General features: G+C 43.4%; 2 protein-coding genes across 3 annotated transcripts; one reads left to right on the top strand and one right to left on the bottom strand.

Moving 5' to 3' along the window:
- Window positions 1–57,728: 57,728 nt before the first annotated feature.
- SOD3 (superoxide dismutase 3) lies at window positions 57,729–59,297 on the top strand. 2 transcript variants are annotated; one of them, XM_045017950.1, is made up of 2 exons: window positions 57,729–57,880; window positions 58,355–59,297. In XM_045017950.1, the coding sequence occupies exon 2, from the start codon at window positions 58,371–58,373 to the stop codon at window positions 59,106–59,108; it is 738 nt and encodes a 245-aa protein (XP_044873885.1). In that variant the 5' UTR covers window positions 57,729–57,880; window positions 58,355–58,370; the 3' UTR covers window positions 59,109–59,297. The 2 variants fall into 2 exon arrangements, with proteins under 2 accessions (XP_044873885.1, XP_044873886.1); XM_045017951.1 differs by having other exon boundaries at window positions 57,780–57,880; window positions 58,338–59,297.
- A 3,134-nt stretch (window positions 59,298–62,431) lies between these two features.
- On the bottom strand, window positions 62,432–123,400 carry CCDC149 (coiled-coil domain containing 149). Its single transcript, XM_045017949.1, has 12 exons — window positions 123,214–123,400; window positions 112,041–112,202; window positions 110,763–110,801; window positions 100,105–100,212; window positions 90,005–90,121; window positions 87,497–87,669; window positions 84,119–84,191; window positions 82,727–82,811; window positions 80,530–80,674; window positions 72,846–72,922; window positions 66,509–66,625; window positions 62,432–64,477 (listed from the first exon to the last, which is right to left on the bottom strand). The coding sequence occupies exons 1-12, from the start codon at window positions 123,259–123,261 to the stop codon at window positions 63,765–63,767; spliced, it is 1,857 nt and encodes a 618-aa protein (XP_044873884.1). The 5' UTR covers window positions 123,262–123,400; the 3' UTR covers window positions 62,432–63,764.
- Between the last annotated feature and the right edge of the window lie 20,779 nt (window positions 123,401–144,179).

Here is a 144,179-nt window from a genome sequence, read left to right as displayed (position 1 = left end):
CCTCTTGCACTTTCTTCCCATCCTACAATTCTATGATTCAAGTCAATCCATCTTAGAGCTTGTGAAAGAAAGGAAAGGGTTAAAAGCAGCCCTGGGAGGCTTCACTGAGAGCCGGTCAGGGCCCAGTGGACTCATATAAAAGGGAGCTGCAGGCCAAAGCAGAGCCAGTCATTGCAGTGAGCTGAAAGAGAGATGACCGTGTTCCTAGTGGGCTGCAGGAAGTTAGCACCTTGGACAGAGCTATTGCTGTCAGGGATTGGGGGAGCATGAGGGAGCTCCTGGCTGGCTGCTGGGACTTGTGGGCTAGAGGCCCTGCGAAGAGGGCAAAGAAGGTACTAGAACCCTGGGGAAGTGGCCCCAGGAATTGAAGAAATATTGGTGGAGAGGCAGCAGGAGGTTGCTATCTACAGGGTTCCTTGGCTGGGTCCCCCCTGCTCCCCACTTGGACTGGGTAAGTGGCTGGACTATTGAGATACTGAACCCCAGAAGGGGAAAGACATGGATGGTGGCACAGCCAGAGGACCAAGTCATGAAAAGGATGCTGCAGTCCCTGCACTGGATGGGTCTTCAGGTGGGGAAGGTGATAGGAGAGGTACCACCAGGAGAGGGTGTGCTGGCTGACAGAGCTAATCCACAAGATACAGCAGGAGATGTTGCTCTGGTGAATGAACCCCAGCACAGAGCTGATTAGGTACTTTAAGTAGCTATGGCCCTGATCCAACAAAGCACTTAAGCATGTGCTCAACTTTCAGCACAAGAGCAGTCCCATTAAAGTGTTTTGCTGAATAGGGCCCCATATTTCCAGGAAGGGGTTGCCAAACATCTACATCAGTTTCTCTGGGCAGGTCTACACTAAACATTTACCTTGACACAGCTGCACCAAGGCAGCTGCATCACTACAGTGACTCTGGTGAAGAGGCTGTAAGCAGACAGGAGAGAGCTGTCTTGTCAGCTTACCTCCACCTGCACAAGAGGAGGTAGCTACATTAGCCAGAGAAGTTCTCCTGCTGACATAGCACTGTCTACATGGGGAGGGAGGGGTTTAAGGTTGGCATAACTATGTCGCTCAGGGGTGATTTTTCACACCTCTGAGCAACATAGTTATACCGAAGTATGTTTGTAGTTTAGGCCAAGCCTCTGTTTATGTAGGACCTAGACTAGTTTGCTCTTGGTAGCTATAGAATCAGCCAAGGTTAACTCGACCTTAATTAACAGATCATTGTGCTAAGCTGTGCTAACATAATTGATAAAAATGTTGTTAGAGTACATAAATAAGGAAGCAAGACCATAGCTATATTAGTCTGTGCCTTTCAAAAAAGAAATTAATTTTTGCAAAATGGAAAGAAATAGCAAAAGACATTTTCAAGATTCTCATTATTATTATTTGTATTACTATAGTATTCAGGAGCCTTAGTCATGGACCAAGACTCCACTGTGCTAGACGTTGTATAAACACTGGGTGTTACAAATGACACCCCTGATCTTCAGCTGCAAGCCAGGAGGAGGTATAGCATAGAGGTATCTGGGTCAGCTGCGTGTTAGGGTAATTCTTTGATATGAATAGCCAAGGATAAGGGCCAACATGCTCATTAGTGCCAATGAGGGTTGTGTAGTCAACAAAGGGAGACGATTCCTCAATGGATCATGTTTCTAGTACAGGTAAAAGTATAACCATGCAAACTGTTCAGCCAGCTGTGTTAAAAGAAAGACACCCATTTGTTGTTTTTTTTGTTTTGTTTTGTTTTTTTTTAAGTGCTGAATCAGGTGACTGGCTCAAGTGACTGTGATAGGGAGCCAGCTAATTATTCAAATCCACTCCAGTCATGGAAGAGTTGACAAACTGGCACCATCCACTGACTATTTAGGAGAATCTATTCCATTTTAAGTGGACATAAGTGAAATCACAATAATAATTTGCATCCTTCATGGCAGTTACAGCATAATCCCCTAAATAAGAGACATAGATATTAAATTCCTTTACCTTTTCCATGGTGGAGTTCAAATTAGGGTGGTGGATCACTGGTCAGTAGGTTACAACTGCCCAGGCTGTATTTGATTTATAGGGAAACAGCAGACTCCACCTCCCCATGTCATCAACCTATTAGCACTTTTCATTAGTGCTAAATACACTTAACAAAAAAAACCCACAGTTTTTTCATACTATAAAAGTTACATTACATTGCCTCAAAAGTAAAGGGCTTCCCAAGGGATCCAAATGTTTGGGGGCGGGAGAGGCAGGAGGAAAACACTAATTAATAGGACTTGGTTGTTCCATGGAGTGATCAAACAGGCAAGCACTACAGCCAACGATAAAAGGAGGCAAAATGCTGTGCAGACTGTTATATTCATCTGCTTAAAATTCAGCTGGTCTGAGTGCTGGAATAATTTGCTCTGCACCATCTGGCAGCTATAAGTGGGGGAAGGGGAACCCCAGCAGCATGTAGAAATACTCTAGTGGAATTTACAGCTTAAATTATGTATAACAGTCCACTATATATTATTAATATATTAAACTGTAAACAATCCAACAAATACTAACTTTTGGACTATTTAGAAGCAAACTTACTACTTAAGAATAATGCATTTGTACTTCATATGTGGATTTGTAGCATACTAAAGCCTACAAAAAATATCATATAGCAAGATACACTAACCAGTATATTCACCCACGAAAGCTCATGCTCCAATACGTCTGTTAGTCTATAAGGTGCCACAGGACTCTCTGCTGCTTTTACTAACCAGTGAGTTACACTTGCAGTCAATGTATGTTATGTCCTACTCTATGCACAAGCAAAATAGGATGGTCCTATGAGTCTGTTTTAACTCTCAGCCCAGAGTCAGCTCAAGATGTAAAGACTTCTGCTTTCAGCAATGGAAGCCCGGATTTAATCCCTAGTATTGGCCAAGTTGGTGGCTGTCATATTAAGTGCAAACTCGTATGAGATTCAAACCACTCTGTGCCTCAGATGCTTGGAATGAGGTTCCTCTGTGCAGAGAAAACACGCAACCCACTGTGGATGTGTGTTATAGATCTGCTCCACACAGGATATGACACTGTTTACGGCTCTCCACTTGGGAGCCCGTCTCTTTACCTAAACGGTACAGACTAATTTTTCTGGTATCATCTATGAGACCCAGGTGCACTTGAAGGACAAAAGTCGGCCCTGCATTTGCTCTCAATAGACTTGTGAATCCAATACAGCAGCTAATTACTGAGATCTTGTTGTCCCATGAAAGTTTCTTCCTCCAGGAGACAGATTTCACTTACCACCTCAGAGATGACCAGTTTCTGAAACCTGTCCAACCAGCTGCCATATTGAAGCCCCTAGAGAGCATCGGGTGCAGTACATGGAAGCATAAAGGATAACTGGTTTTACAGATGTGTATTGTGTTTTGAGCAACAATAGTTAAGAGTCTGTTGGTGTATGAGAAACATAATAATTTTGCTTACTAGGCAAAAGAAATGGTACGGTTTCACATGAGCATGTGGTGGGGAGGAGGTTCCCTTTAAATTCCACACCCCAAAAGGCTGTTGCCTGACAACACATTCAATCAATGAAATACATGATAGAAGCATTATATCAATAAAACAAACTCTTATTGGCTGAGCAATGAAAATGAGGTGTGATGATGTCACCAAGCAATGCCTGAGACCTAGTTAACCCTTTTGTGAGTATTGATCCACAGGGTGGTGCTCCATGACTACCCTTCTTAATGGTAGGAGTGTTTCTACTTTCCCAGGCTGCTGCAAAAAGAATGTTAATTACAGTACCAATGCTGCCATAATGCTATTGTAGTGCTGAAATGCTCTTGTAATAGTCGAGAAGACACTTTCCTTCTAAGCCTCAGTTGGAAGTGGCTTATAATGTTCCCAAAACATGACCCTTAGGTCTGATTTTTTTTTAAATCATGCTTGTGTTCTGCTCATAAATGAATTTAATTGGGAGGGTTAAAGAAAATCCATTTAGCTGGTTTTGAGTTGTGCAGGTGTTAAGTGTTTTTCAACTTTTAAAATACTTTGGATGTTTTAGTGTATTTGAATAAACAAAAAATGATTTTTTTAAAAACAGCTCAGATGTTCCATATACACCACAATTACTGGGCAAACTGCACCTCTGACCATCTTCTAGTCTCATTGAGTGCTAGGGTGGCCACAGACACATTCCCCAGAATACAGGATGTCCGCACCCCAACTTGCATGGGCCCATCCCCATTGGTGTCCAACTGTCTCCAGTTTCCTCTCATTTTCACCAGACAAAGCCACATCTGGTGCTAAGTCCTTGCCAGAAAGGGACAGTGCTCCACAAAATGAGGACCGTGACAGGTTCAGTCACACAGACCCGCTTGGGACTGTGACCTGATGTGCTAAAACTACCTCTGAGCCCATTTTCTCTGATGGCTTGGGACTCCAGAACCCTGTCTTGTTGAGCCAGACACACTAGCCTGCTGCAACACAGACCCAGGGTCTGAACCACGCCTGCAAAGCTGCAGTCTCAACTGAAATCAGCTCAGCAAGTACTCCTGTCTCCAGCACCCAGACACCTATCTCCCAATGGGACCCAAACCCCAAATAAATCTGTTTTACTCTGTATAAAGCTTATACAGGGTAAACTCATAAATTGTCCGTCCTCTATAACACCGATAGAGAGATATGCACAGCTGTTTGCTCCCCCAAGTATTAATCACTTACTCTGGGTTAATTAATAAACAAAAGTGATTTTATTAAATATAAAAAGTAGGATTTAAGTGGCTTCAAGTAATAACAGAACAAAGTAAGTTACCAATGAAACATGCAAGTCTAAGCCTAATACATTTAAGAAACTGCATACAGGTAAATCTCACCCTCAGAGATGTTCCAATAAGCTTCTTTCACAGACTAGACTCCTCCTTAGTCTGGGCCCAATCCTTTCCCCTGGTACAGCCCATGTTAGCTCCAGCAGCCATCTCAGGTGAAAAGCAGGGGTTCTCTCATGACTGGAGCCCCCTTTGTCCTGCTCCACCCCTTTTAGAGCTTTGGCACAAGGCGGGAATCCTTTGTCTCTCTGTGGGTCCCCCCCCTCCTTCTCCATGGAAAAGCACCAGATTTAAGATGGATTCCAGTATCATGTGACACGGTCACATGTCACTGTAAGACCTCCTTCTTCATTACCTAGTAGCTGGAAGACATGTACATAGGCAGGTAAACAAACCCATTCAGAGTTTATTGATTCTGAAGCACCCTTAATGGCGTCCACTTAACATGTTTACATCAGTAAGACAAGTTTATATCTTATTCTCCTAACTCCAGACATAGAAATAATACATGCAAACAAATCGGATGAACACACTCGGTAGATCATAAGCTTTGCAATGATACCTTACAAGAGACCTTTTGCATGAAGCATTTTCCAGTTACATTATTGTCCCTGCCAGCAGGTATATGGGATCTTGGGGAGCAATTACCACACAGGTGGGGTGCAAAATAAACTTTATTAATAAAATGCAAAAACAGGGAAAATTCAATAGTGAGGGGTATGGGGTTTGTTAAGGTAGACAATTGGGGAGGGGTTTCTTTTTGGAGAACAGTAAGGGGATTTCAATAGTGGATACAACACAGTAGGATACAATACAGTGGGTAATCAGCTAACACTGAGGTATAAATGTAACAGGTAGCTAGCGATTTCTATGTAAAAAGGTGTGTCACAGCAGCATATAACCAACTAACAGTTATGGATAAAATGTGTTAAACAATTTTAGGTAAAAATGTGTCACAGTGGTGTAAATGTAGAATGTGAGGGGTATCAGAGAGAAAAAAGTAACCATGGGGTTTTGTGCTAGACTTCAGCAATACAATCGAGGTTTGGCAGTAGGAGCACAGACACACAGAGAACAAGCAGGCTAGGAAGACACAGAGAACAAGCAGGCTATAAGTTTAAGCAGCAAGGAGAGTGTAACAAGGTAGAAGGACACAGAGAAGCTGGGGGGGTGCAGTGGGAAGACAGACTTAATTACAATTATACAGAACACAGCAAAATCTTATCTATGATCTAACTTAACCAAGACTACACAAATTAAAACACAATGCAACAATTCTCTAAGCCTAACTTACAAAGTATAATGCTAAACTTAACTTAATGGGTGCACCTTATGCTAAGGATAGTTCCAGAGGGCTGAGTGGTGTGTGTCCAGGACACAGCTCCAAAGAAGGGGGGGGGTGACTGCAGCAGTGGATACAGCTGAAAACAGTCCAAGGCAAAGCCCACAGGAGCAGAACTTAGCAGCAGCACAAACTTATTTTCAGTGGCAGAGTGTCACGGAGTTTAAGAGAGAGGTTTTAAAACACAGACCAAGGTTTAGCTTGAGTCTGTGTGCTGGGGAGACAGAGCCAGCAGCCAGGATTGGGGGGGGGGGGTAAGAGAGGTTTTAGGACACAGACCAAGGTTTAGCTTGAGTCTGTGTGCTGGGGAGACAGAGCCAGCAGCTAAAATAATAAAATAAAAGTACAGAAAGTTTCACAGAGGGATTCTTACCATCCCCCAAGGCAGCAACAGAGGCAGAAGCAGCAAGAACATCAGAAGGCTCGGTACAGTCTGGATAATCAGGAGATCTCTCAGGCAGCAATTCGTTCTTCGTGGGAGGGGGTTCAAAAAACGGGGGTACGCTCAAAAATAAAACGAGAGCGGAGAAAGGACCCCCAGAACCCCTGGCTGATCAGACCAGGCAGCAATGCAAGAACCTTTCTGAAGTCTGTTCAAAAGATGTCTGTTTATAAAGGCAAACCCTGGCAGCTTCCCGCCAGTAACTCTGATTGGTTCCCCTTCTCACAGGGAGGAGAGCAGGCAGGGAAAAACTGCAGGTAGCCACAGAGGCATGTTTGGACTAGCCCTGAGCCCAGAGGTATGACTCATGCCCAGGATCTTAAAAACACAAATGGTCTTGCAGCTCTGGATAGAGCCTACCCTACACCAAGCCCAGGTTTTAACAAGGTGATAACAGGACTAACCCTTTGAACAGGGCAGTGGTCCCACTTAGCAAGTGGCCATCCCTTTGAGAAGGGCAATGGCTTTTGTTAAACAACTTAAGGGGCCCTCCCTTTGAGAAGGGCAGAGGCCCTGGTAAACAACTTAACAGCCAGGGAGGGGCGGCCACAGAGGAGAACAAGAACAAAATGGAGTAAGGGGACAGCTTTAAGAGACAAAATGGAGCTGTAACAGACAATTATATTCACACTCATTAGCATATTTCCATAAAACATATGGAGTGCAACGTCACAAGGACTCTCCGGCTTTAAACCAGGCTAGTGTGCTCTCTGCTGAGCGCACTCCATCCCAAGCCTCAGGCCTCTAGCTGAGCTAGGGTGGAATCACACAAACTCCTACTCTCAGACCAAGAGCTGGGTTGCAGCTCCTTGGTACTAACTAGGATTGTGTCCTCAGGTATGGCACAGGTTGAGGCCCTGCAGATCCAAGCAAAGCACAGTCATCATCAGTGATAGTCTCCTTAAAGCAAAGTATTATTTATTTAGAACAAAAAATTTTCAAGTGAAATTTACCTTAAAAACCAATAAGACACACTACACATATGTCTATTTTACCAGGTGTTTAACCATCTGATTCATAGATTTATTTTTTTTTTAAGGACAGAAGGGACCATTGTGATAATTTAGTCTGACCTCCTGCATAACACAGCTCATAGCACTTCCTCAGATTAATTCTTGTTCTAATGAGAGCATATCTTTTAGGAAAAACATCCAATCTTGATTTTAAAATTGCCAGTGATGGAGAATCTACTGGTAAATTGTTCCAATGGTTAATGACCCTCACTGCTAAAAATTTACACATCTTTCACACAGGGAGGCTAGTACAACTAGTTTCCTATAGACTCTTCCACAGAGCCTCTCTCTGTCAGCTTGAATCCCTGTGGAGAGTTCACTGACACTCTCTGGACAGCCCTCAGCCCCCTTAACTGTTTACAGCCCTTTTGATCACTAGCCTCCCAGCCTAGTAAGGCAGCTGTCTCTCTTCAGGCTAGAGTCTGGAATGATTCCATTGTTTTTCAAGTGTGCGCTTGGGTGTCTTTCTCTGGGAAGCCATTGTGTCACCTTCTTGTCCAGACCCCATTGATTTCAAGCATGATAGGCATATAATAAGCAATCCTTTGGAATTATGTATTCCCAACTCTTGTGATTTCTTTGCAAGTCATATGAGTTTGACTGGCGCTGCAGCCAGCTCTAGCCCTCTCCTGAATGTCAGCTCTGCCTGTGGCTGGAACTGGGGAGAACCCCAACGACTGACTGCTTTTTCCCTTGCCCTGCCTCATGGGGAAGAGCAGCCAACCAGGGCTGCTGTAGAAAGCAGGCAGAGCCTTGCCCCGCTCCCCCCCATAGCACTTCAGGGGTCCTGGGGAGCTGAATTAATTGCTGGGCAGGGGGATGGGCAGATGTGGATGTGAGAGCTCCTGCAGTGCAGGCCAAAATCACCTTAATAAATTTGAGAGCAATGGCAACATTGTTACGATCACACACACCAGGGATAGGTAGCAGGAGCACAAAAATTAACGCACAATCTTTGGCCTAAAAATCATGATTTTTTTTAAATCTCATAATTTTGTTGAGCCTGACAATACCAAATACAAATTAGATGAAAACGGGCATACAGGAAATTCTAATAGCCCACCCAACTGGAGCACCGCTTTGCAGCAGACCATGGTACAACAGGCACATCTGCCTCAGTTTCTTCTTTCAGAGTCCCCAGTAACTCCATGAAAGCTTATCCTCTAGACCATTGAACAAGCATAGTTCAAACAGTCCACAACAGAAGTCCCAAACATATAGTCCATTTCTCATGCCCATGGAAGCAGTCATTAAAGCTCCAGACAGCTGGTACTTTGATGCCCCACGTACCATACACCAGCACGTTTGGCCATAAACAGACTCTGTCAATCCTCTCCAGTCCTTGTAGCAGGACAGCCATCCCAACCATAGCTTTTCCAACTGGAGTGCAACCCTGCTCTTCCCAGGAGGAACCCCCACTGTTGGAAACATCCTTGCAGGGGAACAGCCATCTTGCCCCCTGACCCTCCCACAGTTCCTCTGCGTTCAGGTCTCCAGTCCTGGAGGTGCAAGCAGGTAAAGTCCTCCATTGCTTGCCTGCTTTCAACCCTCTCTGACCCTTGGCTCCAGCTCCCCAGCATAGAGCAAGCAGGCTCCTCCTTCCTTCCTTCAGTTCTCTGGCCCTGACACTCTGGCTTGGGTACACCTGCCAGCAATCCTCTCTTGCTGCTCCTCTGCCTTCTGTTTCCTTCCAAGACTCCCCCAGCCCCCAGGTCTCTGGCAGTTCTCACCTGCCCTTCCTGACTGAAATAGTTTGCACAGACTCACTGGGATGACTCCTCAGCAGCTCTTTCTTTTCTTTTCTCTCTCTCCCTCTCTCTCTCTCTCACTGGGTCTCTTCCAACTGACCCAGTTAGCCCTGATTCACTAGCTCACTCTCTGATCTTTTATAGCCCCCAGGTGCTGCCCAGCTCTCTTAATTGGTCAAATGGGGGGACCTGCTCTGGCACAGGGATGCACAATCTGCTTCATTCACAGGGAGCAACCACCCTGTGATGCCACCACAGTAATACAATAACTTTGTGTGTGAGCTAGTCAGTGAGGTAAGGTTCATAGCGTAAGCAGGGTCTGAACTGAGCTCTCCCCTGACATCTAGTGACACAGTGGGGGAAAAGCCTTCAGGAACAGAGGTGTTTGCATAGACATGCCTACTCTGCCTATGTGCACAGCATGATGGAGCTGCTTTGCCAAAATGATTAATTTTGTCTGGTTTTGGGTTACAAGTCACTCTAGTATTCAAATGCAGGGGCAATGAAATTGCATGAGTAAAGAGCAGCAGAACTGTGCATAGCATGTCCTGATTGAGGGGGTCACCCTAAACTGAGCCTCACTTGCTAAGCTATGGGACTTGAGAACACGGGCTGGTTCCAGATTGGGGCCTTGTGAGTCAAAGCCATTTCTTCAGGACAAGGCATTGGCCTTGCCGTTCCTGGGTCCAGGGTGGTAGGTTAAGGTGAAGGTGAACCAGGAGAAGAATAGGGCCCACTGGAGCAGTAGTTTGTTCAGGACCTTAGCCCTGCACAGGTACTCCAGGTTCTTGTGGTCTGTAAACACTTGGACCAGATGACAGGCTCCTTCCAAGTATTGTCACCACTCTTCAAAGGCAGTCTTAATTGCCAGGAGCTCTTTGTCCAAGATATCATAGTTTCACTCGGCAGGTGTAAGCTTCCTTGAATAGTAGGCGATGGGATACAGTATTTTCTCAGGTCCATGCCTTTGGGAGAGGACTGGCCTGATTGGCATACTGGAGGTGTTGACTTCCATGATGAAAGCTTATGCCATGTGGGTGTGGGCCAATACTGGAGCAGTGGTGAAGGCAAGCTTCAATTGCTCAAATGCATGTTGGGCCTCAGGAGACTAATGGAACTTGGAAGTTTTTTGGAGTAGGGCCATGAGTGGCTTGTTTAAAAAAAAATTAAAAAAAAAAAACCTCCAGAAGTTCATGAAGCCTAAAAAGTGTTGAAGGTCACACATATTGCAGGGGCTGCCCAGTTGGGGACAGCCTGGACCTTGCGCATATCTGTCTTGATTCCTTCTGGGGACAGGATGAACCCCAGGAACTCAGCTGAGGTCTGATCAAATGTGCAGTTCTCTAGTTTAGCGTAGAAACCACGTTGTCATAGTCTCTCCAGGACTGTGCAGATGTGAGTGGTGTATTGGTCCAGGCCATCTGAGAAGATCAATATATCATCTAAGTACATTACAATGAATTGGTCCAATAGCTCTCATAACATATCATTAATAAAATGTTGGAATATTGCTGGGTTATTAGTCACTCCCAACGGCATAAATATTCAAAGTGGCTATAGCGGGTCTGAAAGGCAGTCTTCCATTCATTCCCCTCTCGGATACAAATGAGATTGTAAGCTCCCCAGAGATCCAGTTGTGTGAATATGCAATCAGCCCCCACATGATCAAACAGCTCGGGGATTGGGGTAGTGGAAACAGTTCCAGATTGTTATCTGATTTAGGGTTCAGTAATTGACACAGAGGCAGAGGCTGGTACAGTTGATTTGCAGATGAACCCCATGGTCAGATTCTCTTGGAGATATTCTCACAATGCCACCAGTTCAGGCTCCAACATCGTATTTCTGTCCAAACAATATTTTCACCCCTAGCTGAACTTCCATGAGGAAGTCATAGTCCTGGTGTTGGGGGAGGTTTGCTGCATTCTTCTTCTCAAAGATGTCATTGTGGTCACGGTACTTGGGAGGAAGGTCCATAGTTTCCCCAATAGGTGCTTCAGTGCTGGCAACTACATCTACTTAAGCCTTCTTAGGTCCGGGTGCAATGTTTGCTGGTCCCTGGCCATGCTGTTGTCAGAGTTCTGATGGGAAGGTAATGACTTTCTGTTCTTGCCAGTGAATGGGGGGGGTCATCAAGGGTCAGACAGGAGATGCCAAGGAGCAGAGGAAAATGTGGGAAATGGATCACACTGAATTGTATTATTTTTCTATGTCCCTGAATAATGGCCTTCAGGGGGACAGTGTCCTCCACAACTGGACCTGAAGACCGTGGGGAGCTATCAGTAGTTTTGACTGTGTAAGGTATGGCCTTTTGTAATAGGGGGAATCCTGAGGGCCCATGCTCTAGCTGCATCCATGAAGTTGTCTACTGCTCCTAAATCAATGAGGGCCCATTGGAGGGAAATCTGTCGGAAGTCCCCTGGGATGTTCAGCTGGATAGACACTTGCAAATGAGAAGCCTGTAGCAGGGGCTCAGGGTGTGTCTCAGTGAGGAACAGGGTACAGGGAAGTTCTCTACCCACAAGGTCCAGGCCAGTTCCCCCCATCAGGCCAGGGTCAGCTTGTTTCCCTGAACTCTTCAGCCTTCATACTGGAAAGGCCAAACAGGGGCCTGCAATATCCTTGTTCCAGGTTTGATGGGAATTGCCGGTGGTGCTGGGGCTTCATGAACCAATGCAGCCTTATTTTTCTGCTGAAGTCCCCTCGAGGCAGCCTCAGTTGTTTGCACTTGGTGCTGATCATCAAAGATGATTGACATCAATTGGAGAAAAGCATCCCAGGCTGACAGCACCAGGCTGTGGCCTTCTAGCAAGGGGGAGGCCCAGTCTAACATATCTCCTGTCAGCAGGTTGATTAACAGGGCCACTTTAGCTTGGTCAGAAGCATAGATTTGGGGACACATCAGAAAAAGAAGGCAGCATTGGTTCATGAAGCCCCGGCACCACCGGCAGTTCCCATCAAACCTGGAACAAAGGATATTGCAGGTGTCAGAGAGCTGCCAAATGCATGACTGTCATGCAAGATATGTGATATCTGGCTTGTCTGAATGTGGAATGGGTTTGGGACCCCATGGATTTTTGCCAGGAGAGCAGACATCTTGCAGGAATAGAGGAGAATGAATAGTGTCAGAATCAGACATTTTTTTTTTTAAGAGTATGTGAGATCCATCTAAAAGGGTGCCTGTTACCCCAACCACTTGACACCCCTCACCACTCATTCCTGGCCAGCCGCCTACATATTACAAACCCATCCTGTGATTCCCATCCCACCTAATGGAGCAAAGGGGCAGATATTAACTCCAGGGAGCTTAACTCCAGTGAAGGTGAAGTCAGGCAAGCACTTCACTCCTCTCCCCAAGGGAGGAGGAAACACAAGAAGCCTCAGGACTATCTTTTTCTGCAGGAGGAAGATTGCCTAGGGGCAGTTAGGCTGCACTCACACCATACGTGTGTTTCTCAGACCAGGTGTCCTCACGGCTACTACTTGCTACCTCTTTGAAGTGGGTGAGAGATCACATTTTTGGCCCTGGGAGTGTCACTTACAAAATCATTTCCCAGTAGTGATCCTGGGTAGCGTGCATAGAGGTGAGTGGGACAGACAGTGAAAAGGAAGCAAAATCGGAATCAGTGTGATTTCAGGGAGAAGATGTTGTGTGGGGCAAGAGGAGACAGATGCGTTTATCCAAAGGAACAGTGTTTAAATTAACTCATCCAACCTCCTCATCCTCCCTACACACAGCACTCACTGATCATGCATGTTAGTCAATTGCACTGAAAGCCTTGACTTTGGGCAGCTTCCGAAGCCCGTATTTGCGAGGATCATGTCTCTCAATGCTAGTCTGTGACTCAGCTCTCTCTCTGGTTTCATTTTTGCTTTTTAGCAGCTCCCCGTCCTACTTAGACATGCTGGAACAGGCTGGGTGTTAACTTTAATAAGGAATCATCTTTCTCATAGACTGGTTTCAGATGCCTTCATCACATTCAGAACCTTAAAGAACACACCAATATTGTCTTCTTCAGAATGGCATGGGCCAGGTGCTAGTTGTTTACACACTGAAAGCACACCTGGATTCTGGGTATCCAACAGAAAAAAAATGCACATAGCAAAGCACACAATACACTCAACATTGCCATTGCTCTTTCACCAGTGTCTGGACTCTCTAATTATAATCAAGAAAAAATCAAGATCAAGGGTGAAATGCACCATATGCCTTTCTATAACGAAGCACAGCAAGGCACTACATTAACAACTGTCTTAATGCCCCCTGGTATGTTTGGATATTGAAGGCCATGGCATGCTTCACCCTTAACCTTGTTTTTCCTGATTTGTATTGTTCCCCACACACATAATTTCAGCATTATTTCCACACAGCTTTAATGTGTGAATATATATTTACAAATGAAATAAAGGATGTGCACATCATTTTGTATTTGCACAATTTAATGGGCAAGATATAGCAAGAGAGACTGTGACTCAGTTATAATAAGTCTTCTAATTTCTGCGTAGGTACAGTCAGCTCTATATGCAACCTCTTTGCATTTCTCAAATTACAGCTGGCATGGTGAAAAAAGGCATTCGGTATTTAAAAATAGACTTAATAGCTGTCGTCTTAAACAAATAGGAGAAATGGCTTTATTAGCTTCTAAATTTGTTTTGTGGGTGTGAAGCAATTGAGGGAAAGCTGCGTCAGATAAATGAGTTTTGCATTTAATCATTCCTGTTTCTTGTGGGAGTGAGTTCCACAATCTAGACCAGGGGTCGGCAACCTTTACTATCAAAAGAGCCATTTTGCCCCCTCTTCCACTAAAGAAAAATAGTCTGGAGCCGCAACACATAACACTGCTTATAAACTTTTAAAAGTTTTAATCTTTTTTTAATTTTACCTGTTACAACAACAGAATACAACAAACAGAAGTGCAGTGTGCATGTGTAGGCCTACTTTGAAATAAATTAAACACTGAACTATGCAGGCCTTTTTGAGTCCTTCCCGTATTTGTGTAAAATTAAAATAAAACGTAGCCCACTTTAATATAAAAAAAATATAGTTGCAGCTTAGCAGTTTTAAAAAAGTAAACATAAAATTAGGAACGTTTTTTGACAAGTCCATTTCAGTGTGCTCTCATCCTCTTCGGGTTTCTTTCTGGGCCAGCAATTAACCGAAGCACCTGAACATACAATAAAAAACTACATCAGCTCCGGGTCTGAAATAAATGTTTTTTTCTGAATAATAATAGCCTATTAAATGCTAGTGTTCTCACCTGTTTAATGTGACTTCTGTTTCTGAAGCTTGATGCTGATCTTCCCTATGTCGGGGCTGTAAGATGTGACTTTGATCTTCACACAGGACTGTAGGCTCTCATTTGTGAGGCGGGAGCGATATTTGGACTTTATGAAGTTCATGCTCGAGAAAACTTGCTCGCATAAGTATGTTGAGCCAAAGATGGACAGGACTCCAAATGCATACTTTTTCATGTTCATATACGTGTCGGGAATGGCACTCCATGTTTCAAAAACAAGTTTGTCGGGTTTGGGGAGGTTTTCAATATCATTCCATTTGTGCTCTTTAGCGAGAGTGGCCTTCTGACGGGCGACTTCTTCGAGATCCGCTGTCAGGCTTTTGAACTTGGACACCCATAAGTCTTTATCCGCTATGTCGGCCAGTTCAATTTCAAGATCGGGCTGACTTATCCCTGTGAATGCGGATATGTTCAGCAGGGATGGGTCGATGTCCAGCGGTGTGACAGGGAAGGACAGAGTGTTTTTTTCCTTTCTGAACTCGCTGAATCTTTCTCCAAATGTAGCTTGCATTGCCATAATTGCACGGTGTAAATAATCACAATTTATGTGATTGTTCTCTTCTTTGAACTCTCTCAGGGAGGGGAAGTGAGAGAGCGTACCTCTCTGTACATCTCTGGCAAACACTGTCATCTTGCGCTCAAATGCCAGAACATCTTCCAGCAACTGCAGGGCCGTGCTTCCCTTTCCCTGGAGATTTTTATTCAGCGTGTTTAAATGACTTGTCATATCCACCATGAAATAAAACTTTTCCAGACAATCGAGGTCTCCCAGTTCGGGATAGCTGAGGCCTTTGCTTTCCAAGAAGGTTTTCACATGTTCTAGACAAGCAGCGAAGCATTTCAGCACGTCTCCCCTTGACAGCCACCGAACTCTGTTGTGCAGCAGGAGATCCAAATATGCGCTCTCGACTTCATCTAACCATGAACAAAACTGTCGGTGGTTTAACCCATTTGCAATTATTTTGTTCACTATCTTAATAACAAGGTTCATCACTTCCACACATTCACGGGGGAATGTTTGAGCGCACAGTGCTTCTTGGTGCAAGATGCAGTGAAACGTCATCAGCTCTCGATCCAGCGACTTTTGAAGTAAATTCACAAAGCCCTTCTGTGCTCCTCTCATACTGGGTGCACCATCAGTAGACACTGACACCAGGTGAGTGGTGTTTATTCCTTTGGCTTTTAGACAACTCAAAACAGCCTCACAAATGTCCTGTCCTCGCGTTTGGCCCTCGCGTGGTATGAGTTCAATCAGTTCTTCCTGCGGCCCATCAGAGTTCACATATCTGCATAACAGTGCTGTCTGCTCAATATCGTTTACATCAATTGACTCATCACAGGCAATTGAATTGATGTCATCAATTTGCTTACTGGTGATGTTTGTTGCCATTTTAATGGTCCTGTCCTTGACGGTCTTTGCAGAGAGAGGCATTTCTTTAATTTTCTGAATAATTTCCTGTTTGTTTTTGAATTCGGAGAATAGATGCTCTGATATTTTTATGAACGATTCTTTCATGTATTCTCCGTCTGTGAACAGCTTCCCCCTCCTTACGATCTCATGAGCTGCCACAAAACTAGCAGCTGTAGTTGAGTTTGGAGAGTTGATCCACTTCTTGAAAGTATGTTTGCTCTGCTCAACTTTCCGTAGTAGTTCCGAAATCGCTCTCTTTCGCCCATCTTCAGTTGGGTACTTTTCAGAAAATGCTGAGTGCTTGTTTTGAAAATGTCTTTCAACGTTACATTTTTTGTTGTTTGCTAATTTCTCGCCACATATCAAGCACACAGGTAAGCCAGCATCGTTGGCAGTGAAGGCAAAGGAATCTGTCCATGCAGAATTAAACTCTCTATTTTCTTCTGAGATTTTTCTTTTTTGGGATGTATTCATGGTTAGCTTACCGCGGGGGTCGCACACTCAAGAAGCCGCCTGCAGGTAAAGGCGAGGGTTATAGACGTGGATGTGACGCATATTTTAATTGACAAATTATAAAAACTTTTTAAAAATTCGATGTTAAAGTATCACCTCGAACTCCAAGATAACTGTGCAACAAAATAAACAAAAATAAAATATATAAATAACTGTTATTCTTTTTTTTTCTTCTTTTTTTTTTCTTTTGTCAAGGCCGAAGGGAGCCACAACAAGGAGGCTGAAGAGCCGCATGCGGCTCAGGAGCCGCGGGTTGCAGACCCCTGCATTAGATGCTTGCTACATTCTCACTTCCATGCTTCTTTATTTCTAATGTAAATAATTTTCAACAATAAAAGTGAGAGGGCATCAAATATGTGTGGCATATAGGCAACTTTTGGAGTAAAATGAGGGACATCCCTCGAAATAAAGGATATTTGAGAGATACGGCCACAGTGGGAGTGTCAATGTATGATTCCACACTCTAAAGCTACATGGCTTTCTTACACATTGCTGTAAAAGAAAGGAAACTACTTTCCATGGCCATACATGAAACATCTCTCCTTGCCATTTGTGTGGCTACATTTTTACTTTTAACAATGTCCAAAGGACCAACGAGTACCAAGTACAGTAGAACCTCAGTTACAAACAGCAGAGTCACGAACTCACTGATCAACCACACCCCCATTTGGAACCGGAAGTACACAATCAGGCAGCAGCAGAGAGACAGACACACACAAAGCAAATACAGTGCAGTACTGTGTTAAACGTAAACTACAAAAAATAAATAAAGGGAAAAATAAAAAAAAAAGATTTGACAAGGTAAGGAAACTGTTTCTGTGCTTGTTTCATTTAAATTAAGATGGTTAAAAGCAGCATTTTTCTTCTGCATAGTAAAGTTTCAAAGCTGTATTAAGTCAATGTTCAGCTGTAAACTTTTGAAAGACCCATAATGTTTTGTTCAGAGTTATGAACATTTCAGAGTTACAAACAATCTCCATTCCTGAGGTGTTCATAACTCTGAGGTTCTATGTACCTGTTAAACTGCAAAGAAGAGCTGAAAGACAAATAAATATATATACACATGGTTGAAACCAAAAAGTAAATAAAGTCCTAATCATACCTCAGTTTGGGGGTAGCTGCTTCTCTGACTTCTCCCAACCTCATGGCCCACTCCTGAACACTGTAACCCAAACCACTCCTGTATTCACACCCTCCACACTACTGTAATTATTTTTGTTCAAAATATGTTTTCTGAGGTATCACTTGAAAACTAATAACTCACTAGTCAATAATATGGTGATAAGTATATAGCAATATTATATAACAATATTATATGTAAAACTATGAATTCCCACTGTATGATGTTACTAGCACATGTTCAAAAACAGACAGCTCTGCCTAGGCAAAAGTTGTTAAATGGTCTATCCTAAACAAAGGAATGTGTGTTTATCTTAATTTACTTATAAGTAGTAAACAGGGTCCTCAACACAGCATGGCAGGGGGGGAGATGGCAGGGAACAGAACAGTTTGCATTCAGTTTAACACAAGCATGGGGAGAAAGAACATGGAGCCTCCTTCACCACCAGATTCCATGTTGCCTTCCTCATTGATTGAATACACTTCGGGTGTAACCTTCAGAAGAATCCATGTCAAAGGTTCACTGGGCTATACAAGAATGAGGCAGAAACCCCCAAGTTCTCTCTTTCACCTAAGAAGACAGGGGTGCCAGCACCTTTGGGCCTCTGGAAGAGATCCTGATCCAGGAAAGGGCTGGTCACCATTTTGCTGGAAGACTGTGGGTGAGAAAGGCCATCTTGAACAAAGCCTTGAATCAAAACTTGCTAGATTAAGTGTTAGACTTTTAGGTGCATGTTTTCACTTTTGTTTGCTTGTAACCCTTTCTAACTTTATCTCTTATATTTGAACTCACTTAAAATCCTATCTTCTTTTGTTAATAAACTTGTTTTACCATTAATCTAGACCAATAGTGCTGCATTTGTACTAAATCAAATGTCAGCTCTAGTTAATGTAGCAAACTGCTGTGTTTTATCTCCTTAAAGGTGTAAACAAACCATATTATTTCTCTGAGCTGTCTAGGAGAAGATTGTACATTGCAGAGCACATGGTTCGGGGAAAATCCAGGACTGGGAACATGTTGGAGTCACCATGCAAGTAGTAACCATGGCTAGTAGAAGCCAGAGTGGGGCTGTAGACATGCTGCTGGGGTCAGAATTGCTGAACCAGGACTGTCTAGCACACAGACAATCATGGTATGCCCTGCATGTAAGCAGCCCAGGTTGGGAGCTAGAGCGGCAAAGCACTGTGAGGCACCCAAGGTTACAGGGCAGGTGGTGACTACCCCTCACTGGTCTGGATTGCAACCCAGAACGTGACAGATGCCCCTTAAAGGCAGGGAGTTGTATCCTTCTCCCATCTGACAAAGGGCTGTAGCCCCCATGTAATTCACTAAAGTCAAGCACCTGCTCTTTGCTTTCTCTCCAGTGACTATGAACAGTGTAAGCTAGTGGTTATACTAACCAAACAAACAGAATATTACTCCCCCTCCCCACATTTTTAGTTCCTGGAGGGGATGCAGTTACTGTCCCCCAGGGGGTAGAATACAGGTCCACAAAGATACATCTATTCAGAAAGTTAAGACAACAGTCCTCAAATATACTGCATGTGGCTGCAGTATTTGTCACAGTACCAAGAACTCATAGTTCTGGGAATGAATTTAGACTTAATCCACCAGGTAGATAAACTATTTCTTTGAAATAAATGTATATTATGGACCTGATTTTCAAAGCAAGTCTCTATTTTTGCAAGCATAATTTTTCCAGAAGAACAAGTGGCGGCAACGGATTTCATAGCAAACTAATTGTCAATTGAAGCGAGGTCTTGCACCCAACTGGATGGCATTTCTCTGTGTCTATCTGTCTTTAATGTGATAACTTTTGAACACTGCATCCAAACAATAAAAAAATTCAGGAAATGTTTTAGACATCGATGGGCAGAACTCTATTGATTCTGAAAATTAGAAACTGGAAGAGGCATGGAGGACACAGGAATCGCCTAACGTCTTGTTAACAGAGCCAGCAGCTTCACTCAACTCTGTAATTATGTCTATAGATCAAAGAACCAGTTCATGGCAGCCATCAACACCTGCTAGCATAACACTTCTCCAATTTCAGCTCTGCCCATCCCCCCAGTACAGTGTAAAACTGAAGACACTCTGAATGACTTATCTCCCAGACGGAAAGAAAAGAAAAGAAATAACAATGGTGGAGGGAATAGGGAGTAGGGAAACACATACAGAGTTCCCAGCATGGAGGGAGGAGAATGAGGGACAATGGTATGGGTGAGAGGGACATGGGGAACACACAGAGCTCCTGGCACGTGGTAGAGGAGAGAAAGGAGGACACAGAGACCCTAGCATTAGCAGGAAGGTGGAATTGGGGGAGACACAGAGACCATGACATGGAAGGATGAGAGGATGGGGGGCACACCAAGATCTTGGAATGGGAGAAGGGAAGAATGTGTGTGGGGGGGATACACCGAGCCCTTTGCATGGAGGAGAAAAGGGGGAACGGCACACCGAATCCCTGGTGGGGGGAAATGGGAGGCTCAGAACCTTTGGCAAGGGGTGAGAATGGGTGACACTGTATGAGGACAGGGGGCATTGGGGACATGGAGCTTCTGGCATTGGCCAGTGGGGTGGCACAGATCTCCTGGCATGAGGAAGGTCATGGTAAGGTCAGGCAGGGAATCCCTGAAATAGAGGAGCATGGGAGGATGGCACAAATGGAACTTGTGCGGGGAGAACGGAAGGATACATGTAGCCTCTGATAATGAGCTCGGCCTACAGAGGCTACAAAACGGTCATATAAAACGGTAAATACTTGGATGGCAGGCCCCCCAGACAACCCACCCTCTGCAGCGCGGGTATTAGTGATTCGTGCTGTCCTCTGGGTCTGTGTTTATGTAGCTCCAGGCTGGTGTCATGGGGCACCGTGCTACTGCAAATGCAATCTTTCAGATGAGATATAAAGCTGAGGTCCTTGCCACTTAAATTAATTAACAATGAATCATGTGGTCAGTTCCATACTCTGTTTATCATTAGTTATTATATTACAGCTCTCCAAAATTACTAGGCACCTTGCAGTACAAATAAGATGACAGGTCCTTGCCCTGAAGAGTTCACAATCTAATTTCACCTAACAAAACAAAGGGGGTAACAAAACAGCAGGATGGATCTGGGAAAGGAAGGGCAGGCAGTACAGCAATAGGCTTATGTGGTTACTCAGCAAAAGCTAGTGCAGAGCAAGGAGGATTGATTTAGCCACATCATCAGCTTAAGAGGTAGATTCAGAAAATATACCTTGTGCTAGTGTCTAGTGGGGACTGTGAGACTTTATAAATGCCTAAAACAAACAGGAATATGACTTTCTAGAGCTGTGGTCTCTGATTTCACATGCAGGCTCAGCACCACAGTGGAGTTCCAAGATCACAGACAGTGCTAAAGGGAAGGAGGACAGTGAAGTGAACAGAGAGTGAACAGACTATGGTGTGTTATAGGAAATCTCATGAAATTTGAATTTCCCTGAGATCCATGGAGGCAACAACAGCAGTGACACTCTAGCCTGAACACTGGAAGCCAGAGGGAAAGTGTCGATCAGTCTGCAAACTGAACAAAATGTGCACAACTTAACTTCCACGCCTGTGAGAACCACATCGCAAAATAAAACCAGATCAAAATTACTAACTGCCTGGAAAGCTGGGCAGAATTCTTCAAGAACAGGCTCACTCCAGAGTAACCTAGGGCATAAAATAATCCTCAGACCTTGCTGTCCCAACCCTACTCTCACCTACAGCAGCTATCACCTAACATTTATCTTGAAAGTTAAGGGCAATCTTTTATGTACTGAAAAAAAGTTACCATAGATCCATAGTTAGGACTCTACCAAATTCATGGTCCATTTTGGTCAATTTCACAGTCATAGGATTTTAAAAATAGTTGATTTCATGATTTCAGCTATTTAAACCTGAAATGTCAGTGTTGTAATTGTAGGGGTCCTGACCCCAAAACAGTTGTGTGTGTGGCGGGGGGTTGAAAGGTTATTGTGTGGGGCGGGAGGGGTTGTGGTACTGCTATCCTTACTTCTGCACTGTTGCCTTCAGAGTTGGGCAGCTGGAGAGCGACAGCTGCTGGCCAGGAGCCCAGCTCTGAAGGCAGAGCCACTGCTAGCAGCAGCGCAGAAGTAAGGATGGCATAGTATGGTGTTGCCACCCTTACTTCTGTGCTGCAGCCTGCAGAGCTGGGCCCTCGGTCAGCAGCCACAACTCTCTGGCTGCCCAGCTCTGAAGGCAGCAGTGCAGAAATAAGGGTGGCATGGTATGATATTGCCACCCTTACTTATGTGCTGCTGCTGGTGGGGTGCCGCCTTCAGGGCTGGGCGCCCGGCCAACAGCCACCACTCTCCGGCCGTCCAGCTCTGAAGGCAGTGCAGAAGTAAGGGTGGCAATACCAGAACTCCCTAAAATAATCTTGCAATGTCCCTGCAACTCCCTTTTGGGTCAGGACCCCCAATTTGAGAAATGCTGGTCTCCTCCATGAAATCTGTTTAATATAGGGTAAAAGCACACAAAAGACCAGATTTTACAGGGGGAGACCATATTTCATGGTCCATGACGCATTTTTCGTGGCCATGAATTTGGTAGCATTTAGCAAGATGCAATACACTTCACACAGGTAGAACCACTCTTGTGTCATTCACTGACACACATCATGAGGAAGATTATTTTCCTTGCTTTCACTCACATATAGCACTTAAGGAATGAAGAGGAGTACAGCAGAAGTTATCAAGAAAGGCAATAAACCAATCTCATTATTAAACTTTGTGCCATTTTAAACAATTTTTATATTTTCTAGGGCCAGAAAACTGCAGTCTGCTGCAAGTGAGTGGTGTGAGTGGAATGAACAGTTATTGAGGAAGGTTAGTAGATGAGTTTGTGCCAGAGATTTTACTGATCACCTAAAATTCCCTGTTGTTTCAATTGAATACTTTTGCAGTGACTATTACTCCTGAGATATTGGGTTCCTAGGGGATAAGCTGCAGCCTGCATATCAATGGGCTCAGGGTTCTATTTTAAATTAGCACCTGGGGCACCACCACCTGGAAATAAATTGATACCTACCCAAAACAAAGGCAACTGTGGTACCTCTCTGGGTTAGGGTTGCCAACATTCTACTCTCAAAAACCAAACACCTTGCCCCACCCCTCCTCTGAGGACCTGCCCCTTCTCTGAGGCCTCACCCCCAATCTTTCCATCCCCCATCCCTCTGTCGCTCGCTCTCCTCACCCTCACTCATTCACACATTTTCACCGGGCTGGCTCAGTGGGTTGGGGCGCAGGAGAGGGTGAGGGTGAGGGTGCAGGCTCCAGGGTGGGGCCAGGGATGACGGATTCATGGTGCGGGAGGCTCCAGGCTGGGGCAGGGTGTTGGTGTGTGTGTGGGGGGGTGAGGGCTCTGACTGGGGGTGCAGGCTCTGGGGTGGGGCCAGGGATGAGGGATTTGGGGTGGAGGAGGGTGCTCCAGGCTGGTACCGAGGGGTTCAAAGGGCGGGAGGGGAATCAGGGCTGGGGCAGGCTGGGGCAGGGTGTTGCTGGCTCCAGGCGGTGTTTACCTCAAGCAGCTCCTAGAAGCAGCAGCATGTCCCTCCTCCACAGAGGCATGGCCAGGCAGTTCTGCACACTGCCCTGTCCGCAGACACCGCCCCCGCACCTCCCATTGGGGCCCGGAGCAGCGTACAGAGCCCCCTGGCTGCCCCTGTGCATAGGAGCCGGAGGAGGGACATGCTGCTGCTTGCAGGAGCCACAGCAGGCAGGGAGCCTGCCTTAGCACCGCTGATTGGACTTTTAACGGTGCTGACCGGAGCTACCAGGGTCCCTTTTTGACCAGGCATTCTGGTCAAAAACCAGGCATCTGGCTACCCTACTCTGGGTAGACTGGGATTCTCAGATTACCAAATGGTAACCCGCAAGGTGGCACATTCGGAATTTGAGGCTAAACTCTAGATACAGCAAGTGAGATAAACAAACTTCAGCAACACCCTCCCCACCATACAATGTCTGAGCCCACAGCACACCCACTGAGGCCTAGCAGCAAGGGAATTTGCCTTTTCTTGCCACTGGTTTGGCTGCAGTCCATGCAAGATCTTACTAAGGGCTATTCTTTCTGGGCTGCAGTGTCAGCAGTCAAATCAGGGTTGAATGAGGCCTGTGGCCCTGGAGATGGTGCAGCTTCTCATTCCAGAAGCCTCTCTGTCTTCCCCAAGCCTAAAGAATTCCCCCTCTTTGTCTCCTAGATGGACACTAGATAATGACCTCATCTCCCTAGAGTCCTACCATTTTCTGTCAGGCTTCCTCTACCAAAGAGCGGCAGATCATGCAAGGGAAGATCCCTATAAGTCTATGCTTCCTGAAACACACAGATGCTGCCTAGAGGCTAAGAGGCGGTGCCATTCAGAGGAAACTTGGTTTATTTTATCCCAGGCTAATTATCAATAAGACTGTAATAAATGTGTTACTTTTGTACAATGCATCCAAGTCTTGTTGAAATCTGAATGCCACATTTATGAAAATAAAATAATTTATGGGTGGAAATATCTCATGGCCATATTAAATACAACTTGTTCTTTTCCAAAGGAAAAAAATGGAATAAAATATTAAGAATCATTAGTGGTATAGGATAATTGAAGTCTGTTCATAAATGAGGATTTTTTATCTGCAAGTTTACTGTAGAGAGCTTGCTGGATATCTAAAATAAATTATCAGAGACCGGACAAATGATACTTACATTCCTTTAATTATCCAGCAAGATTAGCGTTTGTGGGTTGCCTAAGTAGGTCACAAATATAGCAATGAAAATTAATTGTGCTACAGAACAGCAATGATTCATATGTTTTGTAGACATAATTTGAACAGTATTTTAAAGATGTCTCCTTAAAGCTATTCATTGTTTTAAAGATCCATTAGCAATATAAAAAGATTTTATATTTTAATAAAGTATTCTTAAAAAACAACACACACATTAGAAGTCACTTCTTTTGACATTTATCAGCTGTTACTTCACTGTACAATTATTCCCACTGTGGAAGATATGCACAGTCAGCATTCCATCAGTGTCATCTGTCTGTCAAAAACATCACTTCAATCTGCTTCTGAAAAGTATATTGGAGGGGGAGGGTCAGAGGAAATAGTCCCCGGTACAGCACTGTAAATTATATAAATCACATCTTTATATATATAGTATAGCTATATTTAGTCATGCACACATATTTTTATGTGCACACACATATGTAATCCTTTTTTCACAGTGCTCCAGAGTTCATTACTTTGCAATGTTCTCTCTCTCAGACACAACAATGCTGGCACAACATAATACTCTGCAAATGTCAGCAAAGACTTTTCCACCACATGCTGTAGATTCCTACAACATCTTTCTTTTTCTCCCCATACACAGTAGGCTCAAACACATGGTTTAAGGAAATACAAACCTCAGTACTTTTTTTTGCTGTATCCATTTATTTTAGATATTATATCAGTGCCATTTCCACAGCCATAGTTAGGATATTGTGTCAGCATTTCCCATTTCAACTCCTATTTTCAGGGGATTAAAACTTGACCATCAACATTTGTTTCATGATCAAATTTGGCATATCATGCTTTACAGGTCAAGCACACATTTTCTTTCACAGATTAAAAGCAAAATCTGTTTGATCGGATTTAAGTTGTTACACAAGTCAAAAAACATTGACTAGTTTGAAGAAACTGGGCCAAATTCTGTTCTCAGTTATACCAGAGCCAATTCTGAGTAATGCCATTGCAGTCAATAGAATTAGTCTGGATTTTAACCTGCATAATAGAGGGCAGAGTTTGACCCTTTTTAATTAAGATAGAAAAAACTTTGTTTAGAAGGGGGTGTTGAATTTAAAATGTATTTGAATTATTACTGGAGAGTGAGGGGAAATTGGTTTCTCAAAACTTAAGGGCTGACCTTCCAGAGGAAGTTTCAACCTCTTCTAGCTCTTTGTATGTTCAAAAACGTATTAACATACAAAAAATGCTTCTGGGCTGAGGCCAAATACAAACCATTGGCCACCCCAATATATCATTTTAGAAAGGCCTTATTTATAATTTGTGCAGCCTGAAACCTGAGGCTTCTAAGTGGCTGAGATCAAGTTTGTCTCCCAACTTGCCCCGTCCCTTGGAGCAGCAGTAAGTTTTTAACATTGCACATATTGAAAAAGCACTTCCCAGGGCGGTCCCAGTCCACTCCACATGATTCAAAAGCTCTGAGGATTCCATAGCTGTAAACATCCTTCAATTAAAATCAGTTCCATCGCTTCCTCTGTGCACATTTCACATCCACCCAGCCCATAAGAGCACCATGGACCTGGGGGTGTTGATTAGTTGGCTATAAAGCAACAGCAGCCCCACCCAAAAGATCCCAATAGCTTTGCCAGATGAAAACAGCCAAGTCTGCTCTCCAGACCCATTTCTTGGCACCTTTTTGATATCATCTCTCTCTGATTTGAATATTACCAGCTGCCTTCTGTTCAATGCCGATTGCCATTGACCAATTCCTCCTCCCCAAACCCAGCAAGGTAAACCAAATGAAGATGGACATCACAGAAGCCAAGATTTTGATAAAGACTATTGATCATCTGTTGGGGCATTCAGTAATAAGTAATTCCATCCGGAGAGCATGGCTATTTTGATGACACTCACCTATCAAATAAGGGCCAAGACCCTCATTGAGCAATGAGGTCAGGCCCTCATTGCTCACTTTTGCAGCAATGTTTTATTTCACACAGTTTACTTGCATTTTTAAGTATTGCTTCTCCATAACACTTTGCTTCAATCCTATCCCCCATCCTATTCAATTTACGTAATATGCTCCTACAGAGATTGAGACACAACGGACCCTAATGTCAGCACTACATAAAGGACATCCAACTCCACACTTCCTTCTCATCAAAGAAAATCAGTGGCTTCATCCAGTTTTCCCATTATCCAAAGGAAATTAGCACTTGGTCAGATTATGGTTTTGGTTAGTTCCTCAAAACATCCATCAGTTATGGGAAATCTGCCCTCTGTCTATCAAGGTGTTACAGTCTCAGTGTTCTTCACTGGTGTCTGCATACCCAAATAACTTCAGTAACGAGAAATACCCGGTATAGTCCTGACTGGCTAGGAATCTGTGCCTCTGTGGTGAGCATAGACCTGACAGTCACATTCCTGTTGTTCTACTGGTACAACCTAGACTGGAGGTCAGCAGCAGGAAGTCCACATAGTGTGAAACTGCAACAACCCAAGCTGCACATGACTGGAGCTGGCTGGTACAGCCTCGAAAAGTGGATAGGACTAGAGGGGTATTTCTGAGTGAAGAATGCCAAATCTCTCTTCCATTGATGGGGCTCCTATGGAAATTAATGTTGCTTCTGCTAGTGGAAGATGGCTGTCGTACGGCAGTCCTGCCCTCTCCTAGGGATGGATGATCCCAGGAGTGCAGAAGAATGCAAACTGTACTCCCAGTGAGGGGTGAATCAAGCCCAATGTCTTTCTTAAAGATGGCATCTCTCTCCCTCCCACCCCCCAACATGCACACTTCCGCAGCATATTTTGAGGCAGATTGATTGCTTTTGTAATTTTGGTTGTGTTCAGATGCCAAGATGATGGTTGAGACTTTCTACACAGACAGAATGTAATGTATATACAGTACCTATCAGCCAGAAGCACATCCAGCCCTAGATTCAGACATGAAATGGAACTAGTGATCTCCTTTTTATTTAGCTCACCATTTAATTTTGTTCTGTCTCCTCATTCACTTTCATGTAGTTTACTGTGACCCGAACCAATTAATGCCAACTGACAAGAGAGTGCAGAGGGGTACAGGTATCTCCTGATTCTGGTATGTATATTCTTGTTCACTGACAAATGTCACATGATGTCTCACAGGAAAGCCAGTGCCACACCGTCCATCGATATAATTGTGAAATGAATATAAGGAGCTACATATCTGGACCAGAAAATTACATTCCTGGGCATGTACGTTAGAAGCAGGTCACCAAAAAGTGACATGGCTTAGACTGCTTTCTCCAGCCAGGAGGCAAGAAACTCCTCTCTCTGTGGAGGTGGAAATAAAGCATTGAAAGCTAACACAATGGATGCCTCTCCACATATAAAGTCAAATGTTAACAAAGAGATGTGCAATCTACAGGAAAGGAGCACAATGTCACAAACAAGTCATAGGGGGTTATCTGTCTATGAGTAAAGACAATGAACTTCAGGGGTTTTTTTTCCTAAAAGGCAAAGAAGACACCCTTTTATCCTGCACATAGTAAGTATAAGGATGGCACGTTTGCATTTGTGAAAGTGGGGTGTGAGCCATCCTTGGTTGAAAATGCTGAAGAGGACTGTGGATGCGATAAACTTTTTTAGACAGGAGGTTAACCTGATAGTTAAGTCTAGGCTCTAGAATTCATGTTATGAGTCTGTTTTATATGTAACCATTTGTTTCCAATATCCTTACTGTCTTCTCCTGATTCTCTAGTCTTTGATAATACACTTACTCTGGTTTTCACTATAATTATATCAACATGCTGGTCCTGAGTTAAATTTTCCAAGGTGGTGTATACTGTCCCATTGGGGCTAGCAGGCCTGGTAATTCTGAGAGTGTTCAGTGGATAAGGGGCAGGAGACTGCAGGGAAAGCTCCAAGTATTTGGGGGCTGGTGTGTGCCTATTGCTACCCATACAGAGAAAGTTCATGGCCTACGGTGGCCTGGAAGGCAGTGCTTTGCTGCCAAAGGCTGATGGTTTCAGGGAGCTGATCCACACCGCTGCTGACAAGGCTCCTTCATGCTCAGGGCAGGTGGTGGTTGTTGGGATGGTGCCAAATTATTGTGAATTACTGTAGCTGATATGAATGACTATGGTAAGCATGAGTTTGGCATGGCTTGGTATATCTGAATTTGCTAGAGGATTCTGGGAGTAGGATTCTCTTAGCATTGAATAAATGGTGTGGAAATGTACTGGAAGTGTTGAAATTGCTCTTGAATGGTTAATAATAGCTCGATTTGCATATGTGTTTCAACATCAAACTTTGGAATATACCAGTCGGGAGGTCAACTCACAAAATAAAGAAAACATGAGATCAGTGGGCTTGGTGCAAACTGACCCAGGTCAAAATGACCCCTCTGCATAGCATCATGCTAAGAGTTCAAGTGAATGATTGATGAGAAGGTAAACGTTGATTGAGCTTTGGTCTGTGTCTGTTTCGCAGCCCTTTCCAAAATATTAATTAGAGAAAACCAGTAATGAAATGCTCACAGGGCATATTTCTGGGACATGTGACTCCTTTGAGACCAAAAGGTATAAATGCTAAGCAAAGTAAATTAGTTAGTTAGTTCCCCAATTAACATCTGAAGAGGCCTGTGATACTGTAAGACAGAAGACCTTGGGATAACCAAGACCCTGCTTTGGGGGACATTTGACAGACCAAGTACATGAGAGGGGGGAGACGAGAAGAAAAGAGGTCTCCCTCTGAACTGGTGGATATACCTAGGGTGACCAGATGTACCGATAAAATTGGGACTGTCCCGATTTTGAGGAGTTTGTCCCGCATCCCGACCAGAGTACGGTTGGGACGCCATTTGTCCCAATATTTTGTTTCCAGGTCTTCGGCAGCAATTCGTCGGAGAATCCTTCTGTTGCAGACAGTCTTCAGCGGTATTTCAGTGGCGGGTGCTTCTGTCTTTGGCAGCAAGCACCGAAGGGCTCTCCGCTGAATTGCCGCCGAACTCCCGGATGGGTGAGTGTAAAAAAAAAACAAAAAAACCCAAAAAAAACCCCACCCCCCCTGCGGCAGTCTCGATATTTTTCCCTTAACATCTGGTCACCCTAGATATACCTGCTTTGTTTGCCAATCAGGATTCTATATAATGCCAACATAGTTGAGGTTTATGATTGGGGAATTGAGGCTTATTAGGGAGATGTGTAATATATAACCTTTACTGCTTGTGTGATTCTCTCTCAAATAAATGACTATCCATTAAGCATATTGTTTCTGAATTTTCACTGGTACGGGTAACAATCCTCCCAGCTGTGGGCCATTAAAAATCTGTTTCAACAGTGGTGAGGTGCCTCACAACCCTGGATACCCCTGGGGAGTGTCACATTTACACATATCCAGACAACTAACGACTGTGTTGGCATCTGTTAGATTTCAAATGGAGTAAAATGCTCTACATTTTATGTTGATCGTCATGGGTGTCAGGAGCCTGTGAACCAAACGTAATTTTCATTAAATGGAAAAGATTGTGCCTGGCCTCATCCTTAGGACAAGAGTGTGACCTCAAGAGACTACAGGTCTGATTATCCAATGCTCCCATCTTAATCTAAGTGGTCTTCATGGAATTCTAAAATGCAGCCTGCACTTGGATAAAGACAGTACCTAAGATGCTTGGGTCAGCAGTCCCTCTGTGGTCAGCCTTAATAAGAAACAAGAGTCTATTTCCAGGAAGCATTAAAGATATACACACACACATCCCATATGCTATATGCTGACAATATACTGACCAATTTTGCTTTAGGTTTTCAGTTAATTGTGTTGGCAAATTGTGGAGGCATTAGGATATTACTGGTCTTCTGAGAGTAGCCTTTAAAGGCCTCACATATTATCCCATGCAAAGTGCCACACCCAATATCTCATTAAAAGAAACTATTAATACTGCAGGAAGTTCCCAAAGCTATGATTACCCAGCAGAGAGAACAGAATCTGCATAGATGATTGTGCCTGTATCAGAATTACAGGGCATGAGCAGAGCTGAATGACCTAATAAGCCCTGAGCCAGGAACTCTATTGTATTCATTTAGATTCTAATGCTGTACCTTCCACTGTTAAGAATCAACAAGGAGACTAACGTCTGTTGTGTGAGGGTCCCTCTCTGTTTCTCCCACACCAGGAAATGCTACATGCATGTTTTTTCTTGGTGTGTTTCTTTTATTATGTAAGCTAACAGTATCTACTGCTTATTGGGAAAGAGAGGCTGAAGAAGAGGGTTTGACATTTGGCTCAGACGTTGGGAGGCTTGTTGTTGTTCCAAGTTCCTGTCTCTTGCCCACTTAAGTTTTACTCTTGATATGGACAGTGCCACTGCTCCTGACAAGAGAAAGGTGGGCAAAGGAGGTTGAGATGGTCCCTTCAGTATCCAGAGCCCAGACTATGAGGACTCCTGGAAATGCAGATCAAAGCCTTGTCCACTTGGGTTTATAGTCACCTGGTGTAGCTACATGAATATAGCCACATGAATGCAAAGCCCTAGGCCTGGTCTACAAAAGTTAGGTCGACATAGTTACAACGAGTGGGGTGTGAAAAAAAAATACACTCCTGAGCACCACAGCTATGCTGACCTAACCCCCAGCATAACTGCAGCTGTCAACAGAAGAATGCTTCCATCAACATACGTATCTTCACTTGGGGAGGTAGTGTTCCTATAGCAACAGAAAAACTTTTGCTGTCAGTGTAGGCTCCATATACACTAGAGAGTTATTCTGGCATAGCTACAGCAACCTTGCTACATTCATATAGTCTCCATAGTGAAGACATACTCTTAGTGTAGGATATGCTGCACCAGGTGTAAGTTCAACAGTGCAGTTCATTTTTTACATCAGTGCAGCACACCTTTACTAGAGGGTATCCATTGGTGAAGCTACATTCAGTGTAGCCACGCAGATACAAGAAAGTGTAGGCATGAGCTAAGACTTTAAGCTTGCTGCACTATCATACAGGGAGCCAGTGACTGCTCCTTGTGTATTATGCATCAGAATGTAAAGTGTCTTTCTTTTTAATCCGTGAAGTCTGCCACCTCCATATATCTACAATGCTGAACTCTTTGATCTTGTTTGCCAAAGATTTGGTATCCTTGCCTGCATGGGTGATGGGTATAATAGGTCAGGGAAGGCTAGGCACAGCCACCCCCTGAGGGACAACTGGGCCACGGTGGCCCTGCCCCTTCCCCAAGGCCCCACCATCTGCTGCTGCCGCCACCTGCCTATCTGCACTCTACTCCCACCCCCCAGGTCCCTGCTGCTCGCTGCATTGTTTCTCCTCGGGGCTGGGCGGAGTTAGGAGGGACACTGCAAGCAAGCAGCGGGCGCAGGGGTCTGGCAGGGGAGTGTGGTGGCTTGGCTGGGCACTAGGGCCATTGGCTGGGCCTGGCACTCGAGCAAGGGGGAGTGGCTTGGTGCGGTGCTCAGACAGCTCGACTCAGCCCAGCACTGTGGTTGGCCTAGCGGTTGGGCAGGAGGGAAGAGTAGGAGCCTGGCCCCATGCTGGGAGTGGCCTGGTGTGGTGCTCAGCCCGGTGTTGGGGGGGTTGCCTTGGGGTGGCTGGAGTGTACAAGCCGGGGCTCCTCTGGCTGCCGGATGGGGGCCCTCAGGGCTCCTCCTGTTATGGGGGAGGGGTGTTTCAGGGCTCTGGCATGCAGGGGGCGGGGCTTTGGTTGGAAGGGGTGGGGCCAGTGGGCTAGCCTCCCCAAAGTGGAGGTCCACCCCCTGCCCATGAACCTGGTTACAGGATGGTCAAAAAGAAGCCTAGCACTGTGGTTCATAGAATCATAGCATTAGAAGAGACTGCAAGGGTCATTTAGTTAACCCCAAGAGTTCTGTTTTATTCCCAGCCCTTTTTAAATTTTGAAATCAAGACTGGGTGTTTGTCTACAAGATGTGCTCTAGTTCAAACTGGCATTACCTAGGAGAAGTCCCATGGGCTGTGCTATACAGGTGGTCAGACCAGATGATCACAGTGGGCCCTTCTGGCCTTAGAATCCATAAACCTGTACTGCAGCTTTGCTCTGACTTTGCACAAGTCACGTAATCTTTTGGTGCCTCATGGTATAGCTTGGATACATTCCTATTTCAACGGAACATTATGAGATTTAGGCCTCATCGACACTTAAAATTAGCTACGTCGCTCAGAGCTGTGAAAATTTCAATGCTCTGACTGAGCAGAGAGGTGGATTAACTACAGAGATGAGAAAACCCCTTCTGTTGCCACAGGAAGCGCCTACACTACTGCATTATGGTGGCGTTAGCTGCAGCTGGGCCGGTGTAGTGCTTGTTGTGTAGACATAGCCGTAAATAATTCTTGCAGACCGATTTTTTAAATTCTTGGATGAAAGGCCACAGGAACAAAGTATTCTTGTAAATATAATTATTTAAAAAGGTCAGTTCATAATGTGCCATAGCCTATGTTATTCTTATACTCAGATTTAATTATTATTCGTAATTTATTATAGTGGTACCCAGAGACAAAAAAAAAGGGGGGGGTCTCCATTATGCTAGGCATAGAGCACATGCATGGTAAAGATGCCCAATCAGCCATTTAGCAAAGAAACAAAAAGTTAGTTACAAAAAGACTACACTGTATGGTCAGTTTTAAGAATGCAAACACCTGTTTGGAATAAGACCTTAAATTAGTTCAGTTTGAAGCAGTTAAGGCAAAAGTAAATTATTTCTATTCCATGTCTGATATGGAAAAGTTTGGGGCAAGAGAGTGATACACAGGAGAGAGCGATGATAAATTATCCGTAGGCCTGTGCTCTCGCTCTGCACACTGCACAGCCCTCAGGAGCATAAGTTAATGTTCTAGTCAGATGAAAAAGAGATAGAGTTTGGGAGCTGCTGCAACCTATCTACAGACTGAATATCAATGTCATTTATTTCACCTGACATACGTACACAAATATGTTAAACTTCAGGAAAATTAGCTTTTCATCTTGCTCTAGGAAGCTGAATTCCAGCTTTGGAAAGAAATTGCAGAGCAATTCTTCATTTGTTAGAAAGCAGTTAACAAAATAAAGTGCTTCTGAGAACAGATCCATTGATCAAGCTGTTTTGATTCTGAGGCTGAGGGGTTTTTGTTTTAGTTTGTGTTTTGGTTTGTTTCTTGCTTGCTTCCCCCTCCCCCCCCTTTTTTTTTTCTTTAAGGCTGATGAAAGGTCCCAGTTGGATAATCCTGCAGAGCCTTGACATCCTCTCATTATCCACCAAATATGGACTGAACAATTCTTCAAATTCGGCCCTAAAACTGGAAAAACCATCAGGAGTTGAGTTTTCAAAGTCTGTTCAGTCTTTTTGCTGAGACAACCAACAAAGTTGCCAATTCCAGTGATGGACTCTGTGATGTAGCTACTGTAGCCCTGATCCTTAGTTATTTACTGCAATGGGAGCAGAATCAGACCCCTTTTTTTTTTTTTTGGAGCTGCATTATCACTTCCACTCTTATGTTACATAGCCCACAGACCTGTCCAATGGTAAAAACTTTGCATCATTAGTAACCTAGGCAAGATTTGAACTGATGACCTAAAGAGGAAGGTACAGCAACCCCACCACCAGTCCCGTGGGGCATCCAGTCCCCTTCTAGTTGGTGTTTTTAAATTTAAGCAATTCTGATCTCAGAAGCAGGTGAAATGCAAGATTAAATAATCATTTTACAACCACCTTTCAAATAACTGCCAGAGATTTCTTCAATTAACTTAATCCTCCTCTCTCCCTCACACAAAAACACTTTGTATGAAAGTAAATTCTGTAATTAGTTGCCTAAATCCTCTAATCCCACCTGTCGTGCTTTGAATACTGGCAGATGGTTCCAGACGTACAGTATGGGCCCATATCTCCATCATCTCAGGTCCTTCCAATTGATGCTGGTTCTGGATAGCAGAATTCTGAAACAGGCCTTCTGGACTTCAGGAACCAGATGGAATCCAATTCCTTGGATGCTGCTACAGTACAATTCACAGCAAGGGGAGGTTTCCATAAAGGCACAGAATATACTGGAAGGCTGCCAGCTAGCTTTGCAAATACTGGTAAGGTTCTTTCCCATCCCAACTTCTACACAGAAGTTGTGTGTGCCTTTGAGAAAAATGCAGTTTGTTCCCTAGATTTAAATTCTGTTCAAAGAGGACTTCTGTGGTGACAGGCAAAGAACGAAATGCCATCACTTGCAAAAGTTATTCATTACATGCAGTTGGGCACAGTCCATGGGTCAGCTGGAATGTGAAATGTCATGCAGAAAATTAAAATGGTCCTTGCCTTGGACATGCTGCAAGCATGTTGGCTGGATGTCTCTATTCAGCCATGAAGCGGTTAACATATAAGTGTTCATAATGAGGCTTCATATTAACTCCCAATTAAGGTGAATGGGGAATGTTCATACCTCTCAATGCTATTATTTCAGTCATGCTGGCTGGCAGACTCAACCAGACAGCAATGCATCCTTGTCATAGGTGCCAGCTGTTCCTGTTTAGGTGGAACAGTCTCTTTTTTGTCATTCTGGCCCATTAAAATAATCCATCAAATCCAGTACATTTCAGTAGGGGCTAATGGCGCAACCCTGTCTTCCCTTCAAATGTCCCTATTAATTTCTTCTCTATGTTGTCATCTGTGTTACATTGTGAAGTATCTTTGCAACTTTATTGATTTTTTTTCTTTTCTTTTTTTAAGCCTCACAAACTGCCTTGCACTATTCAGCTGAAAAAACAAACATCCCTGGATTCTGGGAGATACGAACTTGCTGCAGGTCAGAGTTCAGGAGAATACTATCTTGGCCTACCAGACAACTCTTTAAATTACTTTGCTTTTGTAAATTGCTATAACAAATTGCTCTGCCCTCTACTGGATAGAATTAAGAACAGTTCAGTTCTGTATCATAGACCCTATACTATTAACCGCACAAATTAATGAGTAGTAATACTAACTAATAGTATATCATAGGTCCCTTAAGTAGCTGGGCCTTATGTTCTGGAGCAGAAATAGCTAAGTTCTACATCCCTTTTTTTCTTTTTCTCCCCCTTCTGTCCTCTGTGATGTCAGAAACAACAGTGAATATTTATGTGACCATAGATATGTTAAATATTTTCAGTGGAATCAAAAAGCCTTTAACATATTAAAAATATTCTAATCTACCATGAAAGGCTATATTATGACAATAAAGCACATCATATGAAAGATGTACATGAGTTGCAGGTCACTAATCCTACATATACAAAGCTTTTAAAAGGACAGTAGCAGGCTAAAAATCAGAGGGGTAGCCATGTTAGTCTGGATCTGTAAAAGCAGCAAAGAGTCCTGTGGCACCTTATAGACTAGCAGACGTATTGGAGCATGACCTTTCGTAGGTGAATACCCACTTCGTCGGATGCACACCCACAAAAGCTCAAGCTCCAATATGTTTGTTAGTCTATAAGGTGCCACAGGACTCTTTGCCGCTTTTCAGGCTAAAAATCATGGCCTTGATTCTCCATTCTGTCCAAGGGTACATCCACATAGCTAATGAAGGTGTGATTGTAGCTCAGGTAAACATACTGGTGCTAGATTTAATCTAGCAAGCACAGGTAACCATAGTAGTGAAGTAGCCACCTCATACCCATGGGAACACTGGGTATGTACTCTGGTTGCTAGCTTGCGCTGAAGTCTGTGTAGCAGCCAGCAGGTATGCCTGGAGCGCTACAATCACACCTTCATTTATGTGTAGACATACTCCAGCTGTACGAATTTCCCTGCACAAGGGTTATTGTCCTGTGGTTATCTCACAGGGCGCGCCCCTGCCCCTGCTTTAAGGTGTAAAATGCCACTCTAGTGGAGAAGATGAAGAAAATGGACACTGAAGAGTTTCCAGCTGACTTTTTCCTCATCCTGTGTGTTTCTCCATAGGAGGGAGCAACTGATCCCCTATTCAAAAACTGAATGATGCCCAGATTCAATTAGCTCAAAATCATCATGAAATGCCCTGTGTTGCTTCATGTACCAAGCTGGCTCAATTCTGGCATGTTTCTTTCACTACTCACCCTCGTGCATGTTAAAGGATTTGTTTTCTCTCTTTTTATTTTTTTAAAGAAAAAAGCAACTTCAGTCTAATAGTCACAAGTCAATAGACTTACAACTGCAAGAGGAGTCAAAAGTTTACATTTCACACAGCCTGTTGTGCCACAGTATTGCAAGGGTCTTGCATCAGTGTCGCATGCTAAGTAACCTTGGTGCTACAATATCTAGGCAACACAGGCAGTGGTAGCCTCTCTCTGAACTGAAGGGTGGTTTCTGCTTGTTAATGTAAATGCATATGGGTTTTGAATCAAAATGAAGACTAACTGGAATCTCTCTTGTTGCTGAAATCTCTTATTTGATAATAAATTTATTGTCAGGGTTACCCTAGAGAAATTAAACTCGGGTAGGTATGTGTTTAGTCCTTTTTGTTAAGCAAATCAAACCTCTTTATACCATGACTATACATCCTTCCCCTCATATAAAAAATATAATTTTCCATTTGACTCTGAACTCTTTTGCTGCTTTCAGTACTTGTTGCAACTACCTAGAGATTTGCTAGAGCTGCTCTTCGCCAGGGCCGGCTCTAGGCACCAGTGCTCCAAGCATGTGCTTGGGGCAGCACTTTCCAAGGGGCGGCACTCCAGCTCCTTTTTTTTTTTTGCGCTTGTGGCGCAAAAAAGTCAGGAGCTGGCCCTGAGCAGAGGTGAGCTGTGGCAATGGGGGGCACAGGGAGGGCCGCAGGAAGTAACCTGGGGGGGGCAAAGGCACTGCTCCCCCCCAGCTCACTCCCGCCTCCTCCGCTGAGCATGCCGCCGCTCCGCTTCTCCCCCCTCCCTCCCAGGCTTGAGGGAGGGGTAAGAGGGGAAATGCAGTGCACCCGGGGCAGGAGGCAGGGCTGGGGATTTGGGGAAGGGGTTGGAATGGGACAGGGAAGGGGCGGAGTTGGGGCGGGGCTGGGGGGGCATGGGAAAATGTTTTTGCTTGGGACAGCAAAAAACTTGGAGTAGTTCTGCTCTTCTCTCTCATGTTGTATTCTAATACTTAGTTATTTCTGAAAAGAACTAAATACAGTAAAAGCTGTTTTATCCGGCATATTGGGTGAATGGGGGGTGCTGGTAAATGAAAAATGCCGGTTAGCTAAGAGGGAGGGAGTTTGGGTGCAGGGGGAGAGGGGGGCCTCTGGGAGAGTTTGGGTGCTGGAGGGAGCTTGGGGCAGTGGCTTGGGATGCAGAGTGCCAGATCCAGAGGCCACTCACCTCGGGCAGCTCCCTGCAAGTGGCGACCTATCCCAGCTGCTCCTAAGTGGAAGGGCAGCAAGTGGTTCTGCGTGCTGCCTCCACCCACAAGCACCACCCCCGCAGCTCCCAGCCAATGGGAGCTGCATTGCTAGTGCTCAGGGCGGGAGCAGCACACAGAGCCACCTGCCATGCCTCCGCCTAGGAGCAGCCAGGACCAGTCACCATTTGCCCCTGGATCCGGCACCCCACACCCTTCCCATGTCCCTCCCACACCCAAACTCCCTCCCAGAGCCCATGCTCCACACCCCCTCCTGCCCCGCCCCCGCCAGCCTCATGCCAACTGGACTATAAACCAGAATTTCAATTAAGTTCAGAAATGTCAGTTTATAGAGCTGTCCGGTTGGTGAAGTGCCGGATAAAACAGCTTTTACTGTAGAACTCTTTTTATGCATGCATGCACACACATGAAACTGTGACCAAGCACTGCATGAAAAATTAAGTTTACAAGCTTGATTTTCGATCTGCTGAGCACTCAGCTCCAGATGAAATCAATGGGAACGGCTGGTGCTTCTCTGAAAATCAGGCTCCACTGAGTTTATGCAGTGCAACCAGTGTACATAACTGGTGTGCACAGCATGCAAATCGTGTGCAGATCGGTACTGAGTGCCTCATTGGATAGGGCCTGATTGTGCAATCCCCACTTACTGAAGTAGTCAAGGAGTCAACCTGCAGGCATGAGGGTTGCACAACTGGGCTTTTACCCAGTAAATCCAAGAGTCAGTTTACAGTGCATAAAATATATTAATTTACATTCAGATTACAAGACATTCTAATTTACACAACACTTCACTTACTGAAAAAGTGATTTTTCTCTTTTTGAAAAAATACAGAATATCTATATGTAAACCAGAAGTATTCCATAATATTCCCATTCATTTATACACACACTCCATTTTTCATTCAATGAAGAGCCCTCATAACATAAAGCAACTTCTACATGCAATTTAGTATAGTTTGATGGGAAACAGAAACTGAATGGAACTACATTGCATACTGTACATTGTACACTGTACCTATTACATTCTTGGGATGCCAAAGCACTTTCCAAGACAGAAACTGGTAGTATAGGGCCCTATCATGTTCCCACTGAAGTTAACAGTTTTGCTATTGATTTCTATGGTAGCAGGACTAGGCCCATCATTCTTTTGTATAGGCCAGCTAGCAGGTATTTGGCACTTACCAAATGGTATTTAGTCCATGCACAGCTTTGTGTTCCAGTCTGTTTTATCAAGAAAGGAAACATTGCCAGGACACTGGAGATTTTCCATACTCTGTAAAATACCATGAAGTCATTAACTTCTACCTGGACAGCCACTAGAGACAAACAGAAAGGACCTTGGCTTCAATGTCTCATCCAAAGGATATTATAATGCGTTGGCCTCATTATTCACAGCAGAAAAGGCCTTTGTCATGGTCAGATGCCTTTAATGTGTTTTGTATACTACATAAATTCAAACTTGATGGCTCATTTATTTGTTGGATTGCAGCTTTATTCAATCTAAATGAAGCCTTGGTATTTACTAATAACTTATGCTATACCTTGTTTGTTTAAGAAAGCCACAAGTCAGGGCTGTCCAGTCCACCGTGTCCTCTGTTGTCTGTATTAATGTTGGGCTCTGATATTTCAAGGACTGTTATCAAGGGGACAAGAAGAAAACAACATTTAGCACGTGGCTTTTTATTCCAAGCCAGGAAAGCTCAGTCCTGTGATCTCACAAAGATTCTCTGCATTCAACAACTCCCATCTCCAGGTAACAAAGAACTTTACAAACATTAAGGAAGCATCGTAACATCCCCATAACACACCATTCTACAGAAGCGGGAAACTGGAGGTACAGGTAGTTTGTGTGACTTGCTCAAAGTCACAAGGAGATTGACTAAGCTGTGACCAGAACCCAGATCTTCATTCTTGTGTTTAACCACAACACCATCCTTCATCCCATTTCATGCTAATATTCTTTACTGAAACCACAAAAGGCAGCTATTAAACTACAGCAACATACCAAACAATGAACATTCAAAATAGACATGTTTTCTTGTCTGAAAGATAATGTACTCCTATAAAAAGTGTAATAACTTGTCTAAAGTATAGAATAGCTATCTAATGTATATTACATATTAGTTATTCCAACTGGCACATTTTTTGTAATTATTTCTTTTAAAATATGCCCATAATTTACACTAATTCCAGACACATTCCCCCCAAGAGAAAGAATATTGTGGGACAAACAACAGACTGGAAACCCCTGTCAAATGGGGACAGGTGGCAGGCAAGCTCCCTCCCACCTGCACTTCATGCCATCCAGTGAAGTGCACGTCCGCCGCTCTATCTTGGTGTTTTACCTTTCTGCCACGCATCCTTCTCCACCGGAGAACTGGCTGGGTTTGGAGGGCAGGGTGTCTGAGCGGCTGTGGAAGTGGATGGGACTACTGCGGTGCCTCTCCCTGCTGGGGAGGGCACTGGTGCACAACCAGCTAATCCTGTCCATGCTCTATCACTGACTCAGCACCCTGGTCCCAGTCCTGGGTTTCCTGGCTGATACCCAGAAGCTGGTTCTGGGGTTCTGGCTCTCTGCAGGGGTTCTCCAACTCCCTCTGGAGGAGGGAGGACAGGGCCTGAAATTCCTACACACTTAGGTTCATGTCTTCCACCTCTGGGCCCTGCTGAAACTCCTCTATGGTGCAGGTAGTTTGGCTTGGAGCAGGTTGGCACACGCCTTCCTGGACCGCTTCCAAGGACTCCGATATGACTGCCAGCTCCTTTATCTCCATCCGAGAAGTCTTCCGCGAGACCTCTCTGGGCTGTTGGTCTTCTACCAGGACCTTCTCCGGACCTGGAAGCTGGTTTCAGCGACCAGGTCCATGGCAGTTATCGAGGGGGTAGATCTCCTTGCGGAGTCCCTGCTACACAATCCCCAACTTTGTGTGCAGTGGCAGAGTCCCCCTTGGTGTGCCAGAGGTTGGTCCTGGCAGAATTCACCAGAGTCGGAGACCTCCTGGACTACGACCGGAGAGACTGAGTGGATCCCCTGACGCTCATTCCGCACATGGGGCTCTGCACCCTTCGTACTCCCCGGCACGTACTTCAGGAGGTGACAGGGCCGCCCAGAGGAATCCGAGGGCCCGGGGTCTTCGGCGGCGGGGGGCCCTTCCGTTCCGGGACCCGCTGCCGAAGTGCCCCGAAGACTCACGGCGGGCCCCCCCGCCGCCGAATTACCGCCGAAGCGGGACCCGCCACCGACGTGCAGCCCGGTCTTCGGCGGTAATTCGCCAGTGGGGGGTCCTTCCGCCCCGGAGCGGAAGGACCCCCCGCTGGCGAAGACCGGGAGCGAAGAAGCTCCTGCGCCCTCTTGCCCTGCCCCCTCTGGGCGGCCCTGACCCTATCCACCCCCCCCAGAACACCCACAATCCAACCCCCCCATTCCCTGCCCCCTGACCGCTCCCCCAACCTCCGCCCCCTCCCTGTGCCCTGACTGTCCCCAGGACTCCCTGCCCCTTAGCCAACCCGCTGGCCCCAGCCTCTTACCCCCGGCTCCCTCCTCACCCGGAGCCTCAGCGCCTCGCAGGACAGCCGCAGCATGTCTCTGGCGGGGCCTGAGCTCCGTCCTGCTTAGAGCCGCGTGGGGAGAGGGTGGGGCTGGGAGCTCCACGCCAAGCAGAGGGAGCTGAGCTCAGCCCGGAGCTCCCAGCCCCGCCCCTCACCACGCGGCTCTGAGCAGGGCGGGGCTCAGGGGCCCCGGCGGAGACACGCGGCGGCGCTGTCTGAGGACGCCGCTTGATGCGCTAGGGCTCCAGGAGAGGGGCGGAGGTGGGAGCCTCAGCTGTTCTCTTGGGGGCCCCTGCGGAGCCCGGGGCCTGGGGCAAATTGCCCCCTTTGCCCCCCCCCTCTGGGCGGCCCTGGGAAGTGAGGGCTGCCTTACTGTTTGGATTTACCGCGACCAGGTCCTGCGGGAGGATACTCCTCGCCCACCCTGCACCTCCAGACCTTTTCATCGGGCCCCTGCCCCATGAGCCCCCCATACCATCCCACCCATAGACCGTGAGCCAGCTGCATGATTTGTAGCCAGTTCACTTCCGGACCGAGCCAAGGAAACATCTGTACACACTCGTGCTTCACATCCTTCATTTCCTCACCCTTGTGTCCTGCCTCGATACGAAGTGGTGGGACCTATTGCCACCTGTTGAGGGTGAGGAACCCCGGTGGGCCAGCCTATATTCTACCCTAGTTCCAAGGTCTGCCGGAGATATTAGTTGGCGGCTCCGCAACAGAGCCATGAGCACGGGCTTGTACTTGGTGTGGTTCATCCGTCCCTGACGCCTCCCCTTTTGCGGCGTGAGGGAGACTCTGGTGCACGTATACCTGAACAGCCCCTGTTCCGGCTCCTCCTGACCATCCTTTTACGTTTTTGGCTGCACTTTTCCCCTCACCTTTTCATGTACTCAGACCCTATCCGTGGCTCCACAAAGTCATGGGACCCCCTTGTCAATCTCCTCCTCGCCAAAGTAGCCATAAGCTATCAGACCAGGGAGAGGAGGTTAGCTGAGGGGGTTTCCTGCAACTGTGGGTCCTATTTCTGATCCTGCCTTCGCTCATGTATTTGGGCAGAATTCCTCTGGGCGGCGTCCCCTGGCTCCCTTGACATCTTCAAGGAGCAGTGGGTGCTGCCTGGGGTTCTCTGCTTGATGGCCCCTTCAGGTTCCCTTTGTTTGACCCTTTGACCTTCACATCTGCCCCGTTACATTTTTGGTTGTCCCCTGTAATTATTTAAGTTCCTGGACCTTGTGGATCCTCCCCTAAGACTGGGGGAGGGTCCTTTAGCAATGGGTGGGTGCGCGCTCGCTCACTTCCCAGAACCCAATACGACAGGACTGGAAGGGGTTAAGATGGCCAAGTGGGCCTATTAACTCCACAAGCTGCACCTGGAGGAAAAGCCAGGGAGCAGAGAATTGATTGCAAGGAGGTGTAGCTGTGCAAGAGTAGGAGATGCCTATAAACAGGGCCGGCTTTAGGAAGTGCGGGGCCCAATTCGAACAGTTTCGAGGGGGCCCCAGCAGGGATGACTTTAAAAAAACCATGTAAAAAAACCATGTGGGGCTTGTACTCACCGGGCGGTGCTCTGAGTCTTCGGCGGCACTTCAGTGGTGGGTCTTTCAGTTGCTCTAGGTCTTCAGAGGCACTGAAGGACCCACCGCTGAAGTGCCACTGAAGACCCGAAGCGCCGCCAGGTGAATAAAAATTAAAAAGGCGCCTCTAGCCAGGGAAGGGATTCTCACTGGGCGCGGGGCCCAATTCAGGGGAATTGGTGGAATAGGCTAAAGCCGGCCCTGCCTATAAAGTCAGGAACAGGGGCAGCTCTAGGTATTTTGCCACCCCAAGCATGGCAGGTCCCCGGTCCTGCGAATTTGGCGGCAGCCTGCGGGAGGTCCGCCGAAGCCGCGGGACCAGCGGACCCTCCGCAGGCATGGCGCCGAAGGCAACCTGCCTGCCGCCCTCACGGCAACCAGCAGAGTGCCCCCCCCCCGCGGCTTGCCGCCCCAAGCACGCGCTTGGCGTGCTGGTGCCTGGAACCGCCCCTGGTCAGGAAGCTGGCAACAGACAGGAGCTGCTGCTGGGAAGGGGCAGTCACTCTCTGGGCAGAGGGAGAAGTGTTTGGAAGCTGCAGAGGCATGCAGGCTGCTGTCAGTCCCTGGGAAGAGGGAGGGTTTGGAGCTGGTACAGCCAGAGAAAAAGGGGGAACCAGGAGTCGTAGGAAGCAGTCAAGGGAAGGAGCAGTGAGTGCTGGGAGAGTAATGCCTGGAACTGCTGCATGTTCCCTCACAACATCCCCCGGCAATGAGTTCCAAATGATGACCGTGCATTGTGTGAAGAAATACTTCCTTATGTTTGTTTTAAATATGCTGCCTATTAATTTCATTGTGTGACCCTTGGTTCTTGTGTTACAGGGATATTTCGGTTGTGTATATTTAAAGTGAGCTTTGATTCTACATGAAGTATGGGTCAGTCTGTGTCATGGGATGCTCCAGTCACTGCTTGTCTGGTGCCTCCTCCTGGTCACTCTGGGATTTAGCTCTCGACGTTGACACCCCCTTCTGCCGTTTACATGCAGTCACTCCCACTTTCTCTCTGGTCTACAGCTCCTCTCTTGTCCCAGGAACCACAGCATCCTCTTCATGATTCATCCCTCTGGCCCTGTCACTCAGCATTCCTCCCTTCTGGGGTATATCAAAGTCTTTCTTTCAGCAGTCCCAGGTAGTCTTCCCATTCACCGCCTCAGGTGCCACTCCTTAAATGGCTGGTAGGGGAACCTAGGCCTGCCCTCTACTCCATTTTCCCATTTAAGGATCCTCAGTCCAGAAGTTCTGGGCTTTCCTGTCTCTGCCCTCAATGCTCCTTCCCTAGACTGCTTCCTACAATTCCTGGTTCCTCTTCTATATCAGGGTGTACCAGCTCCAAATGCCCCCTCGTCCCAAGGAGTGACTGCTCTTTCCCAGCAACAGCGCCTGTCTGTTGCCACCCTCCTGCTTTATAGGCCCCACCTGTTCCTGCACAGCTTTCCCTAAGCCTGAATAAGATCATTAACCCTGCAAGTTAAAAGTTGTTTTAGTTTATTGGAATTGGCTCTGGCCAACATGAATATTAACTTGTGGGCTAAATGAATGTGTTCATTGCTTGTGAGTGTGTATACAGGTCCTACTACTTCCCTGTTCCTGTCAATACAAATGGTGGACAGCTTAAAAAGTAGAAAATCATGATTCTGGCATTGAACATTGGAATCACATAGTCAGTGCTCCCAATCTACTAATTTAGTTTCTTCTATGAATCAGGGTAGGGATTCTGGAGTGAACAGGAAGACGCCTCAGTCTTTTTGTACTAGGTGACAATTTCTTCCTGACATAACCAAACTTTTAAACCATAGGAGACTATAGGGTTTGGCAGAGGTCCAACTTTACACATCAAAAATGTCCTTTCAATAGTACAGTAAGAGAATTGTACCTTCCTAAGATGCAGTTTTATATCCTCAAGATCAAACATTTCATAACTTCTACAGTAAAGCTTCCAGTGGAATTAATTCAGGCTCACTTCTGTTGACAAAAATTTGGTAATCCTCTAATAAAAACATTCAATCTGTATCTGGCTTTTTCAAAGCACTTTATAACCTTATAATCCTCAGTTTTAATAAAATGTGCAGGCTTTGGGAATAAGTCTTGCAAGTGACAAATAGATGGCAACTCATGGGAGGGAATTCTGGAATTTGAAGATGGAATGTCATTTTGTTACAATTTCAAAGATGACAGATTTTTCATTATTTTTTCCATAACTGTTTTATTATTTTGATACATTCTAATGTGAGGCCTTCCCTTCTGAAAAAGCACTATTGTTTCTACTCCTCTATTCCCCCCCGAGCCATAGAGACACACTCATTGCTGGCATCCAAATACCAAGCTTTGAGCAGCAGGTGGTGCAAGGTTTTCCCTACATACCTGTAAGAACAGTTGTTTTATCTTATTTAACTGGAACGCAAAACCTTGCCTCATAGAACACTCCAGTAGGAGCCCAATTTTGTATAAATGTGTACCATCTTCACAGAGAAATGCTGCTTCTAGAAATGTGACTATATTTAATGGGATACTAATCAAGTCGCCACGTACTGAGAGTTTAAAGCTTTTCAGTAAGCAGGTGGCATTCCCACTCCTGCTGTTAAAAGTATAGGCTGATCAGATCCAAATTTAACCCCTTCTTGGGCTTGCCCTTATTGTTAACATAAACAAAACAAACCTCAGAGGAAGTTTTCACCTCAGCTTGACTGTTCCTAATGGTCTTTCTTTCCCAGCAAGACCCTTTCCTCAGAGATACTCAAACTCTTCTTACCCCAAGGTTGGAGCTAGTGGGACTCACCGGGTCTGACATCAGAGAGAGTCAGTAAAAGAGCTCTGCATCTCTATGCTGTGTCCTAAAACTTGACATTTTGTTATGCACCATCATAAATCCAAAATGAATCTTTTTCAGAAAAAAAAATCAGAATATATGCAATGGAGAAAAATTCTTCAGATTGGAGTTTTCCTATTCCATTTTTGGTCATCTAGTATAATTTTATTATTTCCTTAGATGGAAACCTTATCCATCATGTGATTTCACAGGAAAATGCATGCCTCTAGGAGATTACTGTTGTTCATAGGAGCTTAAGAGTTGGCATACAGCATTTTAAAAGTTAAAATCATTTAAGGATTCTGTAGATGCGCGGACTCACCCCTGTGGGGCCTCCTGCTGGTCTGTTCCGGGAATTAGCTCGTTCCAGCTCTGGAGCGCCCTCTGCAGGCCGGTGATCCTCCTGTCCTCTGGCCCCATGTCACTCCCTGGACCCCGGTGCCCCTTTAACTAGGGTGCTGCTCCCTGGCAGTAACCCCTCAGTCTTAGGGTGCCCCTCCCCAGGGAACCTCCACCCACTATTCCCACCTCGCCTCGGTATCAGGCTACTGCCAGTCATTGTCTAGCCCCACGCCCTGGGGCAGACTGCAGTATCAGCCTACTCATCACTGGCAAGGAGGGTTTGGACCTGCTGCCTTGGCCTACCCCTGGGCTGCCCTCTGCAACCCCTAGTACCTATTAGCCCAATGCTAGGCCGCAGCCTGGGACTTTCCAGGCTGGAGCTCCCCGGCTCCTCAGCCTGTCCCCAGCCCTGCTCCACTCCGGTACTCTGTGTCTAGCTCCCTGCAGCCAGGCCCTTCCCACTCTACAGGCAGAGAGAGACTGATGGGGCTAGCAGCCTCTTATAGGGACCAGCTGGGCCTGATTGGGGCATGGCCACAGCTGAGCCTACTTTCCCCAATCAGCCCAGGCTTCTTGCCCCAGCCCCAGCCCTCTCCTGGGCTGTTTTAAGCCCTTCAGGGCAGGAGCCGTGTAACCACCCCGCTACAGATTCACTTAAAAATGGAAACATTTTTATTTATTGATTTCTATGAATTTCCCCATCAAAGCCTTGGCCCCTTTGACAGTACAAGAAAAAAAGGCCTTAACTATTTACACTTCAATGTCAAAAACTAGTTAAATTGGGGTAAGAAAATTCTCCTATTTATAACCCCTGTTAATTTGATCTTAACCCCCTCCCCCTACATTCTCCATAGGGGAATTTAAATAAGTATATATGCTTACAAAAACTGCATGTAACCAGGAGATGTTGTTACAGTCAAATAAGAGGCTTGGAACCTCTGGAATTTCAGATCATAAATAGGATCTAGGATCTTGTATTTTAACTGAGACAACAATAATAATGATAATTAACACACTGTTAAACTTCATTAGTCTCCCAGGGTTTAAATTATGCTTACAAAAATCAACACATTAGACTGAATACTGTTAAAAGGTGGGGAGCCATTTTGCAATGAAAACTATTTTTCTTCTGCTGAGAAATATGTCTGTTTCTTTACATCTTTCTCCAGAATATAGCCAGTAAGTAACAAACCATTATTTAAGCTCTCCAAAGCTTCTACAGACAAATGTAGGGCCAGACACATCTTTACTTTTACTGAGTCTGTTTCTGTCTCTATGTGTGACCCCACTGAAGTCAATGAAGCTATTTACTGCTCAGTGAAAGTAAAGGGATCAGAATCTGACCCTTGGGAAATAGGCTTACTTTACTTGGCATTCATAATTCCAGCCTTTGTTTCAGTAACTGCCCAAAAGAGTAAAAAACAGTGGGCCAGATCATCAGCTATAGCAGAGGAGTGCACAGGGTTTGGCTCTCCAGTGCAAGTTAGAATATCCTTTTATCGAGCTCTGGATGCCTATGGTACCAGGGGCCATTACAGCAACTGTGGATCACCAGGGTGCACGAATGCCCCAGCCACACCCACTAGAAGAGTGGTGGTAGAGGCACAGCTAGGGGGCTCTATATACTTGAGGCTCCCTTAACATGGGGAGAATCTTTCAGTGGCTGGATAAAGGGCAGCTTTCATAATGGCCCAGGATCTAGCCCATCATGCTGATCAATAGTCTCATTGTTCCCTTATACTCCCCCATTAACCTGTCTGCATCCATCTGTTATCTCTTGCCTTATATTTGACTTGTAAGCTCTTTGGAGACAGGGACAGGGACAATCTTTTTGTTCTGTTTGTACAGCACCTAGCACAATGGGGTCCTGGTCCATCACCAGGTCTCCTAGGTGCTAGGGTAATACCAGTGATAAAACTATACAAGTAATAGAGATGTACCTGTGCCCTGAGAGTTCCTACATGATTGATACTGATCAAGGGAGCATCCTCCAGTGGTTCCAAACCCAGCTGAATTGCCCTGCAGCAATGGTACTTCTGCCACACCCTTTGCGAGCAGACAGAATCCTGCTGAGATTGTCCCTATTGAACAGAAGTTTACAGTAGCGTCTTGCAACCCAATGGCATCCAATGACAAGTGTTGGGTTAGGATCAGGTCAGGTCAGGTCCTGCTGCCTCTCCTTAACTTCTCATCTGTGCGGCTTCATATTCCCTGGGCCACTTCTCCGCAGCACCAGCACCTTCTTCGCCCTCTTCCCAGGGCCTCCAGCCTGCAAGTCCCAGCAGCCAGCCAGAAGTTCTCTCTAGTTTCCCCAGACCCTGCCAGGAGCTGCCCTGTCTGGGGTGCTACCCTCCTGCAGCCTTCTAGGAACCCAGTCCTCTCCCTTGAGCTCCCTGCAGCTCTTTTTATATGGGCCTGTTGGGCCCTGATTGGCTGCTCCCTGCGCAGCCACCCTAGGCTGCTTTTAACCCCTTCTCTGCCACTGTAGGGCGGATGCTCCATCACAGGCTGATCTGAGGACAATTCAATACTCTTAGGCTGGGCTTTAAAAGTAGGGCTGAGCAGGCCTCTAGTCTACAGCTTTGGGATTTGAAAATCCAAAGTGAATTAACTAAACTCAATCTTCACCCACAAGAGAACAATGTGCATGAGAGAAAAGGTTTAACTGAACTTCAGTTCTGTCCTAAACAGTCAGCCCTTCTCTGAAGGCAGCTGTCAAGACATTGTCATTAAGTGTAAAACAAAACAAAACAAAAAAACCTCTCATTAGAATAGGGAAGATCCAACAGGCCACCTGAGCTCCACACTTCCTTTCCGGGGCCTATCACAAGCACAGAACAAACTGCCATAGGTGGGCAGGACAATTCAATTTGGGTCTTTCCTTGAAACAATGTGTACTCCCTCTGGCAGTCTTGTACTGAATGAAAGAGCAGTGACAGTTCTTGACCTTTATAAATAAGCTTTAAAAAAAAGATTGTCAGGTTAGAATGTTTTGTTAAAAACAAATGTCTACCTACATAAAACACAAACGAAAACAGAAAATTCCAAAATCTTCACTATGAGTACTGTTTACATTTTATTCAATCCCCAAATGAAATTGGCTACTCCTTCATATTATAATGTTCTATCGGTTATCATTGGGATTACTATGGAAACCACTAGACCAGAGGTTCCCAAACATTTCTTATTGCATGCTCCCTTCCAGTTCTACTAGCCACCCATGTGCTCCTACCCATCTCATCCCTGAGACTTTGTGTGTTCTTAACACTACTTGTCTTTAGCCATCTCTCCATAGTTCACTGTTATGTACAGATACAATGGGACGTAGACAACCGAAAAAAAAATTACTAAATTCTGAGCTCAGACTGGAAAGTTGCTGGGCAACTGAACCCGCACTGTACAGTGATTGGAAGTGAGGGCTCTGTACATTAGCGTCTCTGCGTATGTGTTCTCATTGGTACATCTTGAAGTAGATGAACTACCGTATTTTATAACGAATTCCCAGAGAGTTTTAAAACTTCATCTGAATAGCCGATTATGAAAATGCAATAAATAAAATAATAAATAAAATCCACCATTACATAATTTCTCCCATGTACCCCTCGGAGATGTCTCCCGTACCCCCAGGGGTATGCGTACCTCAGTTTGGGAACCCTTGCACTAGACTATAGAGTGATCATAAATCTCAATCTGAAGGCAGTAAAATGTAACAACCTACTTCTCGTTACCAAATACTTAAAAAAACAAAATAAATCTCAGCTGACTTGGGGGGAGGGGCAGCAGACGAAGGGTGGAGAGAAAAAGAAAACCGAAGGATACTTCTATATGCAAAAGTTTGATCATCTTAAATTTTGTAGAAAGGATTCAGAGAAGAGCCATGTGAATGAGTAAAGGATTAGAAAACACGTCTAGTAGTGGTGGTCTCAAGGAGCTCAATCTTTTTAGTTTGTCACACTTTAACCTTCTCTTTGATTATCAGTCTATAAGTATCTACCTGGGGAACAAAAATTTACAATAGAGGGCTTTTCAGTCTAGCAAACAAAGGTATAACATGCTCCAATCGCTGGAAGCTAAAGTTAGACACATTCATATTAGAAATAAGGAACAATTTCTTTTGAGAGGGTAATTAATCATTTGAACAGTTTATCAAGGGTTATGGAGGACTCTCCATCCCTGGACATTTTAAAATCAGAACTGGATGCTTTTCTAAGAGACATGCTCTTGTTTAACCACATCTATTGAACTTCAAGAAGAAATTAATATGAGGACGTTTTTATGGCCTGAGTTACACAGCAGATCAGACAAGATGATCACAATGGTCCCTTCTGTTGTTTTTTTTTAAATCTATGAAGATTAAGCTTAAATCAAGAGGACAATGTATACACTATCAATTTTCATAATGCTTTCTAGACAAAGGGAGAGACATGATCAAGGCTTAAATGAGCATAAGCACTTCTAAGATGAGCTCTTTGGGGTTGGGATTGGGAATGTGATTGTTATTTTATGTCAAATCTGATTGGGACATTTGGGCACTACTGATACCCTCATAAATGATAAAACAACCAACCATCCGACTAGGGAGAGGAAAAAGGGAAGATGAGGCAAACAGCAATAAAATCATGCTTTTGCATTGCATGCAGGTACTGCATGCCTCAGGGAGCTGGTTTCCGTATTAATTTTTGCGCATGGAATCAGAGAGAGTCTCTAATCAGCACACTATGTATTGAAGAAATGTAGCAAACTTCAAAAGAAGCAGAATGACTAGGAATGCGATGAGAGTAAGAATACACTGTGAATTAGTTAGCGAGGAGCTCAGGAGCGTCAAACTGCTCACAGCCACCAATGAATCAACATGCTTGTGTAGTAACTGTGTGTCTAGTTAGACCTACACACACTGCAGGGGCTACTCCTAGCAGAGGACAGCTATGCCTGAGACCTGGCTGTTAAGTAGTATGGTGAGCGCTCCCCCTGAATTCCTTAGGAATACACCCCATTTAAGCAGAGTAAAGAGATGGGCAAATGACCTTAATGCCAGCTAAAAACAAAGAAGGGTAAAGCAATTCACTGAGAGAAGCTGAAACTAACATCCCATCTACTCTGTACACTATTATAGGGGGAGAGAAATAACTCTAGCTCAAACATGAAGTGAATACCAGGTTGGTTAGGTGAAAGCGATATTAAATTCCAAGTATCTTCTTTGTCTAACTGTGCCTGTTTGAATAGGTAAATGCCTGTAACAAAAGGTCAAAAGTCCTGTTCCCTTAGCTGTGTGACATAACTCATGGGAAAAGGCATTTGGGTTTTGCAATGCACTCAATGTTTGTTTGGATACTGAATCAATTCTGACTGATTTATTTTTTAAATATTTGTTGCCAGGTTACCACTCATATTACTGAACTACTGGCCTAAATTTCCAGTGCTCTTGGGTTTGGACCCATGGACAATAGTGCTGAGATCCTTCCATTACAGCTGTCCACTACTAGATGAACTTCAAGGCTTATATATATTCTTTACTTTCCCTCCCCAGTAGAAAAAAAATCAGTATCTACATCCTCCAATTTAATTCCATGCATACATGATTTACCAGAGGCCATAAATATACCATTATCTAATAGTGAATTGATCCAAACACTAAATCAGATATAATAATTTTCCTAGTAATTGGGTTCATTCCCTATATTGTACACACACACAAAATTAAATTCTACTGACAGATATGGTTCTAATTTTTAGATGGATTGTTTCCAAACAAACTTACTGAAGGCCTCTCTCCCCTCTTCCCACTCACAAAGTGATTTTATCCTAAGCTCTTAAAGTGCAGGAATTTCAAGAATGTTTTGAACTGGCTGGCTGGCCGGCCTGCCAGCTAAGTCAGATGCTGATCAGTAAGACCAGCTTGGAAGTCATGTGATCCTCTCCCTTGTTTTAGCAGAAATTAGTTTCCTTGCAGAGCAGTATTTTTTCCTGTAGTTATTTAACTTCAGTTCTCACTGTGCAGCATTCCCCAGGAAGCTGGAAATGTGCACAGCTTCCTTCTAGTTGATTTCTTAAAAAGTTTAAAAAGATGGCTATCCCAGGCTCTCAGTGCCCCTTAATATTTCTTTTATAAGCTCAAATTGTAACAAAGATAAAACCAGCAGCAAACTCCACTATACATCAGCAACAGCCAACTAACCTCCTCATTGCAAAAAGACTGCAGAATACCCCACTGTGACCTTTTGGGGATGACCCAGACCAGGAAGGGGTTCTGTCACTGCCATCTTGTAACTTTGGGTGCCTTAATGCTATGCTGCCACGGCTCAGAGCTCTGACACCAGTAGTCAGCCCACTAGCATAAAAGTCTCACCCTGGCTTCCACGTGCCTAGTTACTCTGTGCAGAGTGACCCCAACAGCCCTTCTGGTCTCAAGTCTTCCTATATCCACTCCCTCCCCCACCACCAAGTTCTTAATTACCAGACACGTGGATTGTTCACTTCTGGTTCATCACCCCCAGTTATCAGTCCCTTTGGGGTCACACACTCCACCCAGACTGCGCAACAGAAACCTCCTTAGGATAAAAACAAAGTGGGTTTTTTAAAGAGAAAAAAATCAGATTCAAAGATGAAATAGTAAGAAAAACAAACATGCAAGTGACACAGAAAATAGCCATAAAGACATAACCTCAGGCTTTACATTTCTATATTAGCTAACTTCCCTTCTCTAATACAAGTTACTTGTAGTGCTGAACAATTTCCCAGCATGAGGGGATCCAGTGTCCACAGACAGCACCTGGCTTAGATGCTGGAAAGTTTCATCACTTCAAACACTTCCATATAACAGGGTGTGCTGTTTTTTTGTTTTGTTTTGTTTTTTTCCCCCCCAACTCTCTCCCTCTGACTGTGGTAATTCATGGCTACACAGAGCAGGGGAAACTCCCTCCTTCCTTATTTTTCCAAGACTGGGTTTTTTCTTTTCAGTTTCAATGTCTTTCCCTTAACTTCAATGATCCACCATTGGAGGTGCCCTTCCTGGCCTGCCTGATTGCTTCCCTGTACTGCTGTGAGGTGATGCTGTTGTGGCACCCCTGGTTATAATGACCATTCTACATGCATCCATTCCTACCCACCCACAGCTGTCTACAGATCGCCTATGGACCATCAGGTTTAGAACACTGCATGCTTTTATAAAATACCTTACTTGACATAGTTATACCCAACACCACTATATACAACTAATTGATTCAATGCTATTAACTATCCAACAGTAACTTTGAATCAAACCAGATTTCCAAATAGTGAACATAAGTAACAAAAGGCAGATACAGGCCCTCAGACCAAAGGGCCAGATTAAGCTTCCCTCACACAACTATTATTGTGTCTATCATATCTGGATCAAAGCTCAATCACTTGCTCTCATAACTGCTCCATTCTCAGCCAGAAACAGAGTAAAGCAGTCAGCAGAAGCAGACCTGGTGCTATCTGCTAATGCTAGCTCAATGGCACCATGGTCACATCTGGAGACATTTTAAAAAAGCAAAATAAATAAATCATCCAATGCCATTTACACACTGAATCACAACCAGTGGAATTTACTCTCAGGGCACCACTCAGCATTTCTTACTCAGGCTAAATCCTACATTGACTTCAAGGGTCTCTTCACTGAATCAGGCTTTGCCCAAGTAAGAGTTAGGTCCTTGTTTGGTTTGTTTAAATGACAAGGATCATGGGAATTGCTACACCAGAGCATAGCAATGTTAGGTCCTCCTGGTATTCCCTCCCATGCCTTGTTGACTAACCTAACTAAAGGTCAGTAACAAGTTATATTACCTCAGCCCCTCTATTTAATAAAGAATATATCATAGTCACCAGGTGAGCAAGCTCATCTGAGTAACTTATGGCAATTTAATATCTTGTGTTCTTCAGTCTCTCTCTCTCTCCCCTTCTCTTTTAAAAAATATATCTGATGGTAGCCCGGGGTAGGTATTTCTACTTTATTCTCTGAAGCGAAGAACACTAGAAATACATCATTTAGAGTGCAGTGAAACTAAGTCTCTTTGATTGCCCCCTTTATGCCCTGCTGGCCTCTGCATGTTTCCCATTTGTAAGGTATATCAAGAAAACTTCTTCCTCATGCTATTAGCTCTTTGAGTTTCCTTTTACGGCCAGATTCTTAGCTGGTAGAAGTCCATGTAGCAACACTGAAGTCAACGGAGCCAAGCTGATTTACAGCAGCTAAGGATCTGACCCTAATTTCTTAACATTCACCTTAAAATGGTTTATAACTTAGTCATCTCAAGTAAAGTGCCAGAGCACTTGGGCTCTGACTCCCTCTGCAAGGACATCAAACTTAATCATCACCGTTACTTAGCAGCTCAACCAACTCATGTGCATTTCTGAGTACAAACGCCAAAGAACAGCCTCCGCCTCCTGTGCGTTCTAGAGCAAGCTGCCCCCAAAAGCAAATTCTTTCTGATGCTGAGAAATACCTTCTTCAAACCCTATCTTGACGAGTGCAATTAGATGTCCACCGCACACAAGATTGGATGGCCAGGTAGGCCTATTCATGCCACAGGCTGCACCTGAAGGAAGAGCCAGGGAAACAGGGAATTAATTACAAGCAGGTTTAATAGTGCAGGAACAGGCAGGGCCTAAAAAGCCAGAAAGCTGGCAACAGACAGTGGCATTGGCTGCTGCTGGGAAAGGGCAGACACCCTGGGCTGGTCTACACTACACCGTTAGTAAGGCAGCTTAAGTCGACCCAACTATGTCAGTGTCTATACTACAGCCTTCCTCCCGCCGATGTAAGTGCCCTTCTACACCGACATGATAACTCCACCTCCACAAGAGGTGCAAGACTTATGTCAGTGTAGTTAGAGTGATGCAGTGTCTGTGTAGACACCGTGTTTCTTACATAGCTGTTGGATGGATAACTTATCAATTTCACGAAAGTCGGGCAACTAGAGCCTAGCTGCCCTCCACACCCAAAGTGGAAACCCGGGTAGCCGGACCCCACTCCTGCTGGGAGCCAGGGAGAGAATGGGGGATAGCCTGCTGAGAGTCCTGGAGCCTGGGGTGCAGCCAGGCTCCCGGTAGGGAGCTGCCAGCAGAGCTGAGACACAGATGCTTGCTCCCCACACCACCCCTCTGAGGATGCACACCACTGAGAAGAGGGTAGTGTGGACAGGCACTACCATAGTAATTAGTGTGGTGGCTGTAAATTGACCTAATACAAGTTGACTTATGTTTCCAGTGTAGATATACGATCCCTGGGAAAAGGGAGGAGGGTTTGGAGCTGGTACACCCAGATAGAGGAGGGGAGCCAAGAGATGTAGGAAACTGTCCAGGGAAGGAGCAATGAGGGCTGGGAGAGGAAAGCCCAGAATTGCTGGGTGTAGGGTCCCTGAAGTTGAGAGCAGGCCCGAGTTCCCCTACCAGCCACCAAGGGCATGGCCTAGACCAGAGAGGCAGTGAATGGGAAGACTGCCTGGGTCACTGTGGGAGTGAGAGAATTTGGAGGACTGTACCCGGGAAGAGGAGAAATGCTGAGTGACCTAGCCAAAGGGCTGAGTTATGAAAAGGACACTGGTCTCTGGGCCGAGAGAGCCGCTGCAGACTCGAGAGAGACAGTGTGATGGCATGTGACCACAGAATGGGGATTTGCTCTTGAGGTCAACACCCCAAAGTGACCAGGACGAGGTGCCAGGCAAACAGTGAGCGGTACACCCCATCACAATGGGATGTTCAGTAACTCTGAAACCTGTTTATGTATCTAAGAAGTTGAAATTGCCCATTTTACAACTTTACAACTGATCTCCCTCAACTTTTTGCCTTTTTTGTCTTAAACAAGTCAACTTTTCACTGGAGCACTTCATCTCTTCAAAACATCTTAGAAACTATCTTCAGTTAGTTTCACTCCATCACTGTGCTGTAGTTACATATTAATTACATGTCACAGATAGGAAACTGTGGGATTAAGTGACTTGGACAAGGCTATTGAAGGAGGAAATGTCCGAAATAGGATCACAACTTGGGTATTCCTGTCTCAGTCCTGAGCTTGGACTGTGCCTACCTAAGATTATAAACCAACCATAGCTTCTACTTAAAGCTACTGCATAGCTCCCATCCCTGTATTACCCTCATAACCTTTAATGTATTTATCCTCACGCTACTCCTGTGAGGCAGAGAAGTTTTATTTTCCCCAATTTACAGATGGGAAATGAAGGCACAGGGAAATGAAATGACTTGCCCACGGTCATGCAGGGAGACTGCAGCAGAGGAAAGAATTGAACCCAGATCTCCTAACCCTGTTGGACCATCCTCCCCCTCCCCCCTGATCTCCTTCCCCAGACAAAAATCAGTTTTCCATTACGCAGATCTGACTGTAAACTGCATCTAGATTATGTTCCATGAGAATTAACTAACACTGCTAACAATTCCAGAAGCTGCCAGTGCCACATGCACCCCCATCATTACCACTACTGGTGCAGCTGAACTGGTAGGAGCTTTTTCCTCAACAATTTTCTAGTGTAGTGAAGACTGAAGTTTTCCTTGTATATCGGGAGCCACTCTATCTCTGCAGCAATTCCAGTTAGTTAGGCTCAGACTGGGATTCCTAATCAAAACCAGCTCTCCTGCATGGCACTTCCAAATGCTACCAGTAATGCAACAGTCCTGCCAACAGCGGAGCATTTCTTAATTCAAAAGCCAACTCAATATGTGTTCATTATAGATTGATCTAGGCTTGTCAGTCAGCTTCTGGGCGATAATCTCATTCCGTGCCTGAGTCGGACACCCCATTGCTACAGAAATACCTACCCAAAACACTTATGTGGAAAGAATTAATCACTTCCACAACAACCCACTGCAACAGAACAAACAGCCTTGCAAAGAATGGGGTTGCAGGGAGGGGATCCTCTTTGGTAATTTTTATAGAGATGCAAAGTTGTTCTTAAAAGTTCTCCACAAAGCTTTAGAGCAGGGGGTTCTCAACTTTTTTCTTTCTGAGCCCCACACCCCATGCTATAAAAATTCCATGGCCCAACTGTGCACAACAACTGTTCTTCTGCATATGCAGTAGATTAAAAGCCAGGGCCGGCATTAGGGGGTAGCAAGCAGGGCAATTGCTCAGGGCCGCACATGACAGGAGGCCACGTAAAGCTAAGTTGCTCAGGCTTCAGCTTTCAGCCCCAGGTAGTGGGGCTCAGGCTTCAGCTTTCTGCCCTGGGCCCCAAGCAAGTCTAACACTGGCCCTGCTCTCTGGTTTATTTTGGCAGAACCCCGGCAACCTACACTCATTCCCTCCTCTCCCCGCCAGCCCTCAGGACCCCTGGTTGAGAACCGCTGCTTTAAGCTCTAGTTGTGCCTTTCAGATTCTGTAATCCCAGCAGCTCTGTATGTGTCCATGTAAATCATGTCCTGATATTAAAGCAGCAGCTAACATTATTTCTAATGAAATAAAATGCAGCATCTAGCAAAATCTGTGACAAATGATAGATTTAAGTGGAAGAACTATCTAAACAAAGATGACTGTACCCTGATAAAATTCTCCTACCCTCACCACTCATATTCTTTAAATATACACATGAAATCATGAAAGGAAAGATTAATTTAAAAGCTTGGTAACCAATTTTTTTTGGAAAGTCAGGGAGGTCTCAGAGCTGTACGGACTCTGGAAAAGGAGACAGACTGTTTATCCTTTCTAAAAAGTTACTAGTTTCATTTTTTCCTCCTCTCTTCCCAGAGTTCTACTGGCCACTCCCATGAACTAGTGTTACCCAACTTTTACATAAACACGCAGCTCATAAGCCTCAACTGCAGAGAGGTCTGGAATTTGGGCTGATCACTACTCGTTTGCAAAAGCAGAGACTGCAACCCACTGTGAAGAGCTTTTGGAAAATCTTTGAAAAGGTAGGCAACATTGGGATTGTTTTTAACAATCAGTTGGCTGCAAACATGTAGCCCATAAGAAGTCTCCTGGCAGATTTTCCTTGTGGGGTTTGATTTAGGGAAAAAATTCCCAATATTAATTCAAAAATTGAATAAAGTTTTAGATTTGATTTCTTCAAGAAGGAAGATATTGCACATCTGCTCTGCACTCTAGATTGCTGATATTTTTACAGGCATAGTTGGCAGTTTATGTATGTTTAAAAACTGCATATGAAGAGAGCGTTCTAGGTTAGTCAGATGATTAATCACTGTAGAGAGATTTAGAAATAAGCCGAGTGTGTCGTGACCACACGGTTCAACTGTTTTGCTTGGTAATATTAAAAGCTAATGATGTGCCTGTCCCTTTCACCATAATGGGTTACTCTTCCTTCCACATAGAATAAAAAATCATGGAACTTTTTCCCTTGCCTCTTTGTAGCCTTTTGTATTTTGCAGGTTGGGAATTGCAAACATGTTTCTGTTCCTTTACCTGGTCATCAACCTGGGCCTCTCTGCATCTGGTGTTGTGAGAGGAGAAGGTGAGGCTGATTCCAATAGAGACAGCCCACTTCAAGACATACAGAAAAAAGTGAATGACCTGTGGCAGAATTTACTCTACCCACAGTTCATCAATGAGACGACTAACCAGCTAGGTTATGCCACTTGTGAAGTGAAGCCCAGCTCCAATCTAGATGCTGACAAGCCACAGGTGACAGGCCAAGTCTTGTTCAGACAGTCCTACCCAAATGGAAAACTAGAGGCTCTCTTTGACTTGAATGGGTTTCCATCAGGCAGCAATCAGTCTGGCAGAGCTATTCACATCCATAAGCTCGGAGACCTCAGCAACAGCTGTGACTCTACTGGGGGGCACTATAACCCTTTCAACGTGAACCACCCTCGCCATCCAGGGGATTTTGGCAACTTCTACTCTAAAGAAGGCAAAATTAGAAAATACAAGCCAAATCTGCTCGCCACTCTGTTTGGCCCTTACTCCATCATGGGGAGATCCATTGTGATCCATGAGCAGGAAGATGACATGGGCAAAGGTAACAATAAAGCCAGTTTGGAGAATGGGAACGCTGGCAGACGTCTAGCTTGCTGTGTCATTGGGATATGCAACAAGAACTTATGGGAGAAAAAGCTTCCTGACATTACAGAGAGGAGGAAGAAGAGGATCACAAATGAGCACAAAACAACCAAGCCTAACTAAAGACCAACACGCCATCTATTGTCTAGGCAGCACAGAATAGATATAGTCCATGTAACTGATCACAGAGACATGGGAAAGGTTTCCCGTTTCCATTGAGTCTCTGTCTTGCTGCTCTCTAAGAAACGCATATTGCTCTATAGATGTTTTTCCCTGCTGTAAGCAGATTAATAAAAAACAGCATCAACTCAACTTTGCAATGCAGTTTTTTTTAAACTTAAAACTCCCATTTATTCAGCTCAAAAGTTTAGTGCAACATGGTAAGACTAGCAAAATATTTAGTTTATGAAATCTGGAAAAAGCTTGTCCATTCTAATGGATCTCTTGAGCGATCACAAGCTGAGGTACAAAGAAAAGGACAAATTAATGAAAAACTGCTTTTGGCTAAGATGCTCTGCAGTGTTTTTCTACATATCTGAAAAGTATAAAGATTTCTGTAACTTGAATGGCTTTGTGTGGTAGCCTGGTAGAGCTAGATAATAGCCTTCTCCTCAGATTCAGAGAGAGTATAGACATTATTTCTATTTTTAACTTCTGATCCATTATACTATTCTACTTATATTTGCAGGTTTTATTCTCCAACATGTATAAGCTTAACTGGTTTGAGTTATCCATACGCCGTACCCAAGTCACATTGTTTACATTTGAAAGTAGACTTACAAGAACTGTTCTGGGTTTTGTTTTTTTTTAAAATAGTAAGTAGCCTGGAAATGTTTGGAGAGCTTACTACCAAATAACACATCAGGTAAAATTGTGTAATGCTGTTCACACAATGTAGATACATTAAAAAATATATAGTATTTTGAAGGCAAGAATACATAGTGTGATCTTCCATACCCACACAAATATAGCAAATTAGTCTGTTCAGATTGCAAGGAATAAGTGACGGTAGAAAAGACTTTCAATTTAGATTGTTTTATACAAACTGAAGAAAGTTATTGAATAAAATCTTTATATTCCTTGTTTTATAAAAAAGAAAGTATGACCACAATTTAATACATGACCCGCTAATAAAACACTAAGGCATAATTAACGTTCCTCCCATATTAATAAGGGAGAAGATAAAAGACAAAATAAATCTGGAAATTTGTCTTTATTCCAGGAGTCAAAATATATATAGTTGTCATGTTGCATGGTGTCTGTAGATTGCAACCAAGGAAAGGCTTGCAAATAAATAAAAGCTATACCTTTCTTTAAATAAAACTCTAAAACAGCAACTGGTAAAAAAAAAAGACAATCTTAAAAATTCATCTCAGTTAAGATTCTAAAATACATTCCTGAGCTCATGTGGATTAAAGAAATTCTAATTTCTTTATTATACAAGTTGCTCTATGCATAAAAATAGTCTCACTTAGAAAGGAAGCAGTGCTTTAAAAGATTATTCTTAATCTGTCATTTTCACAAATTTACGTTTTAAAGATTCGGTGAACACCTTTTCTGAAATAGGTTTAATTTTAAGGGTCTTGTATCTTCTTTATTCCATTTCTCCCAGTTAAGACATGTATTTGCTGCTGGGCTCCAGTACAAGTTCATTGTCATTCAAAAGGGTATAGAATAAGGGAAGTCATCTGGTCTGATTATGAAACAGCATTCTTAAAAATCAGTTTTTGAAATGTTGCATTTGAAGCTACCACTCTGTCTCCCGCCCTCCCACATTAGTGATAAAGTTTACGTTTGGGTATGCCTGTCAGAGCATGGTTTAAAGTCCTACAGAGACAGCATGTAGATCTCAACAGAGAAGGCCTGATTCTTCTCTCAGCTGGTGTAAATCATAAATAATTTCAGTAAAGACAACAGTTCTACTAGTGTAACAGCAGTACCAGTAAAAGGAAAATAAACCCCCCCCAACATTCAGAGTCAATTGTAATTTTATTGCAGCAAACAAATCTTACTTTAAGAGAGGTTTGGTGCTGTATTGAAGCTTCATGTCTCAGCCTGTAAAGGCTCAAGTCCCAAGGATGAAGACTAAGAGCACAGCTGGGAGGATGCACAGTCCCCTGTGTGGAAAAGGGAACAAACTGCATTGCACTGGACTCCCTGTAGACAGGGCAATGATGTGGTACTGAAGTGAGGTCTGCAGGGAGCCTCCTAGCCAGAGTCTGCCAGCCAGTGGTTGCAAGGATACAGAAGAGGAATTTAGGTGGGGAGGAACCACCAATAAAAGGATCTAATTTACAGGAGGTTTTTCAAAGAGCAGCCTGCCAGCCGTATCAGAACAGAAACAAGACAGTTTTATGTGCTAAAGATACCTGTCAGCCTGAGTCTGCTCTGACTTGGCACCAGGTTTACACCATTACCATAATGATTTCAGTGGGGTTACTCCTAATTTAATGACTGATCCAAAGCCTATAGTAGTCAAGGAAAAAACTCCCATTGAGTTCAATGAGCTTTGCCTCAGGCCTCTACACCAATGTAGGGGAGAGGAGAATCAAGCACACACATACCTTCAACATTTCAGAGTTAAGCTGTATATACAAACACTGACATTTAGGGATTTAATAAATAAATAAATCAAAGCCAGCCTCAATTCTGGCTGCATTTTTATTCAGAACTTCTCTAGCATTTAGCTTCAGAACGCCTCAGGCTGTGATGAAAGATGGAAAGGAACAAACACCTTGGAACAAACATTACAAGGAAGGTAATATTTTAAATATTACAAACCCCTGTAAAAATCTCTTCAATTATTTCAGTGCATGTCTATTTTTCTTCATGCTTGCCAGTGCTGTCATAAATAACTGAGTCAATAATGTAATCCATTATTTTTCCATTAATAGCAACAGTCCCTCTTGGTCTTTGGGTTTTGAGGAACAAATATATCTGGGGCCAGGGAAGAAAGCTTAAACTTTTCAGCGCAGCATGCCCCCAAGGCATCTGAATTTGCAACAAACTGGTTCAAAGGGGGCTGTTGTTGATACCAGTGTGATGCAATGCCACCGTCTCTAAGTAGAAAGGAAGCATTTTAGAGGAGTGATGCAAGTATTCCTTTATTGCCTGCACACAACAACGAAAGAGCAGACAGCAGAGAAAGGGTTACATGCATGCCCCTCTTAGGGGAATGCACAAAAACAAGAGGCAGGTCACATTTTTTTAGCCTCCCATCATTCATTATATTCAGATGTAACCATTACGTATATTCTTTCTTCTGCCAAGCACAAACTGTTAATGGAATCAAAACACCTTTGATTATGGCAGCACCTGCTAGTTCAGTATCCATATAGAGACAAGTTTGTCAGTGCTGCTAATACAAACCCTGTTTTTCAGTAGCTGACAAGTGGGCTGTAAAAATCTGCAGCTGGCAGATATTTGTCAAACAAAGGCTCAAGCTGGGAGGGATTCTCCTTTTTATTAGTAGTAGTTTATTACATTTGGTTTAATTCTCTCTGATTGGTTTCAAGTTCTAGGAGTGAGAAATGAACATTTACAGACAATTAGGTCCCAAGCCAGCAAAAAAATTGCCTCCGCGGCTGCTAGCCCATAGACGCTCCACAGCTGCAGAGACTGTTCCCTATTCTAAAAAGAGGAGAGGAAGTGCCTCCCCAGCTCTAACAGCTGTGAACTCCAACATTAAGTATTCCCTTGCCACTGCCTTCCCGGGAGCAGAGTGGCACAACTCCATCACTAGAGAGCTGGGGACTTGCTCTGCACGCCCCCCACTCTAACACCAGAAGGTTTTTCTTGCTGACTACGTATCAGCTTGGGAAGAATTTTAAAAGGCCGACTGGGGCCCAAAGAATAACCCCACCACTATCCAAAAGACTGGTGAGCTGGGGGAGGAAAGGAAGAGTTAGCTGCACTCCAGATTCACATTTTTGTTTTATACCTAATAAAAGTGGAGATAGGCCTAGATCCACTCAGTCTCCCAGCAGGGGCCACACAAGTGACTCCAGCCCAAGGGATAGGAACATAGTCCCAAGAATTGGCACTAGCAGCACACAATAGAAAGCTGGCCTATATACACACAAGTTCTCCTCCCTCTGGGCAGCTCTGCTATGCCCCCTAGGATGATTTTTTACTTCCCCGGGGAACTTTCCCTCTACTAGAGCAGCTTTAGGAGCTTCAGCTGGAATGGGGCCTTAATACTTTGTGACATAAGTCCCCTGTGTTTTCTTGGGGCGGGTGGAGGAATGTAGAGGAGATATGGAGGTTTAAGAGATGGAAACTGTGCATGTGCAGGGGCTACTTTTCAAAACCATTTTGCTTTTCAGTAGGGATCAAATGCTGCTATTCTAAATATGCACTTACAGCAAGTATGCACAGAGAGAATGCAAGTCTGGAAAAAATAAACAAAAGCCTGTTACCGTTAGATCCTTTTTAGTTTATCATTTCAAATTTTCATCTGCTGAAAATAGCCATTTGAAACCCTTAAAATACATACCAGTAGGCATTGTGCATTGGACAAGAACATACATGCTATGGAGACCCAGCTAGGACTTGACATGATAAAGGATAATGGTGAGTCTCTTGGCCCCATTTTTCTCAACTATGTCAGTCTCTCTAGAAACTTCAATCACTGTAAACAGTAACCCTGCCCCCCATCATTTTCAAGTTCTACCCATTTTATGTATTTACATTATTTTGGTTAAGCAGAGTCAATGTTAATAGAAAAAAAACATATTTTTAATGGACAAATGCTGACAGACTGATGTAAAAAACCCAATTCTATGGCAGATTAATTCGGTGACTATCCGTATTCATGGCAGTACAGCTTCCACTGTAAGAGGATGAAAGGGAGAAACTTGAGATCTTGGATTTCATACCACAAGCCATGCTGTTATCCAAATATTCAGAGCATTCAGCAGGATCAGATGATTTGTCACACTCAGGTTCAGGGGGACTACTGGAGATGTTGCTTAAGTCAGAGGTTGAAACAGTTAGTTCTCCACATCCTTCTGTGTCTTCAGTGTCCAGTGTGTTGCCATTTCCACCCTCTCTCTTATTTACATTTTCACATTCATTCTCTGAGGTTTCCTCATGGTCTTTCAGGACCCAATTTTCAGCTGCATGCTCATTCTTGGAGTTTGATGGCTCCACAGGGTCAAATGGGTCAGGGCTGGATAAGGGGGACTCTTCCTTGGATGAGCTGCTAAGTTCTGATTGGTCCATTGTACTCCGGCCCTCCGGTAGACTTTCTGTTCTGCTCCCTTCCAGTTCTGCAGCTGCCTGTTCTTCTGTCAATTTAATTATTTCACTTCCAAGACTGTTTATTTCTTCCTCCTCAGAAGGAACCTTGGGTAATGAGGGATGAAAAGGCTTAGTTTGGTTACTGTTATTTATGTTTGCTTGGGAATTGTCGTAGACTGTAGCAGCTTCCTCTGGAACTGTCAACTCTGTTGAAACAGCATAAATTTCATCTTCTTTTCCCTTCTGTTTTGCTAAGAGAGAAATGGGACAGCGTCATGCTAGTGTACATTATATGAATTTATATGCATGAGGCATTGACCAAGAAAGCCATGCAGAAGATGATCTAGCTAGTGAAATACTAGTGCCCCCCAACCATGGTAAAAGATTGATCAGAGCGCAACTTAACTATCCCATTCTGGACTCACTTCAAAGAACAGAACCAATCAGAACATTGGGAAGTTCTTACTGGATAGGGTCTAGTTATTTCAGAGACAGCCTCTCTTACATAACTCTGACAGCAGTGATAAAGAGGGACATTATAGCGGATGGAGCCTAGGACAAAACTCTTTTTCCACGTAAAGGCCCAGGGTTGTAGAATTTCCGGCCACAAGAGATCAGTAATAGGCCATGAAAATGCCACTTTTAAGCGTTAAGATCCATTTCTCTTTCCATAAGCCTTTCTCCAATAATGAAGTTATATAATTAACCCTGCAACATTTCACCTGAATAACATGCTTTGATAGCAGCATAAGACAAGGCAGGGGCAGAAAAAAAATATATTTTAACATTTTAAGTGTATCATTACAACAAAATCCAAACACTGAATATAAACGATACAAAAACAATTCAGAAAGAACGCATTATGCAATTAAAGACAGCATCATAGTGCATCTACACAAGGGGACCAAACTAGGTTGCACCACACGGGCCTCTGTTACTTGAGCTATCAGAGTAACTGACAGCAGTAGTAGATTGTCATCCTCACTGTGGACTACTAGAGGGGAATGTGTTTTGCAAGTATTTGCTTGCACTAGAGGAGTGGTGATCTTTGTCCTCAGAAACAGCTAAAACTGTTTTGGCTGAAATTTAAAAAACAAAAACAAAAAAACCCTAAAACACAATTCAGGCTGAGACAGACACCCAGCATGGAAAATTTCAACCCAAATGGCTGGAGTTCAGCAAAGTTACATGCAAGTGAATGCAGGGTCTTATAATGGGAAGTGTTGTGCAACCTTCGTAGTAGGCAGTGCTACCAGCCCTGCACACAGTGACAAATAAGGCAAAGTTAATATAATGATATCAACTAAACACTTTCAAAGAGTGAAGATTTAATTAGAACCCAATGATTATTTAAAATGAAAATTACTATCTGTAAGTTACGTATATATTCAATGAAGAAGTGGTTAAATATGATTTAATTTTCTATTTTCAGCACAGTAAAAATCAGCTGATCAAGACTAAAAGTGATCAACTGCTGTCAATCATCTGGTAACATGGATAATAAAGTCAAAATGAAGCCACGATCTATTTAATTTGAGGAACTAATATCAAAGCATTTACAATGCTTCATGGCTGACTGAATAAGATCTGGGCATGCCAAAAATTTTATAGCCATTAAATAGCTTATCCAAATGCGATAGTCAAAAAAAAAAAATCTATTCCCTGTCCACTAAGAAAAACTAAAGAAAAGTCGTGTTTTCATTAAAATATTAGCCTGCTCTTAGTATCAAATAGAGCTGAGCTGGACTTTTAAGGAAAGATCTTAGAGCCTGTGATTGGGAAAAGATTTTAACAAAATCCATGCATGAATATAAAAGAAGAATCAATTGCTCAACAGCAGGGGTTTATTTCAATTTGCCAGGGACAATCAGGAAGCCTTTCATCTGTAGATCAGGTCTAATGCAGGAGAGTGCTAAGCTAGTTCCATAGTCTGCTTTCCTACCATGCACTGTAAAGGGGAGAGGGGAGGAGAACAGGAGGGAGCCAGCTTTGCACAGGTACAATGTGTTGCTTTCCTATGGCATACAGCTATGTTGCAAAATTCCTTTGAGCTGCTAAAACCTGACCTCTAGCACTGTGCAAGTCACTATACAGTCATTTATCAGTCCCTCCATGCCTGTTCAAACTGAGATGATCCCCCACTTTGGTTATGATTGATTTACTTAATGTTTGTGATCACAGAATCTTTACCTTCTGCTATACTGGCATGAAACCTTGGCTTTTACTTTTCCTGTATTTGATAAGACGTGTAGTGTCGAACCATCTCTGTCCTACATGCTCACCTTCATGCCTCTGTGCTTGATTCTGTTGTGGCTTGTCAGCAAATGTTAGCAATGGCGATCTTGACCTCTGTAGAACAGGCAGGGTTGGGTCACTGAATGTTATAGTATCTTTTCCACCTGAAATGAAGAAAGTATTGGAAAGATTCAGTAACTGATTGTAATGAGTGATCACCAAAGTGTCTGGTTTTGTTTAAAAACATCTTGCAATTTAACTGGCTTTTTCTGCCCTTACAAAAAAAAAAGTAGAGTGATATGTAAAGTAGCTCTTAAAATGATTTTTTCTGCAGAACAAAATACCAATGTACTGCAGCTGAAGTGCACTAGCCAAATACAAAAAGCAGACACTCATTTCTACCAACACTACTGGTTAAAGGGCAGTTCTCTAATTTGCTGAAAGACGACCAGCTGCTGCTGTATTCTGCTGTAATCAGATCATATTAGAAGTGATGCAGAAAGTATTATTTTTAGATTAAAGTGTTACACTAATGCAGAGATCATTTACATCTAGACTCTAGGAGCACACCACGCCAACAAACATTTCACTCTGTCCTTTTACCCTCTACATTCAGCTTTCACTGCTGTACCCTCAATATTACAAATGCAATTTTGTACCCCATTTTTTATATAAATTGTATTCCCCAAAGGCTTATAGTATTAGTATAAATTATGAGATAGGCAGTAAACACAAACAGTAATATTGCAAGAAAAAGGAGGGCTTGGGGATTTTAATCCATGGACCAAAATCCATTTCTAAGAGGTCTGGTTCCATGTCAGAGCAAAAGGGTGTAATTTCCCAGTTCCACTGTGGATATAATTTTGCAAGTTTCTGTGAGGCCTATAGAATACTGCCAGCTAATAAATAAGGTCTAGACAGATGTTCTGCTCAGACTATTGCTACTGCTCTGCTTGTCTTCATTAAACAAATAAGATGACACGTTTGTATTACCAAATTTGTTTGAGTATACTCTGCATGTTGTCTTACATCACTGTCAAAAGCTATGATTTTAAAGGGGGACTAGTGATTTTGGGGTCCTCAATTTTTGGGTGTCCAGTCTGTAAACACCTTATGGAGTCTGCTATTCAGGAAGTTCTGAGGACCCTCCCTTTAAGTCAGGTCCCTTACTTCAGATGTCAAGTTGGGATCCCAAAACATCTTGTCGCTTTTGAAAAATGTGGCTGTAACCATGCTTCCACATGTCTGTTCAGTGTCTAACACAACAGAGATCTGACCTTGCTGGGGTCTGTGTGTTACAGTAATACACATAAAATAATAATGCTGGAGAAGTTTTGACTGGATCAAGATCAGAATTCCAACTTAAACATAATTTGCATTTGAACTCTGCATCTTCTATAGCAAATAATAAAATTATGGAGTTAGATAGCCGAGTGAGCGAAACTATAATGTAAAGGAAAGGGACAAGTTTTCAGCTGAAAACTGAAGGTGGGCAGCTGATGAGGCAGAACAAACCTAAGGGCTGTTCCAAATGGCACAAGCTGAAGGGGGCAAGGCTTTTCTCTACAACAGCGGTAACTGTATGGAGAGATGGGCAAGGCTAGATGAACAGAGGTGGTTGGGAGTAATGACATGAAAGGTTTATGACACAGGATGGAGCAGGTCTGTGGAGATATTTAAAAAAACAGAACTGTCTCTTCCTAGACAGAATGGGAGCCAGCGGAGTTGTTTATTCTGAGCACCTTGCACAGCACATCAGATTCAGAAAAGTAAAGCCTGAGCTGGGATGCTTGTGGCTTCCAGTACAAACACCAAAGCAATTTGACTTCCAACCAGCTGTTACTCAGTAAACACATTCACTTTTATAACTTCTGCCATCCCCTTTGAAGCCAACTGGTTCCACAAAATAGTCAGATCATCATCATCTAAGCAATGCTGTCTGACCTGCCTAAAGGGTCTTATTCATACATTAGACACAGGTATTTTTTGTAAAAATCAAGGACAGGTCACAGGCTGTAAACAAAAATTCACAGGCCCGTGACCTGTCCATGACTTTTACTAAAAATACCTGCCCTAAGTAAAACTTGGGTGGGGTTGCTCTGGGGGTGTGCATGCCCCAGGGGTGCCGCGGGTGCTGGGGGAGGTAATCCAGGACCCCCCGCTTGTACTGGGGGAGAGGGGAGTCTGGTGGAGGCTTCCTACCTGGCTCCGCGTCCCTGCAGTTCCTAGGCAGCAAAGACAGGGGCCCAGGCAGGAGCTCCTCCGCTGCTTCCACCACAAGCGCCGGCTGCCGCAGGTCCCATTGTCTGGGAACCACAGCCAATGGGAGCTGCAGGGGTGGGGCCTGTGGGTGCCAGCAGTGTGCAGACTGTGCTCCTCTACCGCCTAGGAGCTGCAGGGGGGCCCCACCCCAGGTAATCGTGTCGTCCCCCCCCCGTATCCTCCAGACCCTTGCCCCTAGCCCTGAGCCCCCTCCCACACATCCAAACTGCTGCTGCTGACCCAGGAAGCCGTGACTTCCGTGACAAACTCGCAGCCTTATTCATACATCGTAACAGTGATTCACGTCCTTGTAAGTTGGAGGTTTGAATACTGCTGCCCCATATTCTGTGAAGCATGGTACAAGTGGGGCTAACAAACGTAATTTTGATTGAGTGCTTGGAACTAGCTCACTTCTGTATGTTATTCTTCTCCACATATAGCTGCTGGAAAGCACATCCTCAATTTCGGGAGCTTTTGGGGGAGGGATTTCTGGTTAAAAATGTACAGGGCTGAAAATAAGCAGGCAAACAAGAGAGCTATACATGACAACATAAGTTTGTTTCCTCCTTTCTTTAGAGGAATATGCTGTTCTCAAATGGAGTCTTGTAAATTCCGTCAAGTTTTCACCTCCCTTTAAATATCCGCTCAAAGAAGTTCAAACATAACTGCCTCAAAACTAAATGCATCACTCCCTCTGGAGATAGGCCAGTTGAGGAGATGCATGTTTTAAGTGGGTGGCTGCTGAGTAACAAAAGCCATCTGGAGCATTTCCTGTGATCATACGAAGAAAAGCAAGAGAACTGTTCTTGGACTCAACTTAATCCTTTTGCGCTGGGAATTGGTTTTTGAGAGCACAATAGTTTATAAACCAATTGCTGATGTAAAGTGCCCAATTAACCAAAGTCTAAGAAGTGGGGTGACATACACATTTCTAATGCAACAATCACCATGGTATCTAGGCAACCAATAAAAGATTGAAATGCTACCAGGATACTGAAACCCCATCTTTGCTCTACCCTCAGCAGAGACAAACTTATGTAAATGAGATCAGAACAAATCCACGCCCAAGACCTCTCCCAGCACAACCATGATCTCTCGTGACTGAACAATGAAACCATCAGCCAATAAGGGAGACTCTGAAATGTGAAAGAGAAATTTTGCAGGATTGAGACCCACTCACCCCTGACAAAAGACGACAACTGCGGACCTCACCACTTTCAAACACAAAATTCATTTGATTTCGCTTTCCCAGTTTTTCTCCCCTACATGCAAGCCAACAAAAACCAACCAACTAAAGAACCTATAAACTATCAAACCATTTCTCCTACAGGCTGGCAAAGAGTGAATGTTAAGGCTATTTCTATTTGTAAATAGGTGGCATGGTGCTGGGCTAAGTAAATAGATAGTCTATTGCTGGCGATGTTTAGGAAGCAATACTCATTCTGCTTTTAGGAACCTGAAATTTATTCAACTAGAATGATGTGTCTGTTTCACAAGTATGATTCAAAGTCAGCTCTCACTGGCAAAGCTTTCCAATGACAAAAAGTTCAACTCACTGTAAACCAAGTGATGTTTTCTTCTGAGAATCTTTCTTCTAGCATCAATCAGAGCAGGTGCTCTCACCCTTCACTCAAGCCAACATTCTTATGATAGTTCTCACAGTACTGACAGGAGATGGTATTTTACAGAGCAGAGGCCAGTTGTAACCATCTGAAAAAGTGTTTGTGATCCCACTGGGTGTCACAAGACTCATATTTGATATCTCTGAGCTTGATCACACTTGGAAACAAAAGTGCAATCTTAATTTACTGCTTCTCTGGTTAAACAAAGAAATAAACCTCACTGTTTGATGCAAGTCACAATCTAGTGTAAAATTCAGTTACAACTATTGAGTATCATCCTTTATCATCATTTTTCCCAATTTAAAATAATTGTCTTGTGCAGTAGTCTCTATTTCCCTTGTGGACATCTAACTCACTCACTTGAACATCTTAATCTGACAAACATAAAAATGTTCAGATAACATTTCCATTTATTTACATGTTGTGACAATATTTAACGCACTGCTAAAATTAGTTACTAAAAATATACATGTCAAGTAGAACCTACTCCCAAATCCCACTGAGACATTGTAGCTCAGGCCTTCAGGCAGCAAAAGAAAGGAAGAAAAGAGACAGTTATTGTATTAATATTAATTGGATGTCTTACCTAAATAGACTAACAATGGAGCAAGCTCTCAGCATTTCATTTATTCTACTTTTTATTTATTTTTATACATTTCTGCAAAGACCAAACATTGCATTTATTAACTATGAATTTCACTGAACAACATTTTTTAAACAAAGTAGAATGCCAATATGTTAAATACCCAGGCAACATTAAATTTCAATTAGAATGTAAACCTATATTAGTGTGACTCAAGATAATTATTTTATCTGCATCTTGCATTAAGAGGATTTGAGTTAAAACTAACATCAGGAGTGGAACTGGAGAGATTTGTCACTAGGACTCTTCAGATACATTGCTAAATATCAGCTGTTTTTTGGTGAGGTTAGACCTAAATGATATAGCTTATAACACCTGGAACCTTGTCTACATTAGTGTAGGTACCTCTAATGGTAGCAATGGGAAATTGTTACCACAAACATAACTTAGTGGTGTGAACATCAAGAAGAAAGATGATTAAAGGAGAAACAATTAGGTGTAATGAGAGAAAAATAACCAAAAATGAAGGTAATCCAAACAATGCACATTTCACTAAAATTAATAAATAAAACATGTTGAAAAAAAACTGGCTCCAATATCTTAAGTTGTATGATTTTATATTAACATTTAAATCAGATCGTTAATATTTTTCAGCTACAACCCATAGTGATAGTTCGACTGTTTCTTGCATTCGCCAAAGGGTATTTTTTCTGCTATCTACTATATTCTGATTTAAAATGTGTGTAAATCCAGCATTTTCACAAGTGACTAGTGATTTTGGGTTTCTAACTTGACACACTTTAAACTGGATTTTCCCAAAAAGTGTTGAACATTCATCTTTTCAAAATCACTAGCCACTGAAACTTGACTATATTTTTAACAAGTTTCTCACAAAGTGTACATTGAAATCCTCATATGGAAACAGACATCCAAACACTTAATAATGCAAGGGATCTCCCAAAACTGAGTGATGGGCCAATAAAATAGCAGATAAAATTCAACGTTGATAAATGCAAAGTAATGCGCATTGGAAAACATAATCCCAACTATACATGATGGAGTCTAAATTGATATCGCTCAAAAAAAAAAAAAAAAAAAAAAGATATTGGAGTCATCATGCACAGTTCGCTGAAAACACCTGCTCAATGTTCAGTGGCAGGCAAAAAAAGAAAAGGGTCATCAAATGTTTGGAACCATTAGAAAAGGGATAGATAAGACAGAAAATATTGATGCCAGAAAATATTGATGCATCTATATAAATCCATGGTACACCCACACCTTGAATACTGCATAGAGTTCTGGTTGCCCCAGCTCTAAAGAGATATATTAGAACTGAACGAAGTACAAAGAAAGGCAACAAATATTATTAGGGGGATGGAACAGCTTTCCATATGAAAGATTAAAAAAAGACTGGGACTGTTCAGCTTAGAAAAGAGACTATTATGGGGTACGACAGAGATCTATAAAATCACAAATGGCATGAAGAAAGTTATTTACCCCTGCATGTAACAGAAGCAGCAAGGGTAACTCAATGAAATCAATAGGTAGCAGGTTTAAAAATCAACAAAAGGAAGTACTTCTTCACACAACACACGGTCAACTTGCGGAACTCATTGACAGGGGATGGGTTCAAAAAGAGAATTAGATAAGTTCATGGAGGTTAGGTCCATTAATGGCTATTAGCCAAGATGGTCAGGGATGCAACCCCATGGTCTGAGTATCCCCAGCCCTCTGACTGCCAGAAGTTGGGATTGGACAACTGGGAATAGATCACTCAATAATCGCCAGTTTCTGTTCATTCCCTCTGAAGGATCTGGCATTGACCACTGAAGGAAGACACGATACTGGGCTAGATGGACTACTGATCTGACCCAGAATGGCCATTTTTATGTTATGTTTTTCTGAATTTCTACAAACCTGGAAGACTCCACAAACCAGAAATTTCCAAAGTTCTCAACTTCTTCTCCAATTCTGCCACCCGATTACCTAGAATTCTGAAAAAAAGAACATGACGTATCAGCTGAGAAAGAGAAGACTCATTGTCACAGGAATTTATTCCACCCACAGATGTTTGCATGGTTGTGGATACACTCTCCACAGTCACAGCACATACATATTAACTTGTTTATCTTTTGTTTCACTAACAGTGATGGGCAACCCCCGTAAAAGTTCAGATTTAACAATATTTGGATGCTTACCTGTGCCTCTCCCAAAACAGAAGTCCCAAATACATTTCCAGTACATCTTAGATTTACTATGAAAGAAATACTGTGAGGGAACATTTATGATAAATATCAGGACAGGAGTGAAGTGAATGGGGACGGGGTAGTAATGTGGGTAGTAATACAAGCCCATCAACTGAGATACTTAGCCCCAAAGGGTGTGTCTACACTAGAATAAAACACCCACAGCTGGCCTGGGTCAGCTGACTTGGGCTCCTTGGGCTCAGGCTGCAATGCTATAGAATTACAGTGTAAACGAATCGGGCCTTGGGCTGTCTATACTGCTATTTTATAGCCCTGCAGCCTGAGTCAGCCAACAGGGGCCAGCCACGTGTATTTTATTGCAGTATAGACATACCAAGAGTGACAACACATTAGGTCATGTGCCAGTGGGAGCATTCATGCCCTGGCACAGGCACACACTCAGTGGCCAAACTGTTTTCTCATCTCTAACTTCAATGAAATCTGAGCCAATCAGCATTTTTATTTTATACATTTCCTTCCTAGTTAACTTTGAGACTCACTCTTAATGGTCTCCCTGGGTGCCCAGTGATCATAGGCACCGACTCTGTGGGTGCTCTGGAGCAGGAGCACCCACGGGGAAAAAATTGGTGGGTGCTCAGGACGCACCGGAAGCCAAACTCCCCGCCCCACTCCCTTGCCCCAGCTCACCTTCACCTCCGCTTCCTCCGCTGAGTGCTCCGCGCCCTCGCTTTTCCCCCTAGTTCCCAGTGCTTGCCCAAGTGCTGAGAGGAAGGAGTGGGAACAGGGTGCGCTCAGGAAAGAGGTGGGGCCAGGGCGGGGATTTGGGGAAGGAGTCCAATGGGGCAGGGAAGGGGCAGAGTTGGGGCGGGGACTTTGGAGAAGGGGTTGGAATGGGGCCAGGGCAGGGGCGGAGTCGGGGGGGGGGCCAGGGTCGGTGGTGGTGGGGGGTCGAGCACCCACCAGCGTCAGGAAAAGTTGGCACCTATGCCAGTGATTACATCTGCAAGACAGACAGCAGCTTCCAACAAGCTCTCGGGGGGCGGGAGGAAACACACCACGATTGCTCAGGAGGGTGGGAAGAGCCTTCACATACAGTATGTGCAAGTTCAGCACAGGAGCAAGTGCTGCAGAGGTGGGGCATACTGCTAAAGGCAAGGAGTCACAGTTTGATCTCTGAGTCATTGTTAACAGCAGAAGAGACTCCTTGGAATGATGGTCTCCCCTCCTCTCCGGGCAGTTTGGGCAGGGAAGGGGAGGGAGGTGCACTCGTAGCAGGGATGGGGGCTGCTAGAGATACCATCAACATATCAAAAGAGCCACCACGACCCAGGTTTGTGCCACTGCCTGTTTTGTTTTAAACCTGCTGCCTATTAATTTCATTGGAGACCCCTACTTCTTGTGTTAAGTGAAGACGTAAATAACAGTTCCTTATTCACTTTTCTCCGCACCATTCATGATCTTATAGATTTCTATCATATTCCACCCACAACTGTCTCTTTTTTAAGCTGAACAATACCAACCTTTTTAATCTCGCCTCATATGGAAATTGTTCCACAACCTTAATAATTTTTGTTGCTCTTCTCTGTACCTTTTGATTTCCTAATGTATGTTTTTTGAGATGGGGCTACCAGAACTGCTGTATACAAGATGTGGGTGTACCATGGATTTATATAGTGGCATTAAGATATTTACCATTTTATTATCTATCCTATTCCTAATGGTTGCTAACATTGTTAGGCTTTTTTTGACTGCCAATGCACACTGAGCAGATGTTTTCACAGAACTGTCCACGATGATTCCAAGATCTCTTTCTTGAGTGGTAACATCTAATTCAGACCCCATCATTTTGTGTGTATACTTGGGATTATGTTTTCCAATGTGCGTTACTTTGCATTTATCAACATAACATGTCAGATGAAATTCAGTTGCCCAGTTTCATGAGGCTTGTAATGGGGTGGTCACCCCACTCCTGTCTGAAGGGGATAAAGCAGCCCTGGAGAGGGCTGCAGCAGGGGAAAGCTAGGCTGATTGGGAAAGCAGCCACAGCTGTGGTCAGCTTAATCAGGGCCCAGCTGGCCCTTATAAAAGGGCTGTGGGCCAGAAGCTAAAAACAGACACACTCTCTCTAGCTCCCTAGAGAGAGAAGGACCTGGCTGCCTGGGAAGCTGAGGAGGGTATCTAGGGTGGAGCAGTGCTGGGGAAGGGCAGAGGGAGCTGGGGAGCTCCAGCCTAGCAAAGCCCCCAGGCTGCAGGCTGAGTTAAGAGCCCACAAAGGGTACTGGCACTGCAGAGGGGCAGCCCAGAGATAAGCAGAGGCAGCTGGTCAACCCCCCTTGCCAATGATGAGTGGTTTACAAACTGCAGTTTGCTCCAGGGAGCAGGGGTTAGATGATGACTGGCGGTAGCCACTGAGGCAAGGTGGGGATAGAGGGGTTGGGGGTTCCCCTGGGAGGGGAGACCCAGAGTGAAGGGGTGCTGCGGTGGGCAGAACCCCTGAGCAAAGGGCACCGGGGTATGGGAGGGACACGGGGGCCAGTGGCAGGTGAGACATCAGCTGGCCTGCAGAGGGCGCTCTGGAGGCTGGAGTGCTAATTCCCTGGACAACCAGCAGGAGTCATCGCCCTGTCACAAGGCTCCTTTGTAACTCTTCACTGTCTGCCTTGGACTTATCAAATAATTTTTTATCATCTGCAAATTTTGCCATCTCACTATTTACCCCTTTTTCCAGATCATTTATGAATGTTTAACAGCACAGGTCCCATACAGATCCCTGGGGGACACTGCTATTTATTTACCTCTCTCTACTCTGAAAACTGACCATTTATTCCTATCCTTAGTTTCCTTTCTTTTAATCAATTATCAATCCCAGAGAGGACCTTCTCTCTTATCTCATGGCTACTTACTTTGCTTAAGAGCCTTTGGTGAGGGACCTCTCAAAGGCTTTCTGAAAGTTCAAGCATATCCACTGGATCACCCTTATCCACATGCTTGTTGACTCTCTCAAATAATTCTAAAAGATTGGTGAGGCATGATTTCCCTTTACATAAAGCCATGCTGACTCTTCCTCAACAAATTGTGTTCATCTATGTGTCTGATAATTCTGTTCTTTACTACAGTTTGCCTGGTACTGAAGTTAGGCTTACTGGCCTGTAATTGCCAGGGTTGCCTCTGGAGACTTTTTAAAAATTGGTGTCACATTAGCTACCCTCCAGTCATCTATCACAGAAGCTGATTTAAGTGATAGGTTGCATACAGTTCTCTAATTTTATATTTGAATTCCATTATAACTCTTGGGTGAATATCATCTGGCCCTGGTGACTTATTACTGTTTAATTTATCAATTTGCTCCAAAACATGCTGTACTGTCACCTCAATCTGGAAGAGTTCCTCAGGTTTGTCACTGAAAGAATGGCTCAGGTGTGGGAATCTTCCTCGCATCCTGTGTAATGAAGACTGATCCAAATAATTCATTTAGCTTCTTCGCAGTGGCCTTGTCTTCCTTGAGTGCTCCTTTGATGGTCCAGTGGATCCACTGATTGTTTAGTGGGCTTCCTATTTCTGCTTTAATTCTTTTGCTACCTACTCTTCAAATTCTTTCTTGGCCTGACTCATAATATTTTTACACTTGACTTGCCAGATTTTATGCTCCTTTCCATTTTCCTCAGCTGGATTTGACTTCCAATTTTTAAAAGAGGTCTTTTTGTCTCTAACCACTTCTTTTACACGGTTTAGCCATTATGACACTTTTTTGGGCCTCAGTTCTTTTTAATTTGGGGTAGACATTTGGTTTGACCCTCTATTATGGTGTTTTTAAAATGCTTCCCTGCAGCTTGCAGGCATTTCATTCTTGTGACTGTTCCTTTTAGTTTTTGTTTAACTAGCTTCCTCATTTTTTTGCGTAGTTCCTCTTTTAGAAGTTAAATGCTATTGTGGTGGGCTTAGTATTCCCTCCCAAAAAGGATGTTAAATTTAATCACATTATGGTTGCTATTACCGAGCGGTTCAGCTACATCCATCTCTTGGACCAGATCTTGTACTCTATTTGTCAGTTCCAGGATCAGCTGCTCCAAGAAGCAGTCATTAAAAGTGTCTGACTGCATCCCATCCTGAGGTGACATGTACCCAGTGAACATGAGGATAGCTGAAATCCACCATTATTATTAATTTTTCTATTTTTATAGACTCTCTAATCTCCCTGAGAATTTCACAATCATGATCACCATCCTTGGTCAGCAGGTCAGTAGTATATCCCTACTGCTATATTCTTATTATTCAAGCCTGGAGTTTCAATCCACAGAGATTCTATGGTAGAGTTGGATTCAATTAAGATTTTTGCTATTTTTGACTTCGTTTTGCCACTTTTCCACTAGCACAACCTACTCTGACATTCCTATATATTTTGTACCCTGGTATTATAGTGTCCTGTTGATTATCATTCCACCAAGTTTCTCTGATGCCTCTTAGCTCAATAACCTCAATTAATACCAGGTACTCAAGTTCACACATCTTAGTATTTAGACTTCTAGCATTTGTACACAAGCACTTATAACATTTGTCAATATTTAGTTGTCTGCCTTCATGAGATATAATTGAATGGGACTCTTTCATTTGACTGTTCTCTTTAGTTCCTCCCTGTACTTTATCAAATTCTAGCCTCTCCTCTTTACTAAGCTACAGAGAATTCCTGTTAATACAGCCTCTGCTAAGGGATGTCTGTCTGAATCGTGTGTTCCTCTGCAACTACTGGCTTTCCCCAGCCCTTAGTTTAAAAACTCCTCTACCACCTTTCTAATTTTACATGCCAGCAATCTGTTTGGTTTAGGTGGAGCCCATCCTTCCTGTACAGACTCCTCCTTTCCCAAAAGGTTCCCTAATTCCTAATAAATCCCTTCTCTCTACACCATTGTCTTATCCACACATTGAGATCCTACGGTTCTGCTTAACTGGCTTTGTGCATTTCAAAAGAATGCTACCATGGAAGTCTTACACTTTAATCTCTTATCTAGCAGCTTAAATTTGGCCTCCAGAACCTGTCTCCTACCTTTCTTTATGTCATTGGTACCTACATGTACTACGACCATCGGCTCCTCCCCAGCACTGCACATAAGTCTGTCTAGATGTCTCAAGAGATCTGTCACCTCTGCACCAGGCAGACAATTCACCATGCGGTTCTCCTGGTCATCTCCTGGTCAAGGATGGGAATCATATAGGGATATGGGATCATTTCTCTTCACTCCAGTTTTATGTTCTCCTTCCCAAAGACATTCATCCTCAACAGCACAGAGGGAGCGGGACTGCTCAACTGTGTCCCGGAAAGTCTCAGCTATGTATCTCTGTCCCCCTTAGCCCATCCAGTTCAGCCACTCTCGGCTCAAGAGCCTGTATTCAGTCTCTGAGGGCCATGACATGTGTCACTCAGTGCACACATATGCCACCTGTCCACAAGGCAGGTAATCATCCATGCTGCATCCAGTGCATCAAACTGGATATCCCCCATTCTGCTGCTGGACCTGTGCCAGCATTATAGTTACTCCTGCAGCTTCTCAACCTCCCACCCCCCCTCCAAACCCGGGGATGTGTTTATTAGCCTAAGTTTAGAGAATGTTAATCAGGTGTATCAGGCTCTATTGTTCCCTCTCTAAACTCCCTTGCAAAACTCCAGTTAGCTGCTCCTGTTCACTAGCTTCTCTGATCTTTATGGAACTGGCTTTTTAAACCAGTTAAACCAGGGCTACTCAAGGGTAAGAGTTAATGGGTGCTCAAGGGATTAGAGATCAAAGCCACCTTAAAAAGCTCTCAGCCCTGCATTTCAACAGCAAGTGGCAAAGGAACGTAGGCTAGTGGCCTAATGTCTTATCTAATTGAAAGCTATTATGACCGTGTCGCTGCTGCTGTTACATAAAAGCACACCATCACTGGTAAATCGAAAAATAATTGTGTCCTAGCCTTCAAATGGTGAAGATGGGTTTGGACTTTGGGAATGGGTTAATTCATTGGTTGGAGACAAATGAGTGGACACCGATTCACGATAGAGTAGGAAAGACTATTTTTATTTATAATATGCGCATAGGAGTTCATCTTATTGCCTTTGACAAAAAATGGATTAGCAGCAAAAACAGCAGCAAAGCTCACAGCCCTGTTCAGAATGCAGTAAAGACAACTCTGTGTTCCAAATCTCCAGCCAAATGATGCTTTTTTCTGCTGTTTCCAACTGTTGTGTGTATATCCCATTGCAAACACTTTAAATCCCTATTGTACCAACATGTGTTTGACCAGTCACTCAAAAAACACTGATTTCACCTGGCTGGAGTGTGGGGAAGTGGGTCTGTTATCACATTCCCATCTCTGTACTAATCACTAATCCATCTCCGTTTGTCCTTCCTAACAAAGATGAAGCCATTTTAATCCATAATATTTTAAAAGAACTCCTTCCAGTGAGACAGGTTAGCAACTGATATCTACAGTTCTTATTCATGAGCACTCAGTACAGTTGTAAAGACTGATTAGTGAAGGCAATATTAAAATAGCCTATTTTCATTTCTTTCCCATTTGTGAGACAGCTAGGTTGAAAGGTGCCTGGATTTCTCCTCTGATTCCCTGGTACTGATGTAACATTAGCCTCCCTTCAGCTCAACAGACCCTTGCTTCATCCAAAGCATTTAAGTACGCCTACAGACTGTTCCTCCGTTTTTGTTGCCACTTCTAAGAATTATGCTATGGATTCTGCCTAAGTATTAGAGTTATCAATTTGCAAAATGAATCATCTATTCTAGTGCAATCCAGTTTCCTTTAGTATTTCGTCTTCCTTTCATGAAAGATATCTGCCTGTTTGTGGCATCTGGTCCTGATGTGCCTTTGAGAAGCCTGAATTACCTCTGATTACCACTAGTGAGTCAGTGCTGCTAAAAGGCTAAACACAATCAAGAAATGCTTCCTTTCTAGTTCCCACTTTCTCATGTTGCATAAGGACACAGTCCAATATCTTAAACTGTGATAAAAGACAGTTCTATATTCTCATGCTGGCTGCTATAGAATATCCCAAGTATGTGAGATAGCAATAGTTAAGATTATTGTCCAACATAAATAAATGTATTAAATCACAAAACAGAATAGGAATCATACAGTAGTGTTACAATCCAACAATTTATGCCTCATAAAACCAATCTGCAAGTTGCTATATTATGGATGGTCATGGCTGTGGCTAAGCAACTCTATTCCAAACCTATGACAATGACGTTTCATGTAAGAGGAGTACAAGATACCTGACCTTCCTTCCCTTTCCTGTTTTTAAGTTCCCATTTTCTAGACAAGAGCTCAAACATCAAATGCTAGTTTAAAAAGTGTTTTGAACACCTGTGTTGGTTTCCCCCCAAATTCCAAGTCATACTACTTACTTGTTGGTTTGCCTTTGGTGTTGTATGACCATATTTTTCTCATGGATAGTCTCCAGCAAGGCAGTAGCCAAAGATTTGAGATCTGAAATGGACTGTGGCGTGGCTGGTAGGCTACAACCATGGTCCTCCGATAACAACTCTTGGACTAAAATGTTATAACAAAAATGAGTATTACCTTTATGCAGACAGAAATGTGACACAAGTACTCAGTCAGACTTACAAAGCAAATCCACCTTTGTTTCGTTACTTAGCTGAATGTAGATTTATTCAAACCAACCAGCAAAACAAACCCAGACATATAATACTCAGTCATAAAAAATGGTGGCTGTTTGAGCTGATCATTGTCCCGCAGCAATTTCCAGCACAAACATAGGTAGACCATTTTCTGCTTAGCTAATATTTCTTTTGGAAAGAACAGATTTCTATTCAGTTGGAAAGAGCCTCATTTTTCTATCCTATGATCTCCTGCCACTGGCAGAACAGAAATATTTTTCTTCTGTCCACCTGAAAAAACCATGCCCACAAAGGTTTCATGTTTAGAACTACTGATTCCCTAAGGTTGTTGGAGATTGATGTGAGACACATTGATTGTGTCACACATGAGCCTATAAGAAACTTCCTCTGCAATAAGAAAGCCTGTGGACTCATTAACCTTGCTCAGCAAGTCCACTAGCATGATCACATTTGGTCATCTGCTGTGGCTAGAAACTGTACAAATGTATGGCGAAGAGGACATTAACCAAGGGTGACCAACCTGTGGCTCTTCAGAAGTTAATATGCGATTCCTTGCATAGGCACCAACTCCGGGGCTGGAGCTACAGGTGCCAACTTTCTAGTGCGCTACAGGGTGCTCACTGCTCAACCCCTGGCTCTGCCCCAGGTCCCGGCCCCACTCCACTCCACTCCTTCCCTCAAGGCCCCCGTTGGGGGGGAGCGGGGCAGCAACCGCTATGGGGGGAGTGGGGCAGGGCCCACTCCCCCACTGAGCACAAGTGGCGCCTTGTCAATTTCTTGGCTCCTTTTTAATTTTTACTCACACAGCAGCGCTCTGGGTCTTCGGTGGCAGGCCCTCACTCGCTCCGGGTGTCTTCGGCAGCACTGAAGGACCCAACGCCGAAATACCGCCGAAGACCCACGTAGCACGTGAAGGTCGCGCTGCCAAGGTGCCACCGAAGACACGGAGTGCTGCCAGGTGAGTAAAGGCACCGCAGCAGGTGGCACCTTTTTTTTATTTTTGATCGCACCCTGTTCCCTCCACCTGGCTACGCCACTGCCCCCGCCCCTTCCCCTGAGTCTGCTGCGCTCTTGTGCCGCCTCCTCCCCCTCCCGAGCCTCCTGCACACCACGAAACAGCTGATCGCGACGGGCGGGAGGCGCAGGGATGGAGGGTTAGGTGCTGATCGGCAGTGCTGCTGGCGGGTGGGAGACACTGGGGGCGGGAGCTGATGAGGGGCTGCTGACGTGTTACTGTGGCTCTTTGGAAATGCACAGTAGTAAATTCTGGCTCCTTCTCAGGCTGGCCACCCCTGACATAAATGGAGCTGTCAGTGCTGACGAACTTCATGAGTTTCAACCTGTCATGACAAGTACTGCTGGTTTGGTATGTGCCTGTGTGAATGGAGAGAGGGTGAGGATCATGGTGCAGGAGACAAGATTTTCCAGGGGGGGAAAAAGTTACTTTTTCTTATCCTATCCTCATCTTCTCTGATCCTTAGCCTCTGTTCAGGGTGTGTGTGTGTGGGAAAACACATGTGATGAGGCGATTGCTTTGTTGGTCTTTTCCTGAAGGAAACCGCAGAACTCCTGGAAGGGAGAAGCAAGCCACAGTAGCTCCCAAGTGCAGGAGTGGAACTTGGACTTAACATGCCCCCACCTTCCTTAACCTGCCTTCTCTGTACTACTGCTGAAATAGAGCATCAAGGTTGGCATTGTTAGCAGAGAAAAGAGATGACACAAGAAGAGACTCATCTGGGTCAGAGTTATACTGGGCCTTGAAGGCAAGGAGAAGAAGTTTAAGCTTGATGTAATAAAAAGGTGGAAGCAAAGGAAGGGAATTTATGGGGTCAGACTGACAGGAAAACGAGATTGGCTGGCAGGTTAAAAGATGATTAGGAAGAAAATGATGTGAGAAAAACCTCATAGTTCACACTGAAGAAAGAATGAGGTACTGTACCACCATGTTCCATCTTTGCAGTACCTTGCTTTGCAGAAAGGACTCCAGTCAGTGCACTGCTGCTGGATCTACTGTGAATCTTTGAATTTTTCCGTCTCTCTAGAGCATTCTAAGGAAACAAAAACATTTTTTTTCAGACATTAGCCTAAGCATTTTCATTTGAGTAAGGGATCTGAGGGTGGGGATATTAATCCTGGAGTTTCTCTTCTAGGGCATGAGTCTATACCTACACTGCTCGTTGGATGAGGGGGGCTCCTTCTGGAGTATTGGATATACTAGCCAAGAGAGCCTTTGGGACCCTAACGAATCTATGCACCTCATCACCATCCCCCTTTACCATTCTTTCTATTTCCCCCTCCACTCCTCTCCCGGGTTTTTAAAACTTTCCTATTTCTGGAAATAGTTGAATACATTTGTAAAAGCAGTAACACTCCATGGAGAATAGCACCCTGGGATAAAATTCTGACCTTCCAGAAAATTTCTCTTGGATATGCTTAAAGAGGGAAAAGAAAAGAGCACTAAAACTCTCTCTAAAGTCCTTTCAGCAGAAAATGCTGGCTTTTAGAAAGAGTTCAAAGCAAAATCATGATTCTCATTAAAGCCGAGCCCTTGTTATTCTCAAAGAACTGTCCTTCAGAAATCAGATACACACACCCCCCCCTGCTTTGTGGCCTCAGTTTCTCAGGTCTGTGCCTGAAATGGGGGTGGCAGTGCTTTGGAGGAATTTTGCACTTCACTAGAATGGCAGGGAATGCTGTGACTGCTTAACAGTGATTAACAAATTAAGAAGCATCACCAATAGGCTTAAAGTCTCATGCAGAAAGATGGAGGACGTGTTTTTTGATTGAAGTTGGAGCAGAGGGTTAGAGGAAGAATACTCAGGCATCTAGATTTAGTTCAGAAGATTTATTGTGCAAAAGAGTGCATGCAGCCTATCCTCAAAGTGGAGGTACAAGGAAGATATATCAATCATTAAAATTTGCCAAACAACAGTACTGGTGTTGGGAAATATGGAGATAAAAGAACAGCTGCATGATAATAAATGTCCTAACACAAGAGCATTAATTTTCTACCACCACCAATCCTCCATTTAGCAACAATCTGGAACAATGTCACATTCTAACCCCAACTAGGAGCAATTTTTCCTAGATCTTGAGAGAACACCTTCACTTTCTAGATATTACTAGCAGCTATTTCTTTATGCTATATAACAGCTGAGAAGTCTATAGGGAAGACTGGGGATGTAAAAAAAATACATAAAGGTACTAAAATTATCTAGTTGTCTTAAACTACAGTTAAGAAGAAGTGGTAATTGCACATGGAATTTTAACAATTTTACACTTTTAAAATGTGTATAAACAAATGAAAAAAATTAAACTCGATAAACAGAGGCACGCAGCATAATAAGAACTCTACCTTGTACTTAGAAATATTAGATTTAAGAAGGTTGACTTCCTCTTGAAGTTGCTTTAATCTCTCCTGAAGGTATCTGAAAATACATAACATATATCATTAGACTCCTGTATATTGTTTGTTTGTTATTTATTAAACACTGGCAATGTGTTAGTCATTGCACAGCACAAGGCACAAACAGAGCCACTGGCAGGACATTTCACATGAGGGGGCTTCTACAGTTATGTCTTCACTGGAGAATTCATCTAGCACGGGTGGAGCATCCCTACTGCAAAACCCTACTCATGCCAGACATATGCATTCACATATTATGCTGTATTAGCCCATGTGCTGGGATGGATTGCTGGTGAGATATCCCATGGTTCTTTGTGGTACATTATACTGGTCTGCTCTATCAATTCATTTGCAGGATGCTCACACACTCTGACTTAGCATGAAGCTGTCATCTATGGCAGTGTCATGAGAACAATCCTTTTATATTCCAAACTTCCAAGTGGAGACATCTGTTGAAATGCTGTGCAGCCAGGCTGGATTACCCTACATTCTCACTGCAAAGTAGACAGGTTGCCAGCCCAGGCTGAAGCAACACCAAAGTTCAAGACTATGCCCTCAGCTGTGTCTACTAGTCTGGGCTTAAAGCACCCTCAATCACAGATAAGAGATTAGGGGCAACATCTGGGCGAGAGCCTGAGCTAATTTTTCAGTGAAGAATTTCCCCATCTTTGGCCTCTTCGGACTGGATGTGTATACTGTAAAACCTCAGAGTTACAAACACCAGAGTTACGAACTGACCAGTCAACTACACACCTCATTTGGAACCGGAAGTATGCAATCAGGCAGCAGCAGAGAAAAAGAAAAAAAAAGCAAACAGTACAGAACTGTGTTAAAGGTAACCTACTGAAAAAAATAAAGGGAAAGCATCATTTTTGTTCTGCAAAGTAAAGTGTCAAAACTGTATTAAGTCAATGTTCAGCTGTAAACTTTTGAAAGAACAATCATAACATTTTGTTCAGAGTTATGAACATTTCAGAATTACGAACAATCTCCCTTCCCGAAGTGTTTGTAACTCTGAAATTATAGGTAATTAAATGTTATGGACATACTGCAAAGCCCATTTTTAGTCTCTAGGCTCTTGGGTAGGGGGATTGGAAGGGTCAGTTTTTCTCGTATTATCAGTAGATATTCACTTGTGCCCTCTGTATTTTAAGCTTGAAGAATAGTACCTATAAGATGTTTATAAATTTAAATAAAGGGCTTGTCTGTACACTGTTTTTATATTGTTTTAGCTAAATCGGTTTTAAACTGGTATAGTTAAAATAACATAATCAAGTGTGGATTCAGTTATACTGGTATAAGTACACTCATACCAGCTGGCTCTCACAATAGGGTAAGGGGAACACTATACTAGTATAACACCTTTATACTGGTATAATTGCATCCATACTAGTTTGGACCAATTTATTATTTTGGGTAAAAGAAAAATCACCTCCATAGCTAACATTTAAATTGGTACCAAACAACCCCCCCCCCCCCCGCCAAAAAAAACACCTGTTTAGACCAGGCTAAATAAAAAGGAAGTGAAACCAGAGCTGCTAGGGATGAGGGAGTGCCTGTCGCACTTATGCACCTCAGGAGATGTTGTAAGGATTAGTTAATGCTTGTGAACTGCTTTGAAAATGCAAGTGTTTTACAGGTATTAAGTATTTATTTTTATGATAAATTCTGATGTTAATGATGACTGAGGGCTTGTCTACACTAGAAACGCTGCACCTCTGTAGCACTTCAGTGTAGACACTTCCCACGTCAATGGGCAGCGTTCACCTGTCGCTGTAGTTAATCCACTTCCCCAAGGGGCAGTAGCTGTCTACACTGGGGGTTAGGTGAGCTTAAAGTATGTTGCTCATGAGTGTGAATTTTTGGGATGACCTATTTTTTTAATGTAGACCAGGTCTGAGCCTCTTCAGGGCCTCTCTTCTAATATCCTAGCAGAGATCCCAGATCATATTGTAACTGCACTTCCCCTTTCCAAAGCAGTGACAGAGAATTAATGGACTTGTCTACAATGGCAAATTTACCAGCATAACTGTATTGGCAAATTTCCTCATAAAAAGACAAACCCTTTCTGTGGTCAAAGCTGGATCCAGAATCATGTATCCATGTGCTCAAGCCACACATTTACAAGCTCAAGATTCTGTTCAGCCTCAGTATTCACTGCAGGGTACAAATATGGCTGCTTCTGACATTGCCTGTGATTCTGTGCAATAAACTGACAAAGAATATGAACCATTCCCTCCTTCCTCATCCCCATACACTGCAAAGCATCGCTCCCACCATTTCAGCCAAGTAAAACCCAAATAAGCTGCCTGCCATTATGAATTTCAACTGCTAGTTCATGATTTAGATGGAATAAAAACAAATGTGAAACTGAACAACAAATACAAAGCACAACACTTAAGAGTCCAAATCTGACAGTTTACATTCTTTGAAATATTTTCTTTATAGCTGTGGTGTGGCTGAATTCCTGATGCAATCACCAATTTCAGCAATTTGCTGCCTGTGACACACATGCTAACTGGTGCTAACGGGCAAAGGGTTCACTGTTCTTTACAAGCAACTCCTTTCTCTGACCTGAGAAACTCACTACACCTAACACACCACTTGCATGGCGTTTATCCATGAAGTGTAGCATGTGATATAGTGATTCCATATATCACATGGTGGAGAAAGACACTCTGCATCCATTCACTGAGCAGACAGCCTATGGAGCAGGGGTATTTCATGAAAGGTAGGATCCTGGTTCCTAGGAAACCAGCCAGCTTTGCAACAGAACATTGGGGGGCTGGGGGAGAGGGCCCACTTTATTAGATAAGAAAGGGAACTACTAATGAGCATAGGCCCCCTAGCTCAAGTTTTACGATTTTGTTTTGTATTGTGACCATTTGCTTCCATCACTCTTGTTTCTAGTGAAATCTCTATTCTTTCTTAAATAAAGCTTGTTTTATTATAAGTGCTCACAAGTGCTGTGCATTACACAGGAGCAGCAATTTAAGATAAAACTGAAATTGAGTACACTACTCGTTGGGGAATGGATGATCTGGCATTTCTGTGAGTAGCCAGTGTCAGGGCTGGATATCACATGCTTCAAGGAGTCTGGGGTGCCCCTCTTGTTAACCTGCAAGGCAAAGACATGGCTGGCACAACTCAAGGAGAGTGCCTGAGTGGCAGACAGGCTGGGGGTGTTAAGGAGCTAATACCCAGCTACCTCAGACAAGGCTACCTCTCGCTAGAGGCAGTGGGTAACAAGGTGACTCAGTCCTAGTACCATGTGAACCATCACACTGTACATACAGGAGAAGCACTGCAGACTTCCTATACACTCACCTGTTTTCCATACACAGGGCATCTACATCAATGATGCGATTTTCATGTCCTCCCAGGATGTGATTAAGCTCTTGGTTGAGTCGGTCTGTTTTATCTTGATAAGAAGAGCGCTCTTCCTTTACATCCTGCAGCTCATCCAACGCGGCTTGAAGATCATGTTCCAGAGTCTCAATCTGAGAAGAAAGCAAAGCTCTGCTATCGTTATTCTGCAGAATTTACTGAAGAGTACATCACATCCAGAGACAAAAGAGTAGCCAGTACTTCGCTTCTGAAGAGGGTCAGATTTAGAATGCCAGTTAGTAGATTTATGATAATCCATAAAAGTAAAACAAAAAAGTAGCCATAAGCATACTAAAAGGCAGCATATGAAGATTGAACCAAACCCCCAGATTCAAACATCCTTAAAACTTTGGAGAAGTTTAGATCCAATCTTTGTGGATCACTACATCTCTACTCAAGCTAACTGAATATATTGGGAAAGAAGAAATTAGAATTCACCCTGACCAAGCAATATTTTAATTTATGATGCTCCCTATAATTGTTGTCAATAATATCACTGAAGACACCATTGTAAGAAAAGTTGAGATGCATAACCTTTCTGCAAAATGTCTTTAGCTTCTGACTCAAATTCATAGAGCTACACTTTTTTGTGCAGTTGTATTTCCTCCCTTTTAAAATGAGAGCAAAAAAGGGAAAATAAAGATTGCATTATTTGTTCTCCTCTTTTGACCATGCATACACAATTTTGTTTTAAAAGTATTGTTTACTCTATTTTTCTCTATTTCATTAAAACTAAAGTTAAAACAAAGTTCAGCTATTAAAACTGAACTAGCTTGCAAAATATTTAGAAACCATTTTGAATACAACAAAGGAAGACCTTATTTACACTATATTTGGAACTAGGTCAGCAACAAGTGTGCCAAGTGGTTCCTAGCACAGTTATAACTTGGTATCATGGGACCAAAGAGCTAGCATTGGGTATAGAGTAGGTCTGGGCTAGCATAGGGTGTGAGGCAAAATCGAGATAAGGCTCTCTTGTGAGATCAGTTGTTCTTAAGAAATTACAGTTTCATCTGAATGAGGGGGAGGGAGGGGAAGGAGCCCTTGGTAGTTTTGGATTGGACACAGATCCAATATTGTAATGACAGGTGTAGCTCCTGGGGTTAGAATTTAAAACGCAGCAGCCCTCACAATTCGAAGGGTTTCATATTTAAGGTTCAAGTTTTGACCCATTTCTAATTATAAGAACAAAACTTGTCTACATAGGGCAGAAAAACTGTCCTAACACCTGTCCTTAAAACTCAGTTGTTTCAACTGAAGTGTGTGCAGGGCTTTGAAGTTCTGCCTTCAGTACACTAAGCAGGAGTAAACCAGATGAGTACTGGGATGAGAGATACCAACTATCAGTGGACATCTACGTGAAGACACCATGAAGTCTTGGTGATTCAATACACAGTGAGTAGTACTGAGTGCAGTGTTAAGGAGCACTTTCCTGATGAAAGACACAAGGAATTTTGGAAAAGGCATCAATCAGAAGTTTTACCCAATTGTGGAAATTAAAGAACCTACTTTTACACATTAATCTGTCCCCTGACTAAATTTCAGTTTGGGCCAGTGGTGAAAGTAAGCTGGTATGGTCCGGTATGGCGTACCAGCAAGAGCCAGTATGCCGTGCCAGACCGCACTGGCTTCCATGGCGGGGATTTAAAGGGCTCTGGGATGCCCGCCGCTGCGGGCAGTCCAGAGCCCTTTAAATCCCGCCCGCGGCTCCGGTGGCCTTGCTGGGGCTGGGATTTAAAGGGCTCGGGGCTCCCCGCAGCGGCAGGAGCTCCGGGCCTTTTAAATCCCGGCCCCAGCCCAGCAAAGCTCGGGGTTCCCCGCAGCGGCCGGAGCCTTGGGCCCTTTAATTTGCCCCAAACCCCGGGGGGCTCCCAGCCACCTCTTCAGCTGAGAGCGCCCCTGGTTGATTTCAAGGCCCTGGGGCTCCCAGCCACAGCTGGTGCCCCAGGGCCTTTAAATCTTGAGAGGTCCCGCCTCTTTTGCTTGAGGCCATGCCTCTTCTGGATGAGGCCACATACCCCTCAGTACTCCGACAGTACCATTAAGTCCTGTAAGTCACTTTCACCCATGGTTTGGGCATCTCCTATCATGTTGACTTATGTGCCTCTGACATTTCTGATTAAATATGGGATTCTTCACTGACAATCCTAAACTGTTGCTATGTGCTACTCAACAGCTGTCACATTCCACCCTAGAGGTGGATGAATTTGAGGTGAAGCAACTCGATCTCTACCGGTGCATACCTTGTAAATGCATAAAGTGCTCTGAATGCTCTTTACACATATATTCAATAAATACTACCAGAGTATATACTTCCTTGCCACCAACACCACTATCTGCATTGCAAACCAGGTAACAGCAATTACAGCACAGCAGAGGCATTGCAATTTACTTGTTCTTTTGCCAGCAGTGAAAACAATTTCTCACTGAACTCCCATTAGTTATTACTTGTTCTCGTGCTTTCTCCAGCTGATGAACAAGGTCTTCACGCTCGTGTGCTGCAAAGTGGCGTGCCCCAACTTCTTCATCTCCAAGTCTTTGTTTTGCTATTGTCATTCTAAGGAGCTGCAAGAAATGCCAAGACTTCATAAGCCACAGAACACAGATTGAACACTTGAGAGAATATTAGCAGGGTATATTGTATCACTAGATAGGGAATCTGTTATCAGAGAGCCTTTCCAGCTCTCACAAATCTCAACCAGGCATATTTTACAAGAGATCACTTTTGTGCCTATGAGCCCAATCCCATTCAAATTGATGGGTGTTTGGGCAGTGACTTCAAAGAGTCAAATTAGGCCTTCTAGCAGTAACTTAAGGATTTTACATGTGGGCAAATGTTTAAAATGAGCATGGACATTTGATCCACCCTCATTCTCCAGAAATGACAAGGTTTTGAATTTTAAAAATGATTTACTACCAGAAATATCATCTTGCTTTTATATCAGGCTTTTCACCCCTATATCTGAAAGCTGTTTGTAAAGGACGATAACTATTATTCTAATTTTACAGATTAGAAAACGTGGCACAGAGAAGTACAGTGACTAGCCCAGCACCACACACACACACCTCCTAAACTAAATCCAGTTGCAACCTTTGTGCAGAATGAGCATGAAGATTAAATGAATGGGGCTGTTTTTACATGAACATGAAAACAAATGTTTTTTAAATATCTATTAACATAATAGTGGAAGATGTTACAATATTTAGCTAAAATGCAAAACAAAATCTTTGAGATCTTCAGCATCTTTCATGGCTAGTGAACATTATTTTTTAAACAAAGCCTGACCTGAATTAACATCTAACCATTTTCAATACTACTGTTAAACAGAGGCTACTGTGAGGATTAGGTTTCAAGGATTAAAAGGGGGTAAAATAAACAGCCTACAAAGTGCATAGGCTGCAGAACATGCATCATTTAGAATTGTTTACTTTGCACAGTTCAGAAAAAGTGCTACATCCCAGTAGCCCAATTTGTGGGATTTCCACAGAGGCTTGAGAAATCTGCAGTGAGAATTCCCATGACTTCCCTCCCATTTTTCAGCTGCACAAAGGAATTAATGTGCACCATTATATTTCAGAGTTAGCAAATCAATCTTCTGAAACAGAAGACTGTATATTCCATCTATTTTAGGCATTTAGAGGATGCCAGTAGGCCATCAAAAACAGGCTCTTCTGCTCCACTGCAGCCCGTTTAGTCCACACAAGTGCTGCTACTACAGCTTCTCCCGATAAACTTCAAAGGGTGACTTACAGTTCCTAAGTGAAATAATGGTCCACAGGCTGCTTTATTTTTTACAAACTGAATTTTCCCCTCCCCATAAAACAAGAGAGTGTGGATTATATTGTAAGGAGCACACTGAATTATTCCTGGAAAATATACCAGTGGCTAATTTTTAAAAAAATATATTTTTAAACCAAGCAGGTTTAGGAATGGGGTCAGAGCTTTCATCTGATCATCCAGACACGAAAGGGGAGAAACACATAGTGCTAACAGCCAAACTGTACTATAGCATCTCACTTTACAACTGGTTAGAAAAGTAACAAATGAAATAAGGATCAGAAGGCTCAGAAAATGGGAGCAGGGAACCTCTCCCCGCTCAATGCAAGTATCGGCTTAGGATCTCTCCAAAGCGCACACAGCACTAGATAGGGAGAGCTTGGTTAATGCCATTCAACCATGCTCATCCCACACCCCAAGAAGGGCCTGGGGTGTAATATGTAATAACAGCCTGTGGTGCTGGAACAATTTGTACAGTGGGGGTCCTGAGAGCCACTGAAGCAAACTGTAAACCCTGTATAGGATGGAAACCATTTCAAACCAGGGGTTGTTGTCACATCCCCAACACCCCTAGTTCCAGCATCCTCAATTACAGCCTTGAGTAAATACTACTTGCAGGAATAGGGGTTGCAAGGCCCAAAGTTTGTACCAGTCAAATCACAGTTCTTATTTACTGATGAAATGTGGGGGGTGGGGAGGAGGAGGGCAATCCTAAACACAAAGTGCCCCTAAAGTCCAACATCTTATTCCTAAATGACAGATCACTTCAGACATTCAGCAACTCAGACAGCAGGTGCGGCCGAGCAGGCCTAGCCCTCCAGTTCTGCACCCTGCGTGTCTGCTGATGTGGCACCACCTGCCGTAAAGATTTTTCCCTTTGTAACTCTTGGAATGTCAGCGTTTTAATGTTATGCTAGGGGAAAGCGAAGGAAGGGGAGGGAGAAAGAAGGGTTTATTCTATATTTTAGCCTTTTATTATCAAGTTTGTACTCCATCCCTCTGGGCACTGTATTTTTATTGAGCTATCATTCAGAATTCATTCAAGACAGAACCACTCCGCTTCATTTTGTTGCCCTATTCCTCAGAATAGATTAATACAAATAGAGGACCCCGCAGGACTCCAAAAGTATTTCCAGCACAGTAGATTTTGAAGTGAAGTGCACTTTAAACAGCGGCGGTGGTTCCTGACAGGCTCAGCATACACTAAACAAACAGGCTTTCACCAAACAAAGCAGAGTGCAGCATGCCATCATTTAGCAACACTCTCTCTACTGTGCTAGGATCAGGCAAAAATGATAAAAATCAACCTTTATTTATTTTAACCCAACAATTTTGGTTAAAATAAATAAAGATAGATGCCTCAATCAGACCTCACTGTTATAGGTGCTGAACAGAAATGAAGTGAAAAGTGAGTTCTGCACAGCAGGCAGTAGTCACAGTTAACATAGGCATGTTCATCTGGCAGAGCCTTCTAGGCATCATGGCTAAGGCTGCGAGTCTTTCACGGAGGTCACATATTCCGTGACTTTCCAGGACCTCTGTGACTTCTTTAGCTGCAGCAGCTGACCTCAGGGCCACCCGAGTAGCTGGGGTGACCCTGGGGCCGGCTGCTGCTCCAGAGGCCACAGGCAACTGGTCTTGGGCACTGCCCAGGAGCAGCGGTCCAGGAGCAGCAGCAGGGCTAAGGGCCACCCGCAGGGCCAGAGGAGCGGTGGGGCCCCGGGCCACCTCCGCCCCAGCCCCAGGAGCAGCAGGGGGGCTAGGGGCCTCCCTCTGGGCCGGAGGAGCAGCGAGGTCCCAGGCCAAGCCCCCCCACCCCAGAAGCAGCAGCGGCAGGGTCCCTACCCCCAGGAGAAGCAGCGGCCACTGGAGCCCTACCCCCACAGCACCTAAGATTTAGTTAGGGGTATATTTTGTAAAAGTCATGGACAGGTCACTGGCCGTGACATTTTGGTTATTGCCTCTGACCTGGCTGTGACGTTTACTAAAAATACCCATGACTAAATCATAGCCTTAATCATGGCACAAGTGAGTCTTTAGAGGGGATTTGGACCTACTACAAAAGACATATGCATGTGCTTAACTTTATGCGCTGTGAGTAATCCCATCAATCTGGCTGACACATGAAGTAGACTCATAAGTCACCAATGGGACAAATAAAGTGTAATATTAAGCATATTATGTAAATATTTGCAGGGTCAGAGCCACAGCAATGCCACTGTCACCCCTAAACAAGTTTCAACTTTGAATCTGTTACATCTGCGGTATTTTATTTACTAAATGTACCGCACCATGGCTAAGACTATTACCTTCCCCCACCCAATTCATAGTTCCTGCAAGGAGCACAATGTGCACAGGGAGCAATTGCCATGGAAAATAAGAGTACAGTGACACGGCTTTCACAGCATGTGCATATGTATTTTGGGAGCATTATTTTGGATCCTCTTTTGGTTCATTAGAGATGGGAAACACTAGTGAGACATTAGGTTTTGTTAATTTAACTCTTCTAGATTCCAAAGGTAGGTTGAATTTGTGAACAGTATACAGGGATACTGCACTGCACTATAGTTTTATCTGGTCATACAAAATTTATCTCAAAATACTAACCAGAAGGTTAAATATATAACTAGATTACTCGTGGCTACACACACACATACAATATGAAAGTACAGTAATTCTTTTCAACTCACCTTCTCCATGAAGAGCAACAACCTTAGGCCACAGCACTGAAATGCTGTCTCCAGCCCATTACATTAATGAAATGTTACATTGGCACTTCTGGGTATCCCAGTGCACTTTTGTGCACTTTGCAGAACCATAAAACAACTTGAGACAGGGACCCTGAGTGCCTGTGTCTCTTATAGAGGACCAAGTACACTGTTAGTGCCAAATAATTACATGATTTCTTAGTGTAATAATTACACCTGTCACATAGCTAGTTTCTACAGCAATTCGATTCATGCGTTTGATACGTGCTATAGGTGTCCACCCCCACCTAGCAGGCTTTAGCTGTCATGCTTCTGGTTCCGCTGGTTAGGCAAGGTTGCCAGACCAACTGTCTTACCACTATACTCCACAGCAGTAACTGAATAGCTTGTGGCTCCCAGTCACAGCTGGAGGTATATCAAGTCATCACCAAGTCTAAACAGTCAATGACTGATTGCACGTTGAAGGACTCATCCCTGAAAAGGGCATCAAAACAACACCTATGCTGCTTTATGAACAGACCCTTAATCCCCTAATTGTCCAGGCTGTGTCTCACGTTTTTTATTCAAACGTCCCACCATTGCCAGCACTACGGCAGCTCAATCAGGAAAAGCTCTGGTGCAGATAGGCTGCTGCCGGCATTTTTCTCCAGCACCACCACCTAACCCTGATGAAAACAACCCTTGATAACAATGCAGGCCGCCGCCAGCACTCTACACTAGAGTTCATAACACTGCTACTGCCAGGTATCCTGTGACCTAGGCTAGGAATGAGGACCAATTCTGCACAGGCTTGAATGTGGTAAAGGTCTCACACTGGGCAAGTAGTTTGGGTAAGGGAATTCTGGTCATTGGTAAGCTCATGTATAGGACTTCCAAGCCACAGCAGGCTGCTTGGCCCAGGGATGGGACCTCTGACACAGTGGGTTTTCACATGACAGACTTAGTTTGACAATGACTTTGTCTTATGTATTGTCAGTAATACTGCATCAATTATTTTGGACACAACACAACATATTGTCCTATCATTGAGCTATACCCTTAGTAGCTCAGCAAATCATTTCTCTGCCAGTGACTTGCGTGAGTGGGAATTAGAGTGGAGATGACAGTCACCTCATCTTCTCGAAGCTTCTAGCTTCTCCCCTGCCTCCAAATCAACTTGCATGTCTCCATTTAAGGCACGAGTGTACTCTCTTCAGGCCCTCTAAGTTTAAGGGTTTATTCTCCAAGTATCACTGTCCCAACACTGGGTAGAAAAGGGGTTTAAAAATCAAGTACCCGGTAAACCTAGGGTAGTTTTCATGTGTCAGATAAGAGATTGTGATTAACCATAAGAGTAAGTACTCTTAGAACTCAGTTGCTTGAATGCTACAGTGTAACTGTAGTTGCATTTCTTCAGTTGCAGCAACACATCTTTCACGAGACCTTTTGGAAATGTTTTACTGCTTGTGCCATTCGAGTTCTAGCTGAATAAATGGGAAAATTAGTCCAGTTTAAAAAAGGCAAATACAAGCAATTTGCTCTTGTCTAACTGATTATGTACTTAACATCTAGAATCCACAATTCCCATAACAAGTACAAAGGTCATCAGTTAAAATCCCATTGCTAACCCAATTAACCGTTGTATCTTACTACTGGTGAACATTAATGCAATTTGAGAAAAAAAAATCAGGCCATCAACACACTTCCCTCAACAGAGCCACTGTGTGATATTTAAAAAGAGTTGGGTTTTTTTAATTCTACAAAACCCTTGTCATTGAGGGACAGCCTCTATGAGTCATGCATGTTCAAGCACAGGCAGAATTGTTCATCCAGAAGCAGATTCACTGGCTGCAAAAGCAGCTGCTTGCTCATCCCTTGCCAGAAACAAAGTTGACGTCAACCCTCTGCCCTCCTTCGCTTTGGAAAAAACGGAGAGCGAAAAACGGCAGTATAAAAATGTAAGAAGAAATTATTGTAATTTGTTGTTTTTGTATACACTGTATTTTATCAGTACTGCAGTGCTGAGTTAATTCTGCTGCCAGCTCAGGAGAACAATCCCAGAATTTCTGCTACCAAAGCTAGGAGAGAGTAAAATATGGCATATAGCAGTGGTTCTCAACCAGGGGTCTGAGGCCCCATGGTGGGCTGCAAGCACATTTCAGGGGGGCCGCCAAGCAGGGCCAGCATTATACTCGCTGTGACCCAGGGTAGAAAGCTGAAACCCCACCACATGGGCTGAAGCCTGCACCCTGAGCCCTGCCAACCAGGGGTGAAGCTGAAGCCTGAGCAATATAGTTTCGCGGGGGCCCCAGGCAATTGCCCTGCTTGCTGCCCCTTAATGCCGGCCCTGGCTTTTATATGCAGAAAAACAGCTGTGGCACAGCTGGGCCATAGAGTTCTTATAGCATGTTGAGAGGGCCTCCGAAAGAAAAAGGTTCAGAACCCCTGGCTTATAGACTCCTAACTTTCAGTCTCTTGGGGAGACCACAACTCCTGTTAGACAATTCAAAGACTGGCCCAAGAATAAACTCTGTGTACCACTTATTAGACAAGTGAAGACTAGCTGTGTTCCTAAAATGAAAATCTTGGATAAAGTTAATGCCTGGTGAAATTCCCCTTGTTTTTTTGGTAATGTGTTGGTTACTACACCATTTTTGATGCACCCCTTGCTGCATAATTCAGTTTATTAAAGGACATGAGTCCAGCCCATCACGTGAGAGTACAGGTATCACAAAGATGGCTATTCAGTGGCAAATTGACCTGCAGAGAGAAGTCAGGGCAAAGACTGTTTAAACTGCAGAAACTGGATTTACCACTACCAAAGCCATAGCATTAAGAAAAATAATTTGACAGAATAGGTACAATTGTGGCATTTAATTCCATTGATATTTGTGGTTAAAAGGACGACAAAACAATTAGTTTACTACAAAACATATATATAATCCAGGGCTTGGCTCCCAATGATAAAGCCTGTGGGGGACGGGGGCAACTGGAGCTAGGTTTCAGATTGCTAAACAACAGAGCATATTACACACATTCATTCTCAGTGACTAAAACACACTGTTCTTTTCTACAGACAGGACCATATTTAACACATCCATGCATGGGTGCACGAGGCAGGGAAAGCACACAAGCACTTCCTGCACACAGGCCAGACACAATGACCTTGTGCTCTGAGCAGAAGAACTCTCCAGGGACCGTGCCATTACTGGAACTAGTAGTCTAGGAAAGTGGACCTGGGAGGGGGTGTAGTAGTAGTCCCAGCAACGCTGGTCAAGCAGAGGAAAAGGTATGCCTCACCTCTCTACTGTGGGCAAATGGCTGAGCTCCCCAGGGCTACAGGAGGCATTGTCTGCCTGAGGCATAAGGCCTGGCATTGTAAGATTCTGCATTGCCCCCAACATCGGGATAGAGCTTAAAGGAGAGCAGCAGAGAAAAACATGGAGCTTTGTGGGTGGGTGTTGTTTTTATTACATATTATATTAGAAATTCAGCTCTTGCTTACTCTCCCCCCACCCCCCGAAGAGACTACAAACAAATGGAGAATGAACAGCATTATCACATCATAAATACCCCAAAATGGAAATCAGAGCAATTGAGCGGAAATAGTTAGATTGCTAGGCATTTGAGTTATAAGTTTAAACAAAAAAAACTGCTGGGAGGAAAATTGTCTTTGTTCGAGTCAGAGCCTCAATTACTTCACGCTAAAGACTGTGAAAGCTCCTACTCCAGTTTGCTAGTCCTCCAAGGAGACCCTGCAGCAAAAAGGGAAGCCAAGACTTCATGTTCCTCAAATTTATAACAATTAAGGTTTCTAAAAAGTAGATTTTTAATTTTTTTTTTAAAGCACTTCAGCATCCTCTAGTCCTCAGGAAGAAAACAAAGCATTTACTCAACTTATTTTTCTGAGGAAGGATGGTCCAGTGTTGAGGGCACTAGTTTAGGGTATAAGAGACTCAGGTTCAGTTCCCTGTTCTGCTGTGGACTTCCTGTGTGACCTTGGGTCTCTATGTACCACACATCCCAGTCTGTGAAATGAAGATGCTTTCTCTACATCACTGGGGTGTTATGAGGATAAGTATATCAAAGATTGTGATGAGCTTTGAGATCTACTGATAAAAAGCACTATACAAGAAATAAATATGAATAATGCCTATTTTCCTCCTTTAGATCACCTTGAATGCCACAATGTAGCCCTCAGTGGGGCAGCTAGATCTTGAGCCATTTCTGGCAAGAACTCTGATTTTTGATTTTCTGTGTCTTCATATTATGAACAGAAGGAGTGGAATAAAGTGGAGAGAATTTGTTAATCTTTTTTTCCCATGGCATGGTCTTTGAATAGCCATCTGAGCCAATATATTTATTTTTAGCTGACATCTTACTGTTCCTTGACAGGACTCAGAATTTGCATTAGTACTCACTGTAGGCCTTTTCCGAGCAGTACCTTTGACAAAAATGGGAAAGGGGTGCAGGGGAACATTAAAAAAAAAGAGGAGAGGGAGAGAGGAGAACACAAATAAAAGGAAAGTCTGACAATCTAAAGGTACTTATATAGACACAGGGCCGCCGAGAGCGGGTTTGGGCCCCGGTGAAAACAATTTTGGGGGCCTCCCCAGCAAGGACAGACCGACTAAACAGGGCCAACGAAGCCGAGCCCCGATAATTTGTACCAGCTTCCCCCCTCTTGTCGGTCCTGTATAGACACCGTCACCATAGTATCAGAGCAGTTTTATCTATAAACCAAAACCAATGTGAGGTACGGCAGTAATATTATCCCCATTTTACAGAAGAGGAACTGAATCACAGAGCAGCTAAGTGATTTGCCTGAAACCACAAAGGAAATCTATGTTGGAGGAAGAAATTGAACCTGGGTTTCCCATGTCTTAGGCTTGTGCCCTAACCACTGGACCATCCTTCCTCTGCAAAGGAGAGAACTGGAGACAGGATACTCTTAAAAAATAAAAGTTAGTTTCCAACGATATACGGGGAGAAATCATGAAAGAAAACAGAACACAAAAGGAAGCAAAGAAAATGGAGACAAGGGCTAGAGAACAAGAGCGAAAGGAAACGAAGCAAAAATATTTACATACGTTGATCGGAATAAGCTACAGTAGCTGGTATAAGCATCTTTATACCAATATAACTGCATCCAAATAAGTTTTACCACTTTATCAGTTTCTGAACAGATACAGTTATAATGGAATAAAAACTGTGTTTAAGCCAGCTCTTAGGCCCCCAGTCCTGCAAGCTACTCAAGCGAAGCTCTGCTGTGCACAGATACACGCCAGTATGGGATTGAGGCCTTTGTGTAGTTTTTATTCTGCTTCCCATAAACCTCACTAGATTTTAGTCCTTATCTTTCTCTTCCTACCACCTGTTTCAAGTCCTACCTTTCGCTAGTTTGATTTGTGTGCATACTTTTGTACACAGCTCCAGCTGCGAGTGGTACACACATTTAGCTTGAGCTTATATATTTCAATTAACAGACAACAGGAGTTTGAGTAATACTGAACAGCAGATTTTGAGCAACGTTCCATATACATTGCTAAACTTGGTAATGTAGAGATAATTAGCAGGATGATTACTTAAAATTCAAAACAAAATATATATTTCAAGACCACTTAGGTCTATGTTTTTTGGATAGAAAAATATAAAAATAATGCCTTCTTGTTTAATCATATACTGAAATTCTACATTATTGCATTAGATGCTTAAAAATATCACATAACCAAGGAAAGATTAAATGCTAATCCAAATATATTTACAAATGGAAACACCAGGAAGAGCATATAAAACAGCAGAAGCTAGTGGTGATTAACCCAAAGCAGGATCCACAATAAATACTCAAAGAAAACAGAACAAATGTAGCACGCACAAAAAATATCATATCCAAGGAACCTAGGTTACTAGTATCCTGTGTAGGCTGTTTTTGTTCTGAGTATTTTTGTAACCTCAATATTCTAGAAACTTATGAATAAAAAGAGCAAAATATTTCTTCATTCAATTTTTCTGAGGAGCTTGTTTCTAGTCCAGTTTACACATTACCTGTAGTCTTCCTATTAAAGAAAATAAGTTTGCAGTACCTTGTTGTCTCCTTGTACTTCTCCAAGTCTTTGCTGAAGTTGTTTAATTTCTTCTCCCAGATGCTTATTTCGATCCCGAGAATCACTCAATAGTTGGGCAAGATTAGCCTAGGAAAGTTACAATGTTATTGTGAGGTTGCACCCTATGCTTTATAGAAATATGCTTATGAGTGTAAATATGACATAACTGGAATATCTTTGTGAAGACTATGTTCTTCTGCATGTACTCATTCGTATGCATGTATCATTTTTATATCTGAAGTTATGAGCGCTGGCTCTATGCTTGTATTTAAAGTGTTTGCTGTAGAAAGCACTTAAGGCAGATTTGGTCAACATAGTGTAAAGGGGTTATTCAGGTAATTGGGAGTACTGGGTTAACAATGGACCTTGATAGACATCAATACACATCTGAGCTTTCCTGGGAATGTCCTGTAGAAAACTGAGTCATGCATGGACATGTGACTTTCCCATGTGACTCCAAAACTCCATTTTGTAGCTTGATTCTACAAAAGGGGAGAGATGGGTTTCCACCCACAAGAGAAAAATCTATTTAAGCCCCTGAAAACCCTCCATTTTGTCTTCAGCTGGCTCAAGAGATAGCCTCTCCACCCCAAAGAGATGCCTGAAAGAAACTGGAACAAAAGGACAGTAACTAGAGGGTTGTGAGTGACAGCTGGACCCAGACTAGAAGGAGGCTAGTCTGTCAAAGAAGCTTATTGGAATATCTGAGGGTGAGATTTACCTGCATTTAGTTTCCTACTGTATTAGGCGTAGACTTGCATGTTTTATTTTATTTTGTTTGGTAATTTACTTTGTTCTGTCTATTACTTGGAACCACTTAAATCCTACTTTCTGTATTTACTAAAATCACTTTTTTACTTATTAATTAACCCAGAGTATGTATGTATTAATACCTGGGGGAACAAACAGCTGTGCATCTCTCTCCATCAGTGTTACAGAGGGTGAACAATTTATGAGTTTACCCTGTATAAGCTTTATACAGGGTAAAACGGATTTATTTGGGGTTTGGACCCCATTGGGAGTTGAGTATCTGAGTGCTGAATACAGGAGCACCTCTTAAGCTGTTTTCAGTTCAGCCTGCAGCTTGTGGGGCACATGGTTCAGACTTGGATCTGTGTTTGCCTTGGCTCAAACAAGACAAGGTGCTGAAGTCCCAAGCTGGCAGAGAAAACAGGCTCAGAGGTAGTCTAGGCACATCAGGTGGCAGTCCCAAAGGGGTTTCTGTGATCCAACCTGTCGCAGTTATATTAGACAAAAGTGTGCTTTTGAGGGTAAGGAGTGTGGGTGGTGGTTGAGAAGGAATGAGGGTTTTATTCACTACCTTTCTGTAGTGGACAGACCATTGGTGAGATCTACTATGGCAATTCATGTGGTTTCTACTTTTGAGGTTAGAGGCTCAGAAGATCACAGTAAAGTTCCTTTCGTTTTTTGGAAAAGATCAAAGCATTTTTAACTAGGGCTGTCAAGCAATTAAAAAAATTAATCGCGATTAATTGCACTGTTAAGCAATAATAGAATACCATTTATTTAAATATTTTTGGATGTTTTCTACATTTTCAAATATATTGATTTCAATTACAACACCGAATACAAAGTGTACACTCCTCACTTTATTTTTTATTAGAAATATATGCACTGTAAAAAATAAAAGAAATAGTATTTTTCAATTCACCTAATACAAGTACTGTAGTGCAATCTCTTTATCATGAAAGTTGAATTCTACATTTGTAAGTTATGTACAAAAAAACTGCATTCAAAAATAAAACAATGTAAAACATTAGAGCCTACAAGTCTACTCAGTCCTATTTCTTGTTCAGCCAATTGCTCAGACTAACAAGTTTGTTTACATTTTTGGGAAATAATATTGGCTGCTTCTTATTTACAATGTCACCTGAAAATGAGAACAGGCATTTGCATGGTATTGTTGTAGCTGGCGTCGCAAGATATTTACGTGCCAGATGTGCTAAAGATTCATGTCCCTTCATGCTTCAACCACCATTCTAGAGGATGTGTCCATGCTAATGACAGGTTCTGCTCAATAAAAATCCAAATCAGTACAAACCAACGCATGTTCATTTTCATCATCTGAGTCAGATGCCACCAGCAGAAGGCTGATTTTCCTTTTTGGTGGTTCGGGTTCTGAAGTTTCCACATTAGTGTATTGCTTTTTAAGACTTCTGAAAGCATGCTCCACACCTCATCCCTCTAAGATTTTGGAAGGCACTTCAGATTCTTAAACCTTGGGTCGAGAGCTGTAACTATCTTTAAAAATCTCACATTGGTACCTTCTTTGAGTTTTGTCAGATCTGCAGTGAAAGTGTTCTTGAAACAAACAACATGTGCTGGGTCATTTGAGATTGCTCTGTTTTACCTGTATTCTGCCATATATTTCATGTTATAGCAAAGACACGCAATTCTCCCCCAAGGAGTTCAGTCACAAATTTAATTAACACATTATTTTGTTAACGAATACCATCAACATGGAAGCATGTCTTCTGGAATGGTGGCTGAAGCATGAAGGGACATACAAATGTTTAGCATATCTGGCACATAAATACTTTGCAATGCTGGCTACAAAAGTGCCATGCAAATACCTGTTCTCTCTTTCAGGTGATATTATCTCCCGTAAATGTAAATAAACTTGTTTGTCTTAGCGATTGGCTGAACAAGAAGTAGGACTGAGTGGACTTGTAGGCTCTAAAGTTTTACATTGTTTTATTTTTGAGTGCAGTTTAGGTAACAAAAAAAACCCTACATTTGTAAGTTGCACTTTCAAGATAAAGAAATTATACTACAGTACTTGTATGAGGTGAATTCAAAAATATTTCTTTTATAATGTTTATACAGTGCAAATATTTGTAATAAAAAATAAAGTGAGGAGTGTATACTTTGTATTCTGTGTTGTATTGAAATCAATATATTTGAAAAAGAAGAAAAACATCCAAATATATTTAATAAATTTCAATTGGTATTCTATTGTTTAAGGGTAATGAAAACTGCCGTTAATCGCAATTAATTTTTTTGAGTTTATCGCGCAAGTTAACTGTGATTAATCGACAGCTCTATTTTTAACTGCTGATATGGTTGAAAACTGAGAATGGCTCAGATCTGTCTGTTTTAGAGGTTATATTTCCTAAACAACATAACTATCCAACTTTAGGGCAAGAATTAAATAGTTTCCGATTTTAGTTTTGAGACAGCAACCTTTCAGCCAACATAAACTCTTTTTCAAGGTCTGCTTCAGTAGAATGATTTTTTCTGCATGCTAACAAATAAATATCACAGTCATCAATATACTGAATGGATCAAGCAGCTTCAAGATGCATTCTATCAATCATAGAATATTAGAGTTGGAAGAGACCTCAGGAAGTCATCTAGTCCAATCTCCTGCTCAAAGCAGGGCCAATGGTTCAGAGATTACTGCCTAAGGGGCATTAAAAATATTTCAGGTTGTTTTCAGGACTTTTTCATCTGAACCAAAGCAGCTGAGGCTGAAGTTCTTCTAGAATCAACTGATTTGCAATGTTTTGATGCAAATTTTGCAAAAAGTGACTGAATTTCAATAAAGGCGGGATAAGTGAGAGATTGAGTTACTTAAGAGGAATCCTATTTGTCTCTTAGAAATATTTCCACTTGTGAAATACATTTCTATTATGAATGTGAACACATCTGCATACTCCAATACCGTATGTAATTTGAACCCCTTAGAAGAACTGAATGTCACTAATCAGTGTTGACAACTATGACACTGCAGTTGTACTAGCTTCAAGCCAAATCCAGCTACACTGACTATAACGGGTGTTTGATCTACACCCATTTATTTCCTACTAAAACATTTTTCTGGGATTGCAATCTCTGCTGCATTTTACTGCTTAGTCAGATGAATGACTTAAGACAATGTAACAAATCTTTATATTCACAACTGAGATTTTGGGAGAAATTTTAAACAAAGGATTTAGATGCCAATATAAAAAACAGCCCTCTTTAACATGCTAAAAGGATCTCAATAAGCAAAGCACAGACTTGCCCCTTATTGCAAAGCTTCTATTTTACTTCTGTTAAACTGAAACAAATAAGCCCCGCCACCGATGAGTAATTGCTGGAGAATTCATTCCCCCAGCTTAGAGGTTCTGCACTACACACATTTTGAATTGTACCAGATTCCAAAGGTTTTGCCAAGACATCATCAAGGCTCTCATTAAACGTGGAAGGGGAGAGAATTTTGGAGCCTCAGATGCTCTATAATAGTGTTTCCTCAACCTGATGCGGCTTTTCTAAACTGCACCAAGGAGATCTCAGGGACTGGCGCCAGTCCACGACCCAGTTGTTGAGAAACACTGCTCATTTTTAGTTAAGTACTCAAAACTTTTTGAGGGCAGCAAGAGGAGCGTGAGAGTGGATAAGGGCTTTATTTTAAGTTAACTTAACCAACTGAAGTCACTGCTAAAAAAATCATCAACTAATAGGATACTGGCCAGTGAATGGCTGCCAGGGAACAATGATTTTCATTCATTACATTTGTTACTGACCTGAACAATATTTGAACAGGTAACCAAGAGATAAGGGGGGGAAATCCTTATTCAAATACATTCTGGAATCATCCACTGTCCTTGTATAAGATTCCTTTATCAGTTTCTCAGGTCTAGCCACATGAATAAGTGTTATGCTCCTTCACACTACTGTATGAAAATGGATAGGAACACCCCTTTAATATACCTCAATTCTCTGGCACATAAATCTTACACGGCACTCAAAAAATCCTACCTTTAGACACTGCCCGAAAAGAGGGTTTTGGTTTTTTTAAAAGAGGTGGTGGGGGAATGGAAGGTAAACATCTGGAAAAAATATACCTTTAAATATTTAGATACAAATGTGTAAAAGTAGCTCATCTTTATGTTAATATCTTACAGTATTCCCATTTCTCACACCCATACCTTCAACAAGGGAGGACAGGATAAAAGTCTGTTGAAACATCAGGTACACTTTAGGGCTGTGACTAATAGCAAGTTTAATTGCAATTTGTCCTCCTATGCTTTCATATGATGTTGACAGGTAGTTAATACAGAAACTTGCTTTGCTTAGCAAAGGCCCCTGTTCACTGCAAGTTACAAAATTTGATGACCTCTGTTAGCACTACAATCTTATTAGAAACTAAACTTAAACCTTTCACCATCAGTCTTCTCCCTAAATGGTTTTGAAGCTATGGATGTAGCAAACAAAATGCACCATCTACACGTCACCCATTTCTTTGGACAGAAAAAAAACTCCCCAATGATGACCTAATAAAATAAATAAATACAGAACCCCTGGAGGAGGATCCATGCTCTCTGAGATCAGTCACAGGGATGCTAGCACAGAAATACATCACCCGGGGTCGACAATGTTTTGCCAAGACTTGCTCACTTTTACTCGCCTCTAATAACTTTCAAGACTGGAATTCAGAAATGTGGGATGTGTTTTTGTAAATACAGGGCTGATTAAAAAATATGAAGCATGGATTTCCCCCCCCCCATGCAAAGCTCTTTATAGAAATAAATATATCATCAAGGAGCTATATTTAGGTTTATCAATTTAGAAACTACAGCTATAGAACCATCATGGGTTTTTGTGCGTCAACCAAGAAATTCTTTGCATGTCAGCTCTGGTCCTCTGTAGCAGAGCACCTATTAACAGTTACCCAGATCTGCCCCAGTTGGGAAGGGCTGCAGAACAAGAGTACAGGTAGGTAGCAACTGTAGCCTCCTTTAAGATGTCACTTGTTCCCAGTGCTCACTTCCACTCCTTCACCAATAACAGAGAACCTTAAGATTGCTAGAAGTTTTCATAAGCAAGTTTCTAGAAGCACTGCTCACTGGGAGTGTTCATTAAGGGCATTTTTGTACCTACACCCCAAACACATGCTGCTAGTGCAGGGATCAGCAACCTTTGGCATGTGGCCCATCAGGGTAAGCATCCTGGCGGGCTGGGCTGTTTACCTGCCGCGTCCACAGGTTCGGCCGATCGGGGCTCCCATTGGCTGTGGTTTGCCGTCCCAGGACAATGGGGACTGCGGGAAGCGGTGCGGGCCGAGGGATGTGGTGGCCGCCGCTTCCCACCGCCCCCCATTGGCCTGGAGTGGTGAACCATGGCCAGTGGGAGCCGTGATCGGCTGAACCTGCGGATGCAGCCGGTAAACAAACCGGTCCGGCACATGCCAAAGGTTGCCGATCCCTGTGCTAGTGGGTCAAATATTTGTCAGATCTAGCCAAACAGGATTATTTTCTGCTTAAATAAAGGCCTCCATATTGCCCAAGAAAATCCTCTCATGTGATTGTTTTATGGGAGTCATTTCAGTTGCTTTCAGAATCCAAGATGAACAACTTTGCCTCAAGCAGAAGGTAAAACAGAAAAACAAAATCTTTGTAGCCTTTTGAGAGTGTTATTTTAATGAACATTGGGGTGTTTTCCAAGGATATTAAAGTTTATCCATGGGCAAGGGTTCTCTATTCCAATGAAGTAAGAAACGGAGAAAGGAGAGAAGCACAGGGAGTGTGAGGGGTTGGGCCTCAAAAGATCCCAAACATTTTGAAAATGACTGTTAAGGTGCACTGAGAAGTTGAATCTTTCTTTTTAAACTACATTATGAGAAAAACAAAAACACTGTCACCCTACAGAACAAGACTTGCAACACTGCTAAAAATCCTAGTTTTCAACCTACACGTTCACAACACACAGAATGCCCTGTTTCTATAAGACTAAAGATATGCAGAAACTAGGGTCCTTCCACTCTGCAGGCAGGATTCGTCTGAGCAAGTGCAGTTTGAAATATACAATACTGTTCTCTGAAGCATTACAAGGACAAACAATCTTGCAGTTTTCCATCTGCCCCTTCACAGTAAGGGAGTCACTCACCCACAAACCAGAACAAAGCTGGTAGGTCTCATTTTATTACTAGTACTTGGCACATGAGTAGTGCTTTTCATCTTCAGAACCCCTTAACAAAAGGGAAATCACATTAATCAATCCTCAGAACATCCGTGAGGTAGATAAGGGATGATTGCTTACCTCCAAACGCTGCTTTACTGAAGATGTTATCTTTCAGGATTCTCACTCATGGCTCTTAGCGCTTTAGCGAAAGGCCAGCAGTACTTCCAGCACAAATCTGATGACAAGTGGTTGTAGACACACTGCTCAGCTTTTTGACTAATTCTTGATAGTCAGAAACAGCCACCAAGAGTAACTGAATGGAGTTAGCCTTTAAACTGGATTCTGACAGGTGAAGGGGACAGGTAAGCAGTTAAGAAACAGACTCACAGCTTAGGGTTGGAAGAGACCACAGGAGGTTATCTAGTCCAACTCCCTGGTCAAAGCAGGACCAACCCCAGCTAAATTATTGCAGGCAGGGCTTTGTCAAGCCAGGCCTTAAAAACCTCTAAGAACGGAGATTCTACCAGCTTCCTAGGTAACCCACTCTAGTGCTTCACCACCCTCCTAGTGAAATAGTTTTTTCTAATTTCCAACCTAGACCTCAGCCAATGCAACTTGAGACCATTGCTCCTTGTTCTGTCATCTGCCACCACTGAGAATAGCCTACTTCCATCCTCTTTGGACCCCCCCTTCAGGTAGTTGAAGACTGCTATCAAATCCCTCCTCACTCTTCTCTTCTGCAGAATAAATAAGTCCAGGTCCTTCAGCCTCTCTTCATAAGTCATCTGCCCCAGTCCCCTAATCATTTTTGTTGCCCTCCGCTGGACTCTCTTCAATTTGTACACATCCTTTCTGTAGTGGGGGGCCCAAATCTGGATGCAATACTCCAGATGTGGCCTCACCAGCGCCAAATAGAGGGGAATAATCACTTCCCTCAATCTGCTGGCAATGCTCCTACTAATGCAGCCCAATATGCCATTAGCCTTCTTGGCAACAAGGGCACACTGTTGACTCATATCCAGCTTCTCGTCCACTGTAATCCCCAGGTCCTTTTCTGCAGAACTTCCACTTAGCCAGTCGGTCCCCAGCCTGTAGCGGTGCATGGGATTCTTCCATCCTAAAGTCTCTGCAGTTGTCCTTGTTGAACCTCATCAGATTTCTTTTGGTCCAATCCTCCAATTTGTCTAGGTCACTGAACCCTATCCCTACACTCCAGCGTATCTACCTCTCCCTGCAGCTTAGTGTCATCCACGAACTTATTGAGGGTGCAATCCATCCCATCATCCAGATCATTAATGAACATGTTGAACAAAACCAGACCCAGGACCAACTGCTTGATACTGGCTGCCAACTAGACATCAAGCCATTGATCACTACCCATTGAGCCTGATGATTTAGCCAGCTTTCTATCCACCTTATAGTCCATTCATCCAATCCATACTACTTTAAGTTGCTGGCAAGAATGGACTGTGGAAGTCCGTATCAAAAGCTTTGCTAAAGTCAAGGTATATCACGTCCATCACTTTCCCCACATCTACAGAGCCAGTTATCTCATTATATAAGGCAATCAGGTTGGTCAGGCATGACTTGCCCTTGGTGAATCCATGTTGACTGTTCCTAATCACTTTCCTCTCCTCCAAGCGTTTCGTTAGTCAGTCAGAGTCCCTTAGCCCCAAAAGAGGGCATCTCCTGTCCCCTGCACTGATCACTTATGTTTGGGTGTGCTGTGAGCTCCAAGTTGTGAATCTTGGATGCTGCTAAATTGTAGTGTCCAGCCCAGTGGTATCCATGCTTGTCAGGGCTTCCTCTGCTGGGTTTCACCTACTCCTCCAGCCTGGCTATGGGAGTGTCTTAGCCTGCTCAGTGGGCCAATATCCCAGCTCTGGGTTAAGGTTGTGTTTAGACCTACTCCCTGCAGCAACAGCAGCTGCTTGCTCCCAAACCCAGCCTCATCCCAGCAACACCCCTCTGCCACCCAAGTAGCCTATAGCCAACCAATCCCATCCACAGTGAGGCAGAGCTAAGCTCCATTTGTGGAGTGGCATTTTCCTTCTCCAATGGGAAGCAGCCTGGCAACGGAAAGGCAGGAGTGGGATTCTGACCCAGTCCTCTGGCCAACCAGATCTGAGACAGAGGAGCCAGCTCCCCTCTCTGCCCTCTAATCTAAACTTAAAGGAGGAGGTAAATGTGGAGGGGTGGCCCTTCCATACGCTGACATGCATATGTGGAATGGCAGCTCAACAGGTGTCACTAACAGAACAGAGCCAGTAAACTCAGAATAAAAGTTGACATGTGGTTTTAATTCACTCCAGTGCACACAGGCAGTATTTATAGTACATTTAAATCTTAACCCTTAAAATGTACTTCCTTCTAAGCGCTGTTTTCTAACCTTCCTGCATACATTATTTTCAGCAGTCTTCTTACTTTTCTGTAGACCATTTTGAAGGGAAGTATTGTGCAATGTTGCCAAAACTTATGAGTTCATCACAAGTCTCAACATATTTGGTGTTTTTTCCTAAAACGGCAGCTCCTGGAGTCAACTGGTTCTATGAACATCTCAGTTACCATTTCAAAATTTTAAAAGGAAGTTTTAAGCTCTGTAGGTTGCAGAAAAAAAAAACTAGAAAATTTGACCTGAATGAAGCTTAGAGACTCAAAACAAAAAGGAACCCATAATTTGTTATTTTTAAAAGTCAGGATTTCTAAGCCAATCTCATGACTTTTTGAGGCCTGAGTTGATTTTTGAACATTTGGGGATATGGTTTGGGATTTCACCTCTTTGGAGTTTAGAAGGGATATGAATTTAGGTTTTTTAAAATATGGTAGATACAGAGAAGGAAAAGCTTTTAATATGAATATTAGGCACCAAGAGGTACTGATGACTGACTAAAATGAGGATTCTCAAACTCTCAATAGTGTGGGCTACACCTTAGAGAGACTGTTTCATGGACACCTTTCATTTGGGCTCACCCAGACCACCTTCCCTCCTATCTGTACTCACATAATATCCCAGGGGCAAAAAAAAGTGCCTACATTCAAAGACAACAACAGGAAAATATTCATGTATTTTCATCTGGCTTTAGTGCAATAGATGTTTTGCCCTTTTTGAGAATACAATGGTTATTTTTGTTCTTCATTTCAACACACCCTCCCATTTCTTGTATTTCTCAGTAGAAACCAAGATCTATCCTCATGCAACTGACAACTCTCTACACACCAGCAAGTACTCTGTTGAGCATGGTATCTGAACCTCTAGCCTAAAATAAGTATAAGCAATTAATACAGCTCCCCACTGAAACCCTTCCAAAACCAGGAGAGCATGCAATTGGAAAGAGCACCTAAACACAGTGTAAATAACTGGTATACACTCAACACATTCCTAAGCCCCCTTTGACACCATGATGCCCCCATTGTTCACTTGTTTTAGGACTCAACTACAAGAAACAAATGAAGAGGGCAATCTCAACTCTCATTACCTTTGTTGATTTCAGTTTAGGTAAAATGATAGGCATAACCATTTGCTCTGTTTATTAATGATAGCTCAGATATTTCAGGAGTTAACATGTTTAAAAGAAAGCATGAGTCACTGAAGACTTCATGGTCTTCCAATGTGAATTGGAATGTCCACTTGAGTATCAGATTTTGTTTTATTGATATCAATATAATTTTAAGAGTTTGAATTCTCACAAAATAGTTTATGTATGATGTCAACTAAAGCAGAAAAAGCCTACCTGTTTCCTTTTTTCAGGAGGAAGAGAGGGATCCCCATCCTACAAATAAAGAGATGCATTTTATCAGCAGCTTATTTCTGAAATCGGTAACCATATAATCTTTGCAGCTCTGAGACTTTAAAACACCAGAATGTATCTGAACCAACAGTTTTCAAAAATTAGGTTTTAAAAAGTTGCAGTTCGATTAAAGACACTTCATATTAACTTCAGAAGATTCTTGGAACTGGAAAGTTAAGATTGATTTACATTGCTAAAAATAGCCCATCATACATTTGTGCTGCATTGTTCTCCATAACAGTACATGACATTACCATGGCATAACACCGCAGTCAGTTTTTAAATGGTAGCCTGACTTTTAGACTAATCTCCTTGGGATTGGAACAGTCTTTGTTTGTGCCTTATATACAGTCTTGGCAGAATTTAAGTTTTTTCCATCAATTAATTAATTTTCTTCAATTAACTATTTTTACAGTTGCAGTAAATTAAGGGGAACAGGTTAGGGCAGCATTGACAGCAGGGCTACAGAGGGGTTCCTCTGCTGACTGCAGAGCTGCAGGATGCTCTCTGTCCTGTCGAGGGGCCCAAGACACTGGATGCCAGGTGCGGAGGAGGCTGCAGTCCTGGCTTGGCAGAGCACAGATCCCTGGCAGGGCTGCCAGGAGGACGACTAGCCACTCAATGTGGGGGAGAAGGGAGACCACCCCATGCTGAATGGCTCCGTTCCTGGGCAAGAGCCATTCAGCAGTGAGGTGGCCTCTCCCATGGCCAGAGGCTTGTCCTTCTCCTTACAGCTCTAGCCAAAGGTTTCTGCTCCGCCCGCCAGGACCAGTGTCTTCCTCACACCTTGCATCTGCGGAGATCCAGTGTTACCGGCCCACTGTCACGGCTCCACCCACCGACTCACTCACTCCTTTGACAGCAGGGCTGCAGAGGGCTCTCTGCTGCCACAGGGCTAGTGACACCAATCGCTGCAGGCACAAGCTGCAGAGGGGAGGTTGAACTTACAGCGACTGTTACCATCATCGGTTTCAGAGTGGCAGCTGAAACCAACATTTACCAAAATCTGTCGATTTAAATTGAATCCTGCCAAGCCTACTTTTATAGCACCAACTACATCAGTGCTTAACAAATAAATAATGGTGGAACTGGGATTATACCATCTGGAAGTAGTATAGCAAACATTTTTTACAGCACACACTGCACTCACGAAAGGAAAACACTTTTTAAACTCAGGTTCATTCTTGCCCAAATCACTACAATGTTCATAAGGTAACATACAATCAGCTCCCGGTATTTCTTTTTCAGTGACTGGTGTCGTTCCCGCAGCTGATTGGCCATAAGCTTGTACTGGTCTCTCTCCTGTTGACATGTGTCCAGTTCCTTGGAAAGTATCAGCAATGCTTCTTTTTTACTTTCTAGCTTTCTTTTACATACGAGATACTGCAAGAGAGAAAAGGGGAAGTAACTGGACAAAGCATTAATTCACAAGACCGTGCTGAACTAAGAAAACTAAGTTTGCATTCTTTAAGAAAATATTTTAAGAGCAATTTATCTGTAAGGGTTTAGAGGTTTGCGTATGTATCTTTCTAGGTTAAAACTGAAGACTTTAATATACTAGAGTAACTGGGAAAGTATTTGCTGGACAAGAGAATCCTAAAATCAACTCTTAGGGCCAAATTATTCCAGCAGTTTCAAGTCACAGAGTGTCCTGGCCATTTTCTCCCTACACACCATCCACAGAAGCAGCCAGGTAATTCCACAGCTTAACCTTGATTGTGGCTTTTGGGGCATATAGTAAAATGTTCCTAAAAAAGTCCCAATCATCATTATGTAAATTACCATTAATTTTTAGTTCTGTAATCAGTTCCTCTATCTATCTGTCAAGACTAGGTCTAATATAGAATTCCCCGGTATCGGTTGCAACACTTTTTGAGTTAGGAAATTGTCATCCATAATATTTAGAAATTCCAAGCATGTTTTAGTACTGGCACTATGAGATCTCAAGCATGTATCACCTAAACTGAAGTTCTCCATAATCACACAGCTTTTCCCCCCTACACACAATAGATACATGCATAAGGAGCTGGTCATTCTGCTCCCTAATGTGATTTGGATATCTGTAGCAGACACCAAGTAATGCCCCATCTTATGCTTTACCTGTTTGGACATTGATCTGTAAGCATGCAGAATCATTTTCTTTTGAGTTATCAGGGACTTAGAAACAGGTAATGCCATTTTTGGCAGAGTGCCACTCCCCTCCCCTTTCCCCCACTTGATCCTACCTAAATAGGTTTTAACAATTGATTTTAACATTCCTATCATGGGAATAATCAAACCTGGTTTCTGTAATACCAGCTAGATCAAATTTATGCTCATAAATGAGCAATTCCAATTCCTCTTGTTCGTTACTATCCAGGCTCCTAGCACCGGCGTACAGGCCATTAAAGTTATGTACTAGTCTACCCCATGCTACCATCTTCCCTTGAGCCCCTGATTTTAAGAGAAAAAGTTGGAGAAAGCGTATGTATATTTTATATATACATTTATCATGCTTTTCTGCCATATCTGAATTTTAATTCTCAAAAAGTGTTTAGACCAGTGGTTCTCAAACTAGGGCCACCGCTTGTTCAGGGAAAGCCCCTGGTGGGCCCGGCCGGTTTGTTTACCTGCCGCGTTCGCAGGTTCAGCCAATCACAGCTCCCAGTGGCCGCGGTTCGCCGCTCCAAGCCAATGGGAGCTGCAGGAAGCGGGCGGGCTGAGGAACGTAATGGCCACCACTTCCCGCCGCCCCCATTGGTCTGGAGCAGCGAACCGCGGCCACTGGGAACTGTGATCGTCCGAATCTGTGGACACTGCAGGTAAACAAACCGGCCTGGCCCACCAGGAGCTTTTCCTGAACAAGTGGCAACCCTAGTTTGAGAACCACTAGTTTAGACAACTTACTTCAGTTTTTACAATGTGCAGTCAGACTCTCTCACCAAACACAGGAGAGGATGTCTGTGAAGAAGTGCTATATTTCTACTGCACATACTGTACAACTTGATGTTATTCACATATGAGATATGGTACTAAATACATTTTGAATTTGCCCTGTAAGAGACCAAACATCATAGCATTCATGAAAACAATTTATAGTTTCATTATATACTCTGACAAGAATACTTTGTCATTATGGGTTTTTATACAAAGCAACAGCATCAGCACTTCCATACTGTTCAAGTCAGTGTAGTTCTTCAGGACAAAAATCATTACTAATATATACTACTTGCCTGGAATTGACTTACTTAACTTCAATTTAAAATGAGTAAGGAAAAGATTGGGGGACTGTCTGATACGTTAGTACAGCTAATGTCTTCCAAAAATGGTAAATGCTTAGTTGCAAAACCAAAAGGGAAATGAAAAGCAATTCCAAGAAGGATTTGAGCTCCTGGAGAGGACACTTCCACCTTGGATTAATTTTATTCCTGGCAGCAAAGAAGTTGAAACACTGCCATAAATGTTCTGGATTATGATGCCTTAGCATAAGCCTCATGCAACTGTACCTCTCTACTTGTGTCCTTACTGACACCTTGAAAGTGGCAAATCCCTGGTAAAAACCCAGAAAGGCATCCAGAATCTAAAACGTAATGCTGTCAGAGTTACTCTAATGATAGCAAAAACAAGTCTAAATTTCAACAAACAATTATGAATTGCTACTTGGAAGTAACATCACAAGCCAAAAGTTATGACTTCAGGTAAATAAAGCTGTTGGAATAGAAAACCATCCTACTAACAGAAATGTTTTCATATATGTTTTATCCCTAATAAAGGAAAAAGATAAATAGAAGGGATTAAAACAATACTAAATATGAGACCTGAGAATGATCTGTAAAGGGCCTTTCAAAGTTAACTATAAAAGTCTGCCTCCAACTGTCTTGCTGATAAATCACTTGAATTTCAAACCTTTTCCTTAATGAAGGATTCTTCTTTGAAGAGCCCCCTTTCCTTTATTCAGATGTTCTCATATACGTAAGCCCCACAGATTCCTTCCCCAAATAATTACTAGCTACCAGAAATGGCAATTGGACAGGTAAATTAATACATATAAAAGTGAAAGCAAACCAAAATTCCTTGTAAAAAAAGTCCCCATGCTCATTTATTGACCAGGAACAAGGGGACTGGCACATGCAGTCAGCCTGATGTGGATCATAGCACTGGTTATGCAATATGTATAATGAGACGGGAGCAGCAATTGAGCACCTCATATCAGATGTTCACAATGAGCAACTACCTCCAAGCACCACTATTACCGGCTGGGTAGAACCAGCGTTAAGATTCAGGCCTTCAGACCATAACATGAATTACAAAGAAAGATTTGTTAGTTACAAGAGCTACATGGTAGCCTGTAACTATACTGCAGTACAAATGCAGGCTTTCAACCAGTAAATATAGATCAAATGCTAAACAAAAATAGATCCTGCCATCCATGTCAGGCCTCCATTAGGAGTATATTCAGAGCATGAAAGAACATGTCACCTTTTATGGAGAGTAGGTAATTTTCCCTAATCAATTAGGCTGGCAGTCAGTGACTGAGCCATGAACAGATGGGGACAGCTGTGTTCAGGGTCCAAATGAAAAGGCATCACAATCTCCTCCACACATACAGTGAATTGTGCTCTGACTTAGTGACTTATATATTGATGAAGAGCCATACATCAGAAGGCGGCCTGATATTTCTATGTGGGCATTTTTACCTTCTAAATGGATTTAAAAAATAATATGAGATTTGCTTCTGTGGACTTAATGATGTCAAAAGAAAAAAAATCTACAGTAATAGCCTATTCTGCTAAGTTTGATGATTCTCCAAAACTATGTTCCCAATTCTAATCTATTCGTTATAAGGTGAAAAACAAATTATATCAAGACAGAATTCAAAGTACGCATGCCAGACACTATGAAATACATATGCTTTTTACCAATGGAAAAAGGAATTAATAATGGCCATAAAGCGAATGAGGCCAACTGAACACCAAAAGAGGAGTGTATTTAAGGAAATAATGGGGCCCTGTTTAAATCTGCATATCTGAACAAATGAGACCAGCAGAACTAGTGTGGTGCCAATTAAAAGAGAACACAACACAGACTTGAATATTCTGTTTTGAACAAAGCAAGAAAGGTGATTTTTAAGTGTGGTCTGTAGAAAAAATATCCAATAGCTGTTTCTGTTTACATGAATGCCAGAGGTTTCCTCTTCTCAAGAAAAAAGTTACGTACAGTATGCCACAAAATCTGTGAGATATGAACAAAATGAATTCTGTAATGTAGTGCAGACACAGTGAAATATTTTATACCCCCCCCCCAAATCTCATCTCTTCTGAATGGTTATATTACATTGTTTTTTAAAATCCAAGAAAGCTTCCTTTTCAATGTCAGCTAAAAACAACAAAACAAGAAGTTACCCATGAACCTGACTGCGAACCTTCAATCTAAAAGGCTAAAGAGTACAGCTTTCCTTATTTGCCTAGTGACTTTTATCTACCAATTAACTGTTATCTGCAATAAAGCAAATGATAATTGCTACAAGGCAGATCATCATAATTAAAAGGAATATATATGACAAACTACTATATTGCCTGAACTGCTTTACTACCTGATAACTTCTTTAGTGAAACCGAGTGAGAGACTGATATTACAGGAGAGTGGAATTGTGCCAAGGTGACCCTCTCTACATCAAACACTTACTATTTGTCCATTGCTATTTTTAGTGACAAATCTGGTTAGATCTCATCAGCTACTGTACAGACATGGTCTAATAATCCGATGAAGCTGGGACACGGTCAAGGTTTTAGACTTTTACAAAAATGTATGACAAGTTCATATCACAAAATAGTTTAGAAACGTGTCTATATCACATTTGTATAAATGACTGGCTTATACCTTGGTATTTCCCTTCTTGCCATTATTTCCATATCAAACAAATCACCAACTCACAGAGAGCAAGAGTAATGAAAACATCTCTAACCTCAGCTTATGAATCACTGTGGACTGCATTCTACGTATTCTTAACACTCTGGAATAAGTGCAACTCCTAATTTTTGGTAGGAACTCAATGGTACTATACAAAGATCTTGAAACTTTTCTTCCACTGCTATTTCCATTCTTGAGAGCTGAAACTATGCAATCAAATCTTTTGGACAAGAAATCCAGATCACTAATGTTTCACTCCCTCAAATATTAATGCCGTTATCTTCACAACCCCCTCCTCCATGAGGTATTTCAGAAATGGGGAACTGCGGGACTGAAAGATTAATGCCAACATTTCTAAAAATATCCATTGATTTTGGGTATCTTAATGATGGAGTAACCTTCGAGTTGCCACGGGGCTGACTTTTCACAGGTCAGCACTGGCTTCTCCCGCTGACTTCAGTTGCAACGTTGAGTGCTCAGCACACCTTAAAATTAGGCTTTAGGTATCTAGTTAGGTCTGAGGAACTCAATTAGTGGCTACCTGTGACAATTCTGGTTTAAGTGACTTTCCCAGCATCACATACGAAGTCTGTGACAAAGCCAAAGATAGAAAACAGTTTTTCTGGGTTTCAGTCAATTGCTTTACCCATTAGACAATCCTTTTTCTTCCTACAGTTCCTTCTTCCTTCACTATAAACCAGGGATTGGCAACCTTTGGTACGTGGCTCGCTAGGGTAAGCACCCTGGAAGGCCGGGACGGTTTGTTTACCTGCCACGTCTGTCGTTTCGGCCAATCGCAGCTCCCACTGGCCGTGGTTTGCCGTTCCAGGCCAATGGGGGCTGCAGGAAGCGGCAGCCAGCACATCCCTTGGCCCACACACTGCTTCCCACAGCCCCCATTGGCCTGGAATGGCAAACCATGGCCAGTGGGAGCTGCAATCGGCCAAATCTGCAGACGCTGCAGGTAAACAAACCAGTCCAGCCCAACAGCGGATTGCCATGACAGGCTGCGTGCCAAAGGTTGCCAGTCCCTGCTATACACTTTCCAGCCGATAAAGTACACGAGGCAGGGGTCCTATAGGCAACAGGGTCCTATAGGCTCACTGTGGATCAGAGTTTAGTCACAGTTACTTGAATTGCTGAACACTATTTGTCCTGGTCTACACTGACTTAACTAGAGGTCAGCATCATGTAATTCAGTGATCTCCAAAGTGGGGTGCACAAGAGGAGCACCGCCAGAGCAGTGCTGCTTTCTGCCCTCCCCCACTTCAGCAGTTCGGCCGGGAGTCCGAGCAGCGTTTTTTTTTTCCTCCGCGTTTCGATAGTTCGGACAGGAGCAGGGGGTGCGTGCTCAAAAAACTTTTACTGATGGGGTGTGCGATCAAAATTTTGGAGACCACTGATCTAATTTGATTTCATTTTTCAAAGTCATATTCAAAGAGCATATTTGGTAATGTAGACAGGCCCTTAAGGGATTTATGGTCTGTGTGTCAGATCTTATTACCCATGTTCAGCCTTCTTGTGGTACCCATTGGATACCTTTTTCCTGTTCTGGACCATAGCGGGCAGAGATACAGTATTCACCTCTTTCACCCCTCTTGCTTCCCCAGTATCCAACTGTCTGTACTGCCCAAGAAATGTGGCAGCCAGTGCAGTAACCACCCCGACAGTTAGGAAGTTTTTTCTAATGTCCAACCTAAACCATCCTTGGTGCAATTTAAGCCCATTGCTTCTTGTCCTATCCTCAGAGGTTAAGGAGAATAATTTTTCTCCCTCCTCCTCGTAACAACATTTTATGTATTTGAAAACTTATGACCCTCATTAGTTTTTTCTTCTCCAGACTAAAGAAACCCAATTTCTTCAATCTTCCCTTATAGGGCATGTTTTCTAGACCTTTAATAATTTTTGTTGCTTTTCTCTGGACTTTCTCCAATTTGTCCACATCGTTCCTGAAATGTGGCACCCAGAACTGGACACACTACTCTAATGAGGTCTAATCAGCACAGAGAAGAAGAATTACTTCTCGTATTTTGCTTACAATACTCCTGCTAATACATCCGAGAATGATGTTTGCTTTTTTTGTGTTACATAGTTCACTCATATTTAGCTTTTGATCCACAATGACCCCCAGACTTCTTTCTGCAGTACTCCTTCCTAGGCAGTCATTACCGATTTTGTATGTGTGCAACTGATTATTCTTTCCCAAGTGCAGTACTTAGCATTCGTCCTTATTAAATTTCATCCTATTTACTTCAGACCATTTCTTCAGTTTGTCCTGATCATCTTGAATTTTAATCCTATGCTGCAAAGAACATGCATTCCCTCCCAGGTTGGTATCGTCTGCAAACTTTATAAGTCTATTCTCTATGCCATTATTTAAATCATTGAAGAAGATACTGAACAGAACTAGACCCAGAACTGATTCTTTCGGGACCCCCCTCATTATGCCCGTCCAGCTTGACTGTGAACCACTGATAACTACTCTCTTGGGACAGTTTTCAAACCAGTTATACACCCACCCCCATAGTAGTTCCATCTAGATTGTATTTCCATAGTTTATTTATGAGACGGTCATGCAAGACAGTATCAAAAGCCTTACTAAAGTCAAGATATACTACATACTGTATACTGTTTCCCCTCCATCCACCAGGCTTGTTACCCTGCCAAAAAAAGCTGACTGTTACTTATCACCTTATTATCTTCCAGATGATCGCAAACTGATTGCTTAATTATTTGCTCCATTATTTTTCCAGGCTCACTGGTCTGTAATTCCCTAGGTTGTCCTTATCCCTCTTTTTATAGATTGGCATTATATTTGCCCTTTTCCAGTCCTCTGGAATCTCTTCCATGACTTTTCAAAGATAATTGCTAATGGCTCAGAAATCTCCTCAGTCAGTTCCTTGAGTATTCTAGGATATATTTCATCAGGACCTGGTGACTTGAAGACATCTAACTTGTCTAAGTAATTTTTAACTTGCTCTTTCCCTATTTTAGCCTCTGATCCTACCTCATTTTCAGTGGCATTCACTATGTTAGACCTCCTATTGCTACTAACCTTTTTGGTGAAAACTGAAACAAAAAAAAGTCATTTAACACTTCTGCCATTTCCACATTTTCTGTTATTGCTCCCCACCCCCCCTTCATTGAGTAGTGGACCTGCCCTATCCTTGGTCTTCCTCTTGCTTCTAATGTATTTGTAGAATGTTTTCTTGTTACTCTTTATACTCTATTTTATTATCATTTTGTGCCTTGGCTTTTCTAATATTGTCCCTACATACTTATTTGTTTATATTCATCCTTTGCAATTTGACCTAATATAAGCCAAGTTTAAATCAATTTAAGACAGTACACACACGGTTTTGTACTGATTTAACTAAACTGATTTTTAAACTCCTTTTAGTTAAACCAGAGCAATTTTTGTGAACACAAGGCTTAAGTGATTGCCTCAGCTCACAGGAAATCTGTGATAGAACTGCAGACTGAATCTTGATCTTCCAAGTCTGAAGGCAGCGCCACTCCGGCAGCAACACAGCAGTAAGGATGGCATGGTATGGTAGTGCCACCCTTACTTTGTGCTGCAGCCTTCAGAGCTGGGCCACAGCCAGCAGCCGCCACTCTCCAACTGCCCAGCTCTGAAGGGAGCACAGAAGTAAGGGTGGCAATACCATGACCCCTCTATAATCACCTTGTGCCTCCCCCATCATGACTCCCTTTTGGGTTGGAACCCCGAGTTTGAGAAACGCTGGTCTCTCCAGTGAAATCTGTATAGTATAGGTTAAAAAGTACACAAAAGACCAGATTTCACGGTCCATGACGCATTTTTTATGGCTGTGAATTTGGTAGGGCCCTAACCATAGCCTAAACTTGGTCTGATCAATGAGGCTCTGCATGGGCACAAGGGCTCATCCACATGGGTTTAATTTCAGGATCAGAGCCCAAACTTGCAGTTTGTAGGCTAAAATATTTTGGAGGTCTGATGAGCAAAATAAAGTCATGAGTGTTTTTAAGAAGTCCAGGGACGTTTCCCTCCACCATCATTTAAAAAAACCCTTTGTCCCCATCCCCCATGTTCCTCCAAGACTGATGAGAAAAATTCTGTCCTGACATTTCATATTGTATAAAAAACAGAAGAATAGAAAAAATGCATATTTCAGTCTTTCAGCTTATTGTGTATTTGACACAGCATTGTGTGTGTTGACAGTTAGACCCCAATCCTGGAAGTAGCTGAATTAGCATAGACCCCCCATGCTCACACAAATTCCCACTGATGTCACTGGAAGTTGTCACAGCTTCATGGCTCTGTGTTGGAGTACTGCTTGCAGGACTAGGGCCTTAGACCACAATCTTGCAATGTTATGCATGCAGAGCCCCAGTGAAATCAGTGGGTTCACCCACATGAATCATATTGTAAGATTGGGAACTTTCAAACAGCAGCAGGAGAGAGGAGTTTTTTGTAAACAGGAAAATGTGCTTGTAAAACAGCAAAGGTTGTGGGCATAATACAGTGGCAGTGTACTACCTGATACTACTTTTAACTCACTTGCTGGAAACTAAATGAATTTCAAGTTGATGTCTCTTATGTGGTTGCCTGCTAATTATGGTTTGTGCATGTGTTACCAATTATTAACAGCCTGTTACTATTTTTTTTAAAGTGTAGATAGTTCAGAGGTTTGTATAAGGCCCATGTACAACAGAAATAATATTTCTAATTTAATACTGAATTGTTACTTCTACCAATTGAGGCTACAGGCCCAAATCTTTGTCTACCGTAAAGATTGTTTTGCACAACTTAAGTGCCCAATTCTTCTAAAGTTGATGTCTAAAGTCTCGCATTTGCAATAAGATTAGAACAAAAACTAGAGTCTATTTTGTCTCAAACATGAACAAAGCTGTGTATACATACTATTGCCTACCACAGCATGCTTATGTTCAAGTGCAATCAGCTCTCAACCTTTGTTTTCTGTTGACACTATCTAAAAGCTTAAAGCAATTTAAGGCCTAGGGCCCCAATGCTGCAATTCAATCTGTGCACAGGTGAACCCCTGTGATTCTTCGACTGGCAATTGCAGGATTGGTACCTAAGTATGAACTACCTTTCGGTAGTAATCAGGAAGTTGGTTCATGCAAGGAAAAACAAATTTAAAGTTTGGGCCCAAAGCAACTTGTGACAATGTCATTTACAGCTGTGCTATCCAGTGCCAATATTTAACATGCGACACACACTGGATGGGAGGCAGTGCACCATGAAGTTTCACATTGTATAAACTTCTGAAGGATGCCTAGCAGTTACACTGAAGAGTGAGGAGGCATGTAACATCCCCAAGCCAGCCAAATGACTTAAACATTATGGAGCTTTCCTTCCTGTGCCTGTAGCGCACCCACCTTGAGCAGTTATCACCAACCAAGTCATCACAAACTTTTAAAAGAAGTGTCATTGAAAGGAACACATTCCTTATTCTACCGGAGTGGCTGCAAGTCTGGCAGCCCACACATTAGGGTGACCAGATGCAGGGCCGGCTCTACATATTCGGCCGCCCCAAGCAGTCATGCGCGGGAGACGCCCCGGAGCCCCGGGAGCAGCGGACCTCCCGCTGGCTTGACTGGTGAGGGTCCGCTAGTCGTGCAGCTCGGCTGGACCTCCCGCAGTGCGGACGGTTGGCTGGTCCAGCGGCTCCGGTTGAGCTGCCACAGTCATGCCTGCGGGAGGTCCTGCCGAGCCGCGCGACCAGCGAACCGTCCGCAGTCATGCCTGCGGCAGGTCCGGTCGTCCCGGGGCTCCGGTGGACCTCCCGCAGGCATGACTGCGGCAGGTCCACCGGCCCAATCTGCCGCCCCTGACGACAACTGCCGCCCCACGCGCGTGCTTGTCACACTGGGGTCTGGAGCCGGCCCTGACCAGATGTCCCGATTTTATAGTGACAGTCCCGATTTTTGGGTCTTTTTCTTATATAGGCTCCTTTGCCCCCCACCCCCTGTTCCGATTTTTCACACTTGCTGTCTGGTCACCCTACCAGACATGGTCACTCCAGTGTTTTGGGTCCGCACTGGACTGCGTCTAGCTTTGGGAAGGAAGGTGCAAACCAAAGGCCAAGGATCAGCAGCCCAGGGGCTGGCTGTCACGTGGCGGCACACACCCCATTAGGATCAGGAATAGCGCAACACCCAGGCTCCGCTCCACCAGCTGTTACTGCAGCACCTGCGGCGCTGCCTCCGCCCGCTGCACCCCAGGCTATTCCTGAGGCACCGGCTCAGCTCGGTGCAGGAACAGCCGGAACCATTCGGCTCACCGGGGCGGGAGCCAGCAAAGCCTGACGCCGGCCCGTGTCCGGGCCTACTCAGAGCTCCCGGCTGTGCCCCCCCTGCCACGCCCGGGCCCCGGGCGGGAGCCCCCCGCGGAGCACAGCGCCGAGGCCAGGCACCGGCAGCTGCTCCCTCTGGGGCCTCGCCGCTGCCGCCGCCCCGCTGGAACAGCGGCCGCTCGCCCGGCCCGGCCCGGCCGCCTCACCTCGCCCACCAGCCCCTGCCAGTCGCTCTCCGTGCGATTGAAGCTCATGGCTGCGCGGCAAGCGGAGCGCCCCGGAACCGCCTCCAGCGCCGCGCCGCGCCGGGCAGCGCTACGTGGGCTCAGCGGAGCCGCCTGCGCGGGGGGCGGAGCCTCCCCCTCCACCTGCAGGGCCGGACTCGCCCCCGGCAGCCTGGTGCGGGCAGCCCCGCCCCGCCCGCTACATCCTGGTACGGGCAGCCCCGCCCCGCCCGCTACATCCCGGTGCGGGCAGCCCCGCCCCCGACAGCCCGCCCCCGCCGCTCCTGCCCCGGCAGGGGTGGGTGGTGCTGCCCCCTCCCCAGTGCAATAAGGGACGTGTCCCAGGAGCTGGCCCCTGCTCTCTGCCCACGGCCCAGGAACCCCTCCCTTGCCAGCCAGGCCGGCAGGCAGCAGCGGGCGCAGACTCCCAACAGGGGCGAGTGTTACCCAACACAGCCCTGAAGTGGGACCCGCGGAGCCCTGCCGCCTGAGTCCGCAGCTGCACGCTCTTGCCCCACCAGAAGAGCCTTGTGCTTTTCCAGTTTAGCTGAAACCCCGTGCAGAGCGACACAAGCTAAACTGCAGCAAACAGCTCTTCTCAGCAGCAGCTCTCCACCTGCGCCAAAATCTTTAACGTATTTAGCCTCGCAGTGCCCCGCTGTAAGGAAGTATTAGTCCCATTTTACAGAGAGAGAGCTCAGGTGCATAGAGGCTAAGTGACGTGCCCAAGGTCATGTAGGAATTTTGTGGCAGAGCAGGGAATTGAACCTGTCTCCCCCATAGTTTAAGCAAAAGGCATAACTACCAGCCCATACTTTTTCTCCTATAAGGTGGGGAAAAGGGACTCTCTTATATTGGCTTAAGAGGAAATAATAACAATATATTATTTTAAATTCACACCTTAGCTTAACTTGATGTATAACCTTCTCCTAACCCCTCAGACTGGAGGGGCCAATTCAACTGCCATTGTAAATTAGAGCAACAGCCTCCTAGCAGCTATAACTAGTCACAGTGCAAAGTGGTCCAGCCACTTCCTCTCGATCTCCTACACCAGGGTCTACGATGCAGCGCCATTAGGTCATTTTGGCAGCGGTATGTCACCCACAGACCCCCTTGTGCAGTGAGTGTTCCCCTCCCATTTATGCTGGAGAAGCAACCTATGGGGGCAGGGAGAACAGAGAATGGACTCCAGTCTCTCAGAATCTGGCTCTTAAATTGTAAGCTCTGTAGGGCATGGACTCGTGTTATTTGTCTGTTTAAAGTTATACAGATGAATACATAGTAATAATGATCCTGGATATGAGCCTGCTGGACTCTGCTTCTCTACTTCCTTTTACTCCAGCAGCAGGTTTCAAGTTGTTACCATCAGCATCCTGCATCCTGGCAGCTGAAGTCATGGGCTTCAGTCACATGAGTGACTGGCAGGGGCGGGTGAGTGAGGCAGAGTCAGCAGTGGGAGCTATATTGCCAGCTCTTGTGATTTTATCACAAGTTTTGTATCTGTGATATGTGATTATGTCAGAATCACAACTTTCTTTTGAAAAAAATAAGTGAGTTTCTAGTCCTCATGGTTGCAGAGAGAGACCCTGAAATGTGACATGAGTGCACTATAAAGGCTCAGAAACAAAAAGGCAAATAAGACCACAATGTTTACCTTTTTAAAATCTAAGATTTTAAGTTACTTGTTATCTTTAGGGCCTGACTCATGATTTTTGATCGCTTGGGATTGGCAATAGTGAATCCCACCGTATTTTAAGTTTCCTGAATGATTTTTTGTATGTTACTCATTTTAGGTCTTTGTTACAAACTGTGGCCCAAAGGTGTAGCCGTGGCAATCTGAGAGGTATCCTTTTGTTGTTGTTGTTTTGCACCCATGAAATATTTAGTTACTCAAAAACAAACCCCAGGTAAGCTCCCTGAGAGAGAATGAAATAAACAAATAGCCCAGAACTGTGTATATTCACTTCCTTTTTGTAGTGCCTTTTAATGATGGAGATAGGAGTCATCTTAACAGTCACAGAGATGAAGTCAGGACTGGCGCAACCCATTAGGCAACCTAGGCGGTCACCTAGGGCACTAACATTTGTGGGGCGGCGACCGCAGCGGCTGGATCTTCAGTGCCCAGGTCATCGGTGGTATTTCGGGGGCGCCATTTTGGGGGGCGGGACCTTCCTGGCGTTCCTGGATGAAGTTAAGTGTTTATCTATCCCTCCTACCTCCTCTCACTCTTTAATATCCCCCTGCAATCTTCTTCTAACTCTTGAACCTCATCTCCTCCTGCTTCCTCCTCCTTCTTGCCGTCTCTCACTTTTTCTCATCCCTTTCCTCTTTTAGCTTTAACCACTCTCTCCCCCGGACCCTTTCCACCAACCTACAAACATATTCTTGTGTCCACTATCCAGCAAGATTTCTCTCTACTTGACATGCTTCTTTAGCTACCACCTTCTATCTCTGCTCCCTGGAACATACTGTCATTTCCACCACCTAGATTTCCTTTCCTCCATCTTTCCTTCCAGTCTACCTCCTATCCTCCTCAATGTCCTAGCAAAGTCAGATGGGCACTTCTCTATTTTTATTCTTTTGTTTGGTCTTCTGCCTTTAATACTACTGATCATCATTTCCTGCCAGCTTCTGCACGTATCTTATTTATTATTAAATTCCTAAAGGCCAAGATCAGGGCCCCATTGTGCAAGGCAGTGTACAAACACATAGTGCAGGGGTAGGCAACCTATGGCACGGGTGCCGAAGGCGGCACACGACCTGATTTTCAGTGGCACTCAGACTGCCCGGGTCCTGGCCTCCAGTCCGGGGGGGCTCTGCATTTTAATTGAATTTTAAATGAAACTTCTTAAACATTTTAAAAACCTTATTTACTTTACATACAACAAAAGTTTAGTTATATATTACAGACTTATAGAAAGAGACCTTCTAAAAACATTAAAAAGTATTACTGGCGCGCAAAACCTTAAATTAGAGTGACTAAATGAAGACTCGGCACACCACTTCTGAAAGGTTGCCGACCCCTGACATAGTGAGACACAATCCCTGCCTCAAAGAGTTTACAAACCAAACAGGCAAGACAAACAAGGGGAGAGTAAGGAAGTGGTATTATCCCCATTTTGCAGATGGGTAACAGGCTCAGAGAGATTAAGATGACTTGCCCACAGTCACACCGGAAGTCTAGGGTATAGCTGGGAATTAAATGCTGATCTCCTGAGTCCCAGCCCACTGCTTTAACCACAAAACCAGCCTTCCTGTTCTCTAACAGATGAGCTCTCCTGGTTCTCCTACCTCAGTTACTGTGTCTTCACCATCACTTCATCAATAACCTGAAAGCATATTCTTGTAACTCATAATCTGGAAAAAAAATTCATAGCCCTATCTCCCTCTCCAACTTCAGGGTTCTGTCCTCAATCTCTTCTTTCATACTCTTTCCAGACAGTCTCGTCTGCTTCTGGGGTTTTATCTCCCCTCTCTGCAGATAACTTGCAAATGTTTGTGTAACTCCAAACTCTACCACTCTGTCTAGTCTCACATTTCTGACTGTCTCTCTCAAATCTTCTCCTGGGGTATCTTGCTTTCATCTGATCTCTTATCAATTTATCCTCCATTTATGTGTTGATGGCCAGTGCAATACCATTACCAATCCCTGAGCCTCTTAGTTCCGTAGGTAATCCTTTTTACTGGACTAAATAAAAACACAGGGGCAGATCCAGAGCTGGTGTAAATAGGCATAGCTCCATTTACTTCAGTGGAACTACACCAATTTACACCAGCTGATGATTTAGCCCACAGTTTTAAAACTTAGCTTTCAGGAATCACAGTCTCCTGTCAGTCAGTCAGCGTCATTCTGGAAAGCTTGCCTTTTTGTTTTATTTATAGCTAGGCCAGTAAATGGAATTGTCTAGAACTTTGTTATTTATTTTTGTTGTTTTCATTGTTTATCTACTGCACTAACATGATCATCTCTTCCATCTTCTGCTTTGAAGACATATATGGTAAAAAAACAAACACAGGATACATTCTGGCAGGATATGTCATTGAAGCTTAATGAAAGTATGTAATGTTTGTCCCCAGAAGAATAATTTGATCTTGCTCTCTACAGGTGTTTCAACTATTTAATCAGGGTTTAAGTACCTCTGAATGAAGATATCACCTATTATGGATAGCACAGGCATTTAGGACCTGTGGTAATTTATATCAGCAATATTCTCATTTCATACTTCTGTTAGTCTGCTAATACCTAAATACATCCTGAAACCTTGTGCACCCATTCTGTTGGAGGCACTCCACATTTGTGGCAATACCATTAATTTTAACATTTGCCCTCTCCCCTAGGTATCCACTCTACTTCTGTTGTGTCTTCCTGACTCTGGTATCTAGTCTGAGGCTGTTTTTTGTCCATTTATATTCCTGCTGTGCCTCTTCAATTTTCTCAGGTTCAATGCTGGTTCCACTATTATCTGTCAACTCCTCTAGTTCACATGCATGGTCTGTCAGCAAGACAATATGAACTGAGATCAGAAGCAGTTTAGCGGCTATTCATTTATTTTGAATCCTTTCATGCTCAATCGGTCATGTCCATGAAAGATACTTCTTAGACAAACACTGGAGAGTTTTGAAGTGATGGTGTTTCCTTTTTACTCCTCTGTGATTTTGGACTTTTAGCATATTATACTCATTTGTATACTGGATACTGGCTGTAACCTTAGAATCAGATACACCAAACTGATAGCAGGGAGCCTGTCACTCTAGTGCTCTCTATGTCCCTTCTGCTGAGCCCGTGCACAATGGAGGAGTAAGCCATCTGATTCAAATACAACGGGGTCAAAAGGGAAAGGAGTAGACTGGAGCAAGGAGTCAGAGAAGACTGGGATTGGAGGGGGATAGAAACACTGTGCCTGGGAAGGGTAGGAGTGGGAGTTGGGTTAGTGTGTGAGGCATGGCTGGAACTGGTTGGCAAAGAGGCCTGAACTATGAACTAGTGTGGCAGGACAGGGCCAAAGGGATGGGAGACAGCTCTGACAAGGAGCTGGGATGTGGCTGGAGAACTGGGATGGGGAAAGAGACCAGGACCAGGGCCAAGGGTGGGGGGTAAGGTAGACAGTGAGCCAGATTGAGACGAGAAGCCCATGGAGGGAGACTGGGGACTAGCAGGATGGGGTGGTAAGGAGGTAGAGACATATTGGATGAGGAGCTGACAGGGGGAAACTGGGACTGGGTAGGTAAGGAGACAGAGACTGGGTGTGGGGAAAGGGAGCGATTATATGTGGAAAAAATAGAATGTGATCATGTAATTAAAAACTATATCATAACACAGTGCCAAGGGGCCCCAAATTAAATATGCACAGGCAGCCTTGCTTCTGGCATTTCCTCATTTCTGAATGCTTGAGTTTGCAGCCTTAAAGTTATTTTAGTGTAGTCTTTCTGTGTGTAATATTTTATATATAACAACACTTAAAATAAAACTTTCAAAAGCACCAAATTGACTTAGGAGCCCAAGTCCCATTTTCAGAAGAGACTTAGACACTTAGGACCCTAAGTCTCATTTGAAAATGGGATTTGGGCTCCTGAGTGACTGGTGCCTTTGAAATTCTCTGACAGTTCAAATAGCTGCATTTATCTAAACACAGCAACACAAACAGATTCCAAAATACAGAAACAAGTGGATTCAAGAGTTCTTCCAGAGCAGTGGATATTAACTCAAGTTCTATTAGATAATGGTCATAATTTCAAAGTCCCAACAATTTTAATTATGGAAGGTCCTGAGTCAGTCCATGAGAGTCTTACCCCAGGGAGCTTTTCTTCCAAAGTACATTTGCCACTACTTTATCTCCCTAAATGTATGCATTTTCTCAGTGTATACGAAATCTTTTAAAATCCCTTCATTTTGCTTTGTGAATCAAGCTCAGATCTAAAAAACCATTAGGATCTTAGCACCTTTTGAAAACACCTTTCCATTTTTTGACCACCTAGGAAGACTACCTCTCTTGTAGGAATCAGAAAATGTTAGAATCCAGATTTGCTGTCAGCAGGCATGACCTTGAATGGCTTTTCATTATATTTCTGCATAAACTGGATCCTCTTTAGAATCTAGTGACAAAAATTAAGACAATTTTTTTAAAAGTGGGTTTTTATGTTTGTGAAAGGTGCCAGATTAACAGATTGGGAAAGTGAAATTCCCTTTTTAGCTGTAAAAAAAAGTATAGTACGACAGGCAGCAGCACTATCAGCTACCTGGCGGGGATAGTGCATCCGTTATATCGAGGCAGTTTCTAGGCCTCTTCATTGAGATTGCTAGCAAGGATGGCAGCACCAAATGTGATGGTGATACCTTTCCACGAGAACCTGGACTGAGACAATCAGTCCATTTCACATGGGCCATTAAACGGCTTCCATTCACTACCAAATTGGGCTGAATTTAAACCATTGGACACATTATGAATGCCCTGAGCCAGCCACTCTATTCTTGTTGGACTGGAGCCTCCCTTAACTGTAGGTCTGATTGCTTCTGCTGCACTCTGGTTTTCAAACAGAAAGGACGTGATACTATAATGATTACTAGGTCTTTGTGGTGGATATAGTGATCCTCAATACACCGCACTGAGGTACAGGTATACTCATCCTGGCATTTCAAATGCCTCTGAGCTCCCCACAAGTACATCCCTTTTCTATCTTATATAGTTTCCTCCCTCTTCTTCCTCATTAAGAGTCCTTACCTTAGCCCTCCACTCGGGCCTTTTTAAACTACCTTACTCATTTGAACTAGGTGGCCATCTTTACTCTCCCCATCCACCTGGTCAGCAGCTGCCTATTTCTTCAGCATAGAGAGTTACACTGGGCTCCATATCTGAAAATTCCCTGGACTTCCCTGGGCAGAAGGAAACAGCTCTCACTGAGTGGACTGGTTAAGGGAGAGAATGTGCTTCCCCCTGGTGGAGGCTGAACAGATGAATACTAACTGCAGGGAGAAGTCCTGAGCCCCCGTGCTTCTGCCCTTTAGCAGCAATTCAGCGGTCCTTTGGGTATATCCACCTGGGAAGTGTCCAACTCCCTAAGGATTAAGATTGAGCTATTGTATGTACAACTGACCCCACTGATTCTTTCTCCTGTGACCCTACAAATAAAGATGATGTAATAAGAATCAGAACATATAAGTACAGAACAGAGCACAGGCTCAGTAGTTTGCCTTTGCCTGTTTTAAGAAAATGTCATTATAATTTAATTTAGAGTTCTGAAAAAATGAATGCTATTTTCCCAGAAGCATCAGACTCCTCTTGTCAAGACAGTTTGCTAGTTTCTCACTGTCGTCCTGCTGCATTATTTCCCCCCAAAAATATTTGTATTGATGCAGTTAAAAAAATGCAATTACTTATTAGACAAAGTATTTTGTATAGAGGCTCAGACAGGCACGATTAAAGGGGTACTAAGGAAAGGTGTATGCATTTAGACTCTAATCAGTTCTATAAAAACCCTACATACACAGGAAATAGTTTTGTCAGGAGAAAAATTGGGGCATTCAGTCTACTTTATGCTACAATGTAATTTGTCAAGGGTAACTAGGTATTGTCAGCAGATATGATGTGAATGTAGCCTCAGAAAAGATATTCATACTTTTCATTGATGGAGTACTCCAGATTCTGAAAGCTGTTTGATCATCTTTGAGACATACTAGGTTTTCCATTGAGCTGCTTTGACTATATTAGGACATAAGCTCTTTGGGGCAGAGACTGTGACTTCTTGTATGTGGAGACAATGCCTAGCATCTTGTAAGCTCTAATGAAATACAAAGAAGAACAGGAGAAGAACAAGCTGGAGAAGGCAACAGACAGCAGTCTAGGGGTCAGTTCCTAGTAGAATAAGTTAATTTATAGGGGTTGAGAGAAGCAGCCCACGTAGAGGCAGCAGCTGGGAACAAGAAACTTACTATGTAACCTGTATATTTGAGGCCCACACAGCCAATGGGGGCTGGGGCAGAGAAGAGGAGGAGTTATTTCGCTATGAGTTTGATATGGTTGGACCCCGAACCCACACTCAGGATCACCTGCACATGGTCAGGAGAGACCAATACATGCATCTGCCCCCCCCCCCCACACACACACACACTGTTGGGTGGGAGGTAAGGAAGCGGGGTTCCAGCAGCAGATGGAGATGCAGCCCCATAGTTGTTCTCTGCAGAGTAGGAGAAATAACTTCATTTTGCTTCTCAACAAGAGGAATGCAGAAGACCAGAAGCGCCAAGCTTCACAGGGGCTTTCATCCCACAGCTAGCTCTCCCCAAAACTATGCTGGGAAGGGGGAGAAGCTAGTCTCCTCACACAACCACCAACCACAAGCTGAGGCTACGAGAGAGAGAGTAGAGCCAGCCTGGCCAGTTTACCTCTCTCCCTAGGCTTCAGAGCCAAAGATCCATCCCAAGCCACAAGATCTGCACAACTATTTTTAGAGCCATAATGGAAGCCCATGTTAGTGAACCCAGGCTCTGAGACTCACTACCACTCGCTGTGTAGATGTACCCATTGGGTAATACAAACAGATGTATTATTAATCTGCCTGTGAGTTTTGTTCCAAGCTTTTTCAGCACCCATTAAAGTAACTTTGCTTTACAGAGCTATACAAATTCATGGCTGGAGAGAGGTTAGATAGTAGGGCTGTCGATTAATTTCATGCTTACCATTCCAAGGGACATGCGTCTTTGCATTTTGTAAAATCTGCAGTGAAAATGAACGTGTGCTAGGTCATCATCCAAGACTGCTATAACATTAAATATATGGCAGAATGCCGGTAAAACAGAGCATTATTTTTTAATGAGCGTTATCAGCATGGAAGCATGTCCTCTGGAATTGTGGCCAAAGCATGAAGGGGCATATGAATGTTTAGCATATCTGGCATGTAAATACCTTGCGATGCCGGCTATAACAGTGCCATGAGAATGCCTGTTCTCACTTTCAGGTGACATTGTAAACAAGAAGCGGGCAGCATTATCTCCTGCAAACGTAAACAAACTTGTTTGTCTGAGCGATTGGCTGAACAAGAAGTAGGACTGAATGGACTTGCAAGCTCTAAAATATTACATTGTTTTATTTTTGAATGCAGGTTTTTGTACATAATACTACATTTGTAAGTTCAACTTTCATGATAAAGAGACTGCACTACAGTACTTGTATTAGGTGACTTGAAAAATACTATTTCTTTTGTTGTTGTTTTTTTTTACATTGCAAATACTTGTAATCAATAATAAAAATAAAGGAAGCTCTGTACACTTTGTATTCAGTATTGTAATTAAAATCAATATATTTGAAAAAGTAAAAAACATCCAAAATATTTAAATAAATTAATTGTGTTCTATTATTGTTTAACAGTGCGATTAATCCGCAATTAATCATGATTAATTTTTTAATCACTTGACAGCCCTACTAGATTGAATTTGATTTACTTTTAATGCTATGGAGCTATTTGGTTTACACCACTGGAGGATGTGGCCCTTAAGGTCAAACTTTTAAAGGTCTTTGGGTGCCTGAAGATTCAGATAGGTGCCTAGTGGGATTTTCAAAAGCACCTAGGCCCCTAACTGCTGTTGGAATTTCTAATACCTTTAATAATCTAACACTTACTGTTTATCCTTTGACCTATGGCAAACTTAATACACATACGATTCAGTTAGTGGTCTTAATAATCTTCCTAACAAGGCCCATAATGTTCTCAGGGTTGGGCAAGATAACCCATGGCATGTAGCCATGTGTGCAGAATACTCAAAGCGTGTGACTCTGGGTGAAGAAATTCCACCTTCAAGAATCCTTCCATTATCCTGTTGCTCTGAGCTTCCAAAAGAAAGAAAAAAAACATGGAGAGTAGAAAAGCGAAAAGAGCTGGTTGAGGTGCATCCTCGTGTAACAGTGGGCTGGCTCTCCTGCACCCTTTGACCCCCAGATTCTTCACAGCTGATGGATCCATTAATGATAAAGTAAGTTTTTCCAACTTCAGTGGATGGGATGATTCCAACACACAATTAAAATGTATTTATTTCAATTTGTTATTTAACAAGGTGCACAGATGGTGTTAAAAGGCAGATAGAAGTGGTTAATCACCTGTGAATTTTAGGCATTTTCCTATGCCCATGGAGGAATTTAATCATAGTTTTACTGCATGGATTTCTCCACAATGATTTGCATTTCAATGGTAGTTTTCAATCAGTCACCCAAAGAGCTTTGCAAATCATTTCATTCCAAAGTCATGAAGATCTGCCCATTTCCATATTCCTCGTGCAACAAATGTTTTTGGACCTGAAGTGTGGTATTCAGTATTTGTATTCATGCATGTCTCAACCTTTCTGCACCCTGAATTGTTTCATTTTACTGGACACCATCTGTTTCTTATGCCCAGACCAATTTGTATTCCATTTCAAAAAGTGTCCACTGTACTCTGCTTCCTGACCTTGCAAACCAATCGCCTGTGCAGTCAGTAACAAATACTTTCCTGAAATCTGGATGAATTATGTCAACGATTTCATCTTTCTCAAATTCAGTAATGCACTGAAATAACCCTAGTACGTTTTGTCATACCTGATTTTCCTTTTTCTACAGATCCATGCAGGCTGCCCCTTACTAAATCACATCTCTAGCTGAATTGTAATCTTGTCTTTTATAAATGTTCCCATTATCTTTCTGACTATTAAAGTCAGACTTACAAGTCTGTATTTCCTTGGATCCTCCCAATGTTTCTTTCTCACAGCTGTAGTAGTCACTCACCAGTCAAGTGTGATTCATATAAATATTATTGACCGGCTACCTAAAGAAAAAGAATAATTAGGTACCTAGGAGAGTGTATTCCAGATGTTCAATAATAGTTAAAAATTTTCATTGTGATGAGTGGGATGGAGGATTCCTTTATTGCTGGCAGTTAGTGGCATTGATGGATCAGGGCTTAGCCATCCTTGGTATGGTCAAATAATTTCACTATGTGGGATCTTATATAGCTGCGGCTAAAATTCAATGAACTGATTCAGCAGACTCAGTATAAACTATAGCAATAACTCAATTTGGGGGCTTAAAAGCATAGGGAGAAGCAAGGTGCTTGCTCATGTCATCTTCCTTCATAGATGTGACTTTAACTACGACTGTAAATCCAAAGCAATCAGAATGCTGGAGGATAAGGCTTTATAATGTGTGATTTAAGACTATTCTGAAAATCAGTGAGGATCTGAGTATGCCAACTCTAAAACATAATTGCAGTGCGATAAGAGTCCCTCCAAAAAGTTAGGAGGATACTTGTGAGAGGAATAAAAAGAAATTTGATTTCTTAAAGGCTATTTTGAAGAGTGCTAGGTGAGAAAGCAACTGTAAAAAGAAGCAGACCAAGTGACATATGTGGAGTGAGTAGGAGAGTTTGTGTTTGTCCATGACTTGAGGATGATCTCCTTCAACTATTTCTGAATGTAGCTGTATTCAGCTGCCATTATGTTATCAATCTATTTAGACTGTAAGACATTCAGAGCAGAGATCTAGTTTGTCTTTGTACTTGTCTGTGAAGTGCTGTACACGCCAAGAGAGGAGGAGGAGACAAAGCTCTGGCTGGAGGAGAGAACCTTCTGACTGGAAATCTTGTTTGAAGATTCCTGTTTTGTGGTAATCTGTGTGAAACCTGCATTCCCATGCATAATACAGAACACTGCTTCTTCACAGAATGAAACAAATTTTACACAAATCATGGTCAATCTTCCCAGTAACTCGGGGGTCGGGGGCGGCGAGTCACTCTCACACCTACTTACATTAGTGAATGTGGAAGATAAACTGACTGCCAACTTTTTAGATATGACTCATGGTTTTCAAATCATAAAGTTGTTGATACTGAATAAATTCCATATTTACATTCTGTTTTTTAATATATACTTAAGGTGAAATCCTGGCTCTGTTGAAGTTGATGGGAACTTCGCTATTGATTTCAATGGAGCTAGGATTTCACCCTCTGTTATACAGGTTTTATCAGGGTACTGTCATGTTGTGGTGTAGGCAGGAACACGCGTGGTTACTACAGAGGTCAGAGTTCTTTAGTGATAACCCAGAGGAGATACAAGAAACATTACCCTTGGGTGTCGTGAGACCTACAATAACCACCCTCTAAGCGCCTTTCAGCACATCTCCCTCTTTTAATTTCATGAACATTATTAATATTGAAAAGGCCAAATGAAGTCAAAACATAAACCTGAATTGAGGACAAGGTAGTTGACTTGAACATCTGAGCCTGCCGGAAGGACTATTCTGCCTCATATTCAACTGGCTCTGCATTAATCTATTGTGCTTAACTCTCTTAACTTTTGGTTTACCCTTTTTCTTTGACTCTGGACTGGCCCATTTCCTTTCTCTCTGCCTCCAAGCTTTTTTAAGATTTATTCTTGGCTTCTGTCTTCCCTTTGGCTTCACACTGACTCTTTTTCTATTTGACTTTATTTTGTTTGTTTGTCTTTGAGCTGCTTTCCAGCTCTGGGCTCCCCAGTGGGTCTAATTCACAATTAAAGATCTCTAGACCAGACTGACTTCCCTCTTTTGTATTTTCAGATTTGTCAATGGCACGTCTGTAGCTTTCATTACAACCTCATACTACACCAGTGTGGGGACCAATATCTTTGCTGGATAATGCCAATTTGCATCCAGTCAATCAATTTTACTTTCCTTTACCGCAAGTTAAAAGCTGGAGATTAGCAGGGGATGAGAACAACTAGGGATAGCAAAAGTGCTCCTCTATGCCATAGGTTAGGAGAGGGTAAGTGGAGTCCCATTCCGAGCAACTGAGGAGAAGCTTGCTTTTCTGTGGGTGCATTTTAAGGCTGAATTTTCAACCTGAAACTATGCACATGCATAAAATGGAGGTCCAAGGCTCCACCCATCTTTTAAAGTTTTAAAAATCAGAAGGTGGGACAAAAACAAGAAACCCAACAACAACAAAAACAACCAATCAAAAATTTATATATGTCTGTATAAAATGGCAGGAGTTTTAAACAAATCTGATTTTTGAGAGATCCCAGGGTTGGTGATAATATGTAGATTCCATATTTAAATTCTTAGCTTAAGAGTCAACTTTTATACACTATTTTTAATCGAACTTTACAATAATTATACGGTAATCCAGACAGTTCATCTGACAAGTCCTGTACTCTATCCTGGATCTGATACTATTCAGCATTTTCATTGAAGACTTGGATAATGGAGGGGAGACTATGCTTATAAAATATGCAGATGACATCAAGCTGGAAGGGGTTGCAAGCACTTTGGAGGACAGGAATAGAATCAAATGGACTGATAAACTAGAGAATTGATCTGAAATCAACAAGATTAAATTAAGTAAAGACACATACAAAGTACAACGTAGAGGAAGGAAAAATCAAATGCACAAACACAAAATGCGGAATAACTGGATAGGCAGTAGTATTGCAGAAAAATATCGGGGGGTTATAGAGGATTATAAATTGAATATGAGCCAACAGCATGACAGTTGCAAAAAAGGCTAATGTTCTGGGGTATATTAACAGGAATATCATATGTAAGACACAGGAAATAATTGTTATACTACTCAGCACTGGTAAAGCCTCAGCTGGAGTGTTGTGTCCAGTTCTAAATATAGTAATAAAGACGAGGACAAATAGAATCCAGAAGAGCACTATTAAAATGATTAAAGGTTTAGAAAACATGACTTATGAGGAAAGGTTAAAAAAACTGGACATGTTTAGTCTTGAGACATGAAGAGTGAGTGGGGACCTGATTTGTCTTCAAATATATTAAGGGATGTTATAAAGAGGTTGTTTATCAGTTATTTTCCATGTCCATTCACAGTAGAGCAAGAAGTAACTGGCTTAATCTTCAGCAAGAGAGATTTAGGTTAGATAAGGTTAGATATTAGGAAAAGCTTTCTAACTATAAGGATAATTAAGTAGTGGAATAAGCTTGTAAGAGAAGTTGTGGAATCCCTCTCACTAGAGGCTTTTAAGAACAGGTTAGGCAAATACCTGACAGGGACTGTCTAGGTTTACTTTGTCCTGCCTCAGCACAAGGGATTTGATGACTTCTCAAAGTCCTTTCCAGACCTATATTTAAGATTCAATATCAGCAAATGATGTAGGACAAATGATTGGTAACACATATAAGAAAAACCAGAAGTTATACCAATCTATAGGAAAGCATTTGACCAAAGGGAAACAATTCTCTCTCATAGATAATAACCTAGTTATATTCCCATTACAACTGAAGTGTTTCTCTCCTATCAGGACAAGCTTTTTAAAAGGTTTAAAGCAGGTTTATAACAAATAAAAGGAAGTTCTTCTTCATACAGCGCACAGTCAACTTGTGGAACTCCTTGCCTGAGGAGGTGGTGAAGGCTAGGACTATAACAGTGTTTAAAAGAGAACTGGATACATTAATGGAGGTTAAGTACATTAATGGCTATTAGCCAGAATGGGTGAGGAATGGTGTCCCTAGCCTCTGTTTGTCAGAGGGTGGTGATGGACAGCAGAAGAGAGATCACTTGATCATTACCTGTTAGGTTCACTCCCTCTGGGGCACCTGGCATTGATCACTGTCGGTAGACAGATACTGGGCTAGATGGACCATTGGTCTGACCCAGTATGGCCGTTCTTATAGAGAAGGAGCTAAATTCATTTTTAGTGTAACTTCTTTGAAGACAGTGGAGTTCCACCAAGGATAAATTCGACCCAATGAGAAGGGGGCACTAAATAGTAATTAACCATAAATAAAAATTTAGAGGTAGTTCCACGTCTATAATAAACCATGGATTTCAAACCTCAGGGCTTACTCAGATAAATGAATCCAGTACATACTGTGTCAAATAGCAGCAAATAAACAGGGACTAAAAATAGGCTCCCTTAAAACCAGAAATGGGCTCAAGCAACAAAATTTGGACTCAGATGTAGCTGTCATATTCAGTGATATGTGGGATGTTCAGATGAGGGATTTGAGTAAGACCATTTTAAAGATAGAGTCCATTTGCAAAATGGGGATCTGGATCTGGGTGCAAATTTCAAAGAATCCTGGTCCTCAAAATCTGGGGATATTTGGATCAAGGTTTTTGGTTCAGGCGCATCTCCATTTAAAATACAAGCTTCCACAAGTACAATTCTTACAGGGAAGAAACAACAATGTGACTGATCCTAGGTCATTCATTGGTATCGTCCTGCCAATCGGGCCCTTTTGTGAGGGGGCAGAAGTCCAGTGATTAACACTTTAATAAAATGCCAGAATCATTCCCAGATAAATTTTACATTATTTAATTATAAACCTGAAAAACATTTCTAAGTGAACTGGTAGAGAAAATGCACAAAAATAAATTACAATATTGTACAGAGAAAAATACTCTGAAACACTGAAAACACAAAAAATACTGTACGTGATATGTCTAAATGTCAGGAATATCAGAAATAATTATAATAAAACCACTCTATATAAAAGCAGTATTGCCAGCCCCAAACATTCAAAAATCATGAGTCAGGCCTCAAAAATCATGAGATTTTAAAGAATAGCTTGGGCTCTTTTGATCTGCCTTCTGGTTTCTGAGAATTTAGGTTTTACTCATGGCAAAGGTTTCTCTGCTGCCATGAAGGCTAGAAATTATTTTTTTCTTTTAAAGCTGAGATTCTAATAAAATTGCTTGACTCCAGGAGCTGGGGCTTTAAGAAAAAAAAACCAGATATAACCCACCCAAATCTGAGTTACCCAGACACTTCACTCTGCTTTCTGTCTACAAAGGCATCTGTTTGCTAGAATGAAAGGCCTTTTATTTGTTTGTGGATTGTAAATGGTTTGCAAACCTAGACAGACTGTCACTGAAAATATTTGTTTTCTAAGTAGATGCACAACATGCTGTTATACTTTACAGCAAGATAACTTGTGCTAAGAGATAGCGTGCAGGCACTGATTTGTTTACTGTGATTCTTTCACAGCAAGTTGAACATGTGCTATTTTTTACATATTTTAATGTTGAAATAGATCATTTGGCAAAAAAACCCAAAACAAATATGTGGAAAGAATGCTGAAGGAAAGAACTTCAATATGGGATGTGACAAAGTTCCTCCTCTTCCTTGGTGGGCCCTGCGCTTATTGGCAGATTTGCTCACCTCAGTGATCTTCCCCACAGTCTGGGTCAACTCCTCCTGTGTCTGATCAGGAGTTGGGAGGTTTGGGGGGAACTCGGGCCCGCCCTCTACTCCAGGTTCCAGCCCAGGGCCCTGTGGATTGCAGCTGTCTATAGTGCCTCCTGTAACAGCTGCATGACAGCTACAACTCCCTGGGCTACTTACCCACCCCCACACCTTCTCAGCTCCTTGCTCCTCACAGACACTTCCTCTCCTCTGGCTCCCTCCCGCCTGACTGGAGTGAGCTCCTTTTTAAACCCAGGTGCCCTGATTAGCCTGCCTTGATTGGCTGCAGGTGTTCTAATCAGCCTGTCTGCCTTAATTGGTTCTAGCAGGTTCCTGATTACTCTAGTGCAGCCCCTGCTCTGGTCACTCAGGGAACAGAAAACTACTCAGCCAGTGACCAGTATATTTTCCCTCTACCAGACTCCTGTACCCCACTGGCCTGGGTCTGTCACAGGGACCAACTGTTTAAATTAAATCAGTTTTTATGCACCATAACTTTAACAGCGCCTTCTTAAAATAATTTACTTCATTTCCAGGGCCGGCTCTGGCTTTTTTGCCACCCCAAGTGTAAGCAGAGTCAGGATGAGCTCTACCCTGACATCTGGTGGTAGATTATGGGGAGTGCAGAGTGGCAGGTTCCAGTATTCGCATTAGCATTTCAGTTATTTGCATGGGCACTCCCACCCCACTTAGCATACCGCAAAGCAGTATGGGATGGTTGTTTTCACAGCTGTGGGAGCCCCAATTTCGTTGTTATTGGGGCAGGAGCAATGAAATGTTGTCACCCCGATTGGGTAAATGGGGAACTACAAAATTGTCTTGTGATGGGGGGTTTCCTTGTCAGCTGGATAGCGCTTGCTAGATGGGGCACATGGGTTCCAAAACCCATTGAAAGGAGAGAGGCTGGGGACAGAGATCTGTACTGGGTGGTGCAGGCTTCTTGTGTGAGCCAGAAGCACCAGTTCCACCTGTGCCTCTCTCCACTGTGGAATGTCAGAGTTAATTTTTGATTCCCTTAAGAATCTAGATACAGGTTACTGAGCTGAACTCACTGGGGCTCCCCTACTATGAGCTGGACTCACTAAGAACTGAAATCACTGAAGAGCTGGACTTGCTGAGCTGAGAGCACTGAGTACTGTGCTTATGAGTGGGGGAGCCTGAAGCTATACCGTGGAGCAGAGCAGCTGGCAGAGCGGAGTGGAGCAGTTTGTGCAGCCACTGGGTGAGTGGAGCCAAGCAGCTCGCGAGGACGGCTGGAGTGGCTCACAGGACAGCTGGTGGACCAGAGCAGCTGGCAGAGCGGAGCAGCCCACAGAGCAAGTGGAGCTGAGCTGTTTGCGGGGACGACTAGTGGAAGCAGAACCCCACGAAGAGGCAGGGCAGTTGGCCCCGAACCCACGTAAGGTGCCCCTTTCTACCCAGGCTGGGGAGGGGGACCTCTGCAAAGAGACTCTTGAACTCTGGGGCTGCACTGACCCGGGACAGAGACTTTTGGATTGTGGGACTTTTGGGACTGTGGGTGATTTGGGGGGTTGCTGGACTCAAGGGCCCAGAAAGAAGGACACGGCCCAATTTGCTGGGGTGGGTCTTTGCTCACGGTTTGACCCATGATCTCTAGTTAAGGTATTTTCCAGATTTAATGCTTGTTGTTGTTTATCTTATGTAATTAAACCTTTTCTGCTACACCAAGACTCTGTGCTTGCGAGAGGGGAAGTATTGCCCCTTCGAGGCGCCCAGGGGTGAGTGTAAGATTTTCCCAGGTCACTGGGTGGGGGCTCGAGCTGGATTTGCATTATGTTGTGGGGAAGGGACCCCTATGTATTGAACCCAGCCCTTGCTGCTATCGTTTCGGCCCGGCAGAAGGGTTACACAAGCAACAACAACAACAACCACCACCAAAAAAGGGGGGGGGGGCAGGGGCCGCAGGAGCGGCAAAGCAGGGGAAAAAACAAAAACAAAACCACAGCGGGGCCATAGCGGCAAAGCGGGGTGGGGTGGGGGACAAAAAAACAGCGCGTCTGGAATGGCAAAGGGGGAGGAGGGGAAACCACAGCACAGCCGGAGCAGCAAAGCAGGGGAAAAAAAAACCAACAACAACATAAAACGACGGTGCGGCTGGAGCGGTAAAATGGGGGGGCAGGGCGGCTGCAGCGGCAAAGCAGGTGAAGAAAAAAAAGAAAAAGAAAACATGGCGCAGCCAGAGTGGCAAAACTGGGTGGGGGGAACAAAAAAACGGCGCAGCTGGAAGAAAGCAGGGAAGAAAAAAAAAAAACCAGCGCAGCCAGAGCGGTAAAGCAGGGTGGGGGGAAAAACTGCACAGCTGGAGCGGCAAAGCAGGTGGAAAAAAAAAAAACAACCTGCGGCGCAGCTGGAGTGGCAAAGCGGGGGTGGGGGTACGGCACGGCCGGCAAAGCAGGGGAGAACAAAACAAAAAAACCTACAGGGCGGCCGGAGCCAGGGGACTCCCTGTGCTGCAGAGTGTGCGCCCGGTCTAATGGGGGGAAGGGGAGGGAGCGAGGGGGAAGAGAGAGAGGGGGGCAGCCAGGGCTTCAGGGGGGCACTCACCCCGTGGCCCCAACCTCCGCGCCGCCTGCCGGGAGGGCTCCGAGCTGCTCCGGTCGTGGGGAGGGAAGGACGTGGGCTGCCCTGCCAAATTTGCTGCAGGGCGCTCCCCTCCTCTGCACCCTACAGGGCGGCCAGAGCAGCAAACAAACAAACAAACAAACAAGCGTCAGTGCCGCCCTAGGATTGGGCGGAATGCCGCCCCCTAGAATCTGCCGCCCCAAGCACCAGCTGAGCAAGCTGGTGCCTGGAGCCGGCCCTGTTCATTTCAGGAAGTATATTTGGAATTGCAGGACTCTCCCCAGAATGGTTCAAACAACAAGGTTGAGAAGGCATACAGCACATATAGCTGATTTAAAATGTATCCTGTTACTCACCCAACTCAACACGTATACAATAATTTGAGCCCACATCCTTATTAACACTGAGTAGTGTCTCTCTGCAAGTACAGTAGTCCCAGTGAAGAAGTAAGTTGGGATGACTTTTAGAGTAACATACTATTAAATGAGCAGAAGGGTGGTAGAATCTGACCTCTTATTTGTTTTTTTGAAACCCATTATATGATAATAAACTAGTGACCCTGCACAGGCATGAAATAGAGAGTCCCAGAAATTTCAGACGACCACTGGAGAACAGTTCTGTATATATTACATGATTTCTCAGCTTATGATAGATATGCCCAACTGCAGTATTTAATTACCCACAGAGTAAAAGGCAAACTATGTATATAGCCACTTAATACCTAAAAATGCACAGCCAGACTTATCAAAATCCCCTAATTGTCTCACACCTAGGCTTACCTTTTAGCACTGTAGTGGGACTACCCTCCCACAAACTGATTCCCAAAATTGATTGTGATACTGATTTTGATTCACAGTACTGGGGATCAGATTGATTCACAATATCTGGGACCAAATGCAGAAATTTCATTTGGATATGAACAGAAACTCCATTTTCGAAAAGGTGGATGACATTGACAATAGGAAAGATTTAGAAACAAATTACTGTCTCTTCATTAATTGTCAAGATGCAATATTGAATTTGTGAATACTAAATGTACAACTGGTATTGTAAAATTGGAAGCAAAGGTTTATTAGCTACTTGAAAATAGATGATACATCAATAAATGTATGGAAACAACTAAGTGTCATGATACCTGGCTTCTGTATATGAAATACTGGGATTTGGAATAAAAGGTAATTTTTAATCGGAGAAACTGTTTAGAATAAGGAACCTCAAATTTGTATAACATATTTGTTTTTAACTATATGGACACCATATACTCCATAGGGCCCAATCTTTCTCCCATAGAAATTAATTGGAAATTTGCCATTGGTTTTCATGGGCACAGGATGGGACTCCAAATGAAATGTTCTGCAGTTAATAACTGGACATCTTTCAATAACAAGCACCACTCAATTTCAGATGGACAAGAATTGCAAGGATCCTTTTGTTCAAATTGCAAAGATTTTCACCACGTCATAGAATCCCAAATAGACCTGCTGCCTCACCTATGTACTGTTGACCCACTGTGCCTCACTCAGGTCCACACTTTATCGTTCTGACCTGTCAATCTGTGTCAGTCCCCATCATGAGTCCCTCCATCACATCACTTACAAGTCTCCTAACCTCACCTTCAAGGTCCTTCTCAACTTAACCCCTCCCTACCTCTCCATGCTCATACTTTATCATGGCACTCCTGCCTCTTTCTCTCTGCTAATGTTGTCAGCCTCTCTTCCCCCATTTATCCCAGAAACACCTTTATGCTTACTTCCATGTTACCCGTCATGCACGGGACACCCTCCCCAAACCAGTCTGTAAAGCTACTGCCTTGGCCTCTTTCAAATCTCCCCTCAAGGTTATTTCTACCATGATGCCTATGGGAAGCTTCCAACTGCTAACAAATGGATGCCAATAGAAGTTTTGATATCGGTTTTTAAAATATTTTGTAACTTATAGATGAAAATATTGACTTGGCTCCATCTAGGAGTGCATGTAGCTAGTCTAGATAACCACGGGAGGACAAGGATATCTTCTGTTTATTACACCCCCTTGTTGCATCTAGCCTTAAATTAAGTTTTATGTTTCTCTGGGCAGGTGCTTGCTTTTAAAATATGTTTGTACAAATGTCCCCCTTCCCCATCACTAGGGCCATGGGTGCTACTGTAAAACAAATAAACAACTTTCAGCAAGGTCAGATTCCAATGACAGACAAACACACTGGTATGATTTCTATAACAGT

This window comes from Mauremys mutica, chromosome 5, assembly GCF_020497125.1.
Source record: "Mauremys mutica isolate MM-2020 ecotype Southern chromosome 5, ASM2049712v1, whole genome shotgun sequence".
In the NCBI taxonomy this organism is placed as follows: Eukaryota; Metazoa; Chordata; order Testudines; family Geoemydidae; genus Mauremys; species Mauremys mutica.
The sequence above is the reverse complement of the archived record's forward strand: the minus strand, read 5'-3'. Positions and strand labels throughout refer to the sequence as shown.

What these genes read in the sequence shown, in the direction of transcription:
- SOD3 (XM_045017950.1), top strand. Translation starts at nt 58,371, where the DNA reads ATGTTTCTGTTCCTTTACCTGGTCATCAACCTGGGCCTCTCTGCATCT.
- CCDC149 (XM_045017949.1), bottom strand. Translation starts at nt 123,261, where the DNA reads ATGAGCTTCAATCGCACGGAGAGCGACTGGCAGGGGCTGGTGGGCGAG. An exon ending in AGAAATACCGGGAGCTGATT is followed by an intron (nt 110,802 to 112,040) that starts GTATGTTACCTT and finishes CTTTATTTGTAG; the next exon opens with GATGGGGATCCCTCTCTTCC. An exon ending in TGGAGAAAGCACGAGAACAA is followed by an intron (nt 87,670 to 90,004) that starts GTAATAACTAAT and finishes CTTTCTTCTCAG; the next exon opens with ATTGAGACTCTGGAACATGA.